Source organism: Pholis gunnellus (assembly GCF_910591455.1).
Source record: "Pholis gunnellus genome assembly, chromosome: 3".
NCBI lineage: Eukaryota > Metazoa > Chordata > Actinopteri > Perciformes > Pholidae > Pholis > Pholis gunnellus.
Window position 1 is genome coordinate 8092407 of NC_136529.1, and position 144179 is coordinate 8236585.

At 41.2% G+C, this 144179-nt stretch overlaps 6 protein-coding genes and 1 long non-coding RNA gene across 8 annotated transcripts; 3 read left to right on the top strand and 4 right to left on the bottom strand.

Annotated features, from left to right (window-relative positions):
* Positions 1-1362: 1362 nt before the first annotated feature.
* Positions 1363-11755, top strand: tspan2a (tetraspanin 2a). The gene is made up of 9 exons (XM_079184751.1): positions 1363-1528; positions 4886-4988; positions 9259-9356; positions 9928-10002; positions 10118-10210; positions 10282-10353; positions 10508-10591; positions 10734-10802; positions 10950-11755. Exons 1-8 carry the CDS (start codon positions 1382-1384, stop codon positions 10797-10799), a joined length of 738 nt encoding a protein of 245 aa, XP_079040877.1. The 5' UTR covers positions 1363-1381; the 3' UTR covers positions 10800-10802; positions 10950-11755.
* A 327-nt stretch (positions 11756-12082) lies between these two features.
* slc25a55a (solute carrier family 25 member 55a) lies at positions 12083-17387 on the bottom strand. Its single transcript, XM_079186262.1, has 10 exons — positions 17303-17387; positions 16609-16704; positions 16116-16241; positions 15646-15701; positions 14376-14466; positions 14164-14282; positions 13851-14046; positions 13597-13751; positions 13300-13375; positions 12083-13195 (listed from the first exon to the last, which is right to left on the bottom strand). Exons 2-10 carry the CDS (start codon positions 16626-16628, stop codon positions 13036-13038), a joined length of 999 nt encoding a protein of 332 aa, XP_079042388.1. The 5' UTR covers positions 16629-16704; positions 17303-17387; the 3' UTR covers positions 12083-13035.
* A 4419-nt stretch (positions 17388-21806) lies between these two features.
* Positions 21807-22519, bottom strand: tshba (thyroid stimulating hormone subunit beta a; the record flags this gene model as incomplete). The annotated part of the gene is made up of 2 exons (XM_079156562.1): positions 21807-22085; positions 22358-22519. The coding sequence occupies 2 exons, from the start codon at positions 22517-22519 to the stop codon at positions 21807-21809; spliced, it is 441 nt and encodes a 146-aa protein (XP_079012688.1).
* Positions 22520-24261: 1742 nt separating this feature from the next.
* slc5a8l (solute carrier family 5 member 8, like) lies at positions 24262-33297 on the top strand. Its single transcript, XM_079185758.1, has 15 exons — positions 24262-24957; positions 25316-25381; positions 25613-25664; positions 25981-26048; positions 26375-26529; positions 26812-26952; positions 27037-27166; positions 27283-27371; positions 27641-27753; positions 30729-30796; positions 30902-30988; positions 31111-31304; positions 31950-32059; positions 32181-32266; positions 32379-33297. Exons 1-15 carry the CDS (start codon positions 24604-24606, stop codon positions 32484-32486), a joined length of 1821 nt encoding a protein of 606 aa, XP_079041884.1. The 5' UTR covers positions 24262-24603; the 3' UTR covers positions 32487-33297.
* Positions 33298-33567: 270 nt separating this feature from the next.
* Positions 33568-35578, top strand: LOC306694261. 2 transcript variants are annotated; one of them, XR_013767040.1, is made up of 4 exons: positions 33568-33747; positions 34053-34550; positions 34660-34812; positions 34896-35578. It is a non-coding gene; the product is annotated as an uncharacterized lncRNA (long non-coding RNA). The 2 variants fall into 2 exon arrangements; XR_013767041.1 differs by having other exon boundaries at positions 34058-34550.
* A 20-nt stretch (positions 35579-35598) lies between these two features.
* sycp1 (synaptonemal complex protein 1) lies at positions 35599-42766 on the bottom strand (the record flags this gene model as incomplete). The annotated part of the gene is made up of 32 exons (XM_079186294.1): positions 35599-35764; positions 35843-35913; positions 36019-36126; positions 36911-37054; positions 37133-37219; positions 37321-37395; positions 37482-37574; positions 37655-37765; positions 37838-37954; positions 38054-38116; positions 38209-38271; positions 38351-38413; positions 38494-38575; positions 38646-38716; positions 38847-38943; positions 39028-39131; positions 39234-39338; positions 39433-39549; positions 39649-39710; positions 39790-39857; positions 39950-40134; positions 40223-40317; positions 40797-40905; positions 40993-41066; positions 41187-41253; positions 41375-41433; positions 41528-41601; positions 41688-41755; positions 41886-42050; positions 42168-42211; positions 42289-42373; positions 42638-42766. The coding sequence occupies 32 exons, from the start codon at positions 42764-42766 to the stop codon at positions 35599-35601; spliced, it is 3021 nt and encodes a 1006-aa protein (XP_079042420.1).
* Positions 42767-44067: 1301 nt separating this feature from the next.
* slc16a1a (solute carrier family 16 member 1a) lies at positions 44068-51977 on the bottom strand. Its single transcript, XM_079183434.1, has 5 exons — positions 51901-51977; positions 48099-48368; positions 45667-45810; positions 44682-45455; positions 44068-44575 (listed from the first exon to the last, which is right to left on the bottom strand). The coding sequence occupies exons 2-5, from the start codon at positions 48313-48315 to the stop codon at positions 44340-44342; spliced, it is 1371 nt and encodes a 456-aa protein (XP_079039560.1). The 5' UTR covers positions 48316-48368; positions 51901-51977; the 3' UTR covers positions 44068-44339.
* Between the last annotated feature and the right edge of the window lie 92202 nt (positions 51978-144179).

Below are 144179 nucleotides of genomic sequence, written 5' to 3' on the forward strand. Positions count from 1 at the left end.
TACAAGCCCTGCAAAGAAAGAAGTCAAGAAACAAAAATTCAGCCTGGGCCAAGATACGAAAATTGTGAGGACCAAGTGCCACAACCGCTTGTGGAGCACTGACACCAACTAGCAGACAATCATTCATCTTTTCCCCTTACTGAGACGAATCTGTGGATATGTCACAGGCAATAGCAGGGCCCTGCCATTATCTATGTATTGGCCTTTATAGCATGGAGCTCTTCAGTCATACATACACAATGCATTGGGTTTTTACCTCTTTAAATGTTTATGGGAGATGTTTGTTATTTCAAATTGAATTGTGTTTTAGTAAACCTTGATATGAAATATAATAACTTAACAGGTTAACTTACAATTCACTAGCAACTTACAACTCATATTCCTCAGCTTCTCTTCAAAGTAGCCCCAGCATTTATTTTGGGTGTTATTTTAGGCGTTTTCTCCCAGGGGTAGGTCTTAAGAGGTAAGGCTTTTAAACTAAACACAGATAATATTATTAATTTATTATGATAGTTAACAGATTTATTTTTAAAGAAATACTCAAATAGTTTGAACATATGTAGACTGGTAATCTCAAGTCAAATTCTTCTGGAGCTGCAGGTTCCTTTTCAAATGTAATCCAAGGCCCTGGTATAACTTCTTTTAGCTGTTATCGTTAATATGTGACTAATCTCAGGTTGCTGTGTGTCTTGGGTGCATATATTTACACAAGTTCCCATATTTCCATAATAAACACTGATATCAGTGGCACGTACAGGGTGATGCAGATTGAAAGGCGTTGATAAACTGTTGTCCAACTTCAAAATGTATAGTCATGAATGTATGAGAGGTGAAAGTGAATATAAAAAAAATGCATTGCTGAATCCTTCCATCCGTTGGTCAATTGATCATTAAATTAATTATCAAAAGTAGCACAAAAAATAGAGACTGCAAACAGATGGCTGTTCACCAGTTTCACATCTCCCGCCCACATAGTTTATATAATTTGGTATTTACTCATCCACACGTTTCCTTCTCACGTAAGGTTTATTGCACACCATGTGATCAAGCAGGGTTCTTGCTGGATTTTATTTTTTGATTCAACGTGTGAAAAACAATACCCTTATCTTCACTGCGTTTAATTCCAAGCGGTGATGTCACACACTGAACTGAACCTGTTCCCTACGTTGTTGGGGGACTTCCTGGAGTGTCCCTCGGGGGTCCCAGATCGTCCCCGAACACCACCTTGGGTACCACGACGCACACACACACACGCGCGCGCGCGGATGGGCGGTGAAAGTTAGCGTGCGAGCAGCTGCCAGGCAGCCCGTGCAGCTTTGTGCGCATGTTCTCGTGCTTGGATGGTGAAGCTGTGCAGGTCTTCATCATCATTGCAAGGTTGATGTCCAACTGGGAGACGCGAGGATTTGCAGGACAACAGCGTTCAGAGATCGGGAATATCGACACATCAGGTGGCATCATGAGCAAAGTGCAGGGAGGGATGAAATGCGTGAAATACCTGCTATTCGTTTTCAACTTCATCTTTTGGGTAAGTCCGCTTCGCTGACATGAAACAACGTTATTGCTGTTGTTGAATTCAGCGTCATGTCCGTCGCGTCGTATACGTCTGATTTATTTATTTTAAACGATCTAGCTTGGTTTGCATGGGGAAAAAACCTGCTCGTGCTCCGCCTTCTTGAAGTGTTTACATGGTCAACACGCTGCTGATAGTCTGTCCATTTCTATTGTTAGATGTGTTTTTTAATTAACCGGTTATACACTGAAAAAACTGGGGAGTTTATTGTGCACATTACTATCCACCTGCTTGGCTCAAACTCCTCTCTGACTCTGTTCTGTTTCCTTAAATCGTAAAAAACAATCCTTCATTATGTCATCAATCCTCATTCAAACCCATTATAAATGCCCCCATTACAGCCCTTAAAGTGGCCTCTATTTTTGAACTGTTTCTATAAATGAATGAGTAAATCAAAGGAGAGACTGTAAGCCTAACCATGTTAACGCTCATGTGATTATGTGCTGTGGTCGTCCTGCAGCAGCAGCAGCGCTGCAGTGTGCTGCCACCTTTCCAACACACCCACTGTTCAGTGATCTGATCTCATGATCTGGCATTGTGCTGTGACTTTCCTGCAGCAGGTCTAAGGGTTTGGGCAGGGTGGTGTTTTTTACAGACAGGGTTAATCTGTTTTGGAAACACCGTGGAAGGTTTTGTTTTGGTCTATTGCTTGATAAAAAATCTGCTCAGATAAGGTGACCTGTGGCTCCGGCTACTGTAGAGTCACTTTCGATTTTCTCTGCTGTAATTTATCATCTGAATATTATCTCTGTAGACGATGGCAATATTTGTTAAACATGCTTTTGACTTGTTACTCCTCGAAAACAAAGCTGATGTCCAAAGGTTGTGCATACATGCAACCTGTAACTAAAGAGTGAAAGACGGATTCTTTATGTCCAGGCTATTTTATTTTGAAAAAGTAGACAAGCAGGTCCCTGCAGATTTGTCCTGCAACCCATTGGGGGGTCTTGACTCCCAGGTTGCAAACCATTGCAATCCTCTGCGTACATGTATTGTGTTTAAATGGCTCCCTTGTGTTATTTCAGCATTAGTTTAGCTTGAAACGTGGTTAAAGTAAATTCATTAAAATAGATATCAGTGATTCCTCAACGATCTATAAATTGTAGTCTCTATCTGAAAATAGAAACTAATGTACCTTTTCCAAGAGCCAAGGGTGATGTCTTTAAATTGTTAGTTTTGTCTGAAAAAGAGTCCAGAATCCAGAGAGATTAAATTGACTATCACATAAAACAAATAAAAGCAGCACATGATCACATTTGACACGCTGGAAGTAGGTCATGCATTGCATTTTTATCTTGAGAAATGACTTAAACAATGCATTGTTTAAGTCATTTCAGCACAGTAGTTGCAGATCCATTTGATCGATTAATTGGCTAATTACGTGCTGTCACAGACTCGTGGATGGCCGCTCATGTTTTACTGCTAAATGATACAGTATATTGGGATCTAAACGGCTGCATTGACTCATCTGCGCTCTGTAAGACGATCACTTGTGTCACACAAACGGACAGCGGCCTCTTTGTTTAGGAGTTTGGGGACTGAAAGCAGAGCTGTTGTGGTCGGAGCCAAAAGGGGCGTACAGTACGTTGTCATTTTGGGGTGCAGAGCCAAACAAGCAGCCAATGCCATGTGTGAGTTACATCACCCAGGCACTGTGAGGCTGGCACAGCCTGTGGCTGAAATGCACCATGGGAGATGGATCATAGATGCGGCCGTTAAGACCTGATATTTTGACGGTCCATATGGAAACATGAGCTGCTGTTCTCCTCCTTCAATTATTTGTTCTCTTGAATTTCTTGCAGTCTCTTCATTTGATATGTTTTCCACAGAATTTGATTGTTCACTGTTAAAGTTTAAATTCATTATAAGATATCATATCACATGTATAAGATAAGTAAGAGAAAAAGGTTTGTAAATTAGTTTTCAATCTGTTGATTATGTTTTCTCATTTAGACTTATTGTGTAAAATGTTCTAAAACTAATATCCACTTTTACATGATATGCATTTAATATTCAATATGTATCTTCATATGTATCTTAGGATATAAAACTGGCAGTAACCAAATAATGCTATTTGTTGTATGTAGAAGGTCAGAAGGATAAACCTTCTCAGGGTGACACCTTTCAATCGATTGGTTTATTTCTGGTCAAACATGGAGCAACGATGTCCTCTCAATGTTGTGACAAACACACCTGATACTCTCTGTTAACTCGGGCTGTACTTCAACGTATGACCACTGACAACATTGCAAAAATGTCTTAAGCAAAACAATGTTCTTTTGGCTGCATGTGAAGCTTATGATCCTTTTTAAGAGTCTAAACAAGTCTTAAACTTAGACTAAACCTGTGGTCGTTAAAGAGGCAATGCATTAACATCTCTGGCAGCAGTTTGTTGGGAATAGACAGAAGAAAAACTTGGACAGTGAGCTTCAGGAGCCACTCTGTTGATGAGACAAAGACGAGAGCGCCACCAGCAGAATATTAATCAACAGAGGAGCCAGAGAAAAAAAAAGGAAAACGTGATGGGCCTCAATGTTTAACTGTGAAGTGATATCTGGGCAACAGCATTGAGCGCTGATCTCCAGAGACAGAGACACTTAAATCCTAAAAATAAAAAGGGACAATTCATTGTGAATTAAAGGAACAGTGTTTAGCATTTAGGGGGATCTATTAGCAGAAATGAAAAATAATATAGTTCTCCTTCACCATGGATGTATAAAGGGAACTGGATACAGCGTCGGAGGCAGAGCCCCGTTCATTCCTATGAACGTTGCTCTGTGGCACATGAAGCAAAACAAGTTTTATAGACTTATAGAATTCAGATAAAATTACCCAAATCTTCCGTCACGATCTTCCACATCCATGGGGCTATAGAGCTAGCACACTAGCTCCTCCTTTAACCTCGCCTCCCAGACCTCGGTCCAGCCTCGTTCTCGGGCTCAATCACATGAACGCAGGAGGGAAAATAACCCGGCTATTAGTGCATTTTTATTTTATTTTACTTTTAGGATTGAAACATTTAAATTAGGGGTATTCATGTGGCTGAGTTACAGCCATCTCTTTCCTGTCTATGGGACAAAGTGTTTTTGGCCCCCATGGCATCAATTGACGGACCCGCAAATTGTCATTCCACTGTTTGGCCACTTTGTAAAATTTTCTTCCAAGCATGGCGCACTTCCTGGGGAGAAGTTTCAGTTGGTTGCAATCTGCAACCTCACCGTTAGATGCCGCCAAGTCCTACACACCGTTAATATTCTGTAATCGTGTGTAATTATGACATGAATATTGATTCAATAACGTATCGTTCCTCAGCTGTCGGGCCTGTTGGTGCTGGCTGTGGGACTTTGGCTCAGATTTGACCCAGAAACAGTGGAGCTGCTGACAGGTGACGGCGCCCCCGACACCTTCTTCATAGGTACGTCCTCCAATCACACCTCACCTGACATCTACAGATCCTAAAATATGGTGCAAGATACAGAAATCCAATGATTTTAGTTGATTATTTAACTTTAAGTGGTGCCAGTTCTGTGTATATCCACCACTTAACAATGTAAACATGTCGATATGGGCTGCAGCTTTTATTCATTCGAGTAAAGAGACGAGGAAGGAAAAGTCTCATGTGGATTTTATCAGCCACAAAGAAGCAAATCCAATTTGTTGTTGATGAATTTCCTCTCAAAGCCATAAAGTTTGATATAATATTTATAATATATATATCATTTTTCAGGAGATTAAAAGACATTTTCAGCTATAAAATGAATCTAATTTAGGTGTGAAAATGGCCCCAAATCAATCAATCTCCTCTTTAGAGAACTCAGTACCAGATTACATGCCTGATGACATCCGGTTTTATGGTGCGCTGTAAAAATCATTTACAACAAACGTCCCGAGGGGGATTCCGCTCCGCCATTTTAACTGAAGAACCTTTCCGGAGCAGAAGGTGTTCGAGAGCAGTAATGAACGCTTGACAGGCACATTTCACCCTAACTACATTGTGATGTTTCATCACTTCCTCCATGGAAACTCACTCTCTAAGTGTTTTTAATCATCATTGACATCCTCACTTATTCGGCCCGTTTTTTTAAATGCGCCACCTCGCTCTGAAGGGCCACTCACGGCACATATGGTGCCGAGGGGGGAAGTGAAAGAGGATACGTCCAACGATTATCGACACGCACCATTAGTGGTATAGTGCTCTGTTTTATGGGTTATGGAGAGAATTGCAAATATTGATTCGTTTTCCCTCTCAGTAGAGTTCTACCAAAACGATCAGAGATGTTCAAGCAGTGACAAATGGACTGGAGCCTCTAACTGATTAATGAGCTGCTCGACTCTTTTGCTGAAAGATCTTTAAGTCCGTAGCACCTTGTGCTCAGGTTTGCTTTAGATTAATGATAATCATTCAGATTAAAACACACAGTATAGGTGATTGAAACATACAGTGGAGTGGACAAACACCCTTCAGTGTGTAGGCCAGTAGTCCATACAATAGGCCTCTCTCTCTCTCGCTCTCTCTCTCTCTCTCTCTCTCTCTCTCTGCGTAGGAGCAGACGATTAGAATGAAGCCTATTCTTGTTACTCCCGTTTAGACCATGACCTAAAATGGTGACTTCACTTCATCTGCTCTCTGCTGTGCTTTCACGGAGCTGGCTGCCTCCCTCGGGACACGAGGAGCAGGCAGGGTGGGGCAGGTGACAGGAGTCTATCCTGAAGACTCCTTTAGTAGTAATACTGTACTATGCAGTGCATCATTGCGTGAAACAAAGTCATGTTCTATACAGTAGCTTGTAGAAATGTGAGGGGGGGAAAGGGATAAAAGCCAAAGTCAAATACAGCCTGTTACTGGAACTACCAAAACAAAACCAATATCCACTGGACATAAATGCGGTCAAACACAGCAGACAGGATACCATTCTCCATATTATTGAGCTACAACACACTTCTGTTCTCACAGCTTCTCATCCATTTATGCAAACTACCGAAGGTGAGATAATTTCTCTACAGTTTGGTTTCATGTGACATGCAAATATCACAGAGCTCGTCCTGTATACTTGGATACTTGGATGTGTTAATTTACTCACGTACCTCACTGTACTTCATTGTACACATTCCAAATAGTGTACAGTTCACTCCTGATACAGTCACTTTGCCGGTTAATGTTCACATTGCCCTGCATTTATATATATCCAGTATTACGAACTTTGTGTCTGTGGTGACATTTACAGAAAGAAATGCTGTATTACAGTTTTTACTCAAATAGAAGTTATAAATCAACCAGGACTGAAATATTGGTTGCGTCCAAAATTCCATAATAACATGCTATTTAGGGACAATACGCCCACTTAAATATCCCAGAATGCAATGCGGTAGTAACAGCAACGTTCATAATAGCGGACAGCTCTGTGACGTCAACAACACTTCAGTGTAAGTCTAGGTATAAGATTTCATAGGCGTAGGATATTTTGAGATTAGTTCAGACTCACTATGATTCTCTCAAATCATCGTGTGGTCTCATGAGGTTGGCGCAGGTTACCATGGTTATGTATCTCCAAACACCAAGTACATTGAACTATACACATATTGAGTATACGGTATTTAGCACTTGTCTAAACAGGTGTTGATCTGCCCTTATTGGGCAACGACAGACGGCAGCAGCTTGCCGGATGTCATCAGTGAATCCATACGTCTGAGAGATCCTGCGGAGGGTCGATGGTCTTACAGCGGAGTCTTAGCAACGAAAACAAATATCCTGAGCAGCACGGTGGAGGGCCGCTGCCTGCATTCACCTCCAGCAAGGAGACTGAACAGAGTGATACCATAACAACTTAAGTGGAAGCATTCCCTACGGGTGACTCTAGCTTTCCACTCGGTCACCTTTGTTGCTCTGTGCTTGTAAATATCCATTATGAGCATTTACAGACGGGAGAGAAACTCAAGAGGCAGCTGAGATGTTCGCACTAACATGTATCGCTACCAGCAACCTGCTGCCAGCATCAACAAGGTGGAAGTGTTCTGCTAGTTTGCGCCAGCCTCACTGAGAGGAAGTGCTAAAAACAGCACCAGCCAAGATCACTTGTTGTGTGGACACTTTGTATACACAGTAGAAGCTGTCTTGGCCCATTCTTTTTTTTTCTTCCATTGCTTACTCTCTGCTTTGAAGCAGCGTATCCCTCGTTTCCAGCCGCCCTCGGCTACTGGCCTCATCTTTACCTCCCTTTTTGTTCAGCAGCAGGAAAACAACAGCTTGCAACCCCCCCCCCCCCCCCCCCCCCATGTGGATTAATTAAATCGCTGCAGTGGTTGCTTTCTATGTCACCGACTAGACCCTTAGCGTGGACCTCGGGGACGGGTTCGGTGTATAGTTACAGTGTGAAGGGCTCAGTAGCGAGGGCTGGGAGAAGGGGAGCAGACCGAAGGGAGGTGACGACATCCAGGCGCATGGGGAGCTGAAGGTTGGGGGGATGTAGTGTAACTCTGCAGCAATCAGATATCGAAAAATTAGATTTGGCTTTTTACCAGACAGATGGCATCTGTTGTACCGCTTTACCCTGCAGCACTATGAATGCACAGAGTCTGAATCAAGAGTGAACTGGAAGCCTTGCTTCTCAATAGACTCTGTAGCTCTATCAGCTTAAATTCAAATTCAAATCGCGATACTGAGTCTGACTGCACCTCTGAGACATAGATAAGAAGAATTGCCAGCTATTTGGAGCTCACCTGCTGCAGGACAGAATCCACCGTATTGTTTTGTCTGAGAGGATCGGACAGATGGTATTTATTTTCAGAGGTTTCAGTTACTGGACTGTCTTAACAAACGTTCATCCATCCAACCCATGGATGGATTACTGAACGGGTCTACCACGCACAGGCCCGAAGGCCCAAAGTGTCAGGGGCCCCCCTATAGCCGTCACCTACAAAATGTCACTCAAACAGACATGAACCAACCAAGACTCAATATGACCACAGAGAAAAGTAGAACAACTACAAAGAGACACATTGAGACCAAAATAGCTGCAAAGAGACACAAAGAGACTCACAATGACTGTGAAAAGAAATTAAAACAACTTCAAAGATACACAAAACGACTACAAAGAGACTCCAAACGACTACAACGTGACACAAAACAACTGCAAAGGGACACAAAAGCACCACATAGAGACACAAAACAACTGCAAAACGAGGCCAAAGAACTATACAGTCGGTGTGTCCTGCTCCTATGGAGGGGAGGTGGTGGGGCCTTCCAGGACACAGTTTAAACACTAATCTGACAGATTAGATGCACTCATCTATGACTCACGATACACCAAAATAAAACAATAAACTATTTTAAGCACCAATCCAAACATCAAAAAGTGCAGTTTGTTGAGATTCTGATGTCTTTCATCTCGACTCAAAGCTTTCAAATGCAAGAGTGGGCTGATGATCAGACTGAATTCTGGATGTTTCCACCTACACTTTTCTGCTCACAACAGCCTTTTAATAGAAATTCTAAGCAAAGACATGAAAACAGTTGGACCATGCTGCCATCCTCAGTTGAAGATGTGAACTACAGTCATGTGTCCTTGAGTCCATTACGGCTTTTAATTCCTCTATCATGAACATTACAGGATTGGTGGGTTGTTTGCTGATTTATTTCCACAGAGAACCACAGTAATAATCGATCTGCCTTTTCTCTCCTCACTCAGCCGTGTACATCCTCCTCGGCGCAGGAGGGCTGATGATGATCGTCGGGTTCTTTGGCTGTTTTGGTGCTGTGCGTGAGTCTCAGTGTCTTCTAGCATCGGTGAGTTAAAGTGCTCAACGTTTAATGTTCCTTTACTGGTGTTTTGAACATATACTGTGAGGTGACGCTCTATTTTTTAAAGGTCTCTAATTTACATTTGATCTAATGCCATAATTTCCTTTTCAGACTTTTATTAATAAGGACAAAAACTAATTAAATAAATCCATGAGCTCTAGGTGCAATTCAGTAGTAATTATAAGGGGATTAGACTTTGATTGGTCTTTTAGTCAGTTCACAGCAGGTGAAAACGGTGTGAAATGTGTCAGCAGACAAGCATATAATTATGAATATAGAGAATAAAGTTTCTATTAATAAATGAATATTAACTTTTTCCCTGTTAGTAAAGTAGTGAAGTAGTAATACATTACGTACTTCTTTCCAGGAAACTCCCAAAGAAATTATTATGAAATTGACAAAACAATCTTAAAGACCAAGAATGAACTTTCAGTCTCAATATTAGTAAATTAGAGAGAAATAACTGACCCGTAAAATAAAGTATTACAAACTCTTATTGTACGGAAGGTAAAGATATATATATAAGGCCGTAAAAAGCTTGTCGTCTGTTCTGCAGTTCTTTGCTTGTCTCCTGATAATCTTTGGAGCAGAGATTGCTGCTGGAGTGTTTGGATTCATAAACAAGGAACAGGTAAAACACTTTAGTCATTCTTATTTTTTAAAGCTGATTTTAATGTATCTTCTAAATAAATAAAAAAAAGTGTAAAATACAAGTATGTGATGTTTTTGTTATATCTCAATAACAGATTGTTGAAGAAGTCCAAAAGTTTTACAGCATCTCTATTGCTGACGTCTCCACTCCGAATGCCACCGCGATCGCATATATTTACCACAAAACTGTGAGTACAACTTGTCACGATAAACACCACCAGCGTTACAATTCTAATCTCTCTACTCTTCACATCTACAGCTGAACTGTTGCGGAGGTTCCACATCAGACACGACCAACGAACTCTGTGCAGAGGCAGAGGAGGACGCCCAGGTAAACCCGCGTGCCTGCTATATCACGTTATACCACACGGTGGCGGTAGAGAGCCGGTTTAAGATTAGACGGTTTGCTGCATTTAATATTAGTATGGTATTGCGTCAGCAGGGTTATGTGCATAACAATATAAATGCTTAATTCTTGTTCTTAGGACTGCCTCACTGCAATAACAGAGTTCTTCAATGACAAGCTGCATGTTGTTGGATACACTGGGATCGGGATTGCAGGAGTGATGGTGAGAAGATACAAAAAGTTACATTAGCATTTAAATATTATTTGTTCTCATCTACTTTCTAACCATTTGCCCCGGGTTGTGCTACTTTACACGAAGCTCCGTACGTGTTTCAACACGTCCTGAAATGTGTATTTGATTTCAGATCATAGGAATGATCTTCAGTATGGTTCTGTGTTGTGCCATCAGGAACAACAGGGAGGTTATATAGATGGTGAGTTGAACCCCCCCCCCCCCCCCACACACACACACACACTCACACATCCCCACCAGCCAGCCCCCCACTCGCTCACTGATCCCTTCATAAAAGCCCGTCTGAAGAGGAAACGCCAAAGTTACATTTTAATGTGATTTCTCCTAGTCCAGAGTGATCTGGTGGGGGAGTTCAAATGAGTACCACGAAGAGAGAGTACAACACATCCCAGGAGTCCACCACGGGGCCAAATTCAACACGATACGCTGGAATCGTTATCTTCACACCTTCTCCTCAACTCCACCAGCACTGGAAACGATTATGTCTCTGCTCCTCCACGTAACACGTGCTCTGCTTTTGGCACAACTCTGCGACGTTCTCAGCTGTCACACAGCGCTGCACTGCAAGCTACTAGTCAGTACACAATGCCTTCTTTGACACAGGAATGTGCTGTAAATATGGACAGCTATTTTTATGCACCTGCAGTTAACTATTTATTTGTGCCCTTTCTAGCCCGTTTGTGTGTGATCAATACTACTTTGTGTGCTTGAATGTTTTGAGGACTAGCAGACCTTTGCAGAGTAGATTTCCATTATGTGCCTACTTAGTTCAAACAGGAAACAAGCCTTCCGGCTGGCGGCACTATTTACCTACATCGTGTGATTTCAATATGTACATACTGGCTCAATGCCACCACTGTCAAGTATTTCTACTTTAAAAGCACAATAGAGGAAGCGTAGATGTGATATCGACCCAAAGGGTTAGGGAAGGTCTGATGATAAACTGCCACTCTGAATATCAAAATTCATCTAAAAAGGTCACAAATAACACTTCTGTACATCCGTGTGAACTGTAACAGCGAGCTACTTTGCATTTTGTGATTTTTTTTGGATGTACATTTTGTTGCTGTGCCAATAAGTTGTGAATTATAGAATAATATAGTTTTTGCCATGTTAACCGTAATAAAAACAAATACTGGGTGCTTTTATTGACGAGTTTGTTTTTCACCCCCGCCCCCCCACACTCACTTTGAAGAGTCTGAATCACAAGTTCTCTTCTTGTGAGGCGTCTGCGGTGGCAGCAGCGCAGAGGAGGTCTCATGAATGCAAAGGTCAGGGGACAAGAAATGGCAGCCACTCAAATGCTAAACCAGCGTAATGCTGGAGAACACAAAGTCGCATAAAGGACCACAATGACAGAGGACCACGGGCTTTTTGAAACAACACATTGGCAAACAGAATAATCTGACTCACTTAAATTTGTTATTTCATGAGCAGTGAAATCAATCCATGAACACAGAACAGAGTACATTGCAAACTTTAATGTATATACACACACACACACACACACACACACACACACACACACACACTATGTACAAAAAACAATCACAAAACATTGTAACAGTCATGTTTCCAGTCACAGTAATAATGCTTTTTTTTCCCTCCAATCAGAGAAATGTCTCCTCTGTTAAGGCATGAACCAAAAGGTATACATGTGTTATTGTAGAGGTCATGTAGGTTACATGGATAAACATACATATAATGGGCACGACTGCATCTCAAGTTTTTGCAGGTGGTAAGATACAAACATTGCAGTTCACAGAATACTAATCAACTCTTAGGGCTGATATCAAGTATATAACAGGAGCATTTATGGTTTGACAAACCATGTGGTCCCACGTCAGTCGGAAGGTTCATGATCAGTGACATTAAACACGTACACTCGAAAGTTATTACTGAAAGTGTATCTTTTCTTAAAAAAGAAAAAGAAAAAATCCCTTTGCTGTAAATTGGGCCCCATTAGCAGCCTTTGTAACATGAGACAGCAATGGAAAAACAAAAAAAAACATACAAAGTACTACAAGCTGCTGCATTGAGCAATTGAAAAACTAGCATACTAATATATGAAAAGTGAACAAATGGAAGAATTGTGTCTATTTGATGGAGTGAGCTCCCGTCCCTCACAGAGGGAAACAGGACCGCCTCAGAGACAAAGAAAGAATAACACTGCAACGCCGAGTCCCCCATAGCCAAAGGCCAACAGATTCAAGTGCAAACATTGCACACTGCCTACTGAATAAGTCACAAAAGTGTTTAAGTGCAACACAGCTGTCAGAAGTTCACATCACAGCTCTTCATTAGCATTTCTGACAAGATTATTGTTGTAGTAAACAGATGGGTGTGTAGCTGCCAGTTCATCCATCTATGCTCAGAAGGTCCTATGCATGGCCAGCCAGCAGGTCCACATGCTCTCACGCCGACAGGAGGTTTAGAGGCGTGTTGTCCAGGATGTATTCGGCAACTCCGGCAAAGTACATAACCTGAGCGATGCCGAACAGAGGAGCGATGACCAGAGCTCGACAGCCAGCACCTTTCAGGAAGGCAGACGGTCCCTCGTTTCGCATTATTTTACTGTGGAGAACCAGAGGGAGGAATTCATGTTTAGAGACACACACACACACACACACACACACACACACACACACACACACACGAGAGTGAGTGAACCGTCTTACCTCACACAATCCACAACTCCGTTATAAGTCTCCTCACTGGTCCCTTTGTTCAGTGACTGCAGTCTAGTCTTCACCACTGGAAAAATTAAAAATAAAATACATTTAATTTCCTTCCAGAAACATTACAGTGCTGCTACGACACGGTTACTACTTTTCTCTAGAGCTCGTTTTCAGAGATGATCTAGCGAACTGACAAACATGGATGGCACAATTTCATTTAATCTCAACCGTTTTTCTATTTCACGAGGTAACCCTGTACTAACTAAACGGGGGGCATCTTGTGCCTCTCAAACTCACCGTCACAGGGGTTAACAGCCACAGCGGCAGTAGAACCTGCCACACAGCCCGAGAGGAACGCCCAGTAGAAGGGGGACGTCTCCTCGGGACTGGCTTGGCCCAGCCGGTTCAGGTTGGCAAACAATGGGAAGTAGATAACAGAGAAGGGGACGTCCCTGAAATAAATCAAACAAAAAGTTGTTTCAGACTGAAAACCTGATCACTGGTCTAACAAGTCGACACGGTTCCTGTTCAGCAGGGATCAGCGGTTTTACCTCATTAGCGTTGCCCCCAGCCCTTTGTAGAGGCCCTGGATGCCCTGCTTGTGGAAGAGTTCTTTTGCGATCTGTGTGGCGGAGACGGCTCGAGGCGCCGAGACCACCGTGCCAGAGTTGTAGGAGCGTGTGAGCACGGTGTTAGTGGCCACGAGCTTGGTGGGAGACATCATGACCGGTTTCTGCTGCTGGGCCGCTTTAGAAAGGAAAAACAAAAGAAGACAAAAACATGTTGGTACACGACACACGATGACGCCGGTTCGAGTTGAACGCACACATTAACGACATTCCATATCAAACGTATGATTCTCACCAAGTCTGCCCGCGTCCTGTAGCTGTATCTTGAGCATTTCCATGGGGGTGGTGACGACCACCTGGCACATGCCGGCACCACAACCTGCCAGCATCTCTTTAGACACAGTCAGCCCTTTTCTGTGAAGAGATAGGAGAGACATTAAGCACCACAACTGATACTTTTATTTCCCTTAGATGATGATGATGATGTCATGAGACTGTTCTGCTTACCCGTCCTTGGAGAGGTGATGCCTGAAGAGGTCATTAGCAGCCAGCTTGATGGCCTTCTCAGGGGTGACCAGGGCCAAATTTACAGCAGCGCCTGAGGAAAAACAAAACACGCAGTTAGCATTCAAGTCGCAATGAAGTTTTCACTCAGCACATGAACATTTCCTTCCACTATCATTACAATAGAAGTCAATTAGACCATTGAACAGCTTATCTACACACAGACAAGACAAATTACCAATTTAAAAGTAGCTTCAGACATGAATGGAGGGGGAGGGGGGGAGAACTGACAGTTAAAAACATGTTTCAAGAGAGGAAATGAGGGTGATGATGAAGAACCAGAGGAAGATGCAAACGTCAAGTCTGTGAAGTACAGCGAGAGCCCTCTTTGTATAGAGAAAACTTTAAGAAGGTAAGGTAACTGTTTCTAATGAAAGTCAGTAAGTAGTTAATGACAACAATGAAAAGATGTGAAGTGACAGGACAGACTGAATCCTCGACCGTGTTCGCAGACTTTGAGCAAACTTAAAAAGCTGATCTGTGAGACTGTTGCTCATAAAATGAGCCACGGATTAATCCACCGCAGTCATATTTTTAAGCTCAACCAAAGTCTGCAAGGACACGTCTTCAAATGAGGATCCACAACAAGGTGACAGGAGAGTGAAGGAGACAGCCGAGGAGTTATTAACAAGTCAAGTCACAGAACATGTAGATGGCAAAACAAAAAACTAGATTTAAAGTAGAGCAATATTGTAAGAACCATCATATGATTTGCCTCCAGCGTGGCTGCGCCTTATCGGCTAGCCTTCAATATCCCAGGGGGACCCAGGTCTGTAATATGAAAAACACAGATGCAAACAAACAGCTTTCCTCACACAAGCAGAGACCCACAGTAAATAGGTCTCCATTTCTCTCATATTCAACTATGTCCACAAGATGTCTCTTTCTTTTAGACATCAAATCAATGAAGTGATCATTAAACTTACTGCATGAATGCTATTAAAAACAATATATATATATTTATAAATATATACACACACATCAAAGCAGTAATAAAAACACGAGAGCAGCTTTGGCCACTTCTCTCTTTTAGCTTAGTCCATTATTTTAACTCATAACTATACTTTTTAAAAAGGAACTCATGCCATCAAAGCACACTGTATCTGAACAAATCAATCAATGTTCAACCTCGTCACAGAAAGCGCTCTCTCTCCCTCTCTCCTACATGTTTGAGCCTACTGGTTCTTAATACTCAGGTGAGAATAACTCTTACCTCTGTACATGCCAAAGTACCCCTCTGATCGGACTGTCTTGACAAGGCAGTCCACCCTACAAAACAAGAAAGCAGGGAAAACATCATCGGTCTGACCCATTTAAAAAAAAAAGAAAAAAAAAAAAGGTGGCCGAGTTGAAAGAAACATTTGACAAAGGGGCCTGATCATTTTAAGGGGATTTAACGGTGGTTTATCACGACTGGCTTAGCAAGAGTTAGTGAACTGTGGCTCTTCTACGTACACAGACGCTTGCTTAGCGGGTCAATGGAGCAGAACATTTCCTCCCTTCACAGGCATTTGGGGGATTGAGAAAAGACTAGTCAGGAATTTCACTAAATCCACACATTCATCGTGATGCCCTGAAGCTGTCATTGTAGCTGGATTATACGTGGGGCGCAGCAGTAGTTACAATGTCAATTGGCAAACAGGGCGTTGTCGCGAAGGACAAAAAGTAACTAAAAACACTTACATGCTCTTGTAGACCTGCTGACCGGGTCTCTGATTCTGCAGCCTGGTCTTTGCCAAGTCGATGGGGAAGACGCAAGTAACCCCGACAACGCCAGCGATGCCGCCATTAATGAGCTTGGCTGGGAGGCTAAAAGGAGACGGCAAACAAAAACAAAGAGTGGCAACACTTTAATGTAGGAATTCATCTATAACGGAAACAGTGAAAACAGATTTGATACTTTTCTCTGTTTAATAGCATTGTATACTCATTATATTATGAGCTTTGGGAAACAGTGGACAGTTTATAAGAAAAAAAATCTGTTGAGTAATCAATAACGACAATATTTGTAATTACTGATTAAGCTGTAAGCCATCCATTGGTGAACTGTGACGTCCCATCACATGTTCCTAAGGCCCACAGTAATGTCTTTAAAATGTTTCATCATTTCAGCTCTGGTGCCACTAATGGAAACTGATTGCATATAATTAGACTTCATGGAGGAGAGGAGACTCACCTGATCTGCTTCTGAGACATGATGACTTTGCAATAAGTAAAGACAGAAGTGTAAAACGCAGTGATGTAGATCCAAGTGTTCTTCAGTAGGTGAGTCCTAGAAAAGAGAAAACGGGAGGATTTATTCAAGGACTTGGGCAGCTTCCGGAGTACTCAGACACTCTTAGATGCACAGAGTTTATCCCACCGACAGCACAGGCTTTGGATTATCCAAAGCACCTCAGAGTCACGAGAGAGCTCAGCTACTCGCAGAATGAGTACTACAACCCGTGGGCGTGCCCCAACTCGCATATCGGAACACCATACATGGGCATTGTCAACCTCCATTCATGAAGATAGACTTCGAAGTAACGTTAACACGCAAACTGAGGCGTGGAATGAGATCTACTTGGTTGTATGTGGCTACGCTACAGGCAATGCAATTCAACTAGAAAGAGCTTCTGTTATCTTTATCGCGTTTTAAATAAAGGGCTCTGCATTCATAAGTCATGTCATGCAAAAAAAAAAATGTAAATAGTTAAATACAGCATTGTCTCATAAAGAGGAAACAGAAGAGCTGTTGCTTTTGGGTTTGTTAAATTACCAAAGATACCCGTTAAGACTGATACCGACTCTAAAAGCGAACAAGCTGGCTACCTCGAACAACTTGATGACTTTTGAACGCATACTAAATTATAAGTATGAATTTTACTCACCAAAAAGATTGTCTTGCAGTAATTCTGTAAGGTTGTTTCAAGCCGCTGTTTGTGTTTCCGTGTGAGTCTGGCGCCGTGTGTCTGCTGATATAGCGGTGTGAAGAGAGAGTGGAAATTTCCACTGAGTTTATATCAGAGGGGCGGAACTACGTCGCGTCACTGCTCAGCCAGTTTACATACCCGGAGCTGATTGGCTCCTTTGAACGGTCTCTTGCTTCATTGGAAGGTCTATCAGTCATTCTACCAAGCCACCAATCAGACAGCGACAAAGATAGTGAAGGGTGGACTATGAAATAAACCATTGTTCATCGAACACTTCTTTAAATGATTATGATTAAAGGTAAAATAAATACAAATGCTTAAAGTTGGACTTTTAAAGATGTTTTTTTTGTGGCGGGATTATCCCTCAAGTCGGGGGAGGGGTCAAGGCACAGTTTCCTTTGATCTTGAGGCTAATATAGTAAGTCCCATTGTACATCTTCAGTTAAGATCATCATCCTAACCTAATCTATGCTATTGAAGGGTGAAAAGTACATTTGAGGCACTTGAGTACGTGTACTTCTACGCAATCATTTCAGTGAAATAATTAACTTTTTTCCTCCACTATCTAACAGCCATTGTTGCCAGTTATTTTAATGATTCTATTTTGCCTACAATACGCATCGTAGGTTTAGAAAATATAATATATTGTTTGAGATAAATTACCATACAGTACACCACATAGTTACATTTAGCTCCCTCTTTACCTGCTTACATGTTAGTGCACTAGTTGCCTGATGATAAAAAAATAATATAAGATAAAACAACTATAGGGAGCTTTCTCTTGCATTATAAGTTATTTTGGTTTTGATACTTTTAACTGCATTTTGCTGATAATACTAATACAAACTTTTACCGAGGGTTTGAAATATAGGACTTTTACTTGTAAACTTGAAATTCTGGTACTGCTACTTTGATGTAAATAGTTGGGCTGATCCCTTCATGCCATCTTTGTGTGAGGGAACTGATGGCCAAGTAGGCGTACACATACAAGGAATTTGACACATACGCAGAAATAGACCGACAGAAAAAAACAAGGTCGACAAAGCTGAACAAATTCCACCACACTCTCATTCCTGTCTCTGTCTTCAAGTGAGGCACTGAACTCACAGGTATGTCTTTAGGCAACCATGAGGAGTTGCCTGGGAACCATACATACAAATCTAGCAAGAAGGTGAAAAAAAACAAAGAACGACTGTGGCTTAACCTGAGGTAAATGTTTGTTTAAAAACGTATTGATGTGATGAGACGAACATGATCCATCTCTTGTCTAGGGTAAATCAGAAAGGTAGCCTATCAAATGACTTAAAGGGGTATTTTCAATGTGTTATCAGACCATCTGGTCAGTTGAATAGGTTTCAATTACATGTCCTGACTAAGCCTTGGGTGTGACCTGCAAAGTTGCAATGCAAATGCCGAAGGCAAGAGGGGTCTTGTTAGGATTGTAACTGGTTCCTTTGGTTTGGTTTGGGATTTGATTTGGGAACCTGCCCTTCACTTGCATAGCTCAAGCTGTGAAGTTGTGCAACAGTGGGTGCTAGATCAAGTATGTTGACAGTTTTACGATAGACAGCATTATTATACTTACATAACTATTCTATCTTGTTTGATTAAATATTATTACATTATACTTGGGCTATTTTGATCAGTATCTTTTGTATTAAAATATAGCCAAATCAGGAATCGGATGATCGAGGATCATATTAACATTCATTATAAACCCTGTTGACACCAAAAGAGGAGCAATAACTTGGAATTTTCCAAGGATTGTGCAGATAGTCTTTCTTGTAAATGGTTTTGGAAAATGTTGTATATGTTCAGGAAGAATATTTACAGCATGGATAGTGTGTATGCTTTTGCACTGGCTTTTTTTGTCTTTTTTATTACCACAACAATGCTGCAATGTGCAAGTAAAGCAATTGCAGACTAAATCTCAAACAAAATCAGTAGTGATAATGTACATTTTTTATAACATCACCAAGGCACAGTTACATGTTAGCATGCTAATTAGCTGTGAACAGGAGCCAATAGCTGCAAACGATGGAAATGTCATTAGTTTTACAGGCATTTGGTCATCAACCTAAGTACTGGAAATACAAATTCTGACCTGATGGCGGTGCTAGAGGAAACCTTAAGGTATCACCAAAGTTATTACAATCCGTCCCGAAGGGACCATGAATGTGTGTGTGTATCAAATTTCACGGCAATCCATGGGATAAATTGTAGAAACATTGCTCTCAAAATCACAAATGTGGACCTCACGGTGGTGCTAGAGGAAAGGTGAGGGGATCACAAAGTCATTAGGACACATAGTCTGGGAACCATGAATGTCTGCATAAAGTGTTGTGTGAATCCATCGGGGTAGATGTTTAGATACATCTCTAACACGAAGAACCAAAGGCACGAAAAGAAAAGTTGGGGGATCATGAACTGACAATCAATGTCTGTTCTAAATGTTATGTTAATCTTTCCAGTAGTTGCTGAGATATTTCAGTCTAGACTGAAGTGGTGGATAGACCAACCGACCAACCAACCAAACGACAGGCTTTGCCGTCCCCATAGCACGGTCCAAAGAAAAATTTCACATTTTTTCTAGTTGAATAAACACAACACAAACAAACTGTTGTAGGGTTTGTCTGAATGATCGGTATGTGTGCCACATGGCTGGTTCTGCTGATGGAAGCAAATTCCATTTCATCCACTGTTTTTTTTCCATTTGGGTGTTAGGGTTTTCAAAACACCACATACAGGGAATTTCAGCTGGGCGATTCAAATCATTGTGCCATACCAGTCTGATGATTTTAGAGTTATATTAGCTCAAGTGTTCGTATAAAATTCACAGCATAATTCACCCTCCAGTTATGCGGGTTTATGAGTAAAGCCATGCTCGAGCATGTAGAGCTTTGTAGCCAGGACATGGTTTTCATTCATGAGATGGAAAAATGGCCCTCCTTTGCTCAGTTAAAAAAAAAAAGATTACTATAATTACTATAATTAAGATATTAACAAACATAAAACCATTGATCTAATCAAATTAACCTCATTTTAACACAAGTGGGTCAAAGGAAGCGAAGCCTCATTGACACTGATACACAAAGACATAAACGATGGACAAAAAGTCCCAGAATGGACATTTTGTCAGCTGACTTTGCAAGGTCAAACAGAGTGTCGGGTTGTCAGAAGTTGTACAAGCTTTCTCTCAAGGTCATAGTGACTCAGCTGTTTACAAACAGCTTTTTCATCTGCACCCCTCCCCCATACCGCGAGCTGGAACTCATCTAGTTTTGTTTCATGTCTACCCCAAAGACCACACCTCCTCCTCAAAGTTGCTTCAAGGTTCGTCATTTCATGAATCCTGTCAGGCATCAGTGGCACAAAGGCATAACTTGATATGGGGAGTAATGTAGATGGTCACTCCTGTTGACTGATGAAAAGAGGGACAGAGAATCATCCTTGCCCTTTGTGCTATCCATTCAAATTTGATGTTTTAACCAGCTTTCTATTCTATTCTATTTTACTAAATGCAAGAAGATGTCAGAACTGCAGAACCAACAAAATAAGACCAATAGGGCTCAGTTACATACAGTGACCGTCCTAACACAATAGCTTTTTCATCAACACAGAGACACTTAAATATAGAAACTGTCACTGACAGAATATACGGTAGGATAATGTAAGCAGAGAGCAATATCCCAGAGATCCACATGATGAACTCATGATACATTCTCCCACTCTGAACTGCTGTGCTATTAATAAGCTCCAGCTGTCTTCCCAAATTCCCTTTGAGAATGGAAAACTACACATATAAGCTCTGGGATGAGACAAAATTACTCAGCGGATAACGTAGTCACACTGTAATTCTGGTGTTTGGTGACTCTTTTGCGCGCTGTGTGTCGGATCTTTGCGGCCCACTGGTAATCCATTTAATCAGAGGAGGTGCGTCAACAAGCATGTGCCTTCCACAGTGACTGCTGAGGAAAATATCCTGGGGTGACATTGTGGAGCCTAGTGGCCTTGTGTGTGTTTCGTAAACAGAAAGCTATATACTCAGGATGTGATTAAGTCAAGCACAGCTTAGTCAGAGAGCTATTTAGAGACTTCAGCTTTAATTGGGTTGCATTCAGAGAATCCCTGTCAGAGTAAACATAATATGTCAGGCAGTCACACACACACACACACACAGACACACACAAGTGTACGGGAGGATAAAAAATGACACAGACAAAAATGCACACCGGGATCAACCCCCACATTGTAAACTGAGAAGCAGAGCTGCAGCACAGACGCGCTGGGTAACAAAGGCACAATTAAAAAGGCTGGTACAACAAGTACCAGAGCAGACAGCGTGGACAGTTATCACTGTATCCATAACAAGCTAAAGGATGACCTTTGTCTCTTTTCAAAACATTCACGGTTCATGCAGTTTCAGCTCAGTAACTTTAACAAGCTGATGACAACAGAGAAATCAGAAAGGGGTCATGTAGGTGCTCTGGCCAGGGTACGGGTAGACACGTCTCACTGGTTTGGTACACCTAGCTCCGCCCCCGCTGGCCCTTTGCGCGCACTCGTCGCTGTCAGTCCTGCAGGCCCCACAGTGGCAGCTGAGGGCCACCGGGTAGGTGAAGACGGGGTTGGAGTCGATGGGACAGCCGGGCAGTATTGCTGCGCGGTATTCCACCTTGTCATAGGTACAGCCTGTCTGGATAAGGAAGCGTGGGCCGACTATATTCCTAATGTTGCTGTCCTGCTCACCAGAGACAAACACATCAATCAACAATACATTTTCAATTCCTAAGAACACAAAACCTTATTTACGGGCATGTTTTCAACTGAAAACTTTAAAGAAATGGGCCCAAAAATAGTGTTTTTTTATTTGATTTGAACACAACTGTGAACTTCTCAATAAGCATATACAACATGGTATAAACTTACACATCCGTTATTTTTCTGTATGACGGTTTTTCAGTGTTCTTTTTCCCATCTGAAGGAACAAATGACAATCTAGGACATACGTACCCTTGAGTAGCAGAATCCCATGCAGATGGTAGTGTTGATCGCAACACAGTAGTCACAGTCTGGCCTCTCCACGTACAGGGTGAAGTCAGTAGGAAAACACATGGGAACAGCTGGGCTGAACAGCAGAAACAGGAGCCAGCAGGTGAACGCTGCAGTCTCCATGTTAAGCAACGCAATGTTTTTTCCCAGTCAATGTGGGACCTGAATGGGAAGTAAAGATCAAGAGACGAACTGACAACCAGAGAACAGAGAGGATGAAACGTTTAGTATCTTAAATATCATGTGTTCCCTTTCTGCATGTGTGGGTCACCTGCTCAAGAGATGGGGGCACCTGCAGGCCCGATGGTGCAGTGAGTCTGAACATCATCCCTGCTGACCAGTATTTATGCAAACATGTTATAATCCACCTGCATCCAAGGTAGCAGTTATCTTCTATCAGTGACGAACAGGAAGACCTGAAAGTGAAGTCCATTATGTGGATGACATGAATTAATGATTTCCTTCATGGACAAAGTCCATGCAATAACCAAGGGGGTTGACGCAATGGATCATGGAGCAGCTAAAAGCTTAATTTGTGCATGGAAGAATGCATATCTTCTAAAGACCTTTTTACGTCATCTTCCAAAACAAACCTAATCTGTCTCTTATTTGGGTAAAAATTAACTGAAGAAGAAAAACACGTCTTAAGCAGCAAAACACTTCAATGCACTTCCTGAATGTGCATGTCACATAGATGCTTTTTGCATTGTGGGTTAGAAATCTAGATAGCAATGTGCACACAACATTTTCACAAACTGTCACAGTCCTAACTTGTACTGAACACTGGTGGAAAACATTCAGAAAAGGTTTATCTAATCTGCTTTTCTAGTAAGTACGTATGTTAAAAAACGACTGCAGCAGACGTAAGCATTCATACATTCAAACAAGCATTCAAACACCAAATTCTTCAGACACAGACTCCAAGCTTCTGGCAAGTTAGTACCTTGATATCAAAAGTGAGAAGTACAACTTTCTATCCAGCGCTGCAAGACTGCAGGGATTTCCTTATCTCTATTTTTGTTTAATGATTGTCGAGGCTATTCAAAGTCTCTCCAATAAATTAGGTGATAATTGTGAAACATGCAGTTGGTTTTAACTGTCATTTGTTTATATCTCCTCTTTATTTAAAATTCAACAAGACTCCTAAAAGCACATTGTTCTTGCATCCCACGGCACAGATTATCTTCTTTTCATTTCAAGTGCCGTCGCTCTCTAATAGTGTGCAATAAAGTCTATTAATGAATAGGAACAATGCATCCAGAGAATATCAGAATGCAGTGAGTGAGTGTAAGCTCAGTCTTTGTCCGTTTTAGCACCTCCTACAGCTTCTCCCCAGGTCTTCCTCCCCTTCACAAACATTAACATGTGCCATTTTACATTAACTTTCTAAGATTTGACTGGAGCTGATTTTCTCTTCAAGGGTGACTTGAAGGAAATCAACCATAAAATCTCCATTCATTCAATTACAATTAATGATGCTTATCCATTGTGCTGACATTAATGTCCCTGTGGCTTACACCTACTATTTCTCTATTTGTTTTTACCATAGTAGAAATGACATGCTTCCCTATAAACCGCTGGAATGATAATCAAAGATAGAGATGTGCCAAGTAAAGCAATGGTAATCACATCACCCAAAGTGACAAGCATAAAGGTTGAACCTGCCCTGCCTGCTGAAATTCCTTACGATACAACACTCATACTGAGTAACTTGGGAGTTATGTAAAGACCCCTCCTAGATGAGAATGGACACATCTAACAGGTCTCCAAACAAACCTCAGGATCTTTTACAATCCCTGAAATTACAGCTGACTGTAACCGTGCGTCCTTGATGGATTATTAACTAAAGTTAACTAATCTTTATAGTCTACCGAAAACATCGGACTGCTGACAATTGCAGAAGATATTCAGTGGTTGAAGTATCTCATTCTTCTACTGCAGTCGGAGCGACTCTCATGGTTGATAGAAACCCTGAACTCCTTGGATTTTGCTTCTCTTTGTTGAAGGTTTGAAACTTTTGAATATGAGTGCAGCTGATTTTCACACGTTTCACAGTTGACCAAGTCTGAAATGCACTGAAAAGCAGTCAGTCTTCAGTGTTAATCTTTGCTCTTATTGGTATATGTACAACTGGAGTTAAGGTAATACAGAAGCGTCCTTAACAACAGTTCAGAGAGAAGAGAAGTGTTTGGAAACTGAACTGAGCAATGGTTGGTACAGGTGGTCCAGTGGCCACTTTCTCTGTGTGGGATTATGTGGTGTTTGTCGGAGCAATTTTGTTGGCAGCGGGCATCGGCCTTTTCCAGGCCATCCGGACCCGTAAGGAGACCAGCAGCGCTGAGTTCTTGCTGGGTGGACGGCAAATGACGGCTGTGCCAGTTGCCATGTCGCTCACTGCCAGCTTCATGTCTGGCATCACAGTCATTGGCACACCTACTGAGGCCTACCGGTTCGGAGCTGCCTTCTGGCTCTTCGGCTTCTCCTATGCCATCATGTCGACAATCACTGCCGAGATCTTCGTCCCGCTTTTCTACAGGCTGGGGATCACCAGCGCATATGAGGTGAGGAAATGTCACAGACTGTACGTGATTATTATGGTGCTGCACCAAATAACTTCAAATGTAAACACCAACAAAGCAAGCATGCTAACAGAAATACATGACTTTTACAAGACAATGTGGCTAATGATACGTCCAGTATAGTCGATTTAAAGTGATCTTGGTTGAATGGCTATAAAATGCTGTACAGAATCCAACTGCTGTAAAAGTATTTCCTTCAAAAGGTGTGCCTACGTTGGAGTTAAAAACAGAGAAATACAAAGCAATAAACAAACGCCTTTTATATTTTGTGGATGTACAAACCGAACCAATGTGTGGAAACAGTTTAATGATGTCTGACTGTTTCTGCTTTCATTCCTAGTACCTGGAGATGCGCTTCAGCCGGCCCATTCGGTTAATTGGGACCTCGATGTACATCGTACAGACGGTAACTAAAACGTGCTCTAAATATTCAACTGATTTTTGTACTTAGATAATTCAAACTAAACGTACAAAACCATGAAGAATGGAACACTCATCTATAATTGACATGGTATATGTAACATGGTAAAAAGCCGGCCCGTTTGACTTTATGAAACATTCTAGATACCAAGATTAATATGAATCACATGATTGTTGTGCTTCCACCTAATCAGCTAATGGTGCCATCTGTTTTCAGGTCCTCTATACCGGTTTGGTCATCTATGCTCCTGCTCTTGCACTAAATCAAAGTGAGTCTATACAAGGGCTGTTCTTGCAACAACTATGTATAAATAGTACTTTATATGACGCTATAGTCTTCCAGAGATACCTGTGTTATTTTTGATTTCTTTCGCCATGTGTCCTTCTCTCGTGTTTGTCTTAAAGACAGGTTGACCCTAAAACAAAAGAAGTGACCAGATGTGTTTTTCTTTTAAATGAAGTGGAAATTCATCGCTTTAGGTTATGGAGACTTTGGCTTGAAGTTACTAACACTGTCACACGTTGTTACGTCTCAATAGGTTTATTTTGAAATCATAACGGAGCTTTTCTTTTGTAATTTCACAGTCACAGGACTTGATCTCTGGGGAGTGCTGGTGGCTACAGGAGCGGTGTGCATCCTCTACTGCACTTTGGTTGGTATTGTGCATTCTAAAAAATATGATGTATTGTATTGAACGAATGATCTGCGTACCCAAAAGTTTACAAGAGGTCTATAATGCATGCAAACATAGACTGAAATCCTCAAGTCCAAGCATGAATGCATATTTCAAACTGTTCGTTATGATATTACACTTAAATATCAGCATCCACGTCTGATATGCTTGTGAAACTAATGCAAGTTATTCTCTGCATGACAAGGCATAACTGTACACATTTTAACATCACAAGCCTCATCTAGCTTTAAATTGGAAGTATACTTGGAAATGATAAGCTGGCTCCAACATACATTTTGTTTCAGGGCGGTCTGAAAGCAGTAATCTGGACGGACGTGATACAGATGGTGATCATGCTGGCAGGTTTTGTGGCCGTTATAGCCAGAGGAGCTGTACTGCAGGGAGGCCTGACGAAGATTTGGGAGGACGCCGGCCAAGGAGGCCGACTAGAGGCGTTTGAGTATGTTCACAGGCAGAGTTGTGACAGATCGTATTTGATGTTCGTCTGTTTAATTAATCAGATCAATTAGTTTGCAGCTACATAAAAACGAATTAACTTAACTTTCCTATAATTGTTCCCTGTAAACGCTTCAGTGTACAAGGACGGGAGATTCACTGGAAATTATCGAGAAAATGTAATATCAATTCTGATTTTGCCTTTGAAAGTGTCCTCTCACACTGCGTTTGTGCCGTTGATGTCCCCAAACATTCAACGCATTCACATCCTGTTCACTTTCATCAGTTTTGACCCAGATCCTCTGAAGCGACATAGCTTCTGGACCATCATAGTCGGTGGCAGCGTCATGTGGGTGTCTATCTACTCAATCAACCAGTCCCAGGTGCAACGCTACATCTCCTGCAAAACCCTGAGACATGCCAAGATGTAAGCATTCCTGCAATGCAATGCCAACCTTACTGGCTGTGAGTCACGGCCCGTGCACCGACAAGTCTTCTTTTTGTCTCTCAGGTCGTTGTACGTGAACATGGTTGGCTTGTGGGTAACTGTGAGTCTGGCTGTGTTTTCTGGCCTCACCATGTTCTCCATTTACAAGAACTGTGACCCATTTACAAACGGGGATATAAGCACCTACGACCAGGTACCTGCAGCTGTAATTGTCTGTTTACTCATCATCATCATCATCATCATCATTCTGTTTTTTGTGTAACAAAGTATTATTGTGAAACCTACGATTCGCTTATGTTTGCAAACCAGATGCTGCCCTACCTTGTGATGGATATTTTGGCAGATTACCCAGGAATCCCCGGCTTGTTTGTGGCTGCCGCATACAGTGGTACCCTCAGGTGAGGCCCGAGGCGAACAAGGAAATTACATTATTTTAAATCAGAACAAAATGGCCTGTGTTTGCTAGGGAAATGATCTTGTAGATAAGGTATAATAGTAAGGAAAGAATGAGCTGACAATACCTGGGTTATGTGACTTATTGTGAAAAGTCCACGTCATCTGCCGGCTACCTGACACTAATCCTATCTGTAATCTATGATCTGCCATTCACATGCATCAGTCTTCCTGCTCTGTGCAAAGACTTAATAGCTTACTGTTTGTTTTTCAGCACGGTGTCTTCCAGCATTAACGCTCTTGTTGCTGTCACTGTGGAAGACTTTATTCTTCCAGTGTGCAAAAACCTCTCAGAGAAGCAGGTGTACTGGATGAACATGGGCCTGAGTAAGTTTAACAAAACACTTTCACAGTCGCCCAAGAATGAGCAGGCTTTAGAGAAACAGAACGTTCTGAGGGACAAACTAACACTGAAGAAAGACAGTTCTGAAGAACGCTCTTCCATAAAACCTTTCCCTATCTCATTGATTACCGAGCTCACTGCACATTCTGACGATAACTACAACAGTAATCATCGCACAGTATGACTCCTTGAAGTTCACAAGATACCAGCAGACACTAAGATAATTGCTATCTCATCTTTTTATTCTAGCGGTAGTTAAAAGTGCTTCCAGTTCCACTGTGCGAGTTACGACATGATCAGAACTGGTTAACACTAGATAGCCCAACGACAAAATGAAATCCTTATTTGTGTAGAGTTTTTCTTCAAGCAAGAAGTAAAAATCATGTGGGATGATAAGATCAAGGGCGTAACTCCATTATGCATTCAAACAAATTCACAATGTTCTAATCATTACAGAGTAGTCCCAGATGTTAAATAGAACAGTCCCTTTGTGATTACAACATGTTATGTTGGACAGTGCTTTCACACCGCGTTTCTCCCGTTTGTTTGGTATATATTGTTTTTTGGAACAGCGGCCACGAAATATAACCAGACATTCCTCAGTGCTGGACCCCCTTGTTCGATACAACGTGAGCTGCTGCGAGTTTGTCACAAAGCGTATGACACAGGAGAAAACACAGAAAGTCTTCGGAGACAATATTGTCCTAAATAGTGTCAGCATTTGATTTGGACGCTCTTGCAAAAAAAATGACCGACCCAACGCACGCTTTTTCAGTGGGTCACATCCAAGTCTTTCCAGCTGTCCAAATTCAGTTCAAGTGGTGGGAGGGAACATGATAACGTGTCCACTTTTGGACATGAAGAGAGAGCAGAATCTGCTGGTGGTTGAGAGACAGCAGGAGGGTCAACCCCAGCGGTCTCATTCTCGCCAGAGGAGGAAGCCTCGTAATCAGGGTCCTCTTCAACGTCATCCTCAGTCTCAGACACATTCTGTCACTGTCGCTGTAAAAGAGCTGTGACTAAACATCATTGGCAGAAAAGCTTTGTTTAGAGGTCAATTTCAATGGAGACAGAGTAAAAAGAAGAGCAAACAGGGCACCAGGAGAAATGGTTTGGAAGGCTGCTGTACAAACTTTTAGACGTTTATACACTGATGTGTACAAAATGCGTACAAGACATTGAAACTACAACCCAGTTGTTCACATTAAATTAGGAAGAATCATTAAATAAGATATCAAGCACTTATTTCGGGACGTTAAACATGAAATGGGGTCGCCGATGATAATAGAAGGGTTGAAATGATTCATGTCATTTAAGGTTTTGCTAAAGCTGACACTTGCCTGTTACGGGACAATAAGCTTCAAAGCTACTGTAGCCAGCAGAAGTGACAGTACTCACTATAGGTCTTATAGCGCTAATGGAGACGTCATGAAAAGGATCGATCTGTCTCCTGTGTGCGAGTCCACTGTAGAAACTATCCTACTTTTAGTCTACGTATGTTTAACGGCTCCCAGCAGCCTGCAATCGGATACAAAATATTTTAGAACTATGATTACTGCCTATGAAAATATTTAGGACTTTTCTTAAGGCTTTTAAAAAACTGAATTCAATGCTTTTTACAGACTTCTCAAGACTGGCAGATACCCTGCAACAGCAAGTCAAGATGTCTTTTTAACCCTTCGGTTATGTTCGTTTCTTACAGCCATGGTGTTCGCGGGTCAATATGACCCGGTGCATGTTTAATCATCCAAAAGCTGTCAGAAACCAAAAAATCCTAATAAATATAGTTTGTACCTCATCACCAACACCCTTACTAACAATTCAATCAGTATTTAGTGGAATGAAGTTATTCCCCCCTCCATAGATCATAGTTCAATGAGGATAACTCACTCGTTTTAATGAAAAATACATGTTCAAACTATTTTTTAGGTACATTGGAAAAACCTAGATGTAAATTGCATTAGTCTACCATAACATGTATTTTTTTCAAAATTTCTTTTACATTTTGAAACTTTATTTTTTTCATGGGGTGATGTAGATAAATGGAGATGAGACACCTCTGCTGTTCAGGGTCATATTGACCCGCTCACTCAAAATCAAGCCAAATGAGTCAGAAGGATTTGTATTGAAAGTAAACTTTACTTATGTTTACTTATAGTGTTAAGAAACAGACATTTACAAAAATTAACAAGAGATGAGCACAATGAGCGAGGTGTGTGTGTGTGTGTCACACAGTGACATGTCGTCACGGCGTGCTTTGTGCAAATACATGTTGGCACTGTCTTTATAATATTTGCGTTAGACAGTCTTGGCTGACGTGTGTCGGGTGAGGATGAACACTGTATTTCAAAACATTTTGACACAAATGTCTCGCTTGGAGGAACAGGTATATCAGTTTCCTCATCTGATGGTTCATAATCAGCACCATTATAATCTGCATTGACCTCAAGATGGTCTTCATCTTCAGACACATCCTCCTCTATTTCACTGTCGTGATCAAGGATGTGCTCCAGAGCCTCCAGGGCTGTCCTATCCTTTTGTTTCTGTTGCTCATGTTGTCCTAGTAAGCTGCTGTGTTGTATGTGCAGTGTGTAATGTTGGAAGGACTCCCAAGCAACCATTTTGTATGTTTCGCCCTGCTTTCTCCTGCTAAGTGTGGGCGGAGTTTTCCCGCGGGAAAATAAAAGGTTCCCATCAAAGTCAAAATAGTATCTTTATTTCTCGCACAGGTGGGGTAGTGATTTGACCCGGAACATAACAGGAGGGTTGAAGCACATTGAGCCCAAAAATCACTATTTTACTATACAAAATTCAGACCTGAGTGGCATCTACCACTAAATCTATCACATTGAGAACAACATTTAGCTGACCTGCCGCACAATTTGCACCGAAGAACATTTGGCTCTGCAGGCTGTTTGTGATTAAATCCTGTCTGTTGATAATGTTTAACATCCCCCAGGTGTGTTCTTCGGTGCCCTGTGTATTGGGATGGCTGGAGTTGCTTCAGTGATGGGAGACGTTTTGCAGGTAACCACCATTCACTGATAGGACTGCAGTCTGTTATTGCTCTACAGCACCTTCCAGAGCTGAGTAATAGGAACTACAAGCCTCCTGATGGCTTTCTGTTTTCAGGCAGCTCTCTCCATATTTGGCATGATCAGCGGGCCTCTACTCGGTCTTTACCTATTGGGCATGCTATTCCGCACATCCAATTCAATAGTGAGTATTTTCTTTTTCTGGAACATTCACTTGCACAGCAACACCCTCTGACAAAGACATCTCGCCAATACCACTGTGACACATCCAGGAAGTATTTGCCTGCAGCCATATTTACATTGCAGGGAGGACTTGTGGGAATGATCCTCGGTCTGGTGTTGACCCTGTGGGTGGGGATTGGAGGCCAGGTTTTCCCACCGACAAGTGAAAAGACAAATCCTCTCCAAGTCAGCACTGCGGGCTGCAACAGCACAATGGGCCAGAACTACACAACGACAGCTCCGTGGACCAGTGCAGTGACTATGACCTCACAGGCTGAGTGAGTCACTTTACATCTAATGAAAACGCTCCATCTGCTGTCAAACACATCATGTGGTCATAGCACATTAATAAAAACTACAAAAATCATTCAAAAGACTTTATTCTATAAGTCAATTCATCAGGAAAAGTAGAAACTTAATACACTTTTACAGTAAAAATGAATAGATGTTGCTGCCATACGAATGCTCCAATGCTATATCACTATAAACACACACTTCATTAAACTTAATCAAATCTGCTGCACCCAGCTGCTTTTCTGGACCACATTTCAGAAATAGATTATTTTTATGGGCTTTAAAATGTATTCCATTTCCACAGAGAGAGGAGCCAAAAAACGCTGTCTCGCTGTATTTGTAAACCTGAATTGCAGAAATTGGTTTATTATGGTAACTGATTAGTCCATTGACAGAACATTTTAATAAGCAAATAATTCCTCAGGTAATTTTTTTCTTATCAAGCTCAAATGCCAAATATGTGATGATTTGCTGTTTTTTTTTCTCTGTTTGATATCATCGTAAAGTCACTGAATATGCAGCCTGGCTTCATACAGCATATCATCAGAAAGCAGTGGCGATCATGTTGGTGTAACATGTGTAGAGTGGCAGGAGGACGATGACTAAAATGATTTTCTTTCGTGTGTCAGTGTGAGGCCACCTCTGGCAGACTCCTGGTACTCTCTGTCCTACCTCTACCTGTCTCTCTTGGGTACTCTGACCACAATCGTGTGTGGCCTGCTGGTGAGCATGATCACAGGTGAGGCATTATATACTAACCTCTACTTCCACGGTAGACACACATTAATGATCTACATAATGTAATATTATAGTCTAAATCTACCATACAACAGTGAGAATATGTCTCTATTTCTTTTTAGGGGGATGCAAGCAAGAAAAAAGGAACCCTGACCTGTTTGTGAAGATGAGTGACCTGATCTGCTTCAGTTGCTGTAGTAAATCAGAGGTAGGAGACTGACCCCTTTTGTTAGATAATAGGTAGTAAATTAAGGATATATTACATGTAGATTGTGTAGATTTTGTCCCGTTATTAATGTTTTGTTCTCAACCCACTACAGGCTTCAGACGTCACAGAAAAGGCTGCAGCAGACTTTCATTTGAAAGCTGACGACTCAACATTCAAAGACTTTGACCCGATGAGTAAAGATGTTGCCACCAAACTGTAACGCTGCGATATCGATACGTTCTTTTTTGTCTTCGTGGAGACATTTTAATGCAATTGTTTTCTATTAACATACAGATGACAACTCACAGTTGTTCTGCTGCTACCTCCCTGTGGTGCATTTGGTGCAAACAATTGTAACTTCATTATTGCTGTAAGCCTATTTATGTTGACATGAATTATGATGCGTTTGAAACATGCTGCTCAAATCAATTTGGATTTTAAATTAAAAAAGAGCTTGACAACTAAAACAGAACTTTAATAGAACATCATTTAAATTCAAAAGCTTGCCCATTTATGTTGCTACCCTACTGAGGTGCCCAAACAACAGAAAAAAAAGAAATATACGGAAGAATGTTCTGCAACATTTGGTGGAACATTTGAATCATTTAATGAAACCCAAGACATTTCAGCTGTCGAGGTATTCATCAGAGCAATAAGGAAAAGAGCTTTTAAAATAAGACAAGGTTGCCACATCTTTTGCTCCAGTGACTGAGCTGCTCCCATTTCCTGTTGAGCTGCAATGTGGCAACTTGTCTACTATCGCTCTTTGTTCAATTGTTCTCCCTGCCAGCGGCAGCTAGCTGTATATTCTGAGCACTGCCCTCCATTTATTTCATGACAGGCCCACTATAATACTGTCTGATATTTTACAATACGTGTGATGGCATTACTGTATTAAAGGAACAATGGCCATTTGTTTTTGAGTATATGTTTGGTGCCTAGTTATTTATATCTGGAAATTGTGCAATCTTTATGAACTACCTGTATGAATTAGTCATAAATTCTACTTGTTAATAAATAATTTGTACAAAGTTCAACCATGTTTGATTGAATGGACAACGTACACACATTCAGCACAGAAGACTCCAGCGGCTCTATTATGACCTCTGTATGTTTGTGAGAGGGAATAAAATGAAAGTGTAGTTAATGCTTTGGCAATGCAGCTTGTCTTCCACTCAGGGCTGTAAAATCTATTTGAACTGAACACGAAGGAGGAGGGGGGAGAGAGAGAGAGAGAGAGAGAGAGAGAGAGAGAGAGATTGAGCTTTGGTCTAGGTAATAGCTGTGTCCTTTGTCTCCTTGGAAACATACAATAGAGGAAGTTCACAAAGAAGTGGCCTGCCCACTTTCTCCTGCCACTTTGCCAGCAAACCAGCATGAGCTGGTCCAGCTTCCCAGGAAGTGAGGAGTCGGCAGTGACATGGAGGCAGACTCGCTGTCAGGGAAGTGAACCGAGTCTCTGTTTATACGAACAAAACAAGGTGAGCCAGATCTGTCATTTACTTCCTATTCACGGTCCCCCCCCCCCCTTAGTTAAACTCTCCCTTGGAAGGGAGATTAGAAAAGTTTCCACTGACGTAACTACAAAAGATCAGAGTTGTGTGTACACAGTCATGTTTAGTGTGTCTGAAGTTATTGTCCTGCAGCAGGTCTGTTCATGTAACGCATATGACCTACTAGTAAAAGGTCAAACACAATGTTTAGGGTATTGTTTTCACTGCACAGACGTTAGGGGAACATACATGTATGTATTCAAGTGTTTTTCAGCCTGTGTTTTGTTTCCCAGTACAGAACTAAATGGCCATGGACACCCTCTTTGCTACCCTGGCTTGTTACCTTCTGGCCATTCCTTTTGCTGTGGCACAAACACAGACGGATAACACGCCAACAGTAACAACCCCTGATTCAAACATGACGCTCACAGCAACAACGCTATCTTCATCTAACTATACTGGACGCACGACTGTCTTCTCAAACTCGACGGAGGACACGACTCCTTTCACCAGCACGACCCGGGACAATGGCACCTTCACCAACGCTACAGCGGCTACACCTGAGGGCACAAGTCCTCTCCAGACTCCTCAGTCAGCAACCACCGTGACTCCTCTAACTAATAGTACGACATCGACGACCACGACACCGGGCACTCCTACATCTACTGCTCTGACAACACTGTCAACCACAGGAGGTTACATAAGTACACCGGATACTACAGTGATCACAACTGCAAATTCATCTCACACTGTCAACACAACCTCAGGTTCAGCAGACACAACCACACAAGGTAAGCATCAGGCTTCAGTTTGTATTCATGATTTGATTACGCGATGCAAGTTGATAGTTTAACTCGCGTGAATGACTTTCATTTGTTCCTTCTTTTGCTGTGTTACAAGGTTCGAGACTAAACATTTCAGAAAAGAGCATGACCATCGTCTTCAGCGTTGTACTTGGAGTGTTTGCCCTGGCAGTGGTTGTGTTCATGTTCCACAGATGCAAATATAAAATACAATACTTGCATCAACCTCTAAACAACACTGGTGACACGGGTAAGGACTTCCCCTTCAGCATGCAGCCAGGAAATAATATTTTGTCTATCACTGGCAATTAAAAATGCCTATTTCATTTTCAGCAGATGAATTTGTGGCAGACGATGACACACTTGTCATTTCTGGAGGACTTTATGACGGCCATCCAATATACGACAACGTGCCAACAGTCCCAGGAGACCAGTCTCAATTTCATCTCCAGTTCCTTCACTAAGGAGGAGGGAGCTCCCACAGTCGGAGATGTCTCCTTCTGCGCTTCTTATTTTCCACTAATTAGTACGATTTAGCCCTGTGACATCTAAATTCTTCATGAGAGGCTGACGGCAGAGAGGAGAACATTCAAACAAAGACAATGCTGATCGATTTGAACATTTTATTTACTTATATCACTGTCAATATTAGGAAACGTGAATATATTAAGTTAGTAATACATAAATGAACCATTTCTGACACCAACAATATGAACTTGTGCAGAAAAAATTAGATTGCATGTGAACAGCAGTAAAGATAAATCATACAACACGACAGCACTACAAGAAACTCTTAACTGTCCTCCGAACCCAACAAAAAGCTGGAATATGAACTAAATCTTTCTGTGGTAAACAACAGTTTAACTGATTCATAACACTACTTCCTACGCATGTTAAGAAATAAATTGGCATGCTATCATTAATACTGTCTATTGGATCTTTAACAGTGCTGTATATGTATGTTAACACAGTTGCAAAATGAACATCTGAACCTGTCTATTATGATAACTGTCTATCTGACCCGTCATAACACTATTTATGCAAATATCTTCACATTGGTCGTCCTCTTCTTTTTGTCACAGCCAGTGACAGCGGTCCAGCCAGCATCCCTCATTCTTTTCATTGCAGCAAACTTCAAGGAGTTCCCTGGTGATTTATGAGTGACAGGGCTCTGAATCTGAAAAATACATTTTGATCCAATTCTTTTAAATATAGACTACCAGGGATTATTTCTTCTTTGTCCACGTATACAATGCATGAACTGGATTTTCTAATAGCACGTTACCTTGTTGAAGATGTTACGTTTGCATGGTGGAGCGGAGAAAGTGTGTGCAGGTGCACTTGCAAAGGTCTGCCAAGAAGAGAAAGAGAAGGCCAAATCAGCTCTACTGGCAATCTATATATATATATATATATATATATATATATATATATATGATGATATAGAACAACTCACCAAGAGATCGCTTTGATCAGAGCTGTCGGACTTGAAGTCGAGCTCTATGGTGCTGTTCCCCCAGCGCTCAGCCTTCACAGCAGAAGGAGGCGTCCTTATTCTGTACGACTATAGAGGAATTCAAAGAGGCCATGTCAGCAAAACTCATTCATATTTGTATTCATTTTTGGGACATTTCAGAAAAATATTAGATATTACTTTGATGCTTGATGTTCCGCCAACTCCGCTTGCAAAGCTTCTCTGGGCTTTCAGGTCTTCGTTGTGAGTTTCCTTCGATACAAAGTCAGCGTCAGTCTGAGTTTTATGATTATGAATGATTACAATAGTGACTAAACTCTTATGTTATTCTGGTCTTTATCATCATATCAAGGTTTACTTTATGAATAGATGAAACTGTTGTCTTTGGGGTTGTTCCACACAATGTTCTGATGGATTCAGAGTCAGATTGCTTCACCACAGAGGACATGAAATGTTATCGTAGTGTGATTTATCTCTTGGTTATCGCTCAGCAATAACCTCTAGTGACTCGTTCACACCGCAGTCATTCAGTGCTGACATGCAGCGCATACTGAGGGACAATCCCCCTGCACATGAATGCACATGCACACACATCAAAACCTCCTCCGTTGTTTTTCTCCACACAGTTTGTGTTAATAATGAACGGTTTGTCTGTATCAAAGGGGCACATGCTGTTCAACGGTTATAAGTGGGACTCTGAACAGGTGAGCTCATACACAACGTCCACAGTATTTGTACTCAACCTGTTTTGGACAATGAAAATGCATTAAACTGCCGGCTACAATTATACAAGAAGGCAACATAAGTTAAGACAATTTGATGGTTTGATTTCCAACTCGCCTCAAAATGTACGAATGTGCCTGAAATAACTCACAGCTTTCTTCTTAGAAGCAGCTCTTCCCTCCTCTCTGCTGTAGGGAGATCTCAGGGCCTTGGAGAAGTCAAACATGTGTCTTTTTGGAGAGCTGTCTTTTGGGGTCTTGGAAGATCTCCTCTGTTTATAGTCTGAGGCGGGTGACTGGGAATGTAGAGATGAATTCTTGGTAAGATACACGTGATGACAAACGTCATCAGCGGTTCCTGTTAGATGCTGTACCTGCTTGGTCCTTGCTTCTGACAGCTGGGTGACTTTTGTTGATGCTATTACTTTCTTCAAGTTAGTGAGCTCCTTCTGCACGTTTTCCTAAAAGCAACGAAAAGTGTTTCTCAAACAATAAACTGTCAAAAAGTTAACGCATCTGTGAAAAGCCCCAAAAGATGTAACTGATTCAAACAGCGACGTACCTTCTCTGTTATTTCTGTCTTCAGCTGTTGCTTCAGCTGATCATTATCTGCCTTGTGCTTCGTGAGGTCCAACTCCTGATTTTCACAATTTTAGTTTTGCTTATAATTTGATCTCATTTATATGTAAATAAACATTAATTCATAATTCTTCAACAACATACCAGAGATTTCCTGGAGGCCACAGTCTGCGTCTCTTTCTTCTTGCTCTCATCGAGCTCTGCGTCCTTCTCTTCAACCATCCGGTCGTACTGGCTCTATCAACACAATGCATCATGTGTTTGGATCGACTGTCATGCTGGAAAAGACCAACACCCTAACTTCACAATGGCCTTACCTTGTGTTTCTCCATGAGTGCGACCATATCGGCTATCTTGTGTTGACACTTGACTTCTGTGTCTTCCTTGTTCTTGACGGCCTCTACTGCTGTTAATCTGAGCTTTTGGAGCTGTAAAAAAAAGGCTGTTTTTATTGTAAGGAACTTAAAATGTGGTAAATAACATAGCATTGTATAAGTAACCTCATTCTCAAGCTCTGCTGCAAAGGAGGATTTGGACTCTAGGGCCTTCATCGTGTTGTGATGGTCTTCTTCGTTCAGTCGTCTGAGGCTCTGGGACTCCTCCTGAAGACTGTTGATCTGAAGACAAAACCAAACATTTACATCATACAGGGCTATACTGATCATTTCAATGTTTTATATCAATATTACAAACTGGAAGATTAAAAAAAAACATACCACATTTTTAAGTTGACTGGATTTCGCATTCTCCTTTGCTATTTGTTTCTGAAGCATTTTATTCTGAAAATATAGAATTCCACTGCTAAATAAAATATATAAATATACAACACCACCACTTCCTGTACTGTAAATGTAGTTTCACAGTCACAAACCTTTTTCTGGAATCCCTCTTGAGCTTTAAGTTTAATCTCAAATGTTTTCCTGAGCTTGCACAGCTAAAAAAAAAACGACTTCTTGTTATTCACACAAACTGATCAATAATATTAGCATTTCACGTTTCACTTTTTAAATAACCTTTGTTTCCACAGATTTGATCCGATTTTCTTTTTCTGTAATTTCCTCTTGCAGATGTTCACACTGTAGACAAAGAAAGAAATCATCCTTTCACACGTCAGAACCGTGTTACTGTTGGTAATTGGGTTGGTTGGCAAACTTACATTTTCTTCAATTTTCATCTGCAAAGTCTCGGTTTCCTGATATGTCCCTTGGCTTTTGGTTTTAATGGAGTTTACTTCCTCTCTATTTAATGAAAACATAAAAATATTAAGCTTGAAAACTACACAATGAACTCTTGAAGTGAAAAACTCACCGTAAACATTGGTTTTCTTCTTCCAGTCTTTGAACTTCTGTCGTGAGCTTCACGACCTTCTCCTCACTCACCTGATCAGTCAAAACAGATTCCAGCATGTTATTCATACGATAGTCAGAAAAAAAAAACAAAAACAGACAGCCAATGCAAACAGCTAATGTACAAAAGCAAATGATCACATGTGAAGGTGATGATTCAGACCTTCATGTTTGCCTCCATAGCTTTCGCATTAGAGTGAATGTCTGTCTTCTCACACTGCAGCTCACTAAAGCTGGATGATAGCTTTTTGTACTTCACTCTTAAAAGGACATAAATGAAACATTAGACCGTTTACTATATTTGATATGCTAATGTTATGTAATTATGTAATGGAAGAACTCACCTGTGCTGCGTGAAGTCTTTCCTCAGTTGCTCCATCTGAAAGGTTTGCTCTTTATTCTGATTTATTTCAGTACTCAGTTGCTCCTCCAGGTCTTGCACTTTGATCTGAGAATAAATAAAAAACATATACACAATATCACTCAATATTTTCCAAAAAAAGATCTGAGCTGTGGGTAACAGATGGTGAGAAGTAAACCAAATAAAAACCTCTGTCACTGTGGCCTTCTTCTTTAAATCCTCTTGTGCGTTTTCAGCAGCTTCTACGGTCTTCTTCAGTCGATCCTGTTCTGCTTTCACAATCTCGGCTTCATCCTTTATAGACAACAAATGTTACCTCTGGCTTCTGTATGAGACTATGGTATGAACATAACTTTTCCTTCTGAGATGAGCGATCTATGTGTATCACCTTAAATAGCTGGACTTCTTCAGTTCTCCTCGACAGCTGAGCGGTGAGTTCCTCCACTCTGAGTTCAGTGGTTTCAATCGTACCCTTCATGGACTCAACGGATTTGGATTCTCTCTCCTAAGAACAACGAAAGCGCACTGTGAGTGCCTTCAAGTTCTCGTCCTTCGTGTTCGAGCTATGACGACTGGTTGAGAAACAAACTCAAATCCACCCTACCAGTTTATCTTCAAGGATTTTGATCTGCTCGTCTTTGTCTGCACTCTGCTCTCTGCTCTCTCCTGTTGAGTGAAACATATTCATTCAGCGTGAAAGAGCAGCAAATTAAAATACCTACACACTTCACTCAGTGAGGCGTACCTAAAAGTGTGTTTCTCCTTTCAAGTTCTTTGTTGTTTGCCGTAAGATTCTCCTCAAGGTCCTTGGTCCTTTAAAGTGGGTCATGACAGGAACAAAGTGGTATGAGGAGAAGCTGTGTTTGGTCAGAAAAATGCTCTGAATTGACTCGAGTTATTTCTACCTCTGTATCTCTGCTGCTCGTGAACTCTGGAGCTCCTGAAGGGTTGTCTGAATCTCCTCCAGCTTGTCTGCTTGCTGATGTTTAACTCTAGTTAGCTCCTGCAAGCTCAGCTCTTTGTTTTCAATCATCTCTCCATATTCTTCTTTGCTTTGGGCCAGCATTGCAGCAATAGCGTCACGATTTTTCTGAGGGATAGGACTCATTTTGAATCAAAGCAGATAACGAGAGAGAGCCATGTTTCAGTGAAAATGACAAGAATGTGAACACACTCACCTCCGTGTCTTCAGAGCGCTGCTCTGCAGCGTTCAGTCTTTGGAGAAGGGATTCTTGTTCCTGTTTTGAGCTTTTTAGAAGTTCATCTTGTTCATCTGTAAATCAGGAAATATTTCATGATCACATCTTTAGGATCATTCTCTAGGGATCCTTCAAATAATTAGTGTACTAATACTAACAAATATGTTTTATAGTAAGGCCTGATTTCTCCACATAGTGTCATTTTAATAAGCAGTCATCCTGAAATACTGACACCAACAAGACATAAGAACCATTATAACATTAGTAATGGTTCAGTCAAAGCTTATCTAACGTTTTAGACAAAACCTGGAGAACCTTGTTATGTTCATTCAATCATAATGCTTATCATCTATTATTATCTTTAATTAAACCTAATACGTCATTGAACATCTGCATTCTCTTTATCATGACTCCTGGGAATGTTCTTAAAAACATTTAACGAGAAACTTTGTTTAGGGAAACAAAACAAACTTCACCAAAATCTAAAGATAAAACTGACTGTAAAAATATACAGCTGTGAGCACCTAACCTTGAAATGTAACCATGATCTTACTTGTTGCCTCTTGAAGTTGTTGGCAGTGCTTCTGGGTTTCCTGGAGATCAAGCAGGAGTTCTTGTTGTTCTTTTTCCTTTTCCTTAATTTTTGTTCGAAGCATTGCAGCCTGCGAATGTGAGCGTCAATCCTTGAGCTGTTTGTTTCAGAAGTTCCCAAATAAAGTGATCTAAAAAAAGACTTTTATTTGACTGACCTCTTTCTCCTTCATGGTACATTCCTGATGAAGTTTTTCTTTGTGATCTTCAAACTGCAGTAAATCCTCCTTGACTGGAAGAAGACAAGATGGTGGTTGTTATCTTGCTTGCTTGCAATCAATAATTTATCTTCTGTCCTTTGAGTTATTCCTGACTGATTGAAATATCCTGCAGTAATAGTAACAAAACCAACCTTTCTGCATCTCTTGTTGATCAGCTTCAGCTTGAATACGAAGGCTTTCAAATGCTGCGATCACTTTCTACAGAAGAAAGGCTACATGTTAGCTGACCATCAAACCTTCTATCAGACTGTTTTACTGACTCCTGTCCAACAAAAATGATCATTATTAAGAAAATATCACTGTGATGTAGATATTTTACCTGAATACTCCCACTGTTTTCCGTAAAGAGGTGATGTGTTTCTTCTCTTTCGGATTCAACTGGAAAATGTAACAATTTGTTATGCAGCAAAGCGTCCTAACTCTTAATAATATTATGGCTGGTTAAGACACTTATTGAGGCACTTTTACTTACATAAATGCATTTTCTCAGCTGACCGCTGGAAAGTATCTTTGAGTATATTACACAAGTTCCTTGTGGCGTTGTTTCTGTATTTAAAAAGTGTAATAAACAAAACATTTATACGCCTACAAATTTGATTATCGTGTCTATTTGGCTTTTACAGAACACTTACTTGTTCCTCAACTCCTCATTTTCACTGATCTGTTCCTCCAGCTTTACGCTGAGACTTTCACTTCCAAACTGTAAAGACAGAACAGACGTAACACATACCACTGTAGATATCAAAGGGTGTTAGAGTATGCTGCTCCTTTTTTTTACCAATAATCCTCTGATTAAAAGGAGAGAGAGAGTGACAGATGAGGATACACACCTGCAATTCTTGAATAGCTTTGCGCTGAGTTTCAATTGTTCTTTTGTTTTCTTGGAGTTTCCTTTCCTTTTGCACAGAGTCAGAGTCAACTTTAACCTTCCAACACTTTATTTTGTCAACTTCATCAAACAGCTTGGAGTACAGCTGCCCGGGACTGCAATTATTCTGGGGAATATTTACAATGATGGGAAGTAAATTGACATGCTTTTGAATTAACACTTTGCCAAGGCCAGATCTATCCTATTCATGCTTCACATTTTCTTTGAATAATGAAAATATTACCTCGCCCTTTTCCATTGGTGGCACAACTTTCATCCTGGGGATTTCTTTAGAGGAGAGACAATAATCAATTTATTATAAGATGTTGTGATAGTTTGCCAACTTCTTGTTTAATAGGAAATACCTGGTCTAGTTGGTTTTGTTGGTGCAACCACACTTGTATGGGTGAAAGGCATGCTCTGCTCTATTTCAAAACCTTTACTGTTACCCTAGGGGAAAACAGAATACAGGTGATGACGAAGCATTTTGCTGTGTTAATGATTACTGCCTCTCAGACAGCTGCATCAATGCATTCAGCATACTACAAGGACAACAGTGCATACAAGAACACATACTGTACGTTAAATACTTCCACTGCTTGAAAGGAAAAGATGTGGCTTAATTATTTAAAGACTGTCAATGCTGAGCTAGCATCAGTGTTTTACCTTGACGTTACTGGTGGTTGACTGTTTTTTTAATTAAATTAACGTTACCTGCTGCAATGTATTCATGAAATCACCACAGTTCTCTACGATCTCCTGAGGTCGAACCGCAGATACCTGTCCGTTATTCCCCCTGGAGGGTACCAACAGCTTGAAGTTAAATCCCCGGGGTCTCTCCATCCTGACACGAGCAATAGAGTTTATATTATCCAACGTGAAGTGACGTCACAGTTTACCGAGCTTTAACGTAACTCTTATTGCAAATGTGGACATTATCAAGAGGGAAAGTATGACATATTTAAGCTATATAAAGAATGACATATATGACATATTACATAACCTAAAGGTGACCCGCTGGCTAGGTCAACTACCGTTAAGCTAATTAGCTTGTTACTAGCAATTCCGTTTGCTAGCTAACATTATGAAGTTAACCGACGTCGCTTGAAGTTAACTTATTTAATGTTATCTAACCTCACTTACCTTCAGTAATTCCTACGAAATAATACCAAAATGTCTGCCCGGCAAACCATTTAGAGTTGACAGGACGTTCTTCGGGTAACGTTAGTCCTCTGTTGCGTTTGCTATGACCATGACAAACCGTTGGTTAACTGCTAACGGTTTCAAACTGACGACCGTATGCGGGCGCGTGCTATAATCCTGCTGTTGGATTCTAATACGTTACATTAACGGTTTATTTCGACCTGTGTGTTACATTGAAAGATGTATCCATTATTGGACAACAGTGGCATAATTCAGATTATCTCTGTTAGTTGGCTAGGTCCAGATTGTTATTTTTTCCGAGTCCCAGGTCAATATTATGTTCTCCAGATGCTCAACTGCCCGCAGATGGTTGTTGAACAAAAGGCATATTCTGACCGTAAAATAAGGGACCTATAGGCTGTCTCATTAATGACGATCCATCAAAGGGCCTACCCCCATCTCTGAAGAACAAACATTTTTCTGATCCCAGATTTTTAAGAAACAGAATAAAGCTGACTTTTGTCTTCTCGTCGAATGACAGTTTATTTGATTTTATAACTTGTTCATATACAGTAACTTGCTGTCAGTGGCACATTTTCATATCATGTGAATACAAAAAGCTATGCAACAAGGTGTAGGCTATGCCCTCATTCATCATCACAAGTGGACCAAGCAAAGCATGTTTAAAAGAGAAATAGATTATTAGTATGAATATATTTGTGGAATATATAAAGTGAAAGTGGCACCAAGGTTGTTTTCAAACCTTCCAAAAATGCACAGAGCCAGATGGTCCTTGAGAAAAGGAAATAGTTCTTATAAATGTGTTTGATAGTGTGGCAAGCATGGTGAGGTGAATACTATAATTAATGCACTTTCCCAGAGAATATTTGCAATTACTTATTTTCTTTTTTTAATTGAGCACTGCACTTTGCATGTTCCTTATTGAAAAATTGCATTATCTGAGCTCCATTTTAGAAGGTTAAAATACCAGAAATTGTGTGCTGTAGGAAGGTTATAGTGATACCATCTGAGATAAAAACAACAACATAATAGCCATAGAATATAAGTGACATAAAAGCTTAAGCAAACCTAAATAGTCTACCCAACACATATAACAGTCCCTATATATGAATACCAGAGTTTAAAGGGTTTGGTCTTCAAAAACAATTCATTATAAAACAGAAGAGGTCTGAAAATATATTTTTTTCATATATAAATGCCTCACTGACAAGATTACATTGAACAGAAATGTCAAATAACATGGTACAGAATATTAGACAGTGTCTTCTGTGTTCCTTGCCTCTGCCATCTCCTTGGCACCAATGTACATGTTGGAAATGTGTTCTCTGCTTCCCACCTTGGCCCTACTCTCCTCCTCTGTCTTCTCTTTGGCCAGCAGGTGATAGTTGAGTCCCATCCCCGCAAACAGGATGAAACTGGAGACGATGAGGAGGATGCCGCAGCCCTGGTATGTGTACTTGTAATCGTGATACACGTCTTTGAACTTCCCTGTGAAGAGAAAAAGTCACATCGCATGATTGATTAGTCACCAAGGTAATAAATTAAAATTGGTGACGGTGAACTTGGAAGTTCATTTAGAAGGCGATGTACTCACCAAGCAAAGGGGGTCCCAACAACACAGGACCACACTCCACAATGGTGACCAGCCCGACGGCACTGGAGAAGCGCTGGGCTCCCACCAGGTCCATCAGGGTCTCAAACAGCACCGAGCTCAGCCAGCCAAAAGCAAACCCAAAGAAAATGGCATAAATCACAAAGCCTTTGTAGTCTACCGCCATTGGTGCTAGAACGTGGCAAACACCATTGTACAGCACCGAGGCAGCGAAGAAGTACTGTATTCTGGGCCGAATCCACTTGGTGTTAGCCACAATGCCCATTAAGGGCCGGGCGACCATGTCAACAAAAGCCATCACAGACAGTAAGAAAGCTGCCTTGTCTTTAGGGATGTCTTTACTCTTTGCATAATTACTGAGGAACACCAGCGGCGCGAAGAGACCGAAAAACATGACAATGTTGCCCACAATATAGAGCACAAAGCCCCGGTGCTTGAACAGAGAGAGGTCGATGAAGCTGTTAATGGTCGACACTACAGTCCTCTTCTCTGTGCTCTTCTCTGCAGGTTTGGGTTTGGGTCCTATGGGACGCATGAGGGAACCAGCGACACAGCAGTTGAACAGTAGGCCGCCCAGGATCAAGAAGCTTCCTCTCCAGCCAAACTTCTCAAAAAGCCAGGTGTTTATAGGAGCCATGGTGGACAGGAAGACGGGGCTGCCAGCCATAGCAATGCCATTAGCAATGGGCCGCTTATTGTAGAAGTACTTTCCAATCATGGTGAGGGCAGGGTTCAGGTTAAAGGCCAATCCCAAACCTAAAATAATCAATAAGAAGTGTATTTGACATCTATAAATACAGTATACAAGTTGAAATAAAAGGGATTTGAGCATTAAACTGTTTGGAGATTATTTCCTGGTATTTTTTACTTTTGGAAGAACACTAGATGGCAACAGTGCGCAGTAAAAAAGAAAAAAAGAAAGTGACTCATGACCAAACTTAGAAATATAGAAAGTTAAATTAGGTACCTCCCACCACACCAATACATAGGTACAGTGCTTGAACAGAATTGCAGAAAGAGGCAGCAATGAGGCCCGTTCCAGACAGGCATCCTCCCGCTATCATAACAGGACGACTCCCATATTTATTCACCAGGATGCTGCTGATTGGACCTGAAGAGCAAAAACACACTGATATTAATAGCTGAACGATGGAGATTTCTATATGCAATCGTCAATGCACAGGCCTCTATTTTACCACCAGAGGGCTCTAGTGCCACAGCTGTGGCTCCTGAAAATTCAAACAACTTCTGCAATCATTTTCGTCAGTGCTGCACTGCAGTAGATGTGTTCTCGTGCCATTAATAATGCGATGTATCAGAAAAACCATGACGGCGCTAATGAAATAAGCATTTATTTGTTTCAGAAATTCATACAAATTGACAGAGGAATAATTTGTTGGTGGATTCTTCTTAAATGAACTCTAAATGCATTTGAAATGATTATTGGAAGAAGCTCACTTTAGATGAGTGGGTGGGTGTATAAGTGTGTGTGTGTGTGTGTGTGTTTGATTGGGGGGAGTTGAAGGGACTGGTGTGTGTGTGTGTGTGTGTGTGTGTGTGTGTGTGTGTGTGTTGGGGGGGTTAAAATGAAAACTGGTATCTTTCATACAGTTTTCTTTTCCAATTTGAGCACCTGGTACATTAGTTCCAAAGAAAAAGTGACAGAATGTCAGAACAGAACAGTAAATCAACTTATTAATATGCACGCACCTTGGATTCAACATCAATTTCAGGAAAATCAGTATGACTTGTAAACAAATGACTAAAATGTGCGGAGGGTTCACGTCGCAGAAACACCATCTCCATCCTTGGCATCTAACAAGCGGCCTAAATGAGTATGAGGACCCACACGGAAGACACTTCTGCCTTCCTGCCAAATCCCTGCACGACCCAACGGACCTAAATAGAAACTGACAGTTTTTGTTTAGAGGTTGTCCAAACTCATTTGCCAGCACGGTGCAAGACAAAGGGTTTTTAAATTGTAATGCAGCCGGTCTCCACACTAACAATGAGTTCTTTCCTTCCGCCTTGCAGGGAGGGTTGCTTGGGATAAAAAGGTTGGAGACGAACCAATGTAGAATATTATGAATGTAATGAATCAAACATTGAAGGAGTACAGAGGTGCGCAACAGTAGGTTGTTAACGAACTTCTCCCGCTGATGTGCTCGGAATGTTTATCGTACGATAACAGACTCAGCTGTCATCTGCTCGCGGCGCGGACAAACATTCCATCACTTAGCTTTCAATTACCATGCATAGTTTGCTTTCACCTGTGTATATTTACATCTCAACATTTGAATTAATTAACAATGTTACACCTGAATATGCATGTTGAGTCCAATGGGACTCATAACTTGTCAGAACAGGCGCATATCTCTCTTTTACAGCCTTGAGAAAAGGTGCGTAAAGCCACCCAAGCTAATAAACACTGCTACTGAACACCACACTGTGAAGTGACAGGCGAATGAAGAACAATCAGATGTTCTCAGAGAGCAACTCTGTGACCTTTAACCACTGCAGAGAATGTGCTGCTGAACAATAAGCAGCATTGGTTCTATTAACGTACTTACTTTGTACAATAATGGGGGCTTAACTTGGACATGAAGTTTTGCTGGCCTTTGACATGCAGTACTATAACTTGCAACTTGCTATTACACAAGTAATATGTTCAACATTCTGCAATACTATAGCAATAAAATACTGTGTCCACTTTTATTTTATTGCTTGCAGAACTTGTAAATATATTTGAGAGAAAATGCGATATACAGTAGTTTTTAACGGTGTTAATATTTTCCACTTCACATCACTTTGGCACACTAAAGCAACTTTCCAAAAAACTTCCCTGAGATTAGAAAAAGATGCCCAAGTCATCATTTTTTTCCCGGTTTATCACAAGGAAAGAGAAGTGCGGCGGTTTGATTTCAGAGCAGACGGTCTTGAGGGACGAGGGGAGCTCCTTTGAACTCGGTTCTCTCCGTGTTGAATATCACGCACATGAAGAGAGCGTTTCAGTCACCTGACTGATGAGATAATTCACCTCATCAGTGCAGGAACACAGCTAAAAAACCATTGATCTGCTCCAGAGACAGATAATGTTGCACTTTTGGTAAGCAAATGTTCAACAGAGGAGTTACAGTGTTGTGTTATCTCAGTATGAAATGTTTGATTGACTATAATTTTGAGGATTTTGTGGCCTCTTTGTGGACAGACTGAGGCTGAAAGGCTACAAAGCAAGTCTGTACTTGAGCAATAGGATCGGCATTTTAACACTCCAGGAGTAAATCTTTTACAAGTTGTGCTAAGAGCTGGAGATGGACTCCATCTAATAAATCGTATTTATGTGCTGAATGTCAAGTGTGAGGCAACGGTTGACAGGTTGAATTCTGGGTCGTGGCTCACCTCCGCCGTACATGCACGCTAACATGATGGAAGAGATCCAGGACACCTGGCTGCTGGTCACATCGAAGATCACCTCGATATCTTTGAAGAAGACAGTGATGGACTTGGGGAACGCGTAGGAGAAGCCAATGGAGATGAAGGCCCCGACTACCACCATCCATCCCCAGCCACCCTCGGGTGGCGTGTAGCCTTGAGGACCACCGACGGCGGGCGCCATGTTCTGTCACAAAGCCCTGCTTCAAATTCAACACATTTTACAGAGATGAGGATCTGTTCAGGAGAGAACAAAACACAAAGAACATAGTTTTGGTTACCGGCCAACATAACTAATTATTCTTTTTATAACCCTTCACAGCCGCTTAGATCCTCTGCTGACTTTAAACAAAATTAAAACTATCACTTTAAAAAGCAAATTGGCAGCTCAGCCTTCTTATAATAAGACTATTACCCTACTACCTACTCAAGGCTATAAGACAGGGAAGCTCATTTTTAAAAGACAATTGAAAACATATTTATTCCGTATTGCCTTTAACTAGCTGTCGCTTTTCTTTTGCTTTATCTTTTACATGCTTTATTGTTCTAGTGCCTTCCTTTGTTTTATTGCTTGGTTTTATCGTGCAGTATTTGCACATTTTAATCTGTTTTTATATATTGTCTTGTTCCTTCACATCGCTGTAAAACACTTTGAACTACTCCCACCTGTATGAAAGGTGCTGGATAAATGAAGTCTATCATTATAATTATACATGATATTTTGTCCTCAGCTCTGAAACATTTGACATCAACAGGTCTAGAACATTGTTGTGTCTACTCTGTGAATGGAAAACGTCAGCAAAAGTTTAACTTAGTACTCAAGATGATCTTGTCACACATGAGGAGTCTTGCAAGTGGTTGTAAAGCCGTTCATCAACAGATATCTAATTGGATAGTAAAAAAGTGGCATTAAAGAAACTAAAAACATAATAAATCAGTTTTATGACAAGTATAACATCAATGTTACTGCTGAATTCACAAAGACGTTTTAAACTGGTGTCAAAAAAGAAAGTAAAACTAAGATTTTTTTCACCAATTGGTTTAACGTTTACTTTTTAACCCCTAGTTTTCACATTGTTTGGCCTCTTTTAAGACTATTTCACCTCCTATGTAGAAGATATCTATACCGATTGCTATATTTTGTCTTTTTCCATCTGTGTGCCTCATCTTCAGCACTAACTGACCAAACTTACTGTATAAATTCCCCCTCAACATGTGCAAAATGCAGTACAAGCCCTCCCTCTGACCTATAAGTACCTCTGAGTACCTCTGCTTTGCTGGTGCCCGCATGCGTTTTTGGAAAGAGATCAGTGTTGCCTCAAAATATTTCCCCAACTCGATAAGAGAGAGTTTAAGATTAGGCATGCCGTTTTTGGCCTTGCTTTGCTTTGAGTTGTTCTCTGCATGTATTTACTGAGCTCCCACCCGCTGAGATCCCACCGCCTCACTTTAGAGGTGATGAATAAGAGTCAAACAACTTACTGTATTGTTTACACAGGGGAGACTATCCAGAGAAAACATCGATCAGACCATGAACCCTAGAATAATCCACACTGTTGCATAGCTCAGGGCTACGCTCAGGAGTGGGCGATGATATAGTGTTTTTCAGCCAAGTAGGACTTGATTTGGTTGATGAATTGGTTTAGTGCTCTGAAAATGTATTGAATAAGCCAAGTGTGTGCGGCGAGTAGTGAATATTTAATGTCCTAAAGAACTTCCTTTTTTCTTTATTGAGCTGGGATTTTAGCTGCTGCTATGCAGCTGTAAAGGAGCCTCCTGCATTATTCTACACATGCAATAGGTAATGGAGGTGAAATAAGAGCTTCTGCCTATACAGATATTAAGGGTCACTTAGAATAATTAGATAGTAGCCACCTGGGTGGAACAAATTGTATTTGCATATAAATGACATTTATAAATGTTACAGGCTTTTACTTTAACACCATCGACAAGAGGAAGTGCAATTGTCAGGAACAACAGCTGAAGTAACGTAACACATCCTCCACATTTGTAAGACAGACCAGCACATACCAACACATACCAACTGCACTAAGCTAGAAGCTTTCAGACCAGGAAAGGTTTATTGACAAAGGCGACTTTAAAATTAACCATTTGGTGAACTATGCTTGTACTTGCTTAGAAAAGGTTGATATCAATCTGTGTGTTGAGTACTTGTCTTGGGTTGCTAGCCTAGCTTAGCATAAAGACTGAAGGTCGGGGAAAACAACGAGCATTTCTCTGACCTAAGAAGGAAATCCAATGTGTAATTTACATATATTTTATCTTGTTTGGACTATAACAATCTGTAACATCCTTCCACGACGTTAAATGCATTAAATTAAAATGATTAGGTTCATTAGAAATCACCACTGTCTATTCCTGTCACACCATTAGCCTAATTTATGTTATTTAGCACAGCTGATACACCTACGAGCTGTTGTTCCTCAACCTCCTCCTCCTGGTTTCAAAGAACATTCCTCTGTCACTGTTTTTTGTGTTGAAGCTTTACTTTGTATCTATGTTGTCTAACGAAGGCGACATTAAAGTATGAACGTGATTTTTGTGGAGTAAAAGAGCTGGATGTCGCTTCGGTTCACACCCGTCACGTCTCCCACTCTGGAAACGGATGACCTGCACAAATACACGAAAGGTCAGCTGAAAGACTTTCACTGTCTGAAAATACTCGCTACTCATCCAGAAGGCTGCCTCTCAAATACGACAGTGTGCCGGGCAAATGTTCTTAACTGGCTGCAGTTATTTTAAAGAATGAAAAATTCAGTGGTTGACATCAGATGATGAATGGAGGAATGAGTTGAGACAGACAGGGCTCCAGATAAAACATCAAAACCGCAGGAATAATGAATAAACCGGATAATTTCACACTAAGGATTGATCGCTTGGCTCTAAAATGGAGAGAAAAGTATCAAGCAATTGAGCGAAAAACTGCAGAGTTGATTCATTTAAGCCAGGTATCGGAGAATGAAATAAGTAGACATATGGGCAGAGGCATCTACGCTAACCCCCGTCACACTGGAAAGATCTAAATTAAGCAGTCAAAGTGCCACTTGACAACGCAGACATTCCAGCACAAAGCAGGGTCTGTTCAGCAGAGAACAATAGAGACACAAGAAGAGCTGGTGTTACTGCAAAAAGAAACAATAGTTCTTTGGAATTAATTTGACTAACACGGGTCACTGTTCGACACCCTGAGCTTGTTATGTGAAGCGATGAAACCCTGTTGCTTGACTTGACCATCATTCATGTGGTGCATTCAAGGCCCCCCACTTTTTAACATTGAACGTTTCTTCTTCTTTATTTATTCAGATTTATTTGGGGTTTAGATTAATAGTGAACTACACTGAATTAAACAGTCAAAATAGATGCTATGGTTGAATGGAATCACAGCAGAAACAGCCGGAATAGTGTTGAATGAACATTCAGTTTTACATCTTTGGCTTAATGTTTGTGCTTGGAGCCAAAGAGTTTTCATTCATTCTCCCTGCAGCCATGCTCGGGGTCTTTTACGACCCCAGGTTTCTAATACAGCTTATTAGACCTGGTGAATTTGTCTGATTAATTATAGATGAGGGAAGCTTGTTAAATATTTGCTCAGGGAAATCACACACTGGCGTAGTGAGTACTGTATTGTTAGAACACTGACAAAGCGACACATCTTTCACGAGTATCCAAACTGAAAATAGCAATTGCTTTTAAAGGGACGTCTGTTAGACGTTAGAGGTGCATAGTGTCTGTGTGTCAAGTGTCTTACCTTGGCAGGAGCTCTCCAACGGGGCCAGATGAGCTCTGCAGATAAACAGCAGTCTCGGAGGCACGTTAACACGCTGCAGACATCATTGAATGGGACTGAGCGTCACTGAATATGCATGAAATGAAATAAAAATCGCTGCATATGTTTCACAGATACTCCAGACGTTATCTGTGGTTCTATATTTGCTGTGACAGCCCAAATGTTGCCAGCGGCACCTCTGCCTCAGACTTCCTCCAACATGACTTGAGTGAAGCTGAAAAGTTGAGTTCATTCGGAGGCCCGGATCAAACAGCTGGACGATCTGGACGCTATGGTGCTAAATGTCGAGGTCAGTCCCATTCTTATTGGCTGTGGGAGGCTTAGTGCCGGGCCCCTACAATACTTTCTCCACCCCTCCGTCATGTGCCGAGCTCACACGGGAGGTGAGAGTAATTCACTGCACGGCCCAATACCATATGTGAGAGGATATTGAATAATGTCTGCACTCTAAGAGATAAGATGCTTTCTGAAATGCTGATTTCCTGGATTAGCTGATTTATCAGTGCTATTCAATTAAATATTGCGGCTATAAGAAATCCGGTTTACCTAAACAACAGACATTGTTAACCTCGTCCACCTGAAAGAAAGCTTTGTGAACTCTTCAGGGGTCAGAACTGTTTGGGCCTTTCTCCCACTACTCTCCGAGGTGCTATTAATGAGTGCATAAGAGCTTGGGAAAGGAAAGGCCCGAGTACACAAGGTTATTGAAACAGTGTGTACTTGCAAAGTGCCTTGAAATTCTTGACACTTTTGAAACATTATTTCTCTTTGTTACATGTTTTATGTTTTTCCCTTCATTTTTTTCCAAGGACATTTATTGCTTCTCAAACAGAGGATGCAGTAGAGCACCACCTACAAATTAATGTTTTTTTTATCCTGGGGCCGGCATTTATTCACTAGTGTGAAGAATGGAAATGGATTTGTGAACAACACATTTGCACTCACTCAAACACACATGCAATCTGAGACTTCCAACAAATATTGCAAAAATTCAGCTTTTGATGAAATCTCTAACTTCTAAATGTTAAGCCACGCTAGCAGCATTGCTCTACAGATGACAATGTTGGTCTGTCGGTTGGTTGAACAGTCGGTTCAACACCTTGGTCCAGAGAGAAATATTTTAACAACTATTGGATAGATTGTCCTGAAACTTTGTACAGACGTTCATGGTCCCCAGAGGATGAAGCCTCCCAACATTGGGGATCCCCTGACTTCTGCTTGTCGCGCCACCAGCAGGTTGACATTTGTGGATCTGAGTGACGTATCTTGACAACTCAGCCTCAGCTGCTCTAGCAAATAAAAGCATGCTAACACGCAAAACTAAGATCGTGAACATGGTAAAAATGATACCTGCTTCATATCATTGTGTAGGACTGTCATTGTGAGAATAATAGCATTTAGCTCAAAAGCAGTACACCCTCACAGCGGCGCTAGCATGCTGCGGACTCAGTCTTGTTTGTTCATGTTAGCCAACTGGTTGCAAGAATTAGAAATGCAGCACAAGTTCAAACTTAGTATCTTGCTGTAGAGGGCATGTCAGGGAGTGATGAGCGAAGCCTGTAAAGTTGAAGTTGAGGAATTATCAGTCAGCTTTTTAAAATGAATCTTAATATTCTCTCTTTCTCGACCTGGGTGCACATGTTCTGAGGTCTGGTTCAGTCTGCAGCTCGTGGTTAGGAGCCACTGCTGTAAACAACCTCATAGCATTGTCAGAAGGATTAAAATTGATCAGCTCAGCTTTGTGAAACACAGCTCCTATACAGTATAATAAGCTGCATTTACTGCTATATGTTCTCAATCAAACGAGGACATTCACAGTCAGCAAACACCAGCAGTGTTCTTTGTTCAATACAAGAGCTGCCTTGATTTCAATAGCAATGCTTTGTGTATACACCATCCCATCAAGTGCGCAGCACGTACCTCTTCTATTACTAAGATATTACAAAATAACTCTGATCTGCCATATAATAAGAGCATTAGTTTAGTTATAGTACAAGAACAACACCAGCAGTGTAGCCAGGAACCAAGCAAACTTCGCACCGCCTCCAGCTTCCACGCGACTGAATGTAATTGCACTTCGGCCCGCAGAACCGACACAAACAGGTCAAGAGTCAGAGGCAATTACCTTTTGCCCAGGCATGGTGGCATAAATCCTGGCTTGGTGAACCAGGACAAAGAACGGGGTCTTCATTAAGGGTCAGGGTGAGGGTACTGTGTTGAAAAAGCCAATTAGTTCACACGTTGAGGTACGAAAATATCTATTCCAGTTAGTGGCTGCAGTGACAAGAGAGCTTTCACCTGTTACAGTGTGTAAAAAGGCCTTACTGCACTTCCTGCTCAAACACACACTTGCGTTAATGCTGTGCTCTGTTCCTCTCAGAGACGGACACACACATTTTCTGCTGTGGAACAACGGCAGGCAACAGAGTCACCGAGCTACTGAGCCTGAAAGTGACTGAAGGTCTTGTCCGGCTCCGGCTACGACGGCGATGCATCATTTGCTCAGGAAAGCAGTTTAGGGGACATTAGTCTTTTGAATGTCTTACTAAAGGACGTAATGCACTTATTAGATCCTTGAGAGTCAATACGACACACTCATCATCACACTGCGAGACAATGCACCTTTTTGGAAAAATGAAGTCTGTTTTATCTCTTGGGACCGGAAGTCAAATACAGAACTATGGCTGGGTATCGAACCAACAATACTTTTTCAGTACTGATTGATCCAAAAGTACTTTTAAGCACCAACAGCTAGCAATAACCTGCTGTGTCAGGTCTGGATTACATTCCTCATTTCAAGAAATATCTGAATATGCTGGCTGCTTGCCCCATAATCAAACCTCCACATATTCATACTGTATACATCTTAGACTATTACATTATATATATATATAGTTATATCATATTCATATCTTCCTCTTACTGTATATTATATATATTACCAAGAAAGAGCTGTGTTTACTTTTGGTCAGACTCAGAGACAGGCTTTAAAATGAATTATGTAAAATTTAAACCTGCATGCATTTTTTTACCACTTCCAGACTGTGACAACAAGCTGTGTGAACACATCATCGACACATGATCACCTTTTATGTTGATATGGTGAACTTGTAAGCAAAAAGTTGCCTATTTACACATTCAGCAGTTACAGATCAACATTATCATTCATTTGGCGTCGTGTCTCTGACCACATGATGAATGTAGGTCCAATATTTACTTATCAATACGTGGCTTCAGAGATAAAACCAGAACAGCCACTATCAGGGTCGAAATTGTGCCACCACAGGTGGGTAAATGTTTGTACGACAATAGTCAGGGGTTGCAGCCAGAGACTAGTCTATAACATGCAGTCTCTTTATTTACGCATATAACAACCACAAAGAAGCAATATATGTTTACAGTCAGCAAGCACATTGTTTCTGTTGCTAAAACCAATTAGATTTGTGCTAACTGCTGCAACGTACTACAACAACGGAGGAAGTTGTTCTTCTTCTGCTACTTTTGCTTAAAATCTCTCTCTGGTGGTGGAAGCCGTACAACACAAATGTCTACAAGAATCAGTACATCTTCGAACATTGACTTTACCTGCGTTGAAATTAATTTCAAATTAATCTGTTAAGTGAATTCAATTGAATTCTCCTAAAAAATAAATTGTGTGGTCCCTGATAACCAAAGAAAAACAGTCAAGGAAATAAACCAAATAATAAACATAAAAAATCTTGTAAATATTAATCTCTCTAACATGTAATAAAATACCCGACATGAAGGCTCGGAAGAAATGACTCATGTTTGTCCCAATAAAGTTTAGACAGAGCACCATATGCATTTTTAAGTGCGTCTAAACGTTGCCATAAAACTCAGAGCACTTGAGATGATCTGAGGCTATAATTCATTTTACTTTAAGTATGTTTACTCTCTTGCCTACTTTATAGATTAGATATAAGTAATGAAGTACACTACGCACTTAAACGAATATGTAACACAAAAAGGGCCATTTATTATTTTCATACTTTATCTGGCCAAATTTATGAGAATAAGACCAGGTTGGAAAAACACGGCAGTTTTCCTTCAAGTGTTAAAATTCCTCAAAGTAATAACTGCAAAAGTAGTACTGTAGTGCACCAGAAAGTAAACTTAAAACAGAACTAACCTACGTAGTTGGTTGATATTGAGAAGACATGCCCCACTGCGCTTAATGGTCTATTACTTTTTAATGGGGAAACCGCTGTTTCACGACACAATGCAAGCGATTCAGTTTACTCAAACTTGGGCAGATTCTAAGATCTGGACCCTGGCACAAGCAACAGCCGACTGATTGAACAATCAAAAGATGCGGCATGCTGCGTAATGACTACAACAGCTACAGCACTCATTACAGCACTTATTTTCTATGCACACCTTAGTGCATTAATGCCATTACACAATTGAATCTTTCTGATTTGCACTGCGACTGGGTGACTGTGCATCCTAATGTGACCAGCATACAGTTCTGTGCCAGGGCTCCTGCATCATGCACATATTTTATCAAACAACAAAGCCTTTTTGGGGGAGGCATTTGAATGCTTTGTTACATGCCAGAGTACATCACGCAGCTTTTTCAGATACACATGGTGTGCAGTGATACACACCAATGGGCGCCACAAAAAGTGGTCGGTGACAGGATCGGAAACTACAACTCTAGAGGGTACTCCAGATAAAGAACTCGGTCACACAAGCTTTGTTTTGATCCTTTGTTTGTTTACAAGCCTCCATCAGACATACGCAGTGTACACTTTCTCTTTTATGGAGCACTTCAAGTACTACTTTGTGCTGTCAGATATCCGGCAACACAACGTCCTGTCATTAACGCTTCAGCCCGCTAAAAGTTTTGCTCAACCGAGAGCACTCACATTCATTTACAGCTCTGGACTGATTTTTTTCCTCCTTTCCTCTCTTGCACTGGACTTTTCTGTCGTGTTTACAGTTTTCTGCGCAGGGGATGGTATGTTTTTATAAAAGTTAAGAATACTAGTCTATTTCCATTGTAAAAAACACAATTTGACGATGCTATAGCTATAGACAGAAAAATCTGAATTTTGCAGATATTGTTGTTTTCACTCCAAATCGAAGGTGTCCTGTTGAGTTTTCTTGTTAAAAGGTTACACGCAGTGTTTCTCACCAAAACACATGGTATTTTTCCTTGAACATGTTTTATGCAGTTTCTTCCCCCCAAAAAACGTTTGCAAAGATTTTTTTTGTGGAATCTTTGTTATTGCCCAATGTTACCAGAATAGTGTAAAACCAGTGGCAGGAATGTGCCTCGGCTCGCATGTGTCCCTCGTGCACTATTCAAACAAAACCCACCCATAAAATGATTGCTCCATAAAAAATATAAATATATATATTAAGAAATCTAAATCGAGAGCAAAGGCTGTTCATCTTTGTTTAGTTTCTGTTTTTTTTATCTTCAGTACATTCTTTTTGTTGTGGTTATTTGTTACGTTATCTTCAATATTCTCTGTTCTTGCTCCAGTCTTATCTGTAACTGATTTCCTGCAGCTCAAACAACCTAATTTTCCCAGGGGGATCATTACAGATTAATCTAATCTAAAAATAAAAATCTTATCTAATCTAATCTAAAACACACACACACATACACAACCACTCACAAAGCACACCGATATGTCTGGGGAGAAAAAATGAAGTTATGACGAGTTAAAATAAGTTCAACCAACACTGTGGGGAATGTGCAGCCGAGTGGAGATTTGTCACACATCAAACACTCCTGTGGTTCCTGTATCAACAGATGAAATACCTATGGCCGGACATGTTCCGTCATCACAGGGCTGCTATTGTTTGATGAAGAAGCGTTCTAGGAAACGAGGCGAGGGACGCTGCGATAGATGGCCCCGGACAAAAGTCCCTTATGAGTTGTGTTCCCTGCCCCTTTTTTGCACCCGAGCAAAATTATCTGCTTTTGTCTATGAACAACAACAACATATTCTAGCTTTATCATGAATCATTCTCAAACAAAAGAAATAAAACACATAAGAAATAAAACACACCCTTGTTTTAATTCAAGCACAAAAGTGTCATATTGTTTCTGCAATCACTATTGCAGCTCTACCGACTACGCTGACAATATGAAATCATAAAGTTTATGGGATTTCTTTTGCAACTTTTGCAAAACACGCATATGCATTCGAGAGAAGGTTGAATGCCTTTATGCTGTAATAGCACATCTAAACCAAGCGTTGCCTCAATTTGAAGCCATCCTATGTTGTCGACATGTTGCTCTAACCCCGGTTGTGCTGCAGGAAGGTGGCTGTAGTCATTACGGTGTCCGATATGTGATTGGAGCAACGGGGACAGAGGGGTGGAGGCACGAGGGCCGGTGAGCTGGATGTGGGGTGGGCCGGCAGTAAGAGGAGAGCTGTTCTGCTACTTTGTCCAACAGCACGGAGAGCTGACCTTGAGGGGAATGGGGAAAATTGACAGAGGGGGAGAGAGCGGTAACAAGGGCCAGCTATATATCAGGGAGGCAATTTGGAGCGGTTTATCCGATGAGGGTCAATTCCTGCTGCAGTACCATAGATCAGAGTTTTCAAGCCTGAGCGTGCCTTCATCGGGAGAGGGTGGGATGGATCCATTTTCGAATGACTGAGCTGCTGATCAAGCCGCAGCAAATCATTCACACAAAACACAGAAGACTGGGGTAATCATGAGGATTTGTGATGCAGGAAAGCGTGCATCAGTAGATTTATCTCCTGCTATTTGTGGCCTTGGCGCTCTGGATCTGGTCCAAATCAAATCTTTTTGAAGAGCCAATTTCACAATGTTCCCTTCAATTATTTTACATATCAAGGACATGGACCAGGTTATTATCTAGATGATACAGGCATTAATGTCATTATTATTACCAGCATTAAAGCTGTACACTCTCATTTGTGACCAAAGCATATTTCTCCACTGTATAGAAAAGACATCAAAGATTTGCACTAAATCTGTCAGCGTAACGCTGCGATGCCAAGAGAGAGAGAGTAATTTTACAGATGCCTTTACTCAATGTCTGACCTTTTCTATTGCTGCTTCTATTTTGGATCACTGTCTCTCTGCACCTCTGAGACCGGCCAGATGGCAGGTCTATTGAGTGATAAAATTTGAGAGACAAGAGCACTGTTACACCACAGGATTCTTTGGCTTGGGCCCCAGCTTCAGTAAAGGCTGGAATGGGCACATAACCCAGCATAACATTTGAATTCCCCTTCATTATCTCCTCCTCCTGTGTGGCCAACAGACTGAGCGCAGTTCATACGCTCGGCAGTTCAGGCCAACCTAATGAAGATGGTGACTTATATCGGACATCCACGTGCAGAGTGTTCCAAACTGAATGGACTATTTTGAGGGAATTGAGGCGTTTCTAAAGTAAAATTCTCATCGTAGAGCCAAATTATGAGACTCATAAAACATAATATATTAATACGGGGACATCTTGTGGACAACGTTTATTTTACACCATGTGGATGTTCCAAACATGAAACTGGAGGCCTCAAAAGTCTATAAAATAAGGAGAAAACCCTTCATTAAATGTACATGTTAGCTTCTTAAGTCTTCCTTTCTTTCCTACTGACAGGAAAATTCAGCACCAGCTGCTTGTATGTGGGTAGGAGGGTATAGCTTGGCCCTTAATTCCCTTATTAAAATCCCAAAAGTAACATCGAAAGGAGTAATTTCTCCTTGAAATAGGTTCTTGTTACAGTAAAAGCCTGTCAAATAACTATGTATTATTACTATTTTTTGTATTCATTTGTATATTCTTTCACATGACCTGTATGTATATCGTGTGTCTGCATATGTTGATTTGTGTTCCTGCTATTTCCCTGCACGAGTTCCCTGCACAATCCATCCAATAATTGTCAAGACATGTCACTAAAAAAAACTAAACAGAAATGTCAACCTGCTTGTGGCGGTTCAGGACCTCAGGGGGGTCAAACTCATTAGGATTCATCCTCTGGGAACCATGAATGTCTGTACTATATTTCATGTCAATCCTTTGCATCCTTGGAGCCCTGCCGCTAGAGAAAATTCTCACAACAAAAATAAATAAATACATAACATGTTTTACACCTTTCAGCCTTCATTTTAGTGAAGTGCCGATCAAAGCGCTGTACAGTTTTATTCCCCTTTCTATCTTATTAGAATTCAAATCTCATCATTGTGTGTCTGCTTGGGTCAATGACTCATTCATTACGTGTCGGTTTTAACTGCATCCATTACTGTCTTTGCAATGCCACGGCTGCATCACAAGCATTTACTCTGAGTTTAGTAAATCCATTTATCCATGAATTCGTGACTACAGAGCTTTGTCAGCTTGAAGACTGAAGTATATGTATGTATGTATATATATATATATATATATATATATATATATATATATATATATATATATATATATATATATATATTTATACTGGCTAATGTCTAATGAAAGCCCAACAAAATCAAATCAAAGCCAGAAATGGTCGGCTGACTCAGGCACATTACTGTGGAGATCAAGGGAGAATATTTATGCAATGTGATTCGAGGTACAGTCGGTTCCTGCTTATACAGGATTTCCACTGTATGCCATCATAAAGCAGATATACTACACAGTCGACAAATGCACCTTATCGCATCTTATCTGTGCTCTGCTCATTTTCCGCTTGAGCAAGTCGGGAAAATTGACTTAGAATTGCTCCATGCAAAGTAGCTGCACTCTCCACTCACATGGTTAGACACAGGGCATCAGTGTGGCACAGGTATGCACGGTTCTCAACGGGCGGAAGACCCAGAGCGTCCGTGCTGCAAATAAAAACCATCAGCACTCCCCGCTCTCATTAATTAATGTACTGAGGTTTGTAGATGAATTTGAGATGGCGCTTCTGTCCTGTGGAGGCGCATAAAAATGCTGCGTGTGCTCGAGTAAAATAATGGATTATGCAGCCAAAGCACAACCTTGGTCTGCTACTGAAACACAATTTGTTGACTATTTAGAAAGGATGACACAGGCTGCCCTTTTCTTGTACGTACATAGGAAGGTGTGCTTCCTTTTGATATAAAACACAATCTTGATATATTCAACCAATTCCCATGTTGCACCTCATTTGAACAGCCCACTCTTTACACCCACTGCGGCGGCCCGGGACAGTAATTTGGTTAACACCCTGAATACATCAACACACCAGTTCCTTGTGCAGAGTGTGTTATTTTCCTCTGTAGCTAAAGAGCATAGCATGCAAAGCAGCCACATCCATCATCACAATTTTACGTTTTTCAGGGAATGAAAATGCTAATTTGGAGACAAACGCGGAGAAAACAAAGTTTTAGGAAGTGAAGAAGCCTGTTATACAAAGCCATTTGCACTTCATACATCTGTTTCTACGACAAGTACATACAATCCTTTATTTCTGCCTTACAGAACTTTCTCTGAATGCTAATTCTGCATTGCCTTCAGAAGCTTTGACAGGAAAGGTATGTCGGCTTCCACTGCCTGAAAAGCTCCTAATGAATAATTAATTGGTGCCACCGCAGTTAGGGCATAATTTACCTCACCATTTCACAGTGATTTTATTAAGTACTGCGGCTGGCTGGCCTGTCAAGTAGGAATCCATGCAATATTCATCAGAGAAAAGATGCATGGGACAACAGCTCATAGCCGAAGGATTTATTTAGAAAAAGCAACAATAACATCAACAAATCCCACCCTCTTGTAGAAGCCTGGCATGCTTCGCAGCAGCTCCTCCAGCCTGTGTGTGTGGCGGATTTGGGGAGACCTTCTTACAGGATGCCAAATGGCTCGAGAGGAGCTGTTCTCATACCTCATAATGCTGCGGTGGCCTCCAGGGAATAAGGCTGCCGAGTGAAGTTGCAGCTCAGAGGAGCAGTGAACGCACCACAGCGCTGTCCTGTATGTGCAGTCCATGCAGTATGAGCCAAAAAGTTACCAAGACATTTCTTTTCCACATCCAGGACTAGAATGCTACTACAGCCACTTCTACAACTGCTGAGTGGACGAAAAAGTATTCATTTATTTGAGTAAAACTAGCAATACACTTTAGAAATACAGGTAAAAGTCCTGCATTCAAACGTTTCCTGAAGTAAATGTACGTAATATGTAAGTATAAGCAACGACATGTACTTGAGTATTGTAATAAAAAATATTTATTATGGAGAAAGGTCCATAATAAAGGTCCCAAAATGTGTTTATTCTCGTATTATTGGATCATTATTATCATGAACACATAAGAAGGACTTTAAATGTTATAGTTAGTTAGGGTGAAGCTCATTTTAACCACTTCATATACTTGTTATTTGATTTATATTTTATAAACTGATCAATTGTTTTGTATGTAAAATCTTAATCTGAAATTAGCTGTTAAATAATGTAGTGCAGTAAAAGGCAGCCCACAAGACCAAGTAGCTCAAAAATGTCCTTAAGTAAACAACTTTACTTTGTTACTTTCCACCACCACAACTACTACCTCTACTAATAATTATGGCACATTGTTATTTCCATGTGTCACGTCATGTGTTGTGTTTATTTTCTAGTAGAGAGCAGAGAACAGGCTGTGATTGTAATGCTGCACAGTAATTAAAAAATGATAGATGCTGTGGAGAGAGACGAAAAGGCTGGTCTTCAAGGGCGTTAACATTATTTTATTTCATGATTAATCCCAAATGGTGGACTATGTCTCAGAATTGGACTTGAAAGATTAGGACTAATTCAAAACAGTAGATGGCGATTTTAGCCATTTTCAAACATGAAATGGCAATTTTTATAAGTTTAGTAAGATCATTAACACCAGCATTGACGTGTTTCATCACAGTAGAGTCATGCAATTTAGTTAATATCTTTAAAAACACTTTTATATTATAGAACAACTACACTAATAATACTTACATAATGCAGCATCAACGACTCTACCAAATCCAGCTTCAAGGCATGGGATCAATAAAGTTGATCACACATAAACAGAGGTCCCTCTGGGTTTTTTCCAGTACCAGATCTGCAGTGATCAATTTAATCAAGAGCTGGTCTCTTATTTTGTTAAATACATTTAAATCTTTTATTTGAGCATTAAACAAAGGACCAAATGCAGCTGTTATGACTGAGTTGCCCCGGTGAACAATCCCAACCCTGTATGAAGGAAGCAGCGTTTTAATGCAGTGAACATCTGTATTCAGCAAGGAAAGGTTCGGGAGGCAAGAGAGGATGAAATATTCATCCGTTGCTGTCTTTAGACAATGAAACTACATGACAGTGGTCTCTCACTGTCACATGTCTGAGGCGCACAAACCCAAATGGGAACTTGCCTTACATCATTTCTACTTGTTTCATTCAGCTCTCAAGTGCCAAAGCAAATTAGAAACTCGAAAGTCAACAGCACAATTAGATGAGAGGTTAGTGAGTCAACGTGATAGAAACAATGCCCTTGAAAAAGGCTCACCAACACAGGAGAAAACACATTGTATGTAAATATGAGGAAAGCAGCCCATGCATATTTGATTTTCTGGCAATGTAGAACAGAAGATAAAAATAATTCTTCCTTCAAGTACGCTCCACTTTATGAAATCAGGGTAAAAGCTATTCTGTGTTATCAGATTTTCTATGAAGCCCCTGAATTTCTTTTGAATTGCATCATCTTTTATTTAAATGTCAGGATCTGGCTTTCTGGTGCTGGTGTAAGATGATGATTCCTGCTTTTTCACAGCTTGCTGAGATCAGGAGGATGAGGCGGATTCAAGAGTCGGGTGTGATTGAACTTGGAACACAAAAGGTCATTGTAAAAAATGCAGATTTTACACATTTGTTATGTTGAAGGATTTTCTCCCTTGGATATACACGATATCGGGGGATTGCTTCCTTCAAAATAAACACAGCAACAGCTATTCAAAACCAAATATTCTACTGACCTTAAATCCATTTAATATCAACAAACAGCAGGATGGATCTAGATGTAGATGGTAATCCCTGCTGTCTGAAAACACTGGCAGTCCTGATAGACTGTCTGATATTGTAGATAGGGATGAATCATCTGACTTTTACAGTCCCGATACAGATATCTGGCCTTTGAGTATCGACCGATACTGAGTACCGATCTGATACCGGTGTTTATTTAATAAACTGTATGCTTCACTGTGTGGAAGAGACTGGGATCATTACTTGGTATCAAAGGTTGATGTTGGTTATATATTTTACGTTTTCCACATCAACACATCAATTATTAAATATTTGTATACAGTATAAAGCTATACTGTATTAAAATAGTTAAAAAAGGGCAGATTTAGGATGATTGGCTCATGGCTGGTGCTCTTTAAATAATAGACTCACACAGGGATTATTATAATAAAGTATTTCTGCCTTGACGACATTACCTCCCCACATACGGGATGTTTTTGGGAGGAAACTGAGGAAAGATGACTGAAAATGTATAAACCATGAAACGGTTGCTATCTTTGCAAAGACATTGGGCATTGTTGTGGAAAAATAGCATTGCTCTAGTGATGAGTTTGACATCATGTATAGTCAATGTTCTATTCATTGCTTTCTTTGTTTTGGGAGCAAAGATGCTTCAATAAAAAGGTCACGCGCTGCTGGCCGGAGATGTCAGTGCTGATGCAAAACTTGCATATTATCTTGCAATTGCAGTTCCCATGAGTCCAGAGAAAACAATGCAAGTGTACTTGCCTCCCCGCTGCTAGAAGAAAGTTCTCTCTCTACCAAATCACAAACGCTGACAAGCGTAGAACAATTATGGCTGTGTTTAATAAGGATGACTGTCAGGAGTATATATTACGCATTTTATGGCCTGCAGAAATAAATGGGTCCACTATGAAGCATACTGAAAGTTAATGTGTTGTTCATTATTGAGGCCAGCAGATCATGAGATGTTCTCCAGTATACACACTTTGCATATGGGATTTTAATGCAGAGAAAACCAAACAACCCAATAAAGTCCATATTTTATTAAAGCTCCACCGACATCACGTCGATGGGCTGCAACAAATCCTTTCCAACTGTGACAACAAATGCTTCTGCTGGTTTTTCCAAATTAAATGCTGATATTAACCCAGAATAAACAATAATTGGAAGAATGTTTATGGTTGGCACTGGTCTCAAACTATTTTTTCCTTTCCATTTGCCGCAGATCTGACAGCTGACTCCAGCATTTGCCACTTGTCCCTATGCCGTCTTTGTTGTTATCGGTCAAACAATTTATTAAATTACCTAATGAAATGTCTTGGTTTAGCTGAACATAATCTATCAGCACTCTCACTCTCAGTAATCCCTTGCTCTATGTTTCAAAGTGAGTAGTAAATCTACAGGTGCAAGATACAAGATTGGGAGACTATTGATTCCCTGGCAACGGCTCTCAACATCGACATCGGCGAGCCAGCGGCTCATAGCTAGCAAACGTTGCTAACAACGCTAACAGGGTTTACCTGAGGGGGAACCGGAGGGTGGGTGCTACGCTTCCGCTATGATGCTGTGAAGTCAACAGTCAGAAAACAGCTGTAACAGAAAAGAGATAGAAATAACACTCCAACAGAGAGTAGATAAAAGATGCTAGCTGACAAAACACTTGATGTGTCAGTAGTGGTTGCTACAAGCTGTTTAACTGGAACCAACTACTGATAGAAGTGATATGTTGCAGGTAGACAAAATCAACTAATAATTTCAAAGTTGTACATCATTATGAAAAATAAGCATCATCATTTAAAGACTGGAAATAAGCTACAAAGACACACCATCTGCCCTGGGCTCTTTTAACTCTGCAAACAAGAATATATTTGTTTTCATGTAGGAGAAGCTGGTCTCACCACAAGAGGTTGAGGGAGCTAATGTGACCGGCCTCGACTAACACCAGCAGGGTTTCTTTTCGTGGGATCTAGAGGGAGTCGTATGATGCACAGATTATATAGGACTTGGTGACTTTGGGCTGTACAATTACTTCTACGATTAATAGGTTATCAAATGAGTTGCATATTTTGTCAATTGAATGATCAATGAATCTATTATTTGAGCTCTGATATATTTCGCTTGTCAAACAACAAAGGACCTCGAATCAAACCTTGGTGAAAAGAGGAAAATGCAGAGAAAGACCTGCCAGCTAGGTATGTAAGAACACTGGGCTTGTGGCCTCAACTCATTTTTTTTTGTTGAGTAAAATGGAGCAATCATCTGTATCAAAGGCACTGATGAGATCAAGAGTGATTAAAACAGAGCCTCAACACTAGCAGCCAGTAGCAGATCATTAGTGAGTTTATGGGTAGCTGTTTTGGTGCTGTGAAGGGCTTTAAAGTCAGATTGATTAAAAAAAAATGAAGTAATTCTTCAAAGCGGTTACTTAAGGGGCAGCTATTTCTTCTAAAAACCTTAGATAAAAGAACTAGGTCTAAAATTGTTGACACAGAGTGGGCTTAAACGATGCAGATGAGATTACACAGGATTTGTTGTAATTCTCTCCATCTGATACAGAAATGTATTAAAAAGTTTTAAAAAAATAACAGAAAGCCTACAATTAAACCAACAGTTGAAAAGGGAGGAGAGAGAATAAAAAACCTCAATATTATACATGTTGTGCGTTTCACAAGCTTACACAGGGTCTTTCATGGCCTGTCACACAAGTCCTTCTGAAGAGACCTGTGTGACTGAGATACAGCACAATCCAGCTCCTCGGCTCTGCTGAGTTTATAAGACATGTTGCCAACAGATAGAGATTGATGATAGCAACTGATGCAATTTACTTCATGTCCAGGGTTGCTGGTTCACATTGCTGGAGTTAATGGTGAAAGTTCAGGTTGCAGAAGAAAATCTCCTCTGAATCTGTCCGCCGGAATTGAACTCCCGGACTTTAATAAGCAGCAAAGCCTCAGGAATGGATTTCTTGTTTATCTGCAGATGCAGATGGGAGAGAATTCACAGGATTTGTGTGGCGTGTAAATGACAACTGCACGGGCTTCAAATGAGTATGCCCGCTGACCAGACATGAACAGTATTTGCACATGACTAAATGTACATTTCATATAACGACGGCGTATAAATATGAGAGTTTAGATTTTGTGTTACTGAGCAGTTTTTCCAGTTTCGCCGCAATCACAAGAACAACAGAGGTACTATTTCGGTTAAATCAATGTGGCTGGCTCTCCCATTTAGAACAAGGAGTGTCCACAGACAGGAAATGAATCGTTGAAATCTGAAGAATTACCATGTTAACTAGATTAGGCATGGCAACTTATCAAGTAATCTCTTGATAGGGCATCTGAGCAGTGTGATGGATTGTGTGCTGTCTCCTCTTCTCTGAAATGTATCCTTAATTGCTCGTTACAATTACGTACGACCACAGAAAATACATTAGTAGGCTCTGTTTCCCCACGGATGTTGTTTTTATTTGAATTTGTTTTAAGTTTCCCCGCAGTGTGTGCCACTCTCTATGCATATCAGTTGTGGTATGTAAATATATCTTTACATTTCATAGAATAACATTGACCCTGAGAGCCGGTTTGATATTAAATGGGTAAACAACCCCCCTGCCATCATGTTTGCATCAGGCCGGAACTGATGAATTGGTTGGACAATTATATATCAAAATGCCAACGATTTTTCGTATGTAGATTAGAAACCGTGTCAGCACATCGTTTTTTTCCACCAGAGGACGCATATATTTTTCAAATGATGCTTCAAACATCTGAGGCGGATTGGATAGCTTTCAAATGAATCCAAATTGAAATGCGAGTGCTTAAACTGCCTCACGTTTCAGCCAGATGTGTGTGGAGGTAACCTCTGCAGGGTCTGTCCCCTGTGATAACAGCAGCCTAAATCACACTGAAATTAGCCGTCGTCCTCGGTCTCGTTACAGCGACGGGGAGAATACACAAAAACAGAAGACACACTGAGCCGCTGTGAGCGTTTACCTGATCCCTGATCAGCTTGGCAGCTGAATGATCAGTGTGGGTGAGGAGTGGGCGTCAAATGAGAGCCTGTGAAGACAACAACACTTGTCCCTCCCATAGTAAATATGATTCCTCTGTGTATTTGTGTTAGTTGGCGAGCAAAGCTTTTATTGTTGTAACTAAACTGCTTTGAGTGCACGGCATGATTTTTTTGTATTCAGCCGGGGGAAAACCGAGATGGATTGCAATGAGATTTGTCATCAGGCCAACGGAGACACACATAAAGTATGTGGTGAATGAAAGTGTATCAAACCTCACATGGATTTTAACCGGGTATGAGACACTTGAGATGACGAATTTAAATGCAAACTTGGTTAAAATTGTAAAAAAAATAACCAAATTTGTGTTTAAGCCAAAAAAAGAAGAAGAAATAATTACATCCAATATATCGTTAGCTGTCAAATGTCTGTATTGGCCTCAAATATCAGTCAAGCTATAGTTTGCATGACTTTTCCACAACATCTAATCTGTCCTCAGCTGCAGAGTTAATGTGATGTTAATACCAAGGGTTGTAACTGTGCAGTCAGAGGAAGAAACAAGTGGAAAATCAAGTAAGCTCCGCCACAAGACACTGTTCACACTATGACATGTGTTAGACAGAGAGTAGACCTGTTTTCTAAAGAGAAATTAGATTTCAATGTCAGTAGAGCCTGACAGAGCTCAAGACTCAAACACAAAGTGTGTGTGTGTGTGTGTAGGTGTGTGTGTGTGTGTGTGTGTGTGTGTAGGGACTGAATGAAAGAATAAAAACGGTACAGAAATAACTGTAGCTGCGCCAGTGGGCGGAAAACTCTGCTTCTTAAATGTCACTTATTTTAGGAGCGTTAATTTAATGTCGGTGGTAGTTTTTTGAAAATGAGAATGAATTACACTGACCTCCTCCTAAGTGAATTAATATGGGTGATTGTAGATGTAATTGCTAATTAGCATGACTCACTGATTCCTCAGTCTCACAGGTGGATCATGTTCACTCTCAGAGGGTTTTAAAAAGCGAGGAAACCTCATGAACAAGGCCATGAAATTAATACCAGCTTTTCTTCAATGTGCGAGCCCCCGTTCCCCTTTCTAACTTATTATTTTCAGCGAAATGAAAAGTAAGTGACTCATGATGTAACGCTGTGCACAGAAGTGGGTCTTCACCAGACGGAGCAAACAGATTCAATTCCTATCAATAAAGGTGAAGGGAATCATTTTTCTTTTTGACAGCGTGGCCAGCAACCCTATTTTTCTTAATATTTGGCAGCACGCACCATCTCCCCCGACCATCAAATACTTCAGAGACAAAATCATAATGGGACACACAAACAGCCCTCTTGCCCCTTGACCTCATGATCTCATAAAAAAGACAAAAGCCCAAAGCTCCACCGCTCTTGCCGCCACTCTTCCGGGAGTCGGTGAGCACCTTTGTTTACTTAAATCAAAATCCAATACAGATTCTCTCCCGTTGTGTTGCTTGCCCAGCACTCGGCTGTGGCACGGCTCAAAAAGATGCCCTTGACTATTCATTAGCTTATTAACCTTTCGGGGAGGTGGGCTATGATTCAGAGGTGGGCACGGAGTCCCCCGGAGGCCGTGCTGTGACACTACCAGATGACTCATGCGGAGGGAAGAGAAGAGATGTGGCGACAGAGGGACGGAGAAAGCTGGATGAGAGGAGAGCAGGTAGGGCAGGTGTTCCTGACAAAAACAACAGATGCTGTCTTGTTGAGTTGAGTCCCAGTATCTCTGTCTGAATGCATAAAGCCTACAACTGTTGCTCACAGATGAATGAAAAGCAAACAAACAGATGTGCTACTTTGTCTGGATAGATATTAGTATTGTAGATACACGTACACACAATACATTAATTACGCGGGTTAATTATACAGTTTTAACATCAATGTGAGAAATAAAGTTACCTCGGTAAACATTGTAAACAGGAGTTTTTGGTTTCAATCTCTAGTTTCAGTCTTCTTCAACACAGCATGATGTTCTTTTTGTAAATTATGGTCCCATTTAGAGTAAAATAGTCAATAAAGCAGGGTGTGATTTAGGGCGGGGCTACCTTGTGATTGACAGGTCGCTTCCACAGAGTTATCTGGTCTGGGAGTTTCATCTTAGAACTGAACAAAGATGGCGACGGCCAAAATGACGAACTCAAGGCTTCAACACGACAGTCCACAAACCAATGGATGACGTCATAGTGACTACGTCCTCTTCTTAAACACAGTCTATGGTTTTTAGACAACAATGGAGGTCTATGGCACACAGGAATACGCCATATCAGGCTTTGACTACACAGGCAATAGAATACATCTATTGTTTTGATCTTTTAATGGAATTTGTTGACAATAAGAAAAGTATAAAAGAGCTTACAACTGTTTTTGCAGCAGCTTTTCAATGACTATATTTTAAAGTAAAGCAAGTCTTGACTACATGTTAAAATATAGCCATTAAATAGTTGATACAGTGGTTAAATGTAACTTCTAAAAAATACTAAACTTGACATCTAGATGTCTTTTTTTCTGCCCACCAAATCAATAAAAAAAATGAATGAATGTTTTTTTGTATGGCACTATGCACTATGTATGGCACTATGCACTATGCTCTTACATCATTTCTATGTGGCCACTTTGCCTCCTGCAAAGTCTGATCCCAAGTAGGAATAGATGCAGCATTTTACAGTCGAAATGCAACAGTCATCCTCCGATTGGCCAGATGTTGCACCCAGCTGTATCTCGCTTAATGCAGGTAACTCAAGTGACATCACACCTGTTAAATGCCTCGGGGCTAAACTCACAGTGTGAGGAAATGGGAAACCCGTGTGTGTTGTTTTGTATGTGCAAGAAGACGGGGGAAAAACCTCATGCCATATTTTGTGCATGTGTGTATTCAATGTTTTGAATCTATTATACCCCGAGGTATCTTTGTGAATCCCAAAGGAAATACATTTACCATGTGATGACAAACAATAGTGAAAGCCAGCAGTGATCCACAAATCCTTAACAACTGACTATTCATAATCATTTAACCTTCATGCCCAATTTCATGCATACATAAAATAAGAACTCGGCTCTTTTCTTTTGACTCTACACCTGTATTACGTGCACGACGGCTCCCGCGGAGCTTCGGGGAGCAACAAAGGAGAGTTTCACTTTAAATAAAAAATGAGCAAAGCGAGGGAAGTTTCATTATTCATCTCACACTGGCATACCCAACTCCCCAGCTTCCCGAAGGGAACACTATGAAATTTCAATTGGCATCATTCTATGTGTTCAGTTTTAATGTCAATATCGCAGACAGTCTTCAACAGCCTCGCAGCCTCCCTTCTGACTCCAACAAGAAACTTCAAAGGAGCGCTTCTCTGAATCCCTCAGTCTTGCATCAAAAATGTTAACCTTGGAGACATGCTAACTACCCAGTCGTGTATGTTCCCGAATTCCAATGAAGATTCTGATCGTTCGAGACGAGGAAGAAAAGAGGAGTCAACGATGCCCTCCGCCCATCGATCCGCCAATCTCTCCATCTGACCGTCGGCACGCTTCTCTCCTTGAATCCGTCCTGTTCACTTCATTCTTTGGAAAACTGCTGAATCAAGTGAAGCTCTTAGAAATGAAAGCTGAGACAGGACTTGATATTTACTGTAAGGACCCAGCAGAGACATACACTCAGCTCTCTTGTTTACACATTGTGACGCACATAATGTAATGTCAAACTCCTGGAAGATGAAAGAAACTCTTATTCGTCAAAAAAAAAAAGCAACACCAACGTAGTGAAACTGAGCTGCTTCTTCTGGGGCTTGTGTGGCTGCTGCTCACTGGGCCTCAGGTGCGGGGCTCTAATGGTTGGCAGCGAGGACTCCACCTGAGTGCCAATGTGCCTGTGATGCTGCCAGAGCTTTGGAGGTAGTATTTGAGGTACACTGGCAGTGATATATGTGCAGGTGCTGTACTTACACTTTGATGTATCACACAGTTGACTGACATGGCATCCTCCGGCAACATCTCGTGACGACACATGAAATCCCGCAAGACGGAAAGGAAACTTTTTGGGGGAATCCTGAAAGTTCAGTATTTTCAGGTTTCATTATTATTAATATTATTTTTTAATCTAACTCCCCTACGGACAGTACTTGTCAGTATTACCTTTAATGACGACCTGGAGAGGGAGTAGTCATGTTCCGCCTGACTAGCAACTGGTTTGATGTTAAATAGCCATATAATAAACAAAATGCCACAATTTATGAGCAAACTCTACAGCATTTGATCCCAATATGATCAGCGTAAAGACAGCTTTCCAGGAGCTAATTATCACTGTGATGCCCTCAGGGTTTTGAAATTCATAAAAGCTGGAGTAAGCTGTATGCTCATGATTTATGAATCACTTAAAATGACGACTTTTATTCAAGGAAAAAAAAGTAATTGTTAAAAAAGCTGACATAGTGAAAAAGTTAATCTTTGTTGCAACAGTAGCATGCTATTAAATATATTTAGGGGAGTGGGTACATTATGCATATAGATTCCTGCTTTTTCTTTATACTCATTGTATCGACAGATACCTACATGGAGCTGACAAACTCTGCCCCATCTGCTGTAGCTGGTGAAGGGCCCACTGGTAAATAGAGATCTGTCTGGTTGTCAGGCTGCCTTTATTTAATTTGAATTAAAATCCATGCAAAGAGAAAGGGGGAGAAAGAGAGAGAGAGAAAGAAAAATCTTCCCCACTTGCTCTCACATAATATATGAAGGGTTGGTATAATCCTTATAAAGTTCATCTCATGCAGCTGGGAAAAGCGTTTAAACATAATGCGAGCTGTCCATCTGATAGACCTGTAAGGGATAGATAGTCATCATCATCCCTGCGCATTTGGAACACCCACGCGGTCTCTCAACCGTCTCATTTACAGAGGGCATGAATGGGAAGGAAAATGTCATTAGCGAGATAGGTAATCTGTTTCTGGAGAGGAATCAAAGATCATAATTGGATTTTCTTCAAGGCTGCTCAAAGCTTTTCACAGTGTCAGCCCACTATCATATTAATGATTGTAAGCCGACTGATCTTGAGAGGGAGGCTTGGTGAAAGATGGCCTCCTCTACAGGTGCCCACCTATAACTTAAGTTAGACTGCAGCAGAAAACCCTCCCAAGAGTTGTAACTCTTTGAATGGACTCACAGCGTATCCACTGAGTCACAGAGGAAGGGAGGAGCAGGAGGAGAAAGAATATCGTAGAACAAAGTGAAAAATGTCTGACAAAATGGGCCTATTTTTCTCTGTCGCGTTTTGACACAAGCACCACGAGCTTAACGTTAGCGAGTGAGCGATCGAGAGAGAGGCAGAGTGACTATAAACTTAGCAGTGAGTTCATTGTGTGTACAGTTGGTTGTTTGTCTGTCAATAAATGCTACAACCCCTAAAGACTGAAGCACTGTTCCTCTGTCTTGCTCCACCTGCCGATTAAAGTGAGAGCGACTTCATTTGCTCAAGTAGACACGAAACTCTACTATATCTTTACATCGATAATGGTTGATTGCTGATATATTAATGCTCGGACAGTCGTATATGGCTCATTAAAATGAACAGTAAACACTTTGCCCAGCACCTAAAATCAATTGAGGAACTTTTTCTGTATTGCATCATCTCAGGTCCTGCCTGTCACAAATATGTAATTGCAAGTCTTGTAAAAACCACACAATATTTGATGTGTATATCGTTTGAGCTTCTGAACTGGCTGATATTATCTCGGCTTTTACAGGAAACAGGGCAGCAACACATAGGAAATATTGATAATATCTCACTTTTGATATTATGCTGCTATTGACCTGTTGCACTTCCACAGTGGCTTTTCCCTAAAATCAAACTCAGCACATTTATGCAAAATTTCAAAGGCAAAAGATACAATTTCTCACCATGTATCTTTCAGTGAATCTCATCAGTAAGCATTTTGTAAAAGGTGTGATGGATGTGAATGTGCATGTAACAAGAGGGTGTGAGGAGCCGCATCATTTTCTTTTGCTAAATGCTCTGCTGATGTCTAAGCAGATGGTGGTGCTGCACTTATGGAAGAAGGTAGCTATAATGTGAAGTGCTACCAATCTGAAGTGCTTTGAAAATTGCTGTAATGGTGCAACACATGGAGCTCTATTACTGCGGTGTCATTTCTCAAACAGTTGTGGTCCCTCAAACTTGTGTTTTATGACAATTATACACTGGGCCTCTGAGTCAAACTCGGGGGGAGCAGTACAGGTGTAAATTTGGAAGATAACACAGAAAAAAAACTAACTTTCTTCTGGTGTTATCTTTTCCTGTTTCCTTCTGAACAAAAATCAAGAATGGACCAGTTGGATTTGTCAATCTCTGAGTTGGAAGTTTGTTAAAAAATGTACATTGTATTTTTCCTCCCACTTGTGCCGAACACCCAATGGCTGTTGGCAGAACAGCTATTTCGATTCCACTACATGCCAAATCTTGGAAATCTTACACCAAGCTTGCATTGCCAGACTGGACCTGACGAAATCGGACACGTTTGAAAAGTTTTACTTCGGCCCGGACAGGAGGAAAGTTCCCCAGTCTAAGTGCTTCAGGGAGAAGGAATTCATCATGATCTGAAAGTGAAGGAAAACCACAGATTCAAGAAATGTCCTCTTATTTCCTCTCCACCTACCAGCCTAAACGCCTTACATCTCGTTTGTTCATTTAACTGTTAACCGTCAGTGTGCCTGAAGCTTCAGATTCCCCTCACAGGGAGCACCGGTCGGAGTGGGGATACCAGTGTCAGGTTGCATTTTTGTAGCATCCTGTCTCTCTTCCTACTCTGGTGTATACTCTCCACCGCATTTCACCCAAATAAAAAATACTTTACTAACAATTTCAGAGGCGACGAAGACCTTAGAGAGGTTAAAAAACCTTGTTTTCTCAGAGGAGCACTGCTTTAAACCTGAATGCTGTGTCAGTTATCACAAAGCTGAACATGTCCGCTGACCCTTAAAGCCAGCAGTTGTTAATCCGGCTGCAGTTTAAAGAGGCTGTTTGGTCTGAAGTCTTCATTTCACAGTTTAAGTCCAATTTTAATGTTTGCCTTTTTATTAACCATGATATTTTCCTAATTTTAGGTAAGTGTTTAGGTTTCCTAACCCTATTACTGTACTTATTTACCCAATTGTCTCTCCTATCCTTTGCAACATCTTGTGTCACTACTGAAAAGCTACAGCAGCTACGAGGTTAAATCGACTCATAATGCGTTTGTCCATTGAAGCAAAAACGTTAACTTAGATACTTTGTAATCCTTCTAACCATGTTATCCTCCGTACTTGGGGTCAAGGTAACGGTAATTTAGGAATTACTACTAGGACTGAATGTTAGATACAGCCGGGAAGAATGTTATATAAATGCCAATAAATGCATTTACTCCATAGATAGTTGTAAGCCTTATATTCCCTTCCGGTTTTCTACAATTCTCTGTGTCAGTATGTCGAAAGAGAAGGTGTTAAATTGCATTCTGTGTGGCATTAAAACGTCTTTGCACGTCTTACATGTTGCTGCAGGAACCCTGGACACAAAGGATGTGATCTTGTTTGACCAGATGAGGCCTCACAGCCCTCTCAGGCATCCATTGTGGAAACCCTTTGGTTTCCCACCAGCATTCAGAACTAGGGCTGCCCCTAACGATTATTATTTCAATTCATCAATACAACAATATTTTTTGGCGTGATTGGTCGATTTATCAAAAAACGTATTTATCAATTATTCTTAAAATTTTTGTTTTATTTCCCGATTAATACAACAATGAATTTACCCAAAATGAATATCAGAAACTCATTCATATTTTAATGTCTTATTCAATCATCTTCTCTTAAAAACAAACACATGCAAAAAGATAATAGACCATATTTGATCAGAAAAAGTTCAAATTCAAAAGGATTCCTATGATCACTGTATGTCATGCATCCCTTTCCTGAACTGGAGAATCTGAATGTTTAAGTTTCTCACGTAGCGTACTTGACTCAACACTTAAAATGGTTATGACATTTATATAATCTATGGAATAGTATGCAGTTAAGATAAACCAATATAGTTTTGTATTAGTGTGGAGCAAGGGAAATAATTGAAATGATTTACAGTCTGTAACGTTAGTTAAAGAAATAAGAAATATATACCGGCGGACTGCAAACATTAGATGACGCATATGGAGATACACCATGTTACCATAACAGCTTTGCAGAAATCACTTTCAACACGGTGAAGATGAAGAAACATTGAATTAATTTTAAGTAACTATTGATAATCCTAATATATATATATATATCTTGCTGTATCTTTTGCAGCACTGCTGCTGTGATAAGACATTTTCAATTTGCAGAGCTTACATAGCGCATTGCTGGGTCTCTGTCTAAAATACTTCCACACCTTAGAGGATCGAGGACAACGTATTTCATCTGCGGCTTGTTTGTCAGGAGAACGCATCCTGCATGCTTTGACCTTGACATTCTTGCACTAATGCAAATCAATGATCTGATCATGGCGACATATCGCCCCAGCCATATTCAGAACCATAACTTAGGTTCGAGTAACTATAAAGTAAACTGCCCAACTGTAACCATACTGTAGTGGCCATGAGCAGATATTGCAGAGAGGAGAATAAAAAATAAAAAAAATCATCATTCAGCGTAATCCCGGGATTTACAGAGTCGTCCAATATATTTTTATTTGCCGAGTTTGAGTGAATGACACAATTGTGCCGAGTAAACTTGAGTGGATTTAGCTTGTGTATACAAAACGTCTGCAGCCAGAAGATCCATGACAGCCATGGACCACAAGAGCAGCAGCAACACAGCAGCTACAATTCAGGAGACACAGATAACAGCTGAGATTTTAAACCACATTTTCCTTCAGGGCACCATTTTCTGGCCTCTATCTACACAAAGGGGAGGGAAGGGGTTGCCCTCATTTTTATTCTAAAATCTCAAACCGAGCAGTGATGACTCGACTCTTTAATCACATCCAGGTAGGCAGAATCACCTGTAGTGGTGGATTTGCCAGGGCCATTTATATTCAAGGTTGATTATAAGTAGGGTGTCATTTGCATTATCAGAGACTCAGCACTAATGAGACTCCTAGTTTTGGGCCCTAATTGGATTGCTTCGCCACAGTCCCTTATTGATATTTGCATGCCACAGTTCATCATTATAAGTAATGAGAAGATTATTCACTAGAGGTATCCAATTGCAAACTCCATCTGCGGAGTAGAGGGAGCCCTGTCCGCAGTATGGTCCCCATGGGGGCTGACGGGGCACGGTGCCATGCAGTGACAAACATACATGGCTACACATGCAGTACGGTGCACATACATTTATAGGGCTGCAGAATCTAGCGGTCATCGCAATGTCAACTCACACCATTAAACACGTGGTGAGACACTTTTTAAGTTAGTGTATTTGTAGGAAAACACACTTAAACTGTAGCCATCACACTTTTTATTAGGGGCTTTTATCTTAAGTTCAAGTTGTTTAATTCATCAAGCAATTTGTTGTAACTTTGCAGCACACTGAAAGCAACAGAAAGGCTCAGCAGAGCACATTTAAATACATTACTATTTTTATTGCAATATCGTCGCTGCGCTATTCGCCGTTATCACGTATGTGTCAGAATCTTACTAACGGTCCGTTGAGACCTTATATCAGCACGTTTACCATTTGGCCAAGAGGCTGTTGTTGTTGTTGTTTACCTGCTATTACTGCCTCTACAAGAAATAAATTACTTGCGTGCGAGCCGAAATTAAGCGAACATCTGCCAGGGAGCAAGGTAAGGGGATTAAAAAGAATAGCTACCTTAGAGGAACATAATCCGAAGCGGAGCATTTGCAACACAGAAGACCGGGGCTTGGAAAGGCTTGGGTTCCTATAAGGCTTATTTCTTTCACTTTATGAGAAAAGACCTCCACTCCATAACCAGACTGATGTAAAACACTCACAAAGCCATCAATCACACTCGCAGAAGGCCACACAGCGGTATCATAATTTATACATTTTTCTCTACAAAGCAGAACCTACAGCCCGGAAGCCCGAGCAACATGTCAATGAAGCTGTGGGACAAAACCTCTGACTCATTAAGGCAGATAATGAAACAAAACCTGCTCATCAAGAACACATTTGTCTAAAAATGAGAACGGCAAAAAAACGTACACGGAGCGCTGTGCAGATGGTGCTTTTTCCTGTGGGCATCGGAGCGCGGAAGCACTTTGGCTGGAATTCAGAGAAATAACTTTCTATCATTGTAACTTGTCAATTAGCTCGCAAATGGCTGTGCATCTGCGCGCAGCAAATGTTTTTCAAAATTGTCATCATATTGCGCATTTGCGCGTGCTGTGGTTTCCTGAGAGATTATTCACCTCGTTATCCATTTATTTATTAATCTTTGTAGGAAAAAACGAGGAGGAAGAAGACAAAGAAGAAGCTATGGCATCAAAGATACAACTGCACGTTTATTCATTCCTACTTTTCCTTTAAGCTCCTTTACTCCCAGGAAAATCCTGACTACTAGTATCTGCATGACACACAGGAATTTGCAGACATCTGGGTGTGACACAGCACATGCACAGAGCCGTGAGACTTCCTGTAGCTACAGATTCATCCAATGAAATTAGTCATGTGGCTGCCTTCAAAGATTTGAAACGAAAACCATCTGATAGGGAAGACAGGAATCCCGCTAGCATGAATCCCCTGAGCTTCCACTATGGACAACTCCGAGGTCCATAACTGCTGGTTTGTTGCAGTGTGAATCTCATTAAAACCACTCGCCTCTGCTTGATAGTCCGCTCTCAGGAATTTAAAAACGTTGCTCGCAACAGACACACAAATTGTTGTTTTCCCACAGATTTTGACATTTCCCCCCAAATGCATTTTAGCACCTGGAGGTTTGATTTAATGGAAGGATAGATAACATGGTTGCAATGGATTCGTGTGCATATGATTATGTTGCAGTCAGGTAACCGACGGACATCCTGTTTGTGTAGGAAAAGGCCACACTCTTTCACAACAGCCTTTTTTCAAACCTCGCTGTCGTGTCAGACATGATGCGGCAACATCTGCAACTGTCGAAGCATCGGTCTCTTCTGACCTGAGCGGGGAGATGGGAATACGCCCAGAGCAGTATTTGACACCTCAGTGAATGCATTACCATAAAGCAGGGTAGAGAAAAAGCCGAACTTGCGCAGCATGAAATATATAACAGTGTCCCCCGGCCAGCTGTGCTGTCATAGCTCACGGTTGAGGTACGACGACAGCCCCCGAACGAGCGAGAATGTTTTGTTTTTTGGAGAATTAACGCCGGAATTCTTTTTACACAAATCAACACGGTCGCCTGCAGTGCTGACTGCCGTTAAAGTGGTTGTGAATGAATAAAAGCGGGCGACGGGCCTCCTGCTCACGCTCGCCTACGTGACGTCGGTTCTCGAGAGCCGGTCAGTGCAGCACAAACTTGGCTGTGGCTCCCACCGCTTGGCCTCTCCTGCTTTATCAAATCACTCAGACATGGCCGGGCCTCAGGCATGCTGCCCTACACTCCACGCTAGCTCCGGGCAAGGTTGAGGCAGAGGGTGCATTGGCTAAGAGCACATCCACAATCATATCCCCCCAGATTATCTACAGTAACACTCAGACATCCTCTGCACCTCTCATCTCTTCCTCCACTCACTTCTTTTATCTCGCTCGGGTTGGTTTTATATATTCCAGTAAAATGGACGTTTTTGTATAGCGCGGTGGTATTTGAGCGAATTAAATGTGAGCTATCTGAGCGGAACAGCTGATTAAAGGTGCATAATAAATGACAGATGTAGTGAAGATCTGCTAATTGCGCTCATAACTAATGCTAAATAATGCTGTTCAAGATCGTGTTCATTTAGGACAAATAAAAGCACCAATTAGCCTTTGCAAAATCTTAATGTGCATGCAAATTAGATGCTTTGAGGGGAATTTGACATCGTAGTTTTAATATGCTTTAGTCAAACACATTTTATCTGCGACAAACCATCGGCCAAGTTTGCAGTAATATATTTCCAGGGAGCTATGATACAGCTAATAAAAACAAACGGAAAGGTCACCGATTTTTCATCACAGAAAGACAAAATCTCACCACCACCGCAGATATGAAGAGCGATATCTATGTCACGGCTTCCAACTCGTGGTTGTGTCCCGACTTTCCTCCGGCGCCCCCAAAGCACTTCATCCAGCTCTGAACTCTAGATATGTTGCATCATCTCTCCACCTGTCTTTGAGTGTTATTGGCTGCGGGTCTAATGAGGCATTAAAGCAGCGAGGGATCTCGGCCTCCACGGCACACTTCCTGTGAGGATCTGGCAGATGCAGCACTTTCAAGGCATAAAGAGGTGGGCATTGATGAGCGAAGGCTGAAGGCTTCCAAAGAAGAGCTTGCTGCCAACATCAACTTTCCCTCCTTGTAAGCACTTATTAAAAGGAAGACATTAAACCGTGCAGTACTACAATTTAAAAACAATGGTGAATTTGTCTTTTTGTTTTTGCTGACCTCAAGTGGTTTAAAGGAATAGTTTTAGATTTGAGGAACTCACATTTGCTTTCTTGCCGAGAGTTAGCCAGTAAGATCGACATAAATCTGATATCTGTACATATTTACACATGAGAGTTGTTCTAATCTTCTCATCTAACTGTCGGCAAGAAAGAAAATAAGCGTATTTCCCAAAACTATAGTATCAGCAGGACAAAGAGAGCCATTTTGACACCAATTAGTTGTTGTGATCTGCATCAAGATGTTTTGCATGTTTAGCACATACAAATGGAGCTTCAAGCTCCAACATGACTACAGTGCCCAAAAGCAGAGGCTGTAATTGAACAAACACTGAAATATTCCGATCATTTCTGGTGTGTCACAGCACAGAATCTTGTGGCAGAAGGCGTGCCGCCAACTACAGTATGTGGGGTCAGTCTCTCCGGCGCGTTTAGCCGGGCCGCCTTATCCCCTGTCCAATCTTGCCTTTTGTTCCCCGTCATGAAAATAAATGAAACACTGCCGTCATCTGCAGAGGCGAGCAGAGCCCTCTTGACTGAGGAGGCCTTCGGGCTTCGTCAGGCTTTTGCAGCGCGTTGTCATGGCATTTCAGAGAGAGTGAGGGAGAACATTGCCGCCCGGCACTGCTGTGGAATGACAATGGAAAAAAAAGTGGCTTTAGGGGGGGGGGGGATTGCTGATGCAGAATGCCAATCATAGCAATGTTGTCCTGATGTGCTGTGTGATGGACGGGTAATGGAAGCCGAAGAGCGGGATCATCCTGAAGGACATAAGAGTTATTAGGAAAGAAAGGAGGTGGATTGTGGCACGGGAAATATGCAAAACAAAAACGAAAAAGGAACTTTAATTAATGAAACTTCAGCAAAATCCGGAGACTAAGACAACTAGCTGTCTCATAGTGCTTACGCATACTTGTAGAATTATATTTCACTAACTTGCTCAAGACCCAGGCGTTATAATTTATAGCTTGTAATTAAAAAGATTACCGACAGTGCGCCATCATTTCCAGTTTGACTGTTAATCTATACTGCGCAGGGTGGGAATAACACCGCTGATTAGAAAGCAGAACAACGGGTGTAATGATGCTTAATGACGCAGTTCAAATGGGCTGCCCTCAAGTTGAATTCGAGCTGCGTTCGATCAGAAAGTTTTACAGAGTTTGCGGGTGTCTTATATTTCACCCCTCTTATATGGCTTTATTTGCTCAAAGGCTGCAAGTTCGGAGGGATGAGTTAGCAACCCAGGAGAGAGCAGTGAGGTCTTAATGAGTTACCTAACCTCACCCGGCACCGCACATCCTCTGATGTAGCACCAGCACAAGATTTTGGAGGACTTAAATCTAATCCACAGATGGAGGGGAGATTTGCAGGTAGACAGGCTGGAATTCTTATTTGATGGCTTTCTTTTTGCAGGCAGAGAGAGATGTCAGAGGCACCCTTCGCACAGTGACAGATGAGAAACCCGCTCTTGTATTTGTTTTTGACCCCGAGTAAGTAGAAATATAAAGAGGATTTGTTGTTATTTGCCAGCATGTTTAAACATTTCGCAAAGTCTCTGTGCAGTTATGGGATACATCTTTTGGAAAAGCTGCTGAAAATACAGGAAAATTGTGTTTTCTCAAATTCATTGTCCGCAATTAAGTTTATTTTCATTATCGTTTCATCGTTATTATTAATCTTTATTGAGAAATGTCCATTACATTTTCCTAGCACCCAAGGTTACAGGTCTTCTGTCACACATTTAGTTCACTATAAAGTAAGAAAAACAAAAGTAGAAAATTCTCACATTTAAGAAGCTGGAATCAGTAAATGTTCGACATTTTTGCTTGAAAACGTACTCAAGCAATTAACTGATTATTGTAAATAGTCACATTTTTGTCTATTTTAATTGAGAGATTAGATTTCTGCAAGCTTTCCCCCTGGTGGGCGGGCTCAGTTGGAAAAAGGTGATGTCACATGTTTCTAAGCATAATTCAGGATTTAGCAATATTCAAATCAAAATGAAAACATAAATGTCAATCAAATCACACACCTGATGAAAACTCAAAAGCTAATATGGTTCTGAGTGTCACTTTTTTCTCAAGATCATTTCCCCCAAACATCAAATGCTATTGTTGTTTTGCTCATTTAGTCATAAATACAAGTCTTTAGGGGCTTTAACCACAGTACCATGCAGGGACTGTGGTTTAAAATATGCTGCCATGGCCACAAGACACTGACTGTGACCCTTGATTACTGTGCTGACTATTTTGTGTTTGGTAAGTACACTGTTACAGTCCCTATGTTTAAAAGTGTACCCCATGTATGTATGTAATGCAAAAGTACACTCTTAAAAGTTTACTAGTCATTTTATTTAAATTCAGAGCTCAGTCTGTGTTGTACAAGTAACGGCTCTCAGATGACTCCAGGTATCCACTAATATTTGGCAAAGCACACACGCATTTAAAGTTTGAAACAACCGGGAAGCCTAAAACCTGAAGTGTCAAATTATAAACACTTTTTTTCTTTTTTCTTTTTAAACCTGTAATTATTGCTGAAATTTCCATCTGGTGTTTTTACTGAATGTCAGACTCAGAGGGTTTCCTCTTTGAAATCAGATCAACGGCTTTAGAGAATCCACTAATGTGAGCCCACTTGGGAAAGGTGCATTTTTGAGGTAATGCTGATTAATCTTGAAATTAGTTCAGATTATTCCTTCCCCAGCGGATGTGGATAAATCTGTGCCTCGTATCCTTTAAATAGCTTTCTCACAGCCTCATTCACACAGACCGGCAGCACTGCAGCAGGTGAGGGGACTGGCACAATTCTTTCATTTGCAATTGCCTGACACATGATTTCTGTCAAAATTGAATCCTATTAAATACTCAGAGGTCTGGATAGTGGAATAAAATATGCAGACTTTAGGAGAAGTGAGGTTTTAATATATAATATTCAGTCTTCAGTCAGAATGCTTATATTAATAGTGATAATCCCCGCATGCCGTGGCTCAGCCTCCTGAAGACGAGCACGGAGCACAAGCTCTTTCTGCTTCTATCTGAGATGCAACTAAAACAGTCCAAAAGTGTTTATTTTTTCATTTAAAAAAAAAAAAAAGGTGTTACAGGATCTCCATCATCAAATTCAATAAATCATAACCTCTCAGGGATTATTCACACGGACGTGTGGCGATAATGGAGGAGATGGAGAGTCTATCCGTGAGAGACCACCGAGCTGAGGCATGCGCCGCACGTTGGGCCTGCCAGGGAAAATAAAGTTCACCGGATCACGGTTCACTCCGGCCCTGTATGTAATCAGTCAGTGGTGGGGCCTGTCTGTCAGCCCCCTGACAGCTGCCTGTGCCGGTAAATGTGCAGAGATCAGTGGTCGTCAGAGCCCTCCGTGTGACAGCCTCTAAACGAGGACTTTAAATTAGTTCCATGGGTGGTGGAGCATTTCGCTTGAGGTGAGCTCTCTCTCTCTCTCTCTCTCTCTCTCTCTCTCTCTCTCTCTCTCTCTCTCTCTCTCTCTCTCTCTCTCTCTCTCTCTCTCTCTCTCTCTCTCTCTCTCTCTCTCTCTCTCTCTCTCTCTCTCTCTCTCTACACACACACACATACACACACACTCCACAAACCTCTATTTTCATCCCCACCTCCCGTTTCTATGCTCAGACTGCCACCGCCAACCAGACTCTGTGATTACATATCATTAATGGCTCTCTTCACCTAATATTCCAGTCTGTCTGTCACAGCGCTTCCCGTGTCCCGCTGTGGACGCCAGACAATCTGCTCACAGGAGATCAATAGGGGGAAAAACTTCATTTTCTCGTGCATCGGAATGATTGGGTGTGAGGGATCATTACTACCGGACCTCTACTACATACCACTAACTTACATACTACTAAAATACACTCAGACCCCATTTACACTTTATGTATTTAAAAAGATCTGAGTGTAAATTGTAGCGTCAAAGCATCCAAAAAGTGTTTAAACCACCTATGAAACATTTCACAGGCATGACCAAATTCATGCCAGAGCATGATGATCATTGGTTCCCCCCCCCCCCCGGACCAGAGACACCAGCCGCTGTCTCGGAGCTTCCATTCTCTGAGCGTTGAGCAGTTACAGCTCCGTGCACACGGGAACTGCATCATTGATTCATACCAATAGTGGAAAAAGTAGTAATACCAGGATTTTATTTTTTTAACTCAATGATACAAGTAAGTCCTACATTCAAAATCCTTCTTAGGTAGAAATATGTTAGTATATGATCAGGTTAGAGTAAAACTACTCTTAGTCCAAAGGACTTATTAGTTGTTACATTATTATTGATGTAGTAACATGTAAAACGCATATTAATGTAGAAACTGGCAGTACTGTTTTCCATTTTTATACTGTTTAAGTTATATGCATTGTATTGCATACACATACATGTAGTAAAGTAAAAAGACCAACATCCCTCTGAAGTAGTGGAGTAGCATCGAAAACGCTACTTAAGTACAGAGCTTGAGTAAATGTACTGAGTCACTTTCAACCACTGCATATCATACTGCACCAAAAAAAAAATCATGTGCTGGTGCGACGAACTGGGGAAGTTGGTAACACCAGTGCAACCCGTGGAGAAGTTAGTGTGGATTGCTGACATGATGGGCGTAAATGCATCAGTCTCGCCCAGGCGCTTATGTAATCCTGAGTAACTATGTCAGGAAGCAAAGTGTGGAAATGCCCTCACTGTATTATTTACTCAGTATGGTCGGTTACTTTAGACGCTTTGCTCTTAAGAGCCGGTTGTGTTGTTTAACTATAAATTGTCACTTGTTTTCACGTCTCCCTTGAAAAAGAGGTGTTTATAGTATAGACTTATAGTCAACACGTGCAATGTGAGTGGAAAACAAACGAGGAAAAGAAAAATACAGGAAGAGATGTAAAAAGGAAAATACAGATTCCTCAATTGTTCCTGTAGGTTTGAAAACAGGATTCTTGTGACAGAATGGAGGATGAGACATCTTTTCCCGTGGCAAACCAGCAAGGCAATCTTAAGACTGGATTCCCCTCCTTCAGCATTAATCCTGTGCACATTTCTTTAAAATCTAACCCCAAGTGCTCTCCATAATCTAGGATTACATCGGGTAGAAAAGGAAAAAGAGGCAATCAATCTTCTTTAAAGGTTTTAATCCTTTATGAAATAGACTGGATTATTTCCTTGGGTTAGGCTTTATGACCGCCATTTAATTCCCTCGGAGTTTCAGTGCCAGCTCTGTGCCTTTCCCTCTCTCTCTCTCTCTCTCTCCGGCTCCCTCTTGCTCTCCGCCAAGGGGATCCTTGATTTATAGATATCATTTGACCTGTTAAGGCAACAGTCTGCCAAAAGTCCAAGATTAAGTGCCAATGTCTGGGCTGACAGGGGTTCCTGCTGCTAATTTTACATGATCTATGGGGCTAATACCTGTTCTCCATCCAGCCCTCCACGTTCTGTAGGGGGTCAGTGAGAAACTGCCTATACTTCAAACCGTCAAGCAATTATTAGAGCCGGTTTTGGCACTCGGCTCGGAAACCTAGAAAGAGAATTTTAGTCGATGTTACAGATGCCCTCCAAGAATGACTTTGCAGGGGAATAGAACAGGTAATAGAACAGGTGTACCGCCTCCGTAGTTTCAAAGTGTCTCCTAGCTGCAGATTCTTCACATCATGAAGAGTGAGTCCATGTATGTGGTTCCACAGAAACATGGAGCGAGAGAGAGAGAGAGAGAGAGAACTGTGTCCCAATTCAAAATCCACATGTTAAGATGGAACATGCCGTAATTAGTCAACAGGGTTGTCCCATTTTGGAGCTTTAATGTAACTACTGGTGAGTACATTTACTCAAGTACTGTACTTAAGTACAAGTTTGAGGTACCATTTTGTACTTCAGAGGGAACTACTGTACTTCTTACTCCACTACATTTACCCGACAGCCTCTGTTACTTCTTACTTTGCAGATTGAGGTTAATAATACAGAATATAATCAACTGATCATTTGATATATTATTGTACATTGTGATACCCAGCATCTCCACCTTTACCAGCTTCAACATGAAAGAGATGCTTACAAATTAGTGCATCAATAATCATAATCAAATAATATGATTTATTTCATTCTGAAAAGGGAAATTCTGTATTATGAGTACTTTCACTTTTGGTATTTTAAGTATATTTTGATGCCAATACGTACTTTTACTTAACTGAGATTATGGCTGCAGGACTTTTACTTGTAGCACAGTATTTCTGTACTGTGGTATTGCTACTTCTACTTCAGTAAAAGATCAGAGTACTTCCTCCACTACTGGCATTTGCCACTTTGTTGACAGTCTGAAAGAAACTTCCTGGAGGTTAACTTGGTTGTTTTCGATTGAATAATTTGACTGCAAAAGAATCACCAGTTCGGTTTTGGCCTCTAACATTAAGGGCAGTGATACTATGGTGAATTCTTTGAAGTAAAATGTCACTATTTACAAAAACGTGATCGTTGTTGCAGATCATTTATATTTGCCAGTGGACCAGTTGTACAAACGTAAGCTACAGCTAGCTCTGAGCTTTGTGTGTGTAGCTATTAGCTAGCTGTGCAGTGTGTCTGTGCTGTTTGTGTGGCTGTTCAGACCCAGACTCCCCACAAAGGTTTTTATTTTACACCTGTTTCTCTTCTTTTCACTCTCGTCTTTGTATATGAATGAATTGAAGTGACAAGCATGACCTTTTCTCTGAAGTTGAAACATGTAAGACTTGTGCAGTTGCTTCTTTGCCACTATTTACCACCCAGGGCACATTTGCCATGATTTGCTTCCCCTCATGTCTTTACATTGACCTTCAATGCATTTCCCCCCCCACTCTAAAATGTATCTTGTGTTCGGTCTGTCAACGGCTTTGTGGGTTGCACTCTTGGAATGAAACAATCCCTTTACTGAGTGAAAACTACAGGTAGAGAATGAGAGAGGACAAATGAGAGAAGTGAACAGGTAAGATGTTTAACAGATTACCTTTTGGCACACACCATGATAGTGTGTCAATGATTGGTGCCTTCTTTTCACAAAACTCATCTATTATTCTCTGCTCTCCCAACCGACTCGTGATATCTCTAATAGCAGCGCTACGATAAAATGCCCACGCTCTAAATTACTTATTACTCCCTTTTTTATGAATGAGTCTTACAAGAATGACACTCCCGAGAAACTACAAACTGAAGTCTTGAAGAAAAATATGACACATCTGTACAGCTGACAATTACACTGTAATAAAATGCCTCCGGCTGGTTTTAATGACAAAAAATTATTTTGACTTTCAGTTAATATCCCACTTAACCTGTGCGTTAACAGCAGAGGAAAGGAACTCATTTAAAAATGAAAAGGATGTTGGTGAATCATTAAATATTGTTATCAAACTTAGAGAATAGAGACCGTCCGCACCAGAAAAACGTTCAGCTTTTCCCCCAAAACAACACACTCTAGCAGCCGTGGTAATTATACAGGAGCGAATGGGAAAGGAGCCAGGAATCGACCTGCTGACCTTGTGATCAAGGGGGGGGGGGGGGGGGGGGGGGGGGGGGGGGGAGTCGAAGGCGAAGTCAAACTCCATGTTGGGAGGAGGTCGGAGAGGATGGATGGGTCAAAACAATAGACTTTAACATGATAAACTGCAAGTTGTTGATTTTTTGAAAACGATGACCTACAACCATTTATGTTTTTGTGACAAACAGCTAAACGAGTTCCACATGACCGAGAATCTTGTTGTGGAACACTAACTAAGAGGAGAGGATGAAAGTCAGGTCTACCAACATTAAGTGCAGAACCAGCATAGCTGTACTGGTGTAATTGGAGACAACGCACACATTAATTAAAGACACCATGACTTGATGAAATTCTCCCCAAAAATGTGTCAACAGGAGGGAGAAGCACTTTGAAGAACTGAGAGGATTTTCTTTCCTGCACGACTTCTGAGGCATATTACACTGCGAGGTGATTAACAGTCCCGCTCATTAAACATACGGATCAGTGCAAACCTTTGTATAAACACTACCATGCTGCAGTATTGCAAAGAAATGTAGAAAAGTGTTGGTCAAATTATAAAAACAACAACAGCACATGTAATCTTTCCCTCGCATCTCCAGAGATTCTACTCACACCTACATCTAGAAGACAGCAGCAATAATAACCAAACATATTGTTGAGGTTAAACATCAAAAGTAAACTTGGTGGAATAATTTGCATCATAGTTTTACTTGATAACAGCTTCCTCTGTTGCTGTGGGCTGCCTCATAACCTTTTCTGAAATGTGTGGGCAGGCTGATACGAGTAAATACGATCATCACTTGCTATCTTTATCTACAGTGAAACTATCGTGTTCAGCTCAACCCCTCCAATTAAAATTGATTTCAATGTCTTCACAACAGCTTTTACGAATGGTGTTGATGATGAAGTGACCGTGAACCGTTGATGATGAAGTGACCGTGAACTTGTCTTTGCAACCAGCCGGTCAACTCTTGTGCTGAAAACACGCCAGAGTCCTGTGAGACATGTTGACCAGAGAAATACTTCCCGACTGAAACAGTTTAACAAGCCTCTCGGTCTCAAAACAAATGTACTTATTGCAAAGAAAGGCCAGGAAATGTATTGTTCTCTCCCTGATGAAGTCTGTATGGTATGTTGTCTTTTACAATTATATAGCATGTTGTCAGAGAGCCATGGTAGCCAGGCTGTACTTAGACACAACTTTGCTTGGAGCTCAACGCTAATGTCAGCATGCTAACATGCTAACAATGACAAGGCTAATGTGCTGATGTTAATGTTAAATATGAAGACAATGTTCCTGATATGGATAGTATCTGTCACGGGGCATGGTGGAGGACTCAAACGCAGACCAGGCAGAGTAGCGTGAAGAAGGTAATTTAATGAACAATAATCCAACAGCAGACCTTACAGGACTCGGCAGGGGATCCACAGAACAGACAAGAAATGGGGGGGGGGGGGGGAGCCAGGGAAGGCAGACTGGAAAACCGGGAACAGGACAAGCCGAACGGGCGGGTAGACATTACAAGGATCTGGCAAGGAGTGACTGATGGGCAGGAGTTTATGTAGGGGGAAGAACAGGTGAGAGGAGTTGTGCTGATGAGGGGGAAGTGCTTGATTAATGATCAGAGGCAGATGAAGGGAATTAGGCTGAGGGAGTGACTGACAGGTAGAGTGGAGTAACACAAAGACACACAGAGCACAGAGGCGACGCCTAATCGTGACAGTATCGTTAGGATTTTATTGACACCGATAGATACTGCTTATCAATACAGATACTTATTGTTACAGCTACTGATGGTTATATTCATGTTGAAAATGAATTTTTATTTTATCCGACATTCAATCAATTAATTACAAAATGCGCTAATCTGGCTCTCTCTGTCTGGTGTCACCACTCTGTGAATGCTAAATGTCCCGCCTACAGCTCTATCCGATTGGGTACGTCACAAGTAATAGCCTACCAACACTGACGGCAACGAGCGAAGAGGAACACCGACTGGATCTTCTCCGGTTATCAAATCTTTGTGTTGAATGGAGGGCCGCAATTATTACTGAAGTTTGTAATAAACCTGACAATCCAATACGATGAAGTACGGATGCCGTTTCCGCTGCGTGCTGCCATTAGTAACAGTAGTTACTGGACGTACCTTCAGCTGCAAGGAGCGGAGGAGGGAGTTAGAAGGCACCTGGACGAGGCAGGAGATGTAACGAGTTTATCGTGGTTTATAAAAATGCAGCACAGTGAGACCTTTCATATAACAGATGTTATAATTAACACAGACCTGCCGATGTAGCATCATCAGTAAAAAAACAGCATTGTCATCATTAGGGGAATTTGAAAAGGCCAGCTATGTTAGAATTAATTGACGTTACTTAAACATCAGGAGCCGGTACAAATTTAGTACCGGTTCTTGAGACCCATCCCCTAATCCCTGATAATGAATAGAAGGAGGTCATTAATATAATCTAAAACATATTATCACTTTTAATCCACTTTTGAGAACTAAAGTGTTAATTTACAGATGTGTACATTACAAGCAGTTCAACCTCAAATAAAAAAAATAAAAAACACCATTTCCTGTTTAGCTCTAGTGGTGTGCAACCGTGCAACCATTTTAATTTCAACTGGGAGAAGTGACCCTCTATGTCTGCCTCCAAGCAGACTTGGCTCTCGTTTCCCACATGATGAAAAGAGGGAAAAAGGTGTGTCCAACCTGTGCTGTTGTCACTCAAGTCTTTCTTGGAGTATACGGTTTAATTTATTTCCATGAACTACATCATCCAGTGGAGTTAATGCTCATTTCATTGCTGCCCAAGGATTAAAGCCGTATAGGCTTCTGCGAAATTAATGAAGTATCTATAGTTTGATTAATAACTATGTGTGTGTGCATCTGAAAAATAAGAAAATAAACACATTTCAGTGTGTTTTACAGCATTTCACCAGTTACTGCACAGAGCAATACATGGGAGAGATTCCCAACATTATTTATTCCATTGACATCTCGTGACAACAGCACCTTAGAAAACCACTGAAGCTTAATGTTAATGACTTGCTGTAAATCCACTAAAATCTCTTCATAACAACTGGGGTCTCTTTTATGAAAATCCAGTAGGCCTATCTCTAAAGCGCATATTGGAGAAAAGCTGTCACACAGTGGGACCACAGGAAGCGGCTACGACGTGTTTACGTTGCTCTGGATCGTGCTGCTGAATCCAATTTATATAGAAGGCTAAAGAACAGCAGATCATCTCTACCTCAACAATTCCCTTCAGTCATCACACACTGAAATGCACATGTACTGTTCCTTACAGCAACACACACAAAGATCCTCAGTCGAATATCGCCGTATGAATTCAAAATGCTGACTTCTAGTTTAATTTGAGGGTCTTATGATAAACACTGGTTGCACAGTATTATCTTTCCTAAACAGGTGTGGTTCCCGTCATCCGAACTGTGTGTCCAAAAGAGCTAAGCAGTGAGCATAGCGTTGATTCTAGGGGTGACATTTGTTATTTGAAGTCATTTTTTTGTTGCTGTGGCAGTAAAGCACACATGAAGGGGATAAGAAATTAGACACATTGTCAAAACAAGTGTTTGTAATTGCAGGATTTACCAGTGTACTCTTGGATTCAAACAACATGGTAAGTCTTGGATGACCAATGTAGTGGACGGCTTAAGATAGTGAAGAAAACACCCTTTACAAGTGTCCTATCATTAGGGCTGGGCGGTATGACCAAATACTTCTATCATGATATAGGTTAGTTCATATTTTGATAACCATCGATAACGATTGATAGCGTTTTCTGGTAATTCAATAAATAAATAGTCTATATGAAATAACCAGATGGTTTTGTATACTCTTCTGTGAATTAAATACTAGAGTATTGTCTCATGTAATACAAAATGTAATTGCAAAAAGATCATTTTTGCAATTACAATTACAATCTGAGAAATTTGACTTAGTATGTGCTTGTTGTTATCAGTTTAGATAACGTGATTGTGTATCACAATATATGATCATATCAATATCAAGAGAAGACTACAGCAGCATAACCAGAGGCCTAGCCACTACTCCTGCTAAGCCTCAAGAATAGAAAGGCAAGGTCACAAAGAAAGTGCTAGAAGAAACTTTTAGAGTTGTGGACAGATTTATCAAAGCTCAGTCTATCCAAGATTTACAAAAAGATGAAGGAGTTGAGAAAAACAGAAGGAACAGCTTGTGATTTGAGGCACATTAGGTGACCTGTCAAACTAATTGGATGTGGTGTTCTGGTTTGGCCACGTAGTGCCACTCGGGGTCATTGATCATTGATCAATTCTTATTGGCAAAAGCAGAATGTATGCAGGATGATCTATTCCAGGGGTGGGCCATTATTTTTCCCAAGGGGCCACATGAGAAAAAGGGACTGTTGTGGAGGGCCGGACCAATAGACTGAACTCAATCCTGCTCAACATTATTCCACCTCTTTATAAAAAGTCAATTGTGTTTTTTGTGTATGGTTTTGATAAGCTGTGAGTAGTAAGAGTAAATATCATGATCAGTGGTGGAATATAACTGAGTCTATTTGCTTAAGAACTGTATTTATGTACAAATTCAAAGTACTCTACTTGATTATTTCCACTTTATTCAACTTTGTACTTCCACTCCAATACATCGCAGAGGGAAATGTACTTTTTATTCCACTACATTTGTCTGTCAGCTTTAGTTACTAGTTACTTTGCACATTATAATTTTTCAAACCCCTCTTAACTACACAAACTAAACAACAGAGTATAAAAGAGTTAGAGTCAGCTCCACCTTTAAAGTCTGCGGCAGGAATAATGTTCCAAACAAATGTAATATTCATATATAATAGTAAAACACAGGGATCATGTTTCTGCTAAATTAGTATTTTAATCACTACTGTTTGCAGTCTAATTACCGAATTTTCTGTTTTTCAGTTCAGTGAGAGAAATCTAGTCAGCGTTGGGCTTGAACGAGTGCACTGAAGTCAGGTTGACTGTCTAACGTACGGAAATTGAGAAAAAAAACAGCAACAGTCGCCTTTCAAGATAAAAGCAATGCAGCTGTATTTTGTGCATGATGTACACTTATTTATGTTTTATTCCTATTTACCCGTTGACGTCCCGCGGGCCGGTCGGTGACAGCCCAGGTTGGATCTATACAGAAATACCTCGTCAAATCAGATACAAGCAGATGCATGAGAACTCACTGGATGCTTCCTGTTACAGCAGGACAATAAATGCACAGCCAAACCAGCAACTGGTTACATGAAGTCAAGTATCACTTGTCAAGCCCCAAATTGAATACAAACAACCTTGAAACAAGAACGTGGTGAAGACGGCTGCAGCTCAGGCCCTACAGAGCATCTCCAAGCAAGATAACAAGTGTCTGTTGATGTGTACAGGTTGTAGATGTCAGGCAGTCGTTGATAACAAAGGATGCAAAGGATTACAGGAGTTATATACAGTACAAGATTCACTTATCATGTCACAAACATTTTCTCGTGTCTCGTTTTGACAGATTTTTTCAAACAGCTTTTTGCACCTTGTTTCTATGCAGCTGGCCAGGGAAATATCGATTGAAGTCATCACACAAATGTGACATGTAATACATATTAGGGTGACTTTAACGATCTGCATGTTTAGTAATACACGTTAAATGTGTTGTACACTGAAAGCCTGAAAAATAGATACAAAGTAGTAACTAAATCATAGTAAAACTACAATTGTTAACACAGTTTCCCCAACTTTCCCCCGCAGCCTAATAGGTTATATAACAGAGTGGATGTAAGTGTATATAGAGTGGAGGATGTGAGAGAAGATGAAGAGCAGAGAGCTGGCTCTTGGACCTAATATCTCTGCAATGGAGACAGATTTCCACACAAAATCCAGATTGAGCCTCGCTGGCTGGGGATCCCTTTGATATGAGAACAGGGCTAATCCCTCTAGTTCTAGCTGCTGCCATGTCTTCATCCTCCCAACCAGTAGCCCTTTCATTAACCTTTGACTCGCACTTGCACTGTGTTTGAAGAGGCTGGTATTAAACTGGCTTATCCTAGATTGCTGCTGCTGCAGCAGCGAGAGGAGTCGCTCGGTTTCTCACAGGTTTTTCAAGGTGCTGAATAGTACAAGAGCAGCGTTATGTAACCCTCTCGGTTACCAGCTGGCCCGGGCTGCGCTCCACTGCACCCTCTGTGGCGGGGCAGCACACCTTCAACTCTAATAACATGTTCCACGTATGAAATGTCAAGAGAAATACAAGTTTACCAATCCCATGAACCCGGCTGAGACCCTGAAGTGAATTTGTTTCTTAGATAACAACGATAGAAACATAATAGTACAAAGTTTAAAAGTAGTCCAAGTTTTTGAGTTTCATGAGTTTTTCTACCAGTTTGGAATTAGCTTTTCAAATAAAAGCCAGTCTGCAAAAATAGCTTTTAAGGAGTGATTTAAACTGATTCTGCGATTCTGTTATGGTAGTCTGCTTACCGTGTTTGTTTTGGTTCTTTTCATACATGACAACATATGGGGAAACATTGTCAAACGATGGTAGTTTACGTTAATTCTTTTCATGACTGCTTTCATATTGAAATCATCAAATGCTTCTCACGCCGGTCATCTGCATGCACCGCCCGCAAAACCTGCAAAATCCTCACCCCGAGCGAGAAATTTCGTGACCTGAAATGTACCTGAACTAACTCATACTGATTTTATATTAGTGACAGCAGAACAGTTCATCTCCACAGCCCTGCAGAGACACAGAAGTCAACTCCTGACGATAGGCCACTCAGTGTTGAGCAAAAAAAATATTTTTCTTTCTGTTTCTAGGTGTCTATCACTTTAATATCTCTGAATGTATTTATTGATTGTGTGCAATGCCACAAATCAATGAGCAGGATTGCTTCATATCAATATTGCATGATATATTGCATTACATCATCAATGCTGGATTAACTATAAATAGAATTCTAGGCTGTGTGTTATTATTCTATCAATAAACATTTACTGTATATTGATTTTCCAGAATTATTTAGTTGAATGCTACATTTTGAAATCGCAATATATAGATTTACAGACAGTCTAGTGTGCTGGAGGATTTTATTTTTCACTCCTACATTGAGTGAATGATGTAACTCTGAGAAGAACGGTGAACTTAATCCATTTAAAATTCAGATTAAAATGTAATGCAATCTCATAATTTATGCTTGGATGATAAAAACGAGAGGAAATATTATTTCTTCACATGATTTCTTTGGCATCGTTTTCCATGGTTTTACAAACGCCATTTGATTTTAAAATGCAGCACTATTGTACAATAATTCAACTAGAAAGTCCAATGTTGTGACTGGATGTGATGGCAGGATAAAGCCTTTTGCATGACGCACTATGGTAAAATGCTTTATTTTAATTTTTGTAAGTAATTTATAGACAGCACTGAGAGGATAGAAGAGATTTGCACTTTAAAACTGTTTCGGAAATTGAGTCAGAGCACAAAAAAATAAAAATGATCTTTATATTTTTTGTTGATGTTATGAGACATAGCTAAAGTGGATCTTGAAGGGAAAAAAACACAGTGCAGGAACATCATTAACCTCAAGTGTTTTTAATTTTCTGCCCTCCTTTGAGAGTACTTCTAAACTCACAATGAGTCAGACGGTAATCTGAAACCTCAGCAGATGTGTATAATCAGATGTTCACTTAGAAAAGGGAACATGGTGGACATTGAGCACTGGTCCCTGAAATTACAATTTGTTGTTCAATTATCCATGATGCCACAGAATGATACATCTTGGCCAGAGGCCCGTGTGGTCAGCGGGCCCCTGTGAGAGCCGCCTCCTCTTCACTCCTCCGCTGCTGGGAATCGTATAATTGAGTGTGAGTGCCAACAGTACGTCGGAGGAAATTTACAGCGATACAACATATGTGATGATTTTTTTGATGAACTTCCTGCACGGTCAAATGATTTACCAAAGAGGGAAATCATCAGCTCAGCCGTACAGCAAATGGCATTAGTAACCGGCTGGCCATGAACTTGTGGCCGTTAAGATAATAGGATCATTAATTGTGTTGAGCTGTGGTCATGTACGTGAAAAAAAGGCCAGGGCCCGAATGTTGGGTGGCAGTTTTTGAAACCAACAGATAAAACTTTAGCAGCGATGAGCAATTTTAAGCAACATAATTTAGCCAGGTGACTTTTGATCCAGAAGAGAGAACAAACCTCCATTATGGCTCCAGCTTTGAAACATTGGCCGTGGTTATGCTCGTCTTTTCAATGACAGTCTTGCGATCGGATGCGCCAGATCAGAGCTCAGCTGTGTTCGCATACGTGTGACACTTGAATACGACCTGCCGGACCAGATGGCGATTGTATATATTTTGTGGTTAAAGGAGCGGCTGTAAAACTGTGGATGAACAAATTTTGATTCCTATAAATTCTTCACAATAAAAGCCCCTGTTATTTTAGCTGCTTGCTCTTCCTCCATGCAGTATTAGTAGAGTTGTTATTGAAGAATAGCTGCTAACAAAGATCTGCTAATTCAGTGATAAACACGTCTTCCTATAACTTCTTCACAGATAAACGTTGCCTGTTATTTTGTTATTTATAAGCTTCATGAAGGTGCTTCATTTTAGTCAATCCATTGTGTCTGCCCCCATGAAGGAGTATTTCAGAATCAGATTGGGTTACATTTCCTTTACATAACGCTTATCTATTTTTGTTCATCATCTACTATTTTATTGACAATAGTCAGTATTTGAGTGCCATAACTGTTAGAGGTAGAATGAGCAACTATTGAATGTTTGTCATTTTCAACATGAATGGAAATAAATGTTATTTTCAGCGTTTTCTTTGCTTCCCAACAGTGACCTAAGATTAGAGCTGCATACTGTACCGGGAACTTTGTGTACTGTTACACCCGTAGAAATAACCCTTTAATGGTTTCACAAAGCAATCCTGAGAATTTAGGAATTTAGGAAGTCACCAAATTCCATAAACTCAAAATGATCATAAAAAGGTAGAGATGCCCATAGATAAAGCTCAAGTACACTGTAACAAATTTCCCCGTTAAATTACAGTAAAGAGCTGGCAGCTACAGGCTCCAGCTTCTAACTGTAATTCTACAGCATACCTACTGTAATGTGCAACAACGGTTTCATACTGTAAAAAGTATGACAGTACAGTGCTGTATAGAAAATGCATGAACAGTTCATTACCGTAGAATGTATTTACAGTATGACACTGCTAGAAGCTAATGATTTAAAATGTTACATTTCAAAATAAAACCCCTGAAAATTGCGAGCATAGAAACGACTCAAACAAGAGATGGCCTTACATTAAAAAGCTTTTATTAAAGCCAATGCAGTGTCAAACACATTCAATAACTGACAATTTTACAGTGATCACATTTTTGCAAAATACAAATATTAAAAGCACCATATAAAATTGTATTCATTAAAGTAAATTAGAACAAAAAACATTGTCAGTAATTACGTTATTGTACAATACAATCAGACCAGAACACTGCATCATGTTAAACAGATTCTCAACCGTCTATATACAACTCTTATAGTTTACTAAATGTACCCCGCCTTCAGTATCACTTTTTTATTTAGTTATGATCATTAGTGTAATAGAAAGCAAGTAAAAGAACAAATCTGGAACTGCACATTTGAGACAACTCGATAGAACTGAACAGAACGCAATTTTGAAACTTGTTACCTTAAAAGGAAAAAAGAACACCAGCAGTGTGGGCTATCTCTCCTTCCTCCTATGTGGAGATGTGCTGTGGACTACATAAAGCCACACTCAAAGTCCAGGAGGTTTTTTATGAGGGTGGCCACATGGGGATTGACAGCTCCTGCCTTCTTCTGGACCAGCTTCCCTGTCTTTCTGGACACCACCTTCCCCTGGTTGGCCTTTGTCCCCCTTTCCAGGTTGAGACCAATGAAGCGCCTAAATAACAGAGAAAGCATATATATATTAGGTGTGGTATGTAAAGAGTATTCACACTTAATACTGAACCCCATTGGAATAAACAAATACAAATTACAAGTATTCTGACCTCTGTGTCTACTAACAATGAGAGAATAATCTTATTTTCATCTAACATATGTGTGAATATTTCATATAAGTAAAAAATGTGAACATACAAGGTCTGATTTTTGTTCTACACGTTCTCACATCAAGGCTACAAGCTCAATCATGTTGCAACATATTAACCTTCAGAAAAATATCCAAATAATATTTAAGACTGCAGAAGATTTACCTTTGAACAAACTCCAGTGTCCTTGCAGCTTCCTCTTGGTATTGCAAGTTGAACACATCGTAGCTGGAGAAAACCGCAGCAGCAACGTGATGAAGCTTGGCTGGATGCCTTCACAGACGACGTGGCTTCAATGCTTAACATCCAGCGCCACCAGCAACTAATGCAGACAACAATTATAGTTAATGTTCTGAAACCATATCAAATATATATATATATATATATATTAACTCAGCTTGTTGATTCAATTGCTGAGAAATTCAATCAGGTATCTATGAAAATGAAATAACTCTCGCTGGTAACGCGGTACAACAAAAAAATAACGATATGTTGTCAATCAAGAGCAGGGGTGACCAATACGTCGATCGCGATCGACCGGTCGATCGCGGAGGCAGTGCCGGTAGATCGCATGCCATTCTTTTCTAACACACGGGTCACCACGTATGCACAGTGAACCGCGTGAGCTACTGCAGCAGTCGCTCTCCTGCAAGCACCGCTCGTTAGCATGTTAGCATGCAGTTAACAAGTCACGTTATCGGCAAAAAATCAGTACAATACAATGTAGATTCAACACAAAATGACTGAACACCGTCATGCTAACTTTGATAACATCTAAATTACCTTGTTCAGTGAGCCACAGGGGCAGGATGGACGGTGTCCGCTGCGTGTTTGTAGGCGAGCTGAAGCAGCAGGTGGTGCTCGGTCTGCTTCGGTGCTTCGGTCAGAGTCCGTTGAAAATCGTCTTCTCAAATTCCCTCTTATTATTATTCTTCCATCCTGAATAAAATCACCGGTCTATGATATCTAAAGCTTTCTGTTCATTTTCTTTAGGTTGACTATGTGCTAACTAAGCAGTAGATACTTGATGCCATGTGCTGTTGAAGAGTAAGGGGCGGGCTTAGTCAACTGAAAAAGGAAAAAATACTGTAGTATACTGCAAGATTGGACAGTAGCTGCTGTTAATTTTTTTTTTCTTCCAAGGCCTCAACTTTTGCTGGATTTAACTGTATTCAACTGTATTTACGAAGAACAGTACCTTGCTGTTGAGAATTTCTTGTATTTTTACAGCAATTTGTTACCGTGTACATTTGATTACTTGTTTACACTCCAAACAGCTTATAAACATCTTTTAAACTACTAATGACAAGATTTGTTTTACTCAATAAAAATACAATCTTTTATTTACTAATGATTTAAATTGTGTGCCTTTATAAAAAAAACACTATAAATTATAATTGTTGACAGTTTACAGACTTTAGAGTCGTTGAAATGATGTTTGGGACGGTGGCAAAAAAGCCTGGAGCCTTGTAGACCAGCTGCTATAATCAAACAACAAAGGGATCTGTATCTGCCAATATGGATCATCAACGATCATCAGCAGCAGCAAAAAAAACTTGATCAGGGATCTCTAAAAGTTATATTTGCTTCCTTTTTTCTTTTGTGCTGATCCGATTTTTGATCCGATCCGAAACCGTGCGTTTCATGATCCGTTGCACCACTAGAAATAACTAAAGATCCTTAATAGAGACCTAGAGACAGTTATATTTAAGCAAATACGTTGGTCTTGGTTGGTGAAAATCAAATCCGCCCCCATGGAAGTGGATTGGAGTGGAGGTAATGTCAGACAATTCTGTCTGATATCAGGCAAAAAATGTACCAACTGTGTGCTTTTTGTGATGGGCACAAACACACTGTATCAGCGTAACTGAAGGAGCTGCAGTAACATGCTCACAATCAGTCCATCTACAAGTAATAGCACTCTGTCTTTTGTCAGAGACAGATGATCTCCTCTCTTCACAGTAGAGTTCAATAAGAAAAGGCTGATCTACCCAGAGGCGAATCTGTACTCATCGACTCAACACAGCTTCTCTCTCTCTCTCGCTTTCGCTCTCTCTCTGTGGAAGTAATGACACACGAGTGCATTCAATACTCAAGTGTTTTACTGAAGTCAGTGATGTATCATTTATACATTATCACATAGATGGGGATAACGAGGTCACGTACAAATTGGACGACGACTAAAGTGCGCAAAATATTCAATCTATGAAAACATGCTTCCCGAGGTGATTTTCCTAATTATATATTCAGAAAACTCTCAGGAGCGGTTTGTCACTAAAATGAGAATAGCTGGCCAACCTGGAGAGCCTGAGCTGAAGTGGATCAGCAGGTGGCGAGCAAGCGGCGGGAGTTGCAGCATTTATTCACAGACAAATAACTTAAACTATACATACACTGCACTGCTACTTTCACATCTATAAGGTTACTAATAACTTCAAGAACTTTATATTCTCTCTCTGGTCGTCGACCAAACGCTCGCTAATGTTACGTCGCACACAGCGTGCCAACGGTACCCAACAGAGAGAATATGCAGGGGTTGGTGGCAAACTGGCAGTTGAAAAAAATTGTGTGGCTATTAACTACGTCTGTAGTTTGAAGAAGACTTAACCCAAAAACACTCTGACTGAGCTCATAGAGACTGAGAGGGTGGAGCTTAGTACAACCGACCGCTGACTAAGATATTTTGAAGTGTCCACAAAGGTTACATTTAACTTTCATGAACTGAAAACACACTGTGAAAGGTTTAATGTTTTAAGATATAAACACGGACAACTCCCAGACCGATGACGACGCCGTGGTATCAACCTGTCAATCTGGAGGTAGCCACGCCCCCCCGATAGAGAGAATAAAGACACTTCCGCTTTCGCTTCACTTTTCAGACCCGCCTGAATACATCACATCAACACAGCAGCATAGAAAGCGGAGTGTCTGTACTTATGACCTTATTGAAAATCATACTGTCAGGATTCCTGAACACTCTGGTATACCATGTACCTAACTACACACCTGTGAAGATTCGTGACTACATCTTGCACAGTTGTGACGCCATTTCTTTGACAAAATCTGTCGACACAGACAAACAAACTTCACTGGAAACTGAATGAATCATGCCTCCACAGGTCCACACAGGAACCCGTTTGCTCTCCAAATTCGAAGGTCTGTATTTTGAAATTTGTGTGGAGCTCTTCCACATATTCAAATATATTTATTCATATCCTGCCTTCCATTTATTTTCTAGCACTAGCAAGCCAAGTGCTTGTAAAGAGCATGATGGGATTACAGCCGGAGTGGGACAGCGAGGCGGCTTGAAGAAGGGCAAAGTTCATTCAGATGATTTGTTACAGCCAGAAGGGCTGAAATCCCTCTTAGATATTAAGTAAATACATTTGCATCTTGCCACATTCAGTCAGAGATGTAAAAATGAGAAATAATACAAAGGAATTAGAAGAACTCCATCTCTCCCTCCCTCTGTCTGTCTGTCTGTCTCCTCCTCTCACCTCTCCGGTGGCATCAGTGGCAACAGCAGTGTGGCAGCTTGTACGTAACACCTGCACTCGTCCATCACTGCTCTGGTCCTGGAAGTCTGTGTCAAGCTGCTGCCCAAAGGCCACGTGTGCCCATGGATGGTTTCTTTCACTCTGACAATGAGGAAGCGAGGGTTGCATTTTCATTTAATGTAACCGGAGAACAATTACGTAAAACATTAATAAGAGTGTATCTTTAGGATCGGAAAACTAGCCTTTTGGCACACGTTTAGCATTGTTTAGTAATGAACCAGTAAAAACTAGTGAATAAATAAAACTCATATTCTGGTTTGCATACCAAACAATTGTTAGACTGGCCTGCATTAAGTCATGACGTTCAACAGCACAATGACTCTGTGCCCGTACACGTCATAACTAAAGCACACTGACAGATCTTTTGATGTGCTGTACATCCAGTCAGCAGTGGATGGAAGGATGTTCGTTTCTGAGAGGGCGATGGGATATTTTGATCACATAAAAAGACTTGCATGCACATAAATTATATTTTGTGTCGACTTCTGTGTTGGCGAATCTTAAATGTGCACAGAGCGGGGGGGGGGGGGGGTTTAGAGAGCGAGAGAGACTCGAAGTAAGCATTTGCAACGCTGTTGAGTGCACAACTGAGTAAAACTGAGTGAGGGAGCTATTACTGTGTCTGTTGAAGAGAGAAGAAAGACAGAAGAAAGCGACAGCGATGTCTGGCAGTAGTAACACATTAATGAACAATGCGATTATCTTGATAATGCTGTGCACCTGGCGTTGCACCATGGAACTGAAAGATCAGCTGTGTGTCCCATCTGCTCCATCATCTCCTGTGATGTTTTCTTTGGGGGGGGGGGTGCCTCAGCCTCAGCCTCAGGCTCCATGTTGTTTCTGTGTAGACCCCTCATTAAGACGAGTGACAATGTTTGGGGCATAAACGTGTCCAAGTGCAGTAGATGAAGGTGGCACTAGCAGCATACACTGCTGACTCAGGTAAAAACAAAAGTTGCGTTATAGCTTCAGCTCATTGACAAATCTTTGTGTGGGCGAACATTATAAAGTGCTACTGTGAGTTTTCATACACTTCAGTTTGCTTTATGTCATTTGTTTGATTTGTTTTTCATCTCGCTTTTCTTTTATGGCATCTTAAAGTTTCTTGGAGGGAAAGGAAATAATTAGTTTTGCCTGTGTGTGTGTGTGTGTGTGTGTGTGTGTGTGTGTGTGTGTGTGTGTGTGTGTGTGTGTGTGGTGCATTTGGAAAGAAATCACATAACGCCAAGAGAACTCAAGATATTATGATACAGCTACTTGACGGAAACAAATGTTGCAGCTTTTTGGTCCAGATAAAAAAAGAAAAATGACAGAAAAACAATGTGGAAGTGCAAAAGCTTTCTATGCACACAGTGTGTATGAAATAAACTGAAACTGGATATTTAAACTAAAATACCCACTACAAAATTGATTTATGATCTTGTAGCTATCTGTATAGTAAAAATATGTTTAGAATAATAGACGAATGAACAACTTCAACAAGATTTTCATTCATTTCCACATACTGCCAGCATCAGGTTGTTTTGAAGTCGCAAAAAGAAACAGTGACAATAGCCAAGGGTTATGGGAAATACTGAAATGATGAATTGGATATATTGGTATGTGCTTTCAATTTAATTTATGTATATAGCGTCCAATCATAGCAGAAGTTATCTCGGGACACTTCTCTTATAGAGCAGGTCTAGACCATTTACAGAAGCCAGTGAGAAAGCATCGAGGCAACAGTGGCATGAAATAAAACTCCCCTTTAACAGGTAGAAACGCTGGGAACAACCTGGCTCTGGGTGTTCTTTAGAGTTTAGAATTAAACATTAAAGAGCTCTGCCATGAGTCCGTAAGATTCATTTTATTGGATTTTCCCCCCAAAAAACTCAATTCAATTCTCCTCTGATGGTGCAAAGATTTACAGATTTGCAGTAGTCGTTTTACAAAGTACTCATTAAAGTAACTAAATCCACTTTGAGTTTGAACATTGAGTTAGTAAATTGCACAATCAGTCGATCCTGGTCCCATGCTCTAGTGTTCATTAAATCTACTGTATTGTCCATTACAGGAAAGGTGTTTTGGGTCAAATTTAAACCTTCTCTATACCACTTATTCTCACCCCCTATTCTGCCACTCTCCATCGCCTCTGCTGAAGCCTCACTGAACCACGCTAAGCTAGCAGCTCAAACGGCTCTGAACCACCTTCTGGACTGGCAGTGAAGGTGGAGATTCGGGGTATTGAAGTGACCGTTTCTGCTACCACTGTTAACAAGTAAAAAAAATGCAGATCTAGACATCAAAACGTCTAAAAGTGAAAAAAGTGAAACGCTGTGAGATTTTAATGTGTTCAAGATCAAAACAGGGTTGTTAAGCTGCTCTTTAAACTTCCTGAACCGCTGTTTCTATTAATCTACAACAGCATCAACACCACAGAATCAGAATCCTCTGTCTCTCCGAGATGCAGTGACATGCGTAGGGGAAGATGGATCTATTTTTTGATGAAGTTTGGCCAGTGTCTTGACATTTGAAATAAAAAAGTCCACATGCCTGTTCCCAGAGGACCAATTTGAAAGAAGCCGAGGGTTTCAGTGTGACATGCTGACATGCTTAATGTCTGTGAGAAGTGACAAACAATATTCACATAAGTGCTCTGAGGGACCGACACTCTCTCTGCCTGACATTTCGCCATCTCATCTAATTGATAAGCATTTCGGTGAGGCGTGCACCCTTGGTCTGCTTCCAGACGGCTGACAAGTCTATGGGTTGTGACCAAACACGAAACAACCCTTTAAACCTCCCAGCGTATGAGGCTGTTTCCATGTGACGTGGGTGATTCATCAGACTAATTCAGATGCGATGGTCACAGTAATAAAGGATAAAGGAGCGTTCAGAAGTGGATGCGCCGTCTTTTCTGGGGGGAAAACAGCAGCATCCACAGCTGTATCCAGCGGGCTTTATACTTGGAAGGAAGCCTTTAAAAAAAGGGAACTGTATATTTTAATCTTTGAAAATCTTTCCCTCTGGCACAGAAATCCTCTCTGTGCTCTCTCCCATCGTCTCTGCTTCACTGGGGCATATGATGGGAGAGGTTTCAGCAGTGTCCCAAGGTAGCCGATCTTTGAGAGATGACAGGCCACAAGTTCCATTTTTATTATGATTTATTCGAGCCAGCCAGTTTTCTGTAATGGAAATTCGTTTGAATCAACGCCCCTTTCGCTGAGCCAGTTGGGAACCACACCGGCCAACTGTGAGCCCGGAGACGCGGAAACCGGCCCCGTTTGGCAAAATGAAAGAAACCGTTAAACATTCGCCAAGCATGAAGACCTGAAAACGGGTCTCATGCCCCATTATCAGCCTTGTGGGCTATTTCCTGTCCACCTAATACTGTAGTAGGGGTGGGGGGGGGGAATAGATTCTTAGATGCATCTCGATTCTCTCATGAACGATTATGACTCGATGCAGAAAACTCAACAATCATAAATTTCATACTCAATTCTCAACGTTACGATCGCCTGAAACAATTCTATGACACCGGGCTCTCCATTCCCTTCTGCTGCACCTGAATGCAACAGACATAATACATGTGCGTCTTGTTAGCGTTGTAAGCTAGGCTAAATACTAGCGGAGTTTTGGTGAGGGCGGTTGAGCTTGAGCAGCCGAATATGGATTTCTACGGACACAGGACGGCAGTAACACGCTATACGTCGGTATCCGTTGCTACCGGATCTTGTGTGATCGTACCCACACACTTTATCGCTGTATGTAAAGTTTTACCGCGTTTCAGAAAGCGTTATTATTGTATGAGACCTGAATGCTCATTGCCTATAACAGGGGGATTCATTTGAAGAGAAGTCTATATTATTTATTTGTGAATAAGGGCAGTTTTTTGTGTCAAATGATTCCTAACATGCTGAATTCTGTGTTTTTACTGATGCTGCTACAGGCATCTATTCTATTTATTTTCTCGTTGGTTCTCTTTGCAATGCTTAGAAACGTAACCCTCCAGTTGACAATTCTCCTCTATTTGTTACTAATATTGAATTATTAAAAGATAATGGAAGATAAATTAATCTGTTTTTTAATTATGAATCCTGACAAATATGCAGTGTTTTAAAAATAGTGGAGTCACAGTGAGAAAAAAAATCATGTATCGAAAAAATTGTTATGCATCAAGAAGAATCGAATCATGAGGTGCTTAGAGATTCTTACTGTCGTACGTTCTTTTTCTTTAAGCTTTGACATGTTCTAACCCGTAATATTAATAGTAGTTTTTTTCTGATATTTATTACCATTCTTTTGTTGTTTTACAGTACAACAGCTGTTGATGTTCTCTTCTTTTCTCCCAATGCACACAGATCGTGTGAGGGCATTAGTGTGTTGACAGAATGACATATTAGCTCCACCACCTCTGAGGAGAAAAAGCGTGTTACAGTCAAATCCTTGATCTCTTGGCTTTGTTTAAGATTAGCACAGTGTTCGGGAGATAACCCCGTCAAAACTGGAAAACGTTCCACTGGGACTAGCGTAGAATCAGATCTTATGTACGTTAGCTTTACATTTTCAAAGATTACCACCATCACTCATCCTTCAGACTAAACGATGAGAACGTGTGAATGCTGCAGCACATAGAGCAGTGATCGTCAATGTTTTGACGTGATTTAATAGTTATAATTCTTAACATGTTATATATTATATAATAATATATCCTATTTTGAATGGCATTTACAGACAGTATTTTTCAGCAATAGCCATTCAATGTATACAAACCGTATTTACGTTATAGTAGGTTTTTTGTGTTGGTGGCGTAGTCCGCCATTGCCCCGTCTCTTGTATTTCTTATGAAGAAGCTGTTCGAGGAGTGTTTGCCTGTAGTTACCGTTTGTAACCACAGGCGCCGCCAACCAGAATTGAAATCTTAAGGATCAAATGTGGCTTAACATCAGACTAATGTTCATGTTATGTTTCACATTTCTGAAGTTTTCACTGGCAGAGGGACCACAGTATTAATTTCTGAAGGAAAAATGTAAGGAACCACTTGGGCGGATCCAGCCCCAAATTTAAATAACTTTTCTAAATAACTTTGTAGTCGGATCAAGCCTGTTATTTGTAAAAAACTTGTTTTAGAAGGTGCTGCAGCCCCCTCAGCATCCCTAATACCTGCAGCCATGCATACAAAATATTATTTAAATACATTGGCCTATATGTCAAACGATACCTGCAGTTCTTCAAAGGTCATGGAAAATGACTTTTACAATTTCTTTCGTATGCTTCCCCAGCCAACCCAGAATTTGAATAGTCTCAAACTAAAGTAAACTTACTACATTACTCTGGTGCAAAGCATAAACCACTCTGTTGAGTATTTTAGTTGGATCAAGCCCGTTATTTATGAGAAACTAAACTTGTACTTATGATGCCACAGACGGGATCGGCAGCCTCTTTGCAGCTGTGCCTTCCAAGAGAACATGTGCAGTAAGTAAAATGTATGTGCCAGACAAACCCACACAGTGACTTATAGCTGGTCTGGGCTAAGAAGGATGGATGTTTGAAAATGTGATCACTTTAAATTTATCCGCTCTGTCATGGCAACAGCTGCTCCGTCCTCCTCTGCCTCCAGGTCTCCTGCTCGACTACTGCAACGTTTGTTTGTTTTCCTGTCATTTCAGACCTTGCCATGCCTCACCTGTCCACATTTAGCACACTTCTGCCGGTCAGCAGATCATACTATTACATCATCTGATCATACTTCATACTACTAATTGCTTTTCTTTCTTTGGATAATGAAGACAAATCTAATTTCACATTTAATTTTGCATCCTACGGATTTAAAAAACAAAGCAAATCTTCTTTCCCACCACTAATAGTTGTGTACTACACATGTATTTTTGATGTCCTGGGGTACTGTACCCCAGTAGGAAAGGAATAAAAACATTCAGTTTAAACTTTATCAATTGATAGTTTTTAATAAAACATGGTTTCAGGAGGTGCTGCAGCCCCTCGACACCTCTTCTTCCCACATCCATGCTATGTGCATAAATAACAATAAATAAATAAATACATAGGCCTATATGTCAAACAATGTTTCAGTACTTTTAAAGGTCATGGAAAATTACTTTTTAAACTGTATTTTTGTATTCTTCACAACCCCCACCAACACAGAATTGTCTCAAACTACAGTGAACTTACTTGATACTTTCATACTCATGCTCCAATTTTGTGGCTACAAGACTTTCAAACTTTGAAGCCCCGGTGCTATGTAGAAAAAAAGGTTACTACACAGCCCGGTATGAGAACGGCACCTTGTTAAAAGTTTCAAGTCTCAAGCCCGATCGGGGATAACCCTGGGGAAATTTGGACCCTCCAGAGTTACAGAAGTCAGTAAAGGAAGTTTTATGTTCCAACTGTCACTAATGCTGGCCACTTACAAGAGTGATTACTGGTGTTGTGCTACATATCCTGTGTCATTTTAAGTAGCAGTGTAAGGAATATGTGTCTCTCTAAAACACTGGATTTCTCCTTGACAAAAGAACCGCTCAGCTGAACCTCAAAGCTGAGCTTCTGCATCATTCGGGGCCCTCAGGTGCCATCTGTGTCGGTGTCCACGCAGTCTGGATTCGGTGTCGGCCGCAGTGAGACATCAGCGCTCCGGGCCGTCGTAAGCCTCTCCGTAAATGTCAAGTGACAAAATGTGAACTCTAGGCGGCATAAAGAGGGACAACCCTTTAAAGAACGACTTTGTATAGATGTGACAAATGTATCATCACAGTGTCACAGGGGTTCATCCATAATTCAGCGCTCTGTGTGTGTGTGTGTGTGTGCGTGTGGTTGTGTGTGTGTGTGTAAGAAAAGGAGAGAGTATGATGTGCCAAGGACAGGAGACATCTGGAGGGAGACAAAGTGAGGCGCTGAGTATAGTACAACCTGGATGTGTTTCAGCAGTTATGGAGGACATATTTCATGCTTGGACTTTGAACACTTCTCTTTGTGACATTCTGTCTGTTGATGTAAGACTATTCCTGTGTGTGTGTGTGTGTGTGTGTATACTGTTTGGCGTCGGTGTGTGTGTATAGCCAAAGCGAGACGAATATTAAAGATGATTTCTGTCGCTCACAAACTGATGTTTTCCTGAGCGAGAGAGGCGTCGTCGTCTGCCAGCTTGGCTGAGCGTACGCTGTCATGTTCTTGACTGGGATGTCAATCACACTCGGTGTAGAAATCCGCCGTGCTACACTGGCTGCCAGCGGAACTCCGAGGAGATGCTCTTCCCCTTTTTTGGGTTCAATTGCTGCCAAATACAGTACAGCACAATAGACGGCGTTGGATTATAACAGCAGCGTTATTAATTATAACCGTTTGGAATTTAGATTCCTTCTGCGCAAAGACAAAGAAAGAGAACCAGGGCAAAGTAATCTTTCAATAACTTCTATTCAAAGAATATCAATTATAATTGCTCCGCTTGATCGAGAGTCTGTGTACTCGGGCGTAAAAGCTTTTCGCCCACATCAGCCGCAAACTGAATTATATGTTCAATACACCAATAATAGGTATCACTCTTTTTGACAGTTTATGCGGTTTAAGTGGCAGAAGATATGAAAAGCAAATGATAGAGAAATACATGAATAAAACATTGGCATTTGGAAAACATATAGATAGGGTGGATATGTCTTATGTAAATATGCAAAACAAATATCATTGCAGGGTATATACATAAATGGAAGCGTCTCTAAGACGAGGCAGCGAGAGAGGATATGCTTTGAGAATGGAAATCTCATTAGTTTGATATCAAATAAAAGCAGTCATCTGGAGGGAATGGCACCGACACTGCAGAGAGGGAGCACAAGACACAGAGGGAGAGTGGAATATGTCTTTGAAGTCAATGGTATTTACAGAGGAAATTTGTGGCTATTTCGAGCTGTTTTCATCTTGAAAAGGCAGCGTGTGTATTCTGGCTAAAGTTTGCTTGCCAGGTGGCAAAGAGTGTTTTTTTTCTAGGTTTTTTTCCCAGGTTGTAACCTTCAACCTTCACGCTTTTGTTGCACTCTCTCCACGACACATTTCACATCATACATGCATTTCCACAGCAGGGGGCTGTGTGTAAAATCCACAAACAAGGAGGTTACAGCATTACTTCAAATGAGTGTTTGGCTAATGACAAATCCCGCGTCAGCCTTCAGATCTTGACTCATCGCTGCGGTATTGTTCCTCCCATCTACATAGCGGTCCGGTCAGCGGGGGATATGATCAAATAACATGCAAATTACTTCTTTTTTTGACATACAATCATAATCACGAATTGCATTTGCATGATGTAGATTCATGTTTAATTGTCCCACGGCCTCATTGGCAACACGTCCCCGCTGATGCCTAAGCCATCTGACAGATCGGAGCTTAATGAGGTAAACTGTGGCACTTAATCCGCACGAAAACCTTGACACAAGATGAGCTCACGCAGATGAATGAATTACAATCAATAATTACGTCAGATCAAACAAGTGATCATCAAAGAAATATCATTAGCTTTTTGGGTCATCTGTTTTGAATTCATTTCAGACCACGTAGTAGCAATGATGACGAAGGAAGGACTTCGTTACCGGCACTTATTTGACTCGGATACCTCCCTGCACTGCTATACATTATTCACCATGACTGTTAGACCTATAAAGAATGTTTGAAAGCTGCGGAATGCGTTTCTGTGCCATTCCATTTATGTGCTGTATTGTGTTTTTATAATGCCTAAATCCATTTCATGTCTGTAAAATGTAATATGAGCAATCATACGGTCCCCAGGAGGACACAGGAAGGACAAGATTTCCTGTTCAAGTCTCTCGTAATGAATATTCCTCAATTCTGAAGATTACAATAAAAAGGTCCAGCTCGCTGCCGTCGTTGCTTCAGGACATTGCCTGCTCTTGTGTAATACATCATTCACCCCGCTACAACCCCGACATGCATCTAAATGATGAGTGCATCTATTTATTTATTAATCAAAAATACTGTATACATCCAACTTCAATAAGAGGTTCCCTTTCCATTTCGGAGACAACCACTACATCATGATCATCGTCATCATCGCCGCCACCAGCAGCTACCGGCAGCAACATCATCCACTATGATATAAAAAGCCCAAAATGGGGCGTGTTGTCACAGCCCATGATGGATTCAGGGGGCAACGCTGAATGTTGATCAAGGTGAGGCATGGAGGAGGCCCCTGCTTGTCAGGGACCCGCCAGCATCCCCAGGCAATCTCTGCAGTCAGGAGATGGAAAGAGCACCGCTCCCAAATCCATCATGTGCCACCTACCAACGCAGCGTTGATAGAGAGGAGCCGCAGTCCCCCGACTAACGTGAGAATGGACCTGGGATTGAAGAGCTCGTGGCACAATTTCAGCAGGAATAATGAATTAATGGTGCATGTTTGCTGATGCCGAATGGCCTTTTTGTGCTATAGACATTTAAAAAAAAAAAAGGGTGAAATTCCAAATTTGAGCTGAGGGTTTGATCTATATTGTAAAACCTCTAACATTCTGTAATATTCTGACTTAAAGGGAATAATTAACTCAGCAATGAACATTTCAGCATGTTACAGAATGTATGGAAACTGCGTCATCGATCATACCTGACTGTCACGTTCTGTTATGTATAAGGAACCTCCTCCAAACATTAAATTGAAATAAATTGAAATCATACGGAGGAACGTCTTCATAATTTCCAACATAATTACTCTCATTAGATCCCACTTAAGTCTGATTTATTTGCTGTTTTTACTAATACTGAGACACTTGCATATTAGTACTGAGCGAAGACTTGTATCACAGCATAGCAACCGCATGATGTTTCCGCATGTTTAAATCACTGCATTGATCGAGTGAAGAAGCCTCAATTGCCTTTTAATAGCGCAACATTATTAAAGAGCAAGACTGTAAAAAATACATATATACATCGGGGATGAGGATAGATATTACTGTACTGAAAGCTGAAAGTATTGGAAATATTATATTCCTCTCACGTGTCCAATAAATTCACGTGGTTTGAGTTTTGAGGGGGAAGTTTAACGAATTGATTTTGTAATAGTAAATTTAATTCTCTTTGAGTCCATAGAGAAGATTCTCTCATATCTGCTACCTAAGCATTGTTTAGTGAACGTGGTGCGTTTTCCCAGCACTCAATATCTCCAGACGCAATATAAAGTCTAAACACTTCGTCTGGCTTAAGACGAAGACACCCAGTGCAGGTTCGGCAGCGCTGGGGCTCGGCGGCAGATGACAGGCCCTGTGAATATTCAGCACAATTACAGTACGTGAAATATCATGCAGATGGAACAAACCCAGATCAAAGCATGTAATTAACCATCAGAGGACAGTTTCCAGTGAGGGAGGAGAGCCTAGAGATTAAGGGAGCTGGTGAGGATTGCGTTGATCATGCCTGCGCAGGAAAGCAAGGCAGTCCTTTCTTTAGCAGCTGCTCCAATACTGGGTGTGTGTGTGTGTGTGTATGCATTTATGTACAAGGTATATGTGTGTATTTGTGTGGATGCAGGTACACAATTGGCTTGTTTTTTAAAATATCTATTTGAATCATTTTTCCAATGCTTAACACATAAATCAAGATATTTTATGTTTTTCTTCAGTCATAAATTATCAATTGCAGTGCTGCTAAATTTCCCAGGTGAGCTGAGCAATGACTGACTCATTTCTCTCCAAAAAAATTCAGCCTCTATGCTTGCTGGGTTTGAAAGCATAAACCGGTAGAGAGAAAGAAAGAGAGAGAGAGAGAGAGAAAAAAAAGAAAGAAAGAAGCACGGCAGGCTTGGGACTGCTGCTCAAGGTTGAGGTTGTCAATAGAGTCACAGCATTGTTAGGCAGAGGAGCCAGCCAGAAATAGCATGGGGTCCAAACCATTGTCATAAAAGTCGTCTCCATTTCCCATGGGTCGCAGAGAGATAGAGATCTGAGAGGCAGCGCCTTGATAAAGATCACAGATTGACTGGGAAGCCTCCCCCAGGATTTAATTGAAGTCAAACCAAGTCACAACATCTTAGATCTAAAAGATGACCCAAGCCACGCTCAAATTTTCTCTATTTTTATCAGCGCTCCTCTCCCTCCACCCCATACTTATGCTTGCTTATTTATTGAAATACACAATGTCAATGAAATTAGTTTTAATGTCAACCAGGACTCCCCGCTGGCTGCAGCCCCCTGATCGATCTGACTCGCCGGTGCTGTTTTAGTTCAATGTGAATGTATAACACTCGAGATGAAGATACAATGATTTATTTTAAAAAGAAACGGCAATGATGTTTAGGCCCTAGAATGTGGCTAGCTCCCAAACCCCTGGGTCCTACAATTCCCATAATGCAATATAATAGCATTGTAATATCTGTCATAATCACCAGTTTCAGACTTATAAATAGCTTTCGCTTTGACATTCAGGTCGATACATTCTTCTGAATTATCTGACTTGGTGCTGAAAATTACCAAATAGCTTGAAAAGTAAAACATATACCAAATGTTAGCCTTGTCAAAGTCTGTCATTCAAGTTAACTTAAACCAAATTTATTGGAAGACTATTCAACTTTTACTGAGCAAGGGCCACTGTGCCCACAAATGGCAATAATAGTTAATGGTGAAGACGTAGTGTCACGGCAGCATGAGTAGAGATGAGTCACACATCTAAAGCAGTGGTGCACAAACCTTCAAACTAAGACACCCCCTTTTTCCCCCTGACAACCCTTTCTACCTGCAACTGTCAGCTGTCGTCACCAGGCTTGGCTGTGGCATAACTGCATATTTAAAATAAATGCTAATTTAGATGTTTTTTCCTCCGTTTTGCAGCTCCAGAGACGAGATCTGGCTAGTTAGCTTGGTAGCTTATCGTCCTCCAGGGAGGTGGTGAGTGAGGGCGAGGGACCATTGCCGTTGGCCACCAGCCCGTCGTTTGGCTCATTTTCTGTAGCCACTGTAGCACCTAAACATGGTTACATGCTACGGAAGTGACATCGCTAACTTGTCAATTCCGCCAGGCTTTAATGACAAATAGCTTGCAACAACGTTGTCACTCATCTGGGGATAGTATTGTGTTTTCCTTCCCTGTGACACGTGTTGGGTTATTAAATTGTACTCATCTATTTTTGCTCTTTGTAACCTCACAACTCTACAACTCGTATAAGTCATTGCTGTAAAAACCTCACCTCACTGAGGGAAAGTGGTGGACTCAGTGGGTTTAGTTTGTATGGAAGTTAGTCCACTCAAATGGTTGCAATGGCAACAGTACACATAACAATGGCCTCCACTATGACCATCCTGCTGTTTTGATTTTAATGGGATTGTCTATTCTACTACTCCTTTATTTCTACGGATGAAACATTAGCAAACATCCAGCTATTAGCTAAAGCAGCTTATTCTTTTGGAGGGTTGTGGGAGTTGGAGCCAATCCCAGCTGATATTGGGCAAGAGGCAGAGTGAACCCCGGACAGGTCGGCAGTCAATAACAGAGCCGACACATAGAGAAGGACGACCAATCACGCTCAAATTGAGTGTGACACAAGACCCACCCTGTCTGATACATGCCCGTGTCTTTCAAATTTTACGATCTTGTAAAAAAGAATCATGATAATTGAAATCTCAATCCTTAATGACGTCTTTAGGGGTTATGTTCCAAGACTTTTGAAGGCTCCCTCCAGAGCCACAGAGGACATTATATACAGTATATACCTGTTTTCACCAAGTGGGTAGTTCTTCATATTAAAAATCAGAGAAGTGGCGCTTTAATAAAAAACCTTTCAAGGCATTGCTATTCTTATTAATGTGAATACTTTAATGTGAATTCATTTCTCAACTGATGGTTTAACTGGCAATTAGCAGTATGCTGCAAGACTGCTGTTTACTGTATCACTTGGCAGGCTTTATCTTGTGCACAGACCTATTCATCTATTCCTCCAATGATTTCCTCTCCCATCGGGGGTTCTAGTACCTGTCTCTGCTCAGGCTTTGCTCTGACAGTTATTCCTGCTTCATCCGTCGACATTGTCAGACAAAGTAAAGCCTGACAGCCATTCAGGCACGTATTGCTGCTGCCAGGTACTCAGTCCCTAATCTTAATTACCGACTGTATACGGCATGAGCCTGCTCGGACCGATCCAGCTCGAGTTCCAGTGCGTCCTTACGGTGGGACGCATGCTCCCGTTGTCTACGAGCTGAGCTGTCAGGTTGGGACAAGGAGTCAGTGATTGATCCGTTTCCCAGAGTGGCGGATTGTTCCGCTGAGTTGCCTCATGCACCAATAATGACACATGATGGAAACCCCTGTCAGTGAGCCATGATAGGAAATGAAGATGGATAGCGTCTTGGATGGGAAGTGATTTTGTCGAGCGGGAAGTTTTTGTAGTGATAATCTCACACAATAACCGCCCGCAGTGCAGCATTGTTAGGTGCTGATGACATGCATTTTCTTATAAAGTCTAATATGTTTTCTTTTTCTCAAGAATTGAAATTGTTTCCTCATTTTGTCTATTTTGTTGCTGTTGATGTGTTTTCATACTTGTCACTGTCACACACATTTCTTCTTATTATGAAAGTCTGTGAGCCTGAGGTGCTAATCCCTGCACTAGCACAAGCGCCAGCATGCAGCAGGAAATTACGATTTAAACAATTATATATATATATATATATATATTACAACCCTTACAAATGACACACTTAAGTGAGAAATTATATTGGATTTACAACGGAAATTTCAATGAAATATTTCATTTAGTAGCCACAACTCACTGAGTAAAGCACAGTAGGCAGGCACACAGTGGGTACTTGAGCCGGCCTCGTCGTTGGGAAACAGAGCTAGCGCCCTCCTCCTTCCCCTGGTTTACAGCTTTAGTCTCTTCACTTGAGCTGGGTGATTTTAATTTGTCAAAACTGTTTACCAGCATGCCTCCAAGGCTATTACTGGTGTGTCATGAGGGAGCAGATAGGTAATGAAAAGCATACAAATGGCAGATGAAAAAAAGCATTGCTGAGAGGAGGGAGAGGGGTTGGGTGGATAATGTAGGTGGATCTTTCATGCAGGAAGAGGCCGGCAGTGATTTATTATTCTATCTTTTCTTGAGAATCAAATATGCTAAAATGCTAATCGGGGACATTATGAATTTCTCAATATGTTATGAATAATTCAAATATTTATTGGGCGTGGGTAGACATCTCAAACAACCATGTCCTTAGTACAATGCATAAGCTGCCCTACCTAATGAGGGGATGTCTCATTGCTCTCCTTTGATACACCTTGTCTTGTCACGGCGATGACTCACCTTTACCTGGTTCAACACTAATGAAAAAAAAAAGGCCGACCCTTCCTCAGATGCTTCAAACTACATCCAACTCCACAATTATTAACCCACCATCCGGTGGCAAAGAGCGAAGCGGCCATGAAGATGGTACAGTGTGCCATGGAAGAGGAAGAGCAGTGCAGCAAAGGAGGAGGAGGAGGAGGAGGAGGAAGAGAGGTGTCACTGGCCAGAGAAGTAATGAGGCCACACAGACACAAGGATGACAAGGACACGTCTGGCAGGCTGTCGTCATTTAAGTCCCACAGAGCGGACCACCACACAGTCAACCTGCATTAATGTCACACAAGCCCATCATGGGGAATTAATTACACACCTGTTAATGACAGGCCACTGGAACGCTTCCCTCTAATATCCATCTGGGTGTGATACCCGATCACATGTCGTTACGGCAGTCGCTGCGTCTCATAATCGAAAAACACACCGATGTCCCCGTGATCACGCTAACGACTGCAACATATGCCATTTTCTGCAGATGCTTTTATCTGAAGCACCGCACTAGCATGTCTGCATACATTTTCAGCGTGAGTGCTCCAGCAGGGAATAAAAGCCCATATACGAAGAGAAAAAAACATGACCTTCCAGCCACTGAGCTGCGCAGCAGGGCTGTAACTAACTGTCAATTAGGCTTGGGCCTAAATAATGGCCTAAATAATGGCCCTCACTCTTCAGAACATAACATCACTTTACTGTAATGCAGAGTTTAAAACCAGGAAAAGACATAAGTTATATAGCAATCTCCAAAATCTAAGACAACATCTAGTCTCATCACACTCTGACAATATAATAGCAATATATTGCCCGCCCTACTTGGTCTTCCTTGCTATATGCCTCACGCATTGTTGTAGCTTACGCCAGCATACATCTGATTTTGTGTTATTGTGGTGAAATGCAATTTATGGTGCTAGATCGTTCCATTAATACAAGCATGTTGTGAATTTTGGTAATGATTACATCTATCTTTTCTCAATTACAGAGACTAGGACCATCTGAAAATTCACAATCTAACAGGATTTAAAAAGAATATATCCCGTTGTAAATCAGATCCTCCACACCGCCCTTATTTGTAAAGAAAAAAGGTCACGTTTAAAGCTGGTTCCACCGCACTCCACCAAAAGCAAATGTCAGCCGTTGAGTTTTCATTAAAACTAAATTATGACTGTTAAGTTAACTGCATGCCAAATTTATCAAAGCACACAAGGCAAAATTGCCTCCTAAGTTACCATATGACTTGTTGCTGACAAGCAATGTAACATTTAAAAGGCTATTTTTTTTAAACAGTCTGGTATAATGCTCACTCATAAAAACACGCTGCAGCTACGATACATTAATTCCAGCAAACTTCACAGAGAGCAATGAGGGCAAAACAGTATAAACGATCCGGTTTGATATTCTGTGGTCTAGTGCAGCTAAAAACACAAAAACACAGAATCCTCGCTGAAAAGCTACTTTTCACCAATAACAGACTGCTGAACGGCGGTAATGTCTGGGTCTCTTTAACCCCATCGATGCTGAAAGTAGAAATGGCGAGTTTATAGTGAAACATGTTGGTGGATTAATCACTGTAATACAAAAAAGTATCTTCATTAGTTGGCGCCCCATCTCTTTTGTTTGACGAACATTCGAAAAAAAAAAAAAAAAAAGATTCAAGGTACAATGATATAAAAGACGAAAAAGCAAATTATCAGATTGAAAGAGGTGAAAAATAACTTCAACAATTAGCAATTAAAGATTATTTTTTATTATCAATTCATTTGATGATTATTTGAGACTCACCTATTCATAATTTGGTCAATGAAAAGCCAGAGAATGATGTGATAAATGATTATCACCATTTCCTAGAAACCAAGGTGCCGTCTTCAAATGACTTGCTTTGTCCAACCAAGAGCCCAAAACCTAAAAGATATTCACTTTACAAAATCCTCTCATTATACCAGATATGGTTATTCAACTTATAGAATTACTGACACATCAATACAGCTCTATGACACAACAGCACATGATAAAGTGAATGAAAAGACATCTATCGACTCTCCGTTGGTCCGCATGGCATATATTTTAACACTCCAGTGAGCACTGACCTCTCACAACCCTCCGGACGGAGCGAGAGGAGCTGCCAAACTACGTTTTTGAGGAGGATTCAGTGAGCGAGTGCAGCAATGTGCAGCAATGACACGCTAGTGTTAATTAGACGGCAGCTAAGGAGGGATCGCTTGATCCAGTCCTCTGGCAGCCTGGTAATCAGGTCACGCAGATTGATATGATAATCCCAGGGGCATCGCATGAAAGGAGAGGCTAACTCTGCGTTGGTGCGGTGCGAGCCACGGATGCGAGGGTGAGATATCCCTCTGAAGTCAGAATCATTCTCAGGCCTTGGAAGCAAAGTTGAGTGCCGGAGAGAGAGAGAGAGAGAGAGAGAGAGAGAGAGAGAGAGAGAGAGAGAGAGAGAGAGAGAGAGAGAGAGAGAGAGTAGAGGGAGAATGAGAGAAAAATCATTCCTGCTGTATAGATTATAATCTTGGCTACTATGGAATTTCACTCAGCGGTAGGAGAAGAAGCCGAGGCTTGAGACGCACACATAAAAAAAAGGAAGGTAGATGGGACCCAACACATGTGACAGAGCATTGGACAGCATTACAGCAACAAGATAGGATATCTTGTTCACAGTCGAGGTGGAAAAGGCTTAGGAACCCTGATGGTGCAGAAATCTTCACAGAAGTTTCTACAGAGTGAGTTGCACTAAAAAGACGTTTTCCTCAGGTGAAGAAAGTGCTTCATGACTGTGGCCCACATTTTAATTTGCTGTAAACAATCTTTAGAAATCAATTTTAAAAAGGCCCTGAAAACATATTCTCGATCAGTTTTTTATTATGAGCTATGGGGTCCAACATCATTGAATATTCTGCCAAAGTTGGAGCAGTGTCAGAAATTTCACAAACATCACTAGAGTATTTATACAACATTTAAATCAAAATGTGATGACAGTTGTGGGGTTGTTTGATTGCATTGCCAGACCACTGTCAGTTAAATCTGATAAAACCACACAGTCACAGGATTTAACATAAAGTATCACGGCCTGGTCTCGCCAGCATTTAAAAAGGCAAAATTTCGAACAGAAAATTTGAGTCGTTAACAAATAGAAATCAGTTTTAACAGTGCTGACCTGTGAGGGGACGGAGAGCCAGAAAGGCTCAAATAGAGGAAGCTACTGTGGCTTAGCTTTGTTGCAGTTTCATTTCACTTTTATTTATCCTGTCGGAGTATAAACTGCTTCACAAAAGAGGAATAGTTTGCAGACAATTAAGAGGCAGGAGTTGATCGTACAAATATGTCTTTTGAATTAACTGTGTTATCTTATTGTTCTGTTAGCGATCAAGGTAAGCTAACAAGCTCAAGTGTTTTTTGACTGACCGATTCTCAAGTCTCTTTGCTCGGACAGGATCTTCCCTCCTTCCCTAAAATGGTGTACAGTAGTCAACTAAATGCCAGAGGAGAGTAAACAAAAACAGTAGAGAGAAATCTTAAAAACAAGCTCCGGGAGCTATTGTGACAAGTGACAAGGCTGGCCAGTTAGCGGTTAGCTCACAAAGACTGGCGGAGTCCTTTTGCTGTATCACTTTTTGGTGAGACCAGGCTTTTTAAACTCGTAATAAACAATACAGACATGAATTTGAATGAAGTAATATGAATACATTTCTCCAAAATTGAACTGTACTAAGTCATAATATCATTGTAAATAGAAATACAACAAACTCTTCAGGGGCTTTATAGAAAAAAGCTAAGGCTATAATACTGGATATACCGTATATGACATGAACATCACAGTCTGCATCAATCTGATCAATGAGATTGATCACTGTTCATTTCATCTCTGAAAGCCTAACGCATAATATCTGGATCTATCAATGCAATCTGCCCCATCTCAGGTAGTCAAAGAGAAACACTGCACATGTGTGCTCTTCATCATACATAGGCAGGTGTTCCATATCAGATGGATCCTGTGCAGCTTTGATCCCGATGGGTGTCCTGTTCACATGAGGGAACCAGTAATTTTCTCACATCAAAGACACACTGTGCGGCTGCATCAGAGCCGCGTAGGTTACCAGACAACAACAGTCACTCATCAGCAATGCACTTTTCCTGACATTTGCAACCATGTGCCATTACCAAAAAGGGCTTGACTTTCCCGGAGTGACATTTAGGTCCTGAGTAAGATATACTGTATCAACATCACACGGTGCAAATGGGGGAGCGATATCTATTCTGCCTTTATGGAAATGTTAAGAAAACACAGAGTGGGCGGAGTGTGGGTGGAAATGTAGAATAAAAGAAACACAAGCGAGGTTTTTAATCATTGTGAACCGCTGCAGAATTATGAGCACCGCTGCTAAACTTTCACGCCAATCATTAATTTCCTCGGCTCTTTTGTTTCGCCGAGAGTGAGCGCTCCACACACTAACGTGAGCGGAGCAGAAGAGAGACAAGTGACGTGAAGATAACGTTGTCGCTACCGCTACAAACGGGCCCGGTGGTGAACGACATGCTAATGTCAACGTTTCTTTTTGTGTTTTGAGCTGAACTAGCCCAGAGAATTTTCACTTTGCACCTCTTTGTTCTCCGAGAAGTTTCCTGGAAGTGATGAGTTGCCTGTTATGTGGAATGAGCAATGCGACTGGCTCTTTTTAATAAAAAATAGCCATTTAAATGCTACATGGCTTGTCAGCAGCATATGATAACTTAGGAGGCAGTTTGGCCTTTTGTGCTCTGATAAATTTGGCATGCAGTTAACCAGTCGGCTCCTGGTGGAATGCACTACGTACTGTTTTGGAAGAAGGAAACGACGTGACTAACAGACAAAACCAGCTTTAACAGTGACATATGTTCTATTGAAATAAGTGCTGTGCAGATCTTATTCACGCCGATGTGTAGAGGGCTTCATGTGGATTTCGAAAAGTAAACAAAACTATAAAGTGTTGAAATCGAGAACATCCATCATCGTGGTGGTAGGTGGCAGAATGTGTGTATAATTGGGTTAGCCCCAAGGATTTATGTCAATATGAAGCTACAAAGTGGAGCTTTATGTTATTCAGCAGTAAACATTCCGCATAACCATTTAGCAAGAGGGAAGATAATAGAAAGTGGTAAACCACGATATAAAGTGAAACATAAAGAGCCGCGGTAATAATTGCTGCGTCTAGCCCGTCGAGACGTAAACGTAAATTCAAACAATATACATTCAAGTATAAATAATAGCTCAACATTTTTGAATCAAAATACCAACTCCGCAGTAATATAAAGGTGATGAGTCTTTGATCAAATAATATCTGATCACTTCCTGATTTACGTCAATAAAAATGCCAAACCAACGGTACAATGTATTCCATTTCCTTTATATCCTTTCAGAGGATAATGATCACCGGAGGACAGAGATACACGATCTGCAACTCGAACACAATGTTCAACAAACGGACAGAAAGGAAATGAACGAGAGAGAGAGAGAGAGAGACGCAGACAGAGAAAGAGGTTATCAGATGCATCTTGGACAGCATGTAACCCAACAGAACGCTTTTGCTTTGGAGAGGCTGCCTTGACCTTTTCAGTATTCATCACCAGATTGCATCTCCAGCCCCTAAACCAATCAGCGCTGTGGAATTTTCAGGTCAGCGTAACCACCTCAAAGTAAAGGTCAGTATGTAGCATCCAGGGTCCGCAATAACTTGGAGACGGTGCATGGCGAAGAGGTTTATCTACCTGCCAAATGACATATTGCCTCACTGTGGCTTAAGTCCACTTAAGTCAGTTGCAGGAGTACTTTGGCTGGCAGCCGAAAAAAGGCTTTTCCTCTGAAAAAAAAGTGCAAGTTCAGACGATGTCAACCTCAATTCAGATTGTGCGGACTACAGAAGAAAAAAAAAGAAGCTATTTGTGGATCGATACTAGAACCCAACCGATACATGGTTGTAATGAGCGATACGGATTCTGATATTAGGGAGTAAAAAAATTCCAATATTTATTTATGCCCCCCCCCCCCATGTTTGCCCCCCCCCCTGCACCGCAACTGTTATGGTAACGTAGCGTTACACCATGCGCCATGTAACGTTCGCAAACTAACAACATTCAGTGGTAGTATACTTATCACGTTGTGTACTGCTGGCATCCCCTCTATATGGAACAACTCCACGAGGCCATTGGGAGGGATCATTTCTGAAATAGAGGTTGTGCAATAAGGGTTAAAACAAACTGGAGGAGGCCGAGCTTTGACTCAACCCCTCCAGCATGGCTCCATCGATTTCCAACAATAGTCGTCTAGCTGGAGTCTCTAACTCCACCTTACAGATATCGAGATCAGAGCTCTTATATCAGAGGGCAGAGGGGAGAAAACAGGCCACTGAGTGTTGTTGAGTTTGTAACCACCACTGCTTCAGCTAACTCCAGATTTTGAATAGAGCTGTGCAGATGTTTAGCAGTAAACAATAAATGCAAATATGCTAAATGATTCGCTATTCTTTAAAGAATAACTCAGCTTGCAATTGTTTTTTTACCCCTGAGACGAGTTGTTCTAATGATTTTGTCGGATTAAGTGACAGAGAGTACAGCGATGACATTTTTTTTATTTATAAAACTGCATTCTGCGGAGAGCTTGACAGCGCCAAAGCTCGACTAAACAGTGTCCTCCTCCAACAGGTGTCTCCAGGGCCACAATTTCCCATGATGACTCACGCACAGACTCACAAGGTGAAAACAACACCAGTGTCACTGACACAGCTGGTAACGAGGAAACAATTCTTTGTTAACATTCATATACTCGCCTTTTGTGAACATAACGGCAAATAAAGTGATGTAAACATTCTTCTAACATTTCTGCAACAGTGCTTTTGCCTTGAGAACAACAAGACACAATGGTAATGTAAATTAAATCACAAATGAAATGAATGATTAATGAGAAGTGTGTAAATAATGGGTCTATGCAAGAACACGTAAACAACAAAGATCACTTAGAGTAATTTATAACCACATTATGCATTATAACAGATTATAGGGCATTAGAAAAAGATTATAATTCATTCTAACTATGGGAATTATAATACACTATGTTCCTTGCCAGTGTCAGTGACCGACAGCTGTGAAATATGATGATACTTAACCTTATACGTCTTTATGAAGTGCTTTATAATGTGTTGATATTTTTATGAATATGTATGTGTTCTTAAAGCTATGATTCCATAGTGCTATAAACAGCTAATGCATCATAGGTATGTTTATAATGCATAGAGTGTTATCGAAAGTTCGAACAGACATCTTCCCGCAGGAGCGGACTTGAGGCTGGCTTTTTTACGAGAATCGATCATTGTCATTGGGTGAAAAACAATATGATATATCTAAATCGATTAGCCAAATACTTTATGGGAGGAGTTGTGAATGCTTTATTAGAACACCCTTTAACATCTGCTTGCCTTTTGGTACGTGCGCGTACTCCATCGCTCGACCCGTCAAAGAGAAATACGGTGAAGAACTTGCAATTTCACAGATTGTGTCGCATTGAAGAAGTTCTCCTACAACACAGAGCAGCCGTACCACTGATTTGTGTTTCTGCAAAAATATATAAGTAAATATATATATTTATATTATTATCATTACACGTCATAAGGATGATCAATGATTCAATCATGAAGATCATGTTGAAACTAGGGCTGCAACTAACGATTATTTTAATAATCGATTAATCTGTCGATTATTTGTTCAATTAATCGATGAATCGGATACAAAAAACAAAAAAGCATTCATTTCCAACCCTTTAATCAAAAACAGAACTGACAGTGCACATTCACAGTGCAACAAATCTTCAGAAAGTGCACAAACAGGTTGCTCGAACATCCCTGAGCTGTTAAAGTAATTATTTAAAAAAATAAATGGACTAATATCAGGAGTGGGGTTCAGCGGGTTTACCCACGCCTCTCAGTGAAGGGTAGACACGCGCTGATCCACTCAGTGTGGCGCGCGTGCAGCCCCAGACATCTAAGGGCATCACAGACCTGTTATTGCTCAATCTCGTGAGGCTGAACGCCACTTGTCCCTCTAAGCGTGCATCACACCAAATGCACGCCGCGTTCATCGCGTTTGGTGTGAACACACACTGTCTGCCATTAACTGTGGAAAAAATCACCTCTATTTCTGCTCAGTACGTGTTGTGGAAGTCCCAGATATCACGGACAGTTGAACGGCTTTCAGGCCGATAAGCCGCGCCCCCTCTCCGGCGCGTCCAGCGCGATGCACGCGAATGAACACAAATAGTCCCCGGCGATACCGGCGGCGCAAATGATGCAAAAATAATACAAATCGCGTAAATCTACTTCCGGTGTTGTCATGGCAACGTTTATACGCCGGTCAGCGTCAGCTACAGAACCGGAGTACTGTTCCGTTATTCCGGGCTTCTGTGAACACTCAAACATCTCCGCCACTTATTGAGTGGCGTAATAATCGCGCAACACAACGAATCGATAATGAAATTCGTTGCCAACTCTTTTAATAATCGATTTTTATCGATTTTATCGATTCGTTGTTGCAGCCCTAGTTGAAACATACTTTACAAAGGTAAAGGTGTTGGTCAGACAAAACAAGATATGTGAAGTCTATTTCAAACTAGACCTAAACCCATGTTATTCATTTTAATTGGCTACTTTTTTGATAATGGTGCGATCATTGACCATAGACCATAAAGCAGGCTACGCTTTAGGGTGGGCTTACTGTGATTAACAGGTCGCTGCCGCTACCAAAGCCGCATGTGGCGTATCTACGTCACTCCTCCGCATTCCAAATACAATAATTTCCGCTCATCGGTTGCAAAAAAGCCAAGATGACTACGGCTGTATTCCAAAATGGCGACGGCGAAGTCTTCGAAGTCTAGCCTTCACGTCGGTAGTCTACAAACCATTAGGTGACGTCACAATGACTACGTCCACTTCATATATGCAGTCTATGAGCCGTTCCTAAAAGGATCCACGCCCCTCTCATAACACCCTGTTTCCATCCAACTCCAGCATCCCCAGAGCAGTCAAACACACAGAGCTAAAGAGCTCAATCCAGCTGTTCAATACCTGCTTCACCTTCTTTTTGTTCCCACATGTGTAACATTGGCTTTAAGTTCCCATGATTGTTGAATCCAACAATTATGCAAAATGATCTCAGCCAGCTCAACCAATGGCATCCAGGCGATAATGTAATAATCGCGACAGGCCTATCCCTGAGGCTTGTCGGTTTCTTTTACACACGGCCTCGTTGTAAGGGCTACACTTTTATTATCTTGACTCTTCGATTTTGCTGCTACAGAGCCGCAGTGAATTCCATCATGATAGCACAGAGGGCTTGATAACTTGGAGTCGAGGTTGAGCCTTTTCCACGGACAGTTTCCTAATGCATCTCTGCTGCCGCCTGGCACTAATGGTCAAGAGTGGCTACTAATACTCTACTGCTGGATATTTAATCACCCAATCAATCTTACCTGGGACAAAGGCTCCTTAGCTACACTTGGCAAGAACATCTCTGCCTGCAATCTCCACCACATTTCCCCCGTCAATGGAATGGGAGAATAGGTGGCGATGAGAAAAAGAAGGGAGGTAAGGGAGGGAGAGGAGATGGGAAGAGAGGAGGAGGAGGAGGGGGTGTTTAATCTACTGATTCAATTCCTGCCAATGCCTGTCACTCTCCCTCTCAGTGAGGGAGAGCAAATGAAGCATGCAGCCCAAAACACCCAGACCAAATCACATTTTCTCTCAACTTCTCTGTCTCTCTCTCTCCGTCTGTCTTCCATCTCTATGTCTATCTCTCGCTCCATCTCTCGCCTCTCTACTGCATTTTTTTCTCCCTTTTTGTTGCCCCCTCACTGACTCCCACGCCCCACATCCTCCAGCCCTGTGAAAATGAAACCTTTCGAATCCAGCGCTTATCTGAGGGAATTTTGCAAACCCCAAACTTTGTGTTTGTTGGTCTAGATCAGGGGTGTCAAACATACGGCCCGGATCCGGCCCGCCACGTCATTTTATGTGGCCCGCGAATCTACCAGCAAAAGAAATAAAAATGGAAATCGCGCACGGCGGAGCTCCTCCCCGATCCGCGCGCACACACCTCCACCAGCGTATGTGGCAGCAGCAGCCCCCCCGCCGACGACGACGACGAAGGAGCAGCAGCACCCCCCCCCCCCGCCGACGACGAAGGAGCAGCAGCACCCACCCCCCCCCCCCCCCGCCGCCGACGACGACGGAGCAGCAGCACCCCCCCCCCCCCCCGCCGATAACCGGCCCTTTGGGGGCAACCATGATGCCGATGCGGCCCCAGAGCAACAATGAGTTTGACACCCCTGGTCTAGATCGTTTAGACACCCGGTCATTTAAAACACAAAGTAGTGCAAACCATTAAAGTCATACTGCAAACTAGAACTCACTCAAACCATTCATTGCATTAATGAATGTAAAAGGTGATGGAGTACACACACTTATTCTTCTAGGGAAAGTCAAGTGGGTAAATTTATTGTTCATAATTGCTCCGTGAGGTAGAAGCACAAGTTAGAAAAAAAAAGAACTTACGATTTCTTATTTTCTTAGATTAAATTGGACATCATTTAAAATCAGCTCACATGCCAGGTACCCAGCGGAGACTCCAGAAAGTCACTGCTCTCTTCCATAGCCCCCAGAGAAGCCACAATCTGTCATTTTGCACACAAGTTGTTTTGAGCTTTTTCTTACTAAACAAACTAAATAACAATACATTAATTACAGTGAGCTTTAGAGACGCTGGGAGGTGGATTGTGTTACTTTTCGGACAGAACCAGGCCAGTTGTATCCCTGTTTCCAGTCTTCATGCTAAGCTAAGCTTCTCATCAAACTCTCAGCAGGAAATCAAATAAAGATATTCCCAAAATGTCAAACTATTCCTTTAACATGTGTCTTTGGTTACTATGAACACTCATCCTGACTGCTGCATCACATTCTGTGTAGGAATAATAACAGGAGAAAACATAAAAGTATTGATCATACTGGATACATTTGTGAAGTACTGCTCATTTTCCATACTACACAATTATGATGCTGTTCAAATGATCCGAGTTTGTTGATAGGATGTAAGTGGACTTCTATGCTACTTTGCCGCTGATTTGATGTATAAATGGGCCTACAAGGATAAATATGTGTTGTTAAATGATACCCTTTTATAATGCTCCATTTAATTTTGCCTTTCTCCGTCTAATCAATCACTGCAGCCACATTGCTTTTACTGTGGTTCTGCATGTTGTGCAGTGAGAAAGGTGGATGAGCAATACGGCCGCATCACTCAGAACGCAGAACTCACATCGTGTACAACGGTCCACATTATAAAGAAAACAAAGTTAGCTACATAGACGAAGGTTAGCACAACATGCAGCACCCTTATTATAAACTGTCAATTCCCAAACTGTCGACTTCAAGCTGGCTTTGTGTTTTCATGGCGGTTCATCTAGATTCTCTCAACATAAAATTCAATGTCAAAATCATGCGTAAAGCTAAAAGCACATATTAGTAAAACGTGTGTGTCTCACTGTGTCAGCTTTACGTTGCAGTGCTGGAGTAGAGGCAGCTTTATTCATCTTCTCGCCAGCTTACCAAGCTGATACATTAGCATACATGCCTCACGTTCAGTCTTTCTTCATCCGTGCAGAGCCTTCGGCTGAGAGTGCCACTATAAGCTTCGTCCCCTGGCGAGCCACGCCAGGTCGCTCTTCAGTCCTCTCATTTACACCCAGCATGATTAAGAGCGTCGACCCAAAAAAGTTGGCGACTCTTGGAGAAACAACTCCCAGAGGATTTCGCGATAAAACGGCCAAAGGAGCTGCAGGAATCAAGTCAAAAATAACGGTAGAAATTGTCATTGAGCAAGACTTCCTGTTCAGTGGAATTAGCGTTCACAAGAGATCCGAAAAGCATTAACATTCAGCCTAAGTCCAAAATAAAACGTATTACACTATACTATAGCTATATTACTTTGCATTAAAGGAACTGTTAGCTGTAAAGAAATTTAGAAATAGTATTGATAGTGAGGTGTTTCTTCGTGTTTTGATACTCTGATATATTTTTTCCACTTTTTGTCTCTCTAGAAAACCGCTATTTGGACTTTGAAGCTTCAGTGAGAAATTGTCGAAGGTATTCGAGGCTTTGACGGAAGGAAACTGTTACATGTGCAATAATAATATAAATAATATCAATAAAATCCTTGTCACTGAAGACCTATTCATTAGAATCAAATAATACAATTCTAATCTAACCAAAAAAAAATGTAACAAATTGAAAATAGCCAATAGAGATGAAATCCGGGATGGAAAATAAAAGATTTGTCCGTCAGAGGCTGTAGGCTACATTATTTAAATTTCTGTTCCTGTGGTCTATTACCTTCCCACACCTACCTGAGCTTTGGCATGGGCCTCCTACTGCTCAATCCACTTCAGGTTGTGTGACAGGAAGACCAATGTGTCCAAGTTCTTTGGCAACAGGGAATGTATAGTTGTGCTTACATTAAGCCAGCTTTAGAAAACAGGCACTCTAAAGGGGTTGATGAAGCAGGGATACAAAGCAGTCCGCATGTCATCACCACGACTCAAGAGGACCAGGATCAGGTTTCAACCCGTCTTTTAAAAAGTGATCCAGTTCCTTCTTTGCTGTGACAGTCACTTGGATACTTTGTTGTCCACGGTCCATTTCTCACTCTTTTGCTTCTTATTTTTGTGTCGCCGACAAAACGTCACCTTGAATAAAAGGTACGTGGTCACCTCGTCGTACACTTGTTCCTTTTCCTCATCGGAAAGACGATTTCATTTCTTTAAGCGTGGGTCAATGTCTGCGCTGAGGACACCGGGCTCATTTCCTGTGCCGATGCGAGGGTCCTGGGACAGAGGATGTCGAATGTGTACAGATTGTAATGCCCTCTGAGGCAAATTTGTGATTTGTGATTTTAGGCTACACAAAATAAATTGAATTGAAATTTGTGTCCGACACTTGCCACATCCTTTCCTTCCTTTACCAGTTTAATTTCCAGTACTCCGATAGCATTCCTGTCATCCTCTTGCTCTCTAAGTTCTGTTTTATTTTGTATTTTTTACATTTGACCGCAACACAACTGCTGACATTTTCTTCTTGGGACCAGAGTTCAGTGAGGGTGATGAAAGGCTTAAGGACAGTAGTGGTTTCCTCTGCTACAGCCCACTGGTCTGTTGTCAGGTCCAGTGTTCTGTTCGCCTTTTTGGCAATATTTTGGTCATTTCTTGCTGAAATGGGCCCCCCTCTACAGCAAAGATGCTACAGCATTAAGCATGTTCAGTTACACAGTGTTGCAACTTTTCGAATGGGTTTGTGCCATGTAATCTGCTGATTGATTTTCTGTTTTTCCATGAATGCCACTTTGCTTTTGCACTTTCCTAAAGTGCCCATGTCACTTAAAGCGGTCCCGTTGAAAAACACAGGGTCTTGTTAGAGTGCTGCTGTAATGCACATGTAGTGTGTGTCAGACACAGGCATCGTCATGCACATTCGCAACCCTTTCTCAGCATGAATTTAAGTGAGCATCAGCCACATCTTGATTCTTTCGGCAATACGCGCTGCTTTGTGACTTTCAAGCTCTCAATTTTCTAGTCGCCCTTAATCCAATGTCACTGTCATGTATGCCTCAAAAAAAAAGAAGAGCAGCAAAGCAGAACATATTGTCCTGTTGGTCAGTGTGCCGTGTAGCCTGTTTAAATGTTTCTTTTCCTGTTTGAATCCTTTTACCTTCCAGTATATTGTTGGGCCTCATGTCTTTACTATCTACTGACACTACAGCATCACTTATGACTGGCTTTCTGTTCCTCCGAATGTGTTTTACCACCATTGACTCCAGTGTTTTTTGCGAAGGGCAGAGGGAAAAATGTTTTCAGTAGATGCACCTACAATAACAGAATTGGCCATCACTGCTAAACAACAATTTAGCAATTGGAAAGACAGCAAAGCTGTCACTTACAGTTTTCAGGTGATGTGTTGTAGATCTGTGATCTTCCAGTTTCCTTTGGCTTATCTGGCACTCAGCTTTTTGGGAGTTATCTGCGCAAACTTTGAAATCAATCCAGACACTTGACTTTTTCGACATCTGTTGGCCAAGTTGTTAGCCCTGAAATGGTTACGCAGTTCCAGCGCTGGTAAGTTGAGAGATGAGAGCTCATTGAAAAGCAGGCAGGCTGACAATTCTCCTGGCCGTCTGTTATCATCGCCCTACGTTTCAGTACCTGGAACAGTGCCCACTACTGTACACACTCGCACCGCTACACACAAGAAAACAGCACTCTGCTTTTGAGATTAAATATTAATAATGATGTTGCATAATGAATAATAAGGGAATACTAATTCTTACTCCAATGGCTATTTGGGATTTATACATTACTATTATATATACATATATAATAAGAAAAAAAAAGATGCATTGTAATGCTGATTTGAACGTTGACTACCGGGCGAAGCTTAAAAGCATTCGGCTCAGTACCACAATGTATAATGCAATATATCCAGAGGCAACAAAAACCTGGACCGATAACTACACTGATATCCCTTTTTGTGCCAACAAAGCCAGTCCTTCAGAGTGTTACCCATACATAGGATTTACTTGGGCCAATATACTGGCCCTTATATTTCTGTATTACTCTTGTGTGCATTAATGACTAGAACGACAAGAAATTGTACAATAATTCAACTGTGCAATAACCTGCCATTAATACCGCATCTCTACAAAAATTCTTATTTAATCTTTATTTATGCTATTCTTGCATTGATATCTAAACACAATTTAGTAGATCTCCCTTTCTTAACTTGCTTGCACTGTGGTTGTACGTTGTATGTGTTTGAATGTACCAATATGTGCATCAATACAGGGGCGGCTGTGGCTCAGAGGTAGAGCGAGTTGTCCTCTAGTACGAAGATCAATGCTCAGCTCTTCCAGTCTACATGTCGTGCCAAAACCACTCTGGGCATTGGATTGCATTTTGCATTATATACCTTGTCCCAAATTGTAGATAAGAAATCTTGGTGATGGGATATATATACATAATACACATGCATTTTACTAATCTGGTGCCTTTAACAAAAGGGCTGAGACAAACCAGCAGCACTATATTTCCAGACAATAATGTCAGTATTGGACAAATCGTTCAGTCCCAATGTTTTTTGTTTTTAATTGTGGTTTACCTCAGCATGAGAGTCAGACTCACTTCACCTCCATGAACCACCCCGACCTCCACACCCATACAATCCACCTCACTGCTGCACATGTAGGGCAGACTACTTCCTGAAACAGTGGGATAAAAATCAGATGGTTTCCTTTTCGCTACCGAACATAAATGTAGGTAATTTTACTCCATTTAGAAAAATAACAAATGCCGTAGTTTTTCTGTCAAAGACAGTCTCTACAACACACCAGGTGTAGTAAAATAAATGAGCCAAAATCTGGTAAAAGAGAAAGGTTTTCTTTGAAGTGCCTGCATCATGGGTCTAGTTCATTAAGTATCTCTTTTTTTGAGTCTGTCACTACTTTAATCCCATCTGTGGAAATGTCTCTGTCACTTAGACGAATAAATTCCGGACAATTAGATGTCTACTGGGAACCTCCTATGAGCCAATAATCCACATGATAATGTGCAAGGCCCGTGTGACACATCAGCAGCCTGTGACCTCCCTTATTATTCCATCAAGAAGAGAAGCGATACTAACGCTAAGATTACCGACCGCACATGTTTAATGTATACACCGAGCGGCTGGCAGGCGGGCTGTAAAACGTGTGGAATAACAACGCGCTCGCATTCCGTACACAGGCTGGAGATATCCCCTGCGTCGGAGATTAAAGAGGTGACCCTTATTTCCCGTAGGAGCACTTACACCCCCCCCCCCCCCCCCCCCCCCCCCCCCCACACACACACACACACACACACACACACACACACACACACACACACAAACACAAATCCCCACAGAATGCATGATCATTGCCAAGACGTCGACCTGGGGGATTGGATGTAAACATCCCGGAGAGAGAGGAAGAGAAGCAGGCTCCTCAGACCTCCTCTATCAACTTGATGGGAGGTGTTTTTTATTAAGCAGGCAGCCAATATCCATGAGATCTGTCAAGGTCGGGCAGAGCGCGGTGGAGGTAGGGCAGGAGACAGCCCTCGACAGATAATGTCCTTGGTGGGTGCATGTGCATAAATACACACACAAACACTCCAATATTGAAGTTCTTGCACAATTCAACAATGTGGGGGGGGGGGGATTAAAGCCCTTCATCCTGGAAACCCCATGTCATTACATGAGGGGGATTTTACCTTGGATTGTGAATGGATGATCATATTCAAATCGCAGCATAAGAACGGCTGAAAGGCAACCAATTATCGACACCGTCGACGTTCCCACTCCACCTTGATCCGTGCAGGTATCCCTGTTGCACAAATAAGTAATATGAGTCATCGCACTCACACGCACAGCTGTCTTCTGGGGAATGTCTCATGCAGCAGACACATCTGCTCGTCACTTTTTATTGATGTCACTTTGCATCGCTCTCATCCCTCAAAAGAGCGGTCATATACTGTACTATTACCTTTTTGTATGATGTTTAACTGAAATTAGTATTTTTTCCAAGTATTACTTCAAGGTTGTTTCTGATTAATGGCTTTCTATGGTTTGGTTACGGTTTTTTGTACAAGCAGAGCATATGAATGTGTTTGGTGAGGTGACAATGACCATTGGCCACCACATTCTAATCAGTCCGTATGAATATCAGGACGGACGTAGTTGGGACACAGCACAAACTTCTTGTGCTGTGTTCAATAAATGTTCTGTACTAAAACACAGCATCTCTTTATTTTCTTTGTCACATTTTGTAAGAGTGATAAGGACGGTTCAGAGCGAGGCCTGCTCACTGTTTGAGGTGTCCCAACACAAAAAAACTACTTCTTCTACTGCACTTTGTCAATTATTTTCCTACATCAAGACCTCTCTTCACGTGTTACTGCTTCTTTAATGAGCAAATTGTCTTGATTGGTGTGACGTTTTAGAAGTGGGTATATTAGATATTGTGGTAATGAGTCTGTATAGTCACAGAAGAATAGTATTGTACTTAAAAAATGTCCACAATAATGCCAGGAAAGCATCCCTTTAAATGCATCTGTAGATATGTTTTAAGCTAACGCTAACCCATGTGTTCTGGACACTTAAGGACTTTTTCTCTCATGTAGCCAGGTGTTACGAAGATCATCTGCTGTATTGTGAATGGCTATGTTTTATGCATGAAGTTGACATCATGTTGTTCTTGATTATTGATTTCATAATAGTGTGTTGTGTACTGTGTCTGTAAAGCATCAGCCGGTACCACAGTGGACATTGAAAGTGATAAGAGATGCCATGCAGCCGGAGGATTTCATCTCGGACATGTTTCAGTCATTTCAGGAATGTAGTCTGGCTATCTTTTTGCGGCCAGACTTGTGAGGACAGAGAGCGTAGTTGTGTCATCATTCTTTATACGTTGGCCCCAGTGCCCCTTGGTCCAGGAGTAGCTGGTTCATTATCAGGGCCGAAGGGGGGGGTGTCAGGGGCCAGTCGAACTGTTGAGCTGGAAGGCCCAGCGCCACGGCCTGTTGCTTCCACCTCTGCGACTCGCAGCACAGGGCGCATGGCTCCGAGCAAGGACGCCGGAGAGAGCTGTGCGGGTGTCGGTGTGCTTGTGGTGTGTGTGTAATTAACAGAGAACACCGTCACACAGGCAAGGCAGCGTGTGCACGCAGCGCATGTGTCTGCTCTAATTAACCTCTGTGTAGCTTAATTAACAGAACATCGCAAAAAAGGGAGATTGCATCACGAACCAAAATCTAAAAATGTGCCATGTTCTTCAAAAACAACCGCTACTGTATATAGTTTTGCATAATTTTAGGAGATCCATCTGCCTAAAAAGACAGTTCGTCAATGCAAAGCACAAGACAATCTGACACTCATTCATCTGAAGTATGATCGCATTTCTCCAGATGTATAATTCATGGCACACACCTGTTTTCTTGACAGTTGACACCCCCACAAACACATTTTTTTGTATTCTATCTTGTTCCTTCCCCATGCTATAATTATTCATTACAAGGGCCTTCAATCCACTGTGACAGAGCTCCATTATGATGAAGAGGGCTTTGTTTGAGCTCGCACAGCTGGACAATCTGAATGCGGAGTAAACCCTCCTCTTCTGGTCGAATGCCTTTTCATATAAACGTGTTACGGCATGATACATCCATAATGATGGCCGGATCAAAGGTAGATCTCCAGAGGAGAATTGTAAGAAAAAAGTAAGAACACAACAAACAAAAGACAGTGTTCCTATATAGATGGTGTCAAAGTCTGTGATCTGTATTTTTATATGACTCAAATTAATTTTGACTCAACAAAAATCAAAGCAGACCCACAACTCAAGTGACCTTAGCACCATTGACTCATGACAACAAACACAAGCCGTGTCCGCAGCGATATTTTTAGCAAAAACTATGACTGTGTGGAACACACTGAATCTAATGTTGAACTGCAGAGAGAGGGATTATCCTGCAGGGGTGGTGCGAGATGTTTTTTCTGCAGTGACAACTTGTTACCTTTGGAGTAAATTGTAACTGACGGGAATTCAAACTGACCTCTGTTCTCTAAAGGAGAAACCTGGCCACGTTTAAATGCCTTTTTTAAAGCCCACAAAGGGCTTTGATAGGGAAATGAAAAGGTCATTTTTATGTATATTATCCAATTCCTTTACATGACAAAGTCTGCTTATATGGAAGTGTGTGAATTCAAATTAATCATCGTAGCTTATCACATTAGTACCATTATTGTTACTATTACCATTGTTAACATTAAAAAGGGTTAGTATCCCTTCAATGATTTGTTTAGAACTTTGGCCAAATATCAAAGTTTTCGACTTGACTCTGGACTTCAGTGCAAAGTCTGGAAACCTAAGCGATGACTTTGTTCCAACTTTTCTTGTGGTGAAACTGATACTATCTATATATTGGAAACATTTCACAACCCTGAGGCGAAGCCAAACTACTAAAACACTGGTCCTAAGAGCAAATACACTGCTTCCATTGTTATTTATTGTTATTCATTAATAGTTAACTTTGTAGAGGTATTGGATTCCAGTAGAGCCCTGCAAGACATTTCTTATCAAGTTGATGCACTGTATCTCCTAAATGACGAAAAATAAACCATCAATTTGATTGACTATTGAATTAGTCATCCTGTAGGCAATTACAGCGACTGACACACTGGAGAGCTGTTTATTAACTCTTACATTAAAAGGCTACAACGAAAATCCTTCAGCTCCGAGCAGCTGAATGAGCTGATTACACAAAATAACATAAAAAGGACACAGCGCAGCAGAATTCCACGCTATAAAAGTGCTGGATTTTCTTCGCTGGGCATCAGCAGCCTTCCACATTCTCCTCAGGAGTCACCAAATGTGGCAAACGGGAGGTGTATTCGGCATCACCACCACCCACTGGTAAGTGAATGTGAGAGGTAATGAGTGGAGAGGGCAGGGTTCAGGCCATGGAGGAGGTTGATCTGTGTTCCCCACAGGCAGCCGGGGCCCCCGGACCCCTCTCTGGGGGTCACACGGATCAGAGGTAGCCTGCTGCAGCTGCTGCATCGTAAACCAGGAGCTCCGGCTCCTCCATTAGGGGAATAGCAGCGAGGTAGAGGAGGTCTATTGTTCTGAAGGCTTAATATAAAAGGTTTATTAACGGCCTGTCTGTTCATCAGTACCTTGAATTTCTCATCTGGGTAGTTTGCTTGGGAGGAAATGGCCGGGGAGGGCAGAGGAGGCTGGAATCATAGCAGCTGGGTAAGCATAATGTTGCACTAAATGGGTCAAACGAGACAGCGCTGATTACTGGAAGGGAACTGACTCGAGTGGGTGGTTGGCCCCCTCACCCACCGGGGGGGGCAACCTGAGAGTGTATTCATGTGAGCCGGTGCCTCCGCCCCAGTCACGAGAAGTCTAAATACTTTCCCTAAAAGGGCCATAGAGGATTTTCACATCGTACACGGGATACTTAGGTGGGCACATTTGATACTTCAGATTTGCAATGCATCGCACACAGCTGAGTACATTCCCAGCTATGATATGCCCCTCTGTGTACATCTTTATGGATTTCTTTCTAAAGCTCTTCTCGGTGTAATTTACAGTGAGTCCATTTACAAGCCCTGCTCTCCCTGTGTATGCTTCATCCTCATGGTAACCCGTCATCAGAACAGCAAGGTTAGATGTTCTGCGTCGCCCTGTGACTACCAACTAGCTGCTTTCATCCAGAGCTCGTCTCCTCACTCTGCTTCCTTGCTGTTTGTGTTTTCATTCTCCGTGCCCTGGAGCATGCCCAGCCCGGTCTCTCTCTCTCTCGCTCTCTCTCGCTCTCTCTTTCTCTTTCTCCGTCAAGGAAGACTGTTTCTTTTGACTTTGACCTCATGAGCCAATGAACCGCACCGAGCATCACATTCAGCTACTATAAGAAAGCATAATCTTCTCTGGGTGAGAGCCTTTTTAATCATTGTGTTCTATGGGTCCCTTTTACAATAAATAATTGATGCTTCACACACATGTACCCCTGATTTGAAAAAAAGAAAAAAAAATTAAATAGAATGTATCTGCATTTAAACCGCTGTGAGATAAAAGAAAATTGATTAAAAAGGGACAGTTGAAATTAAACAGAAAGGGAGGGACCATCTGGGACATGGTTAGCATATAAATGCTATAGGGAGAGAGGAAAACTTCAGTAAAAGTTATTGGTCCAATTATTCAACTTGGCGTGAGCATCTTTTTATTTAAGCAATCACACCTTTTATCACTGGCACCAACAAGTCGGTCAGGTTTTGAACGAGACCGCTCCAGTCATTATAAGCTTGGTAACAGATTACTTTTATGCTCTTCAATGAAATAATGATCTCTCTGCTGCTAGAGGACAGAGGAAAACACCTCGGGGTATAGCTGAACAAATGAATCAGACCCCATGGCACACCTTGCTTAAATCCCAAAGCTACACGGTGTTTTGACACTCTTAAAGGTCCACTGCCAACTTATGTTAACTATGATTTAGCCTCCAGAGTGTGATGTACTACACAATATATGCTGCTTTCCAGTTCTCATCTTTATTCTTCTAGTCTCCATTGGTTATCGAATATTCGGGATGAAATGTTGGCTGTTCAAACCACCCGGAATCCCTATTGTAAATTTAAAAGTCTTTCGCCATCTGTTTTATTCAGAACTTTTTATTTTTAATACAGTGAAACACTTTCATCTTCCTCATCTCGTGGCTCAAAGCAGCCCTCTGAGCTCTTGATATAGCAACATCATAGCACTTCCCAGTTTTCTCACCTTAGCCAGAGCACACTGTGAAAGCCTGCACGTCACACCAGGGTGTGATGATGGCCCACTCAGTCACACAAGGGCATCTCAGACACCACTGGTTTAGCATGCATAAAGTAGATACATTCACTGCACACACACACACAAAAACACCCTGCACACCCTTCAGTGTTCTTACTCTCGGAGGCAATATGGTGCTCAGAAAATACTGGCAACACCTCTGAAAATAAATAAATCAACGTTCATCTTTGTGTACTGCTCGTATATTAAATAGGAATCCATCTTTTTTGGCGTAACCCTAAGTTGCTCTTCTGACCTGCCCAACTGATCACAGCTATACAGGTATAAATAAAGTGAACACAAACAGTCCGTCATTGTCGACTCAAAGATTAAAAAGCACAATGTACCAAAGTAAATTCTCTAAATTCAGTCTAATAAAGGATCTCAGGTACAATATTTTCTATAGATACAATGCATATGTGTTTGTATCTGTGCTGCTTAACCAGAAGGAAAACGTGTCCACTGTTTCCAGAGCACCTACCACTGTCACCCACATTGGGATCAATTTGGGGTTCAGTGTCTTGCTCAAGGACATTTGGAAGTGTAGATCCACTAACTCTACAATTAATGGATGACCCACTCCATCACTTCAGCCACAGCCACAGTACCCTGTACCAGATGGCAAATCAGCCCCAGTAGCTTATTCAAAAGCAGCACACGACATCTGAGGGCATAGCGTGAAAGCCTTTGGCAGGAGATGTCACAAGAGCAACAATGGCAGGAAGCAAAAAGAAACAAAAGCTCAACAACAAGCAGAAAAAATAATCTTAGCATACTAGTGAATGTTTTTCTTATGTTTGTGCTTGGTGTTTGCTTTAGTTTTTGTTTTGTATGGACAGTAACCTCCGCCGAGGAAGGTTTTGTCTGTTTGTTAACAGGATGACGGAAAAGAACTACTGCCACGATTTTGAACAAACATCGGAACCCATTAAATTCTGAAAAGGCTCTGAATCACAAGGCTACAATACAAAAAATATGTTTCGCTTTAATTAACATTGCGCGATAGGGCAAGGCCTTGGTGATGTCTGTGCTCTATTCTGTTTACTGCTGTATGTCTTTTAATAAAGGTTGCTTTTCAAAATGTGAGACATTTTTTGGGGACAAGAAGTTGCCCGATTGATGGGGAGCAGTATGAAACTAACAATGGACTTGAAAATGCCATAGCTTAAAAGACTATAATCAGTGAGTTTCTTGCTAGGTATTGTCCTTTTTAAAAGTGACGCATACAGTAATGGAAGAGTTACAGCAGTGAAGGGCTGCAGCTACTGTGGACCTGCACACTTTCCAGGTGTCATTACACTCACAACTTCAACATCAACACTTGTTTACCATCTTACCCAGAGTCTGACCACAAGATCGATATCAACATCATCCAAGTTTGGCCTGACTCCGCACAGAGACAATTGTCCTCAATCAAAAGTAAAAAATGTGGTCTTATTCTTACAATGTTTTTTTTACACGCTTAATATAAACAGGAAAATATTGGATTGTAAAGCCATTCTAGTATAAAACATAGTCCATTGGTGTCTTTTCCCACAACCAGAACTTCATGACCCACAACCTCCACAATCCAAAGGCAAATTCCAAAGTGTCTCTGCAAGATCACAAAGCAACAATTACAAATTCAAAGGAAGAATATTAAATTTAGTTTAAGTCTTAGTTCACTTACTGAAACTGTAGTTGGTTTCAAGTTATATGTGAGTCTTTCTGTTTTCTTTTAATCAAGATTTATTCAGTGGAAATCAGCTTCAATTTCAGTCAATATTTGAGTCAGAGTTTTCTCAGACAGTTTCATGATACTGTAATGGATTTTGTTGAAGGTTATTTCTCCTTTCTGTAAAAATGAGTAAGTAAGCACACCTTGTGTTTCATCATCTAGGCTGAGAGTGTTCTGTACTTCTCTCAAATCATATAAAATCATTGGTTATCATTGTTTTTTTCTTGAAAAAACAGACTTTTTATATATTACTGCGGCCCTCTACTTAACTTGCCGTCGTGTTTCACTCAGTAGAACTAATAATAATGGATCAGCAGTTGTAAAAATATGTAAACTGCATCATTAAGGCAGACGAGCATTATCATCAACTTATATTATCATTTTAATGAATGTGTAGCTGATGTGCTCGCTTCCCTTTGTGTGCACAAAGTGAGAGAGCAAACATTTCGAAAAAAATCAACATGGATTGGGGCATTATAGTAAAACATCCAATTCTCTCCGTCTCTCTCGAGCAAATGGACAACATTCAAATAAATGCTATGGCTTATAAAAACCCTTTAAACTGGCTATTTCACATATCACAGTCACTTGAATCAATGTTAAATAGAAACAACTGCACTTTTAAATAGCCACAGAAATAACACTCTTACAGCAAACATTTGTGGGTGCGGTGAAGGGATACTATCGGGAGTCTGCAGAGAGTGTTTATCTTAAAAAATTGACCAGATGCTCCAGCCGTTCCACTTCTTGCCTGGCTCGATCTGTTGATACAAACGCTGCCAAATAAACGCTTTTGCTTGTCACTATGACAACAAATCCTCCTCCATTGTCTTGTCGGTCAACTCTCCTCAGTCGTCACATGATCAGTGACCTCTGACTCCTGTAACTCTGGTGCTGCTAGCATCGTCAGACTAAGCATTGATAACATGCTTCCTATTTCAACCATTCAGTTTTTTTTTGGTCTATTTGATGAGCGTGGGCTCGGATGTGCCCGAACACTGCGCAACACCGGTAACATTGACGAGTGTGTCAAGCATACTGAAACAATTTGCATATCTACACAACCTACAGAGCAGCTTCTTCACCAATGTAGATTGTTTCATCACAGCAGGGAATAAATTACCTTCTCTCTGATGTGTAGCTCCAGAACTCACTTGAAGACGGTCTGTTTTGTGCATTTCAAATGCTCCTTTTTATCCCTACAACAAAGGCTTTTATCTGGAGTTCACAGCCTTTTTCTAGGATTGCGCTTGTGGTCCAGCCTTGGTGGCAGCTGCTGGTTCTTGCTTTTTGATGATGTTGCAGCAGGACTGATGCTTTTTTGTGACCGAATGATCCTTGGGATCTTTAAGATGTTGCAGACTCTTTGTGCTGCAATTCACGCAACAGGCAGTGGAATGATGTCCCCAAAGGATGCAACACAAGGCTTTTAATCAGAGTTGATCTTCAATTCTTTTTCTGCATTTTTTTTGTGTTCGCCCACTCTTTTTGTTTGACTCGTATCTGTGTTTGTATCATCCAGGTTTCAGAAGATGTGAGAGAAATGTCCCTGAAAGTAAAATGGAGCACCGAAACATCCCAAACGTAATTTGCACTCGCACAAAAACACATTCTACCAATTTCAGATGTCTTGCATCTTGTTACTTGTTTTGGTTATGAATCATTTTTGTTCATCATTTTAAAACCCTGCCGTTTGGTGGTTGATTTGTATGACAAAACTCTAAGTAAATATGATTTTATTCTTGAAATTACCTTGACAACAGATCAATAATAACACACAATTACTATTGGAGCAAATGTACTGTCATTAACATGTTATAAATAAAATGTGTTGTTTTTACTCTTCAACTTAAGGATATTATATATAAGTTGAAGTCCCACATACCTCAGCTTACCTTTTACTGATATTTTCTCACTTCCACCTTGAAGTCCAGTTGGAGGAGAGCCGCTGCCCTGCCCTTCAGCAGTCACTTTAAAGCTGCAAGGTGTTACTGGGGACACACAAAGGACACGCATCAAAGCTGCTGTTCCAACTTGTCACCACTGCAGCAGGTACCGTATCATTACCAGGAAAGGGCATAGAGACAGTGGCAGGAACATCAGGGCATATACTGTATATACTGCCAACACACATACAGTAAAACTCACTTCACCTCTCATGGAAGGTCGAGTGTTTCAACCAATCAGACTCTATTTCAGACTCAGGGTCCATATAACACATGTTTGTCCTCGAGTGATCAAAGATCGGCCTGACAACCATGCAAAGCTAAATGTACGAAATAATAAGTCATTTTAACACTTAAAAAGGAACAGAATTAATTGCCAGCATTGGAATATAATATTCATAACTATTTTTTAATCAATGTATAATCACCTGAAACTAAGAACCGCAGTGTTTTCGTTAGCTTAGAAAAAGCCAATTATATCTAAATAGGGAGCGGGTCATCTTCCACGGAGTCCGCCATCTTGAACCGCCATCTTTCTACAGCAGCCCAGAACGGACACTGGTTCTGGCCAGAGCCTTTCGCGTTTCACGTTATTATAACTGAAGGTTGTGATGCGTTCTGAAGCCCGGTATTTAACGAGCCCCGGTGCTAACTTACCAGAGACCACTCAAAGCGCTTTTACGTTCGTCATTCACACCCAAATTCACAGAAGCTCTTTTTTTTAAGCAAAGCAGCCAGGAGGACAGAAGACAGGAGGAATGACTGATACTAATGGATGTCTGTGTTCTTCATTCTTTATATAACTTCACTCAGAAGTGTTATTTAGTTATATATTGTAAATTTTAATTATAATCCTGTTCTGAATTTATTTGGTACCAAGTGAACCAATGCAAGGCTAGCTGTTATAAACAGGACCGTGCTAGGAAAAAGACTCGGCAGACGAATCGGTCACTGCGATTACTCGGCATGCATGGGACTGAATTACAATATAATAAGTGTCTGATTAAGGTGGTTGTTCCAAATATTTTAAGGTTGTTCCTCCACGACTTATTGTGGACATGCAGTGACCAATTGTGAGCTTTATGTCCTCTTCACTCACCAACACCTGTGTAAATGTGACCAAGAAAAAAAAGAAAAGAAAAATCAAAAATACACTAACTGAGCAGCCAACTGGATGGTTTCAATTGGCAGCAGATTGATCGGTGCATCTCTAGCTGGAACCAGAGAACATTTGGCCGGATCATTTTCTGTATCACTTCAGCAGATCAAAAAACTTTTTTTTTTTTTATTAAATATGTCAACACCACTTACTTTTTTACCGATGAAAAATACGGCCCAAACAATTTCACCATGTGATACGTCCCCCCCCCCCCCCCCCCCCCCCCCCCGCTCACCCATAATTCAGCTGCCTCATTTTCCGTGACTGGGCACGGGACAGTGTCAAGCCCAACAACAGCAGCAACATCAACAACAACAACCACTGGCTGATGAATGACTGCTGAGATGAAGAAGGGGATCGAAGGGATTGATCCGCGCCCTGCTATCTCATCCCTGTTTTTACCCTCTGTCAAACAGGTGCCGAGGGGAGATGGATTCTGCCTGCCAAAGGAGTGGATTAATGGCGGCAGGATTGGGGGGGGAGTGGGGGCGGCGGGTGTCTGGCTGCGCCCTGGACCCGGCAGAGTGGTGCTCTCCTCTGGGCAGAATGGAGGTGGCAGAGGTGTTATTGACAAGGCTCCAGGAGAAGAGGAGTTGCCAATGCCTCGGGTAGAGTGGAGAGAGGATTGAGAGAGGAGAAACTCTCTGCACTCTCACTCACACGCCGACAAATGCATGCACAAACACACGCACACACACACACACTTAAACAGGTGTGCACGCGTATAAACACGCCACTGCAACCGCCCTCCCTGAGTACCTCTAGCAGGCATAATGATGGATGGTTAGAGGGTTCAGCCTCTCATTCACCTTTGTTCAGACTTCTTGCTCTGTGAATTGAGTGGCCACGGTAATGAATATGCATGCGTGCGTAGATGATGTTCACAAGCTCCACACAGAGCATATAAATTGCCAATTGCACCGAGTTAATGACACAAACATAACCCTTTGTTCAATTCCCATTGACTTGCTGTGTGCGCTAAATTAATTGTCTGGCTTCCAATTACAATGGATATTTTTAGTGTGCAGAGATGTATTCGGTAAACAGAGATTACATTACTCTAATTGAGGGAAGAGAAAATATGTATAAATTGCTCATGATATCACATCCGCGCTAATGGCAAAAAAAACTAATGGAGCGAGCTTGTTCATCTTCAACGATAACTCGATTAACTGTAAGACAATATATTCAACGTTAAAGTGGTCACATCTGATTGGCATCAGTAGTAAACTTTGAAGGTCACAAGGCGGTCTACTTGTGTGGAAAAAGTGTTATGGATTCTCTGGATGGCTATAGGAGGCCCCGAGTGTCGTGAGGAGAGAGAGCAGAGAAGCTCAGTATGCTACAGGCATCCGTCTCTCTCTCGGCACAGCTCCCCCGCGAAACATCACGGACAATTTCTCAATGCGGCAGAAGTGCTAATGCTGGTTTTTATAAAAGACGCTCAGCAAGACGACAGGGTGTGCCCCGTCTCAGATTAATGAGTACTCAAATGCGAGCAGACAGCAGTGGAATTAACAACCTCATCTCCCTCCATCTCTTCCTCCGTCCCCTCTCCCCGCTTTTGTTTTGTCAAGACTCTGGCGACTAATTAAAGCAACTGCATCATGAAACGTGTGCTTCCTTATTATCACTCCTCAATCCTTCATCACTGAGAGAACAGGAGAGTGATTGCCACTCCCCCCCCCTCCTCCTATCACTCCTTCACTTATGATAAGATATACTTGCTAGTGTTTCTCGCGTTAACACCTTTGCAGGGTTTGTCCCATGTGATAATTAAAAAAGTGGGATTTACAGGTGAAACTTATGTAAAACAGCTGGAGGTCGAAAGATCCATCGAAGAATAATCTTATCAGTTTTTATTTAAAGGGATAATTATGATCCCTGCTTCAGCCTTAAGCTATAGTCCATAAAACCAAATTGAATCATGTTTGTGTACGTTACTAAAACTGTTCTGATGAAGAAG

Coding starts and splice junctions, on each gene's coding strand:
- slc25a55a (XM_079186262.1), bottom strand. CDS start 16,628: ATGTCTCAGAAGCAGATCAG. Junction 14,283..14,375: donor CATCACCTCTCCAAGGACGG/GTAAGCAGAACA, acceptor ATCTCTTCACAG/AAAAGGGCTGACTGTGTCTA. Junction 14,047..14,163: donor ACAGGACGCGGGCAGACTTG/GTGAGAATCATA, acceptor TCCTTTCTAAAG/CGGCCCAGCAGCAGAAACCG.
- slc16a1a (XM_079183434.1), bottom strand. CDS start 48,315: ATGGCGCCCGCCGTCGGTGGTCCTCAAGGCTACACGCCACCCGAGGGT. Junction 45,456..45,666: donor ATGTATTGGTGTGGTGGGAG/GTACCTAATTTA, acceptor TGATTATTTTAG/GTTTGGGATTGGCCTTTAAC. Junction 44,576..44,681: donor GTTGGGACCCCCTTTGCTTG/GTGAGTACATCG, acceptor TTCTCTTCACAG/GGAAGTTCAAAGACGTGTAT.
- tspan2a (XM_079184751.1), top strand. CDS start 1,382: ATGTCCAACTGGGAGACGCGAGGATTTGCAGGACAACAGCGTTCAGAG. Junction 4,989..9,258: donor CCCCGACACCTTCTTCATAG/GTACGTCCTCCA, acceptor CTCCTCACTCAG/CCGTGTACATCCTCCTCGGC. Junction 9,357..9,927: donor CTCAGTGTCTTCTAGCATCG/GTGAGTTAAAGT, acceptor TCTGTTCTGCAG/TTCTTTGCTTGTCTCCTGAT.
- slc5a8l (XM_079185758.1), top strand. CDS start 24,604: ATGGTTGGTACAGGTGGTCCAGTGGCCACTTTCTCTGTGTGGGATTAT. Junction 25,382..25,612: donor CGATGTACATCGTACAGACG/GTAACTAAAACG, acceptor ATCTGTTTTCAG/GTCCTCTATACCGGTTTGGT. Junction 30,989..31,110: donor TCCGCACATCCAATTCAATA/GTGAGTATTTTC, acceptor TTTACATTGCAG/GGAGGACTTGTGGGAATGAT.